The sequence below is a fragment of the Anser brachyrhynchus genome (assembly GCF_964034855.1).
Source record: "Anser brachyrhynchus genome assembly, chromosome: 6".
In the NCBI taxonomy this organism is placed as follows: domain Eukaryota; kingdom Metazoa; phylum Chordata; class Aves; order Anseriformes; family Anatidae; genus Anser; species Anser brachyrhynchus.
In genome coordinates, this window is record NC_137700.1 from 3,903,751 (window position 1) to 4,020,795 (window position 117,045).

Sequence of the window (117,045 nt, forward strand, 5' to 3'; positions counted from 1 at the left end):
CCGTTCTACTTTGTAAAGCTGCATGTTTTCCTCATGCAAAACAACAGGGGAATGGAAGCTAGAAAAGGAAATGCTGAATGTAAAACAAAACAAAACAAACCTCAGCCCTCCAGGACAAAAGCCGATAACTAAGTGCTTTCTAACATGCTGATTAGGTTTCAAGAGGATACCGCTTTAAATAAGTGTAATTGTCTGTCCATAGGCAGAAGCTGAATAATGGCAGGATGAATATCTATACTTAATTTTTTGTTACTGTCTTCCTGTAGCACACAGGGACTTGTTACATTTAGGGAAAATGCTAACCTAATGGAGGGTTTAAACCATAAGCTAGTTTGTTATACCAAAATGACTGAGAGAACAAAGCATAAAGTGTTTTCAGATTTCTAGTACACCTTGATTGCTATCCATTAAACTTAAGACAGGTTAAACAAAGCACAGGAAATAAGAGAACTCCTAGTCCCACAACTGGCAAATTGTGCGCACACTTTCCATTCCTGAGAAAATAATACACAAACCTGAAAAATGCATTTAACTGAGAAACGAAGACATCTTTGTCCTATTGGAAGACTAAGGTGACAGCTCTTGGGCTCAGTGATTTTCAGATAAGCTCCAGTCTTCAACTTGCAGACACCAGTGACAGCTCCTTTTTTCGCATTGAAAGGGAAAATGTTTCAACAACACATTGAAAACATACTTAAGGGACAAGAAACAAAATCAAGACTGCAGTGAGAAGGAAAACAGAAAAACAATACTGGGAAAAAAAAAAAAAAGAGAAAAGAGAAAAGACCTTGGTCTTTGTATCGACCAACGAGATAAGCCTTACACATTTTTAAGTTTATTTTTGACGATTGATTGATGCGTTACCAGATATTAAGTACTAATCAAGAGCAAATATTAACACTAGTAAGAATAAATCCGATCCACCAGCCCTCATTCAAAATACATCAATTTCTAATTTGGAGATAACGTCTCTCTGACAAGGAAGTAGAAAAGCTGTAAATACCGATATAGTTTCCTCTCCCGATGTTCCATATACATACCGACGCTGTTCCTACACCTACACTCTGAGCATAAATTTATGTTGACATGAGTATCGGGTGTTATTTCTCTCTCTGTTTGCCTTGAGAGACTCTCCTCCTGTCCACTGAAAAGTAAACTCAAGATTCCAGATCAGTTAAGACAGTTGCTAGCCCCCCATTCAGAGTTCTGCAGCAGCGCTGTTCAGATTTTTCAGCAGTCTCTTTACAAAATGACCACTTATAAGTGTACAAAAACACTTATCACCTAGCTTCTCAGTAGGTACACGTTTGGCCTCTCTTAAGCAGAGAGTCAATCACAGCTTAAGATTTTATACAAGATCCCATTTTCAAGTTTGGGGTTATTTCAGAAAATCTTTTTGCCTAGAAACAGTACTACTAGTAACACTTGAACTGGTTTGCCAGCACAACCTTTACCCTGTTAGAAATGATGCTGACTTCTACCTTCATGTAGCATACATAGTGTCCTGTGCGACAGTTGATTCCATGATGCACCAGCACCGCATATAAGGCGTAGAGGAGTGGTTCTCCACTTGATTGAGACATGTAGGCTCGGAGGTCCAAATACTCAGGATATTTTACCTCCTAGAGAAAGACCAAGAAGATAGAAAAATTACATCAGAGTACTTCGCGGACTAGCCAGAGAAAAACACTTCCAAAAAACAGAGACTGGAATTATATGAATATATCTCTTGATTCACTAAAAATAAGTCTTCCCATAAGCAACGTTTAATACTAGAAGTTGCAGACAACTGTTTTCTGATGAATTAGCCTTCTCAGAGGAAAGTATATGCTTCTTGTCAAGCAGGAACTTTACTGATATTAAGAGAAAAATGAAAAAAAGAGAAAATGAAAATAAAAGCAGACCATTTCTCTATATTCTTAAGGTATATTCTTAATATACCTTGTTGATCTTTCCACCTATGAAATCTGCAAATCTTTTCAGTGATATTGTGAGAACATTGGAAGAACGGTGTATGGTAAATCTCTTGGATGCAGGAACCATCTTTTTACACCTTAAAAACAAGCAGAGACAAGTGTTTGAAAGCATCTTCTTTTTCGCCCCCAAAACAAACTCCTTTTAATGTCTCACGCATGCTTATGCTATTTGAATGATATTTACTTGCATCATATGTTTGGTTTTTTCTTTTCATAAACCCATGCACTGCATGTCACGTTTGTTAAGACAGAGAAGAAGGTAAGTTTTACCAACAACTCAGAGCATAGCGGGAACAGGAATCTCTCACGAAAGCGTATTACCAGGGAGTTATAAAATATAAACAAAAAATAGTAAAAATGAGTTATATATAAGACTAATAACAGTTATCAGCAATGGAAAAAGTACTGTACATGTGCAAGGCCTTTCCTTTTAAACTCACAAAAAGACGGAAAATTCTGGCTTTAAGTGTGACTGAACCGATCACACCTCAAAGAGCACATTAAGGAAGGACCATGCAATTCAGATGTGAGGTGCTATTACAGTTCTTTCTCTTCCTCAGACATCACTTATGAGAATCCTGAATACGCTGCATGTTGCTTTCTAGGATCCGCAGGCCAAGACGAACCTGGGATTAAATTGCTTTAATAACCTATTGGACGCTCTTGATTCGACACCCTAATTTCCTTAGTATCCAACAACAAGAAGTGGATACTGCATTTTTCATTTAGAGGGGTCAGGCATGAATTCTACAGAACTGAGCCGGGCACTCTGTGCTTTTCTGAGGGGATGTTTGACTAACAGCTTGTTTTGCCAAACCATCTTATGCAAATGTTCAATTGTTTCTCACATACGTAGAAACATCTTACATATTGATCAGCACAGAGAGCGCCTGAACTCAACAGGCTTTCCCTGTGCACGGGTTAGGCTTAAGGGAGCTCATTTCGGACATTAGTCCACATCGACAGGTTTCACAGTTCAAGAGCTGTGCAAGACGCTGTTTAGTGAGCCAGCACAGGCTGCTAACATTCATTACCACAGAGCCAGCTCACATTCCCTGACACTCAATCTAACTTTGTTTCACAGTGAACGCTAGGACCTGTAGGAACCTGCTGCTGCCTTCCACTCCAAATCATTCTCCATAGCTCCTTGCTTCAGCTCACCACTACTAGAAAATGAAGCAACAACAACAACAACAATGCTGCGTCTCCTTATTTCTAAATGAAGTTAAAGGATAACTTACGCTCTAAGTCATGTAATATATAAAACTAATATCTAGTATTAAGACATAATTAGTAATAATCTTACTCGCTACATTTATAGCAATTCTCTCCATCCAGCTCTTCAGGTTTCACAAATAGTTCTAGAGCTCTGGTAACAGATGAAACCGCCTAGAGGAGCGAGAGAGAAGAGCGTAAAGTCACTGTAAATTCAAAATTCCAGAGACGCACTAGGAGTTTATAAGAGAACCTGACTAACACATACGTAAGCGATCTGCTATGAGCACTGTCAAGAAGGAGGCAGAAAGAGCATGCTCAGCGTTTACCTCACCTGGAAGTCATTCTACTTTGAAACAAATCATTTTCCAGTAACGCAGACAGCATCTATAGTGTGCTTTGTCATCAATACTGGCAACAAATCCAACAGTCTAACAATTAGACGTATATTGAGGTAGAACAACAAAGAAGTGTGACAGTATTATACTTTGTGCAGCAATAAAATTCTTTCCCCTTAAACCCAATGCAGACGTGGAGACTATTTACAGGGGTTCCACAGAAGGACAAAGTCCAATCCACTTTCTAACCACCACCAAGCTCTTATATTTTAACATTGTACGTGGTTTGGTTTTTTAAGTTAAACAAGTTTAATTTAGAAAGTTATACATGTACTTAAACATCATGAATTATATTTACAAAACCTCCTACCTTTACATCCAAAGTGATATCAAGAAATGCCTCATACGTATCCGAAACTGCTTTGCAATTCAAGCACTTCACTGGAAGCAAAATATAAATGCTTAACAACACGTGAAGGAGACTAACTGTCCACATTCAAGTTGTCGATAGATACTACTTCAGACAAACTACAGACTGCTTTACTACCGACAAAAGACACAGATCAGTTCTAAGGACAGGAATATTTTTAAAAGTACCTCTTGATCTTAGAAATCCTCCAAATATTTGATGAATGATGGTGGTAGCTTGAGAAGATCTGTCCAATCTGGAAATAAATTATAATCAGACCTCAGAAGATTTAAGGCACACAGTTAACTCTTCAAAGAGTTTTATGAAAACCAAGGATGACCTAGACTTTCAGTTTTGATAGTAAATAAAGGCCTAAAAGGTGCTAGAGAACGTATAAAAGTGAATTTGTTTATGCTTACTTGGTGCTTCCATTCAAGCACGCTTCCTGCATAGCATCAACAGTATAGCGCAAGAACTCGTGTGCGTCTTCTTGACTGCCAAAACGGAAATGTTGTCCTATTCCTAAATAAGAAGATGATAGTATTCACCTCATTTAAAAATGAAGTAATTCTCCTGTTTCTAAAATCTCTCTTCTTTACAGTGTTAAAACCATTTATACACATCAAATAATTATTTGAAGATTACAAGATGCTGAAAAAGAAACACATCTGAAGCCACTTACGACTGAGATTATTGATAACACGCGTAGGCTCGATGGCATCAACAGTGCAACGCAGGGCCTGGTTAATGTGAGTCTCCATCGTGCACATCATGCAAAAATCTTGTTCACGACCTGAAGAGTGAAAGAAGAAAGCATCCCAGTCTAGCGAAACAGACATAACTACAAACAAACATATAAGTAACATTTAAACTATAGATACAATATCCACTCTCCTTGTCCCAACAGTCTCCTAACATTTCATTTCACACAACTTTATAGAATAAAAATATCCATTAAGCCTGTATTCAAGTGCATTTTGTGATGAGAAATCTAAAAGACTACTGCAAAGTCACGTTTGTAAAGGCTGACAGTGTTAGTAATAGAAGAAGAAATAATACAATATTGTTTAGTATGTTACATTTGCGATGTACTGTTCCGAGGCTGCGCTTGGAAGATACAAAATATATGTGCACGGGTAACATGAGAATGCACCAATTCATGATGAGGAGTAAGGAGGATTAAAAGAATGCTCAATTTGCAAGACATCTAGATAACTGGGGCTTCTTGGACTCTGGGAACTGGGTCAAACCAACCTTGCGGTTTGGACTGAGACCAAGGGCTCAGAGAGCATGCGTGAAAAGGAAAGGTTAAAAAGTTCAACTCTGATGAAGACATCTTACTTCATCCCGACGACCACCCGGACGACCACCAGAGAGTGATACGCAAGCGCAGAAGGACTGATAAGATAATTAGCATACGAAGCGAGGCTAGGTGGAGCTAGGAAATGAATATGCATAGATGAGTTGTGAAACCTAATGCATATGTAGTATCTTGGGGATAAAAGAGAACTAAGAGAACAAATCAGACGAAGTTAGATTTGGGCAGGCATGCCCCTAACTTCCGGCGCCTAATAAAGCACCTTCATATAATCACTTTGTGGATTATGTGTTTTCATGAACGCTAACATTTTGGCGACCCAGATGGGACCTCGTGGGCACTGCTGAGGCGGCTCGCGAACTGATCACGCTCCAGCCGGCACCGAGGAGTTTCTCGGGGAGCCATCGGCCACGACCGACCCCCGCTGCTCACAACGTACCTCTGAAAGGGTAAGAAAAAGGTGCTTTCTGGTAATCGGTACCGATCTGGTCTGGGAGCCTGCCGGTCAGACGCGGCGAAAGCCACGCACGGTTGGGCTAGGGAATTCCCGTGGTAAGCCTAGGCGCCGTCCGTCAGACAGTCGCGAAAGCGCTGCAGGTTCGGCATCAGTGGTCTGGTTTTGCTGCAGGCTCAGCATCTGGTTCGGTTCGGTAAAAGCTATAGCTGATAATGGAAAAACTTAAAAGTATTCTGGGCGGTAATGCTTCGGTACCGCGATCCTCCCCTTTGGGCTGTTTACTAGCACACTGGAAGGAGGGGTGTTTCGGGCAGGAGTTACAAAAGGGTAAACTGGTTGATTACTGTAATGTTTGGTGGCCACAGTATGAACTAGAAGATCAAGAAAGTTGGCCAGAAAACGGAACCTTACAGTACAATACTATCTTACAATTAATGTTATTTTGTGAGCGAGAGTGCAAGGGGCCTCTCTGTGTGATTGCGTGATTGTGTTGTGAGTGAGACGCAGCATCGCTGCGAAGCGAGTGCGGAGTTCTGATCCGCGGTTCCGTATTCTCCGCGAGGGGAGCGGCCGGAGATGAACGAAGCGCATGACAGACCGAAAAGAAGTGCTGCTTTATCCAAATGTTGATTGGTGGTGCCCAATACACGGGCCCGGCGGTGCATCTTGCAATCCTGTTTCGTTCTTAAATGTTTTGAGTGTGACAAGGAGGAAGGTGGGAACATTATCTAAGTAACAGTTTAAAAGTTTCGGTATATTTGCGGTGGTGTTTGGTCGGTTTCCCAAGTATCGGGGGAGGGGGGCTGACTGATTATCAAAGCGGTAGAACGGAGAGCCACTTCTTTGGTGGTTCGGGCCTGAGCCCTGGGAATTCGGTAAACCCTTTTAAACCCCCGTCTTGATGGATACACAGGAGTGATTCCTTGTTTTGTGTAGGCTTACTAACAAAGTGCATGAGAAAAATTAGCATTCGGCTTGAAATTCGGCCTTGTTGAAATGTAAATTTTGTGGAAAAGGTGGTATTGTTTGTCTAGAAGACGGAAGGCTGAGTGCTTCAGGTGTTTTTCCGAAGTCCTGTGGATTTACGATTGGAACGGGGCTCATTAATAATCTGAAATAGTGAAGTTTGTATGTGGAGTTTAATTCCAGAGAATTGGGACATTTGAGAAGACTAGGAAAACATAGTAAAAACCTGCAATAAAAAGGTTTGCGTGGAAATTGAAACAAGGGACAGTAATTAATATAAATAAATAAAAGGGAATGGAAAATCAAGGAAATGGGTAATATCCAAAACAAAGACGTTTTAAAGAAAGCCTCCTTGGGTGTATATTGGCACATTGCAAGGATATTGTCGGAAGGGGGAGTGGGGGGGGGCGCGGAAAGCAAGAGGATTTCCACTAAGTATTGCAATCAATTGTGGCCACTGTATAAACTAAATGGCCACTTTATGGATCAATCGACTATAACAGTGTCTTGCAATTAATGTTGTTTTTGAGGAGAGAAGGAAAATAGGATGAAATGTTGTATACTGATATGTTGTTTCAGCATCTTGGAGGGAAAAGGTATGGAATTAAGTTGGTCCCTGACTGAGCCTTTGGTGTTGGCATTAGAAAAGTACAGGCTGGAGGAAGATAAAGGAAGTGTTAAAAGGGTTGTTGAAGGTGTTAAAGGCTGTGTGGCATGTAGTATTTAACAGAGCTGTTTGAAGTTGAATGAGCAGGGGAAGAGGATGTAGGAATGTTAATAGTTCCGCCTCAACCCGAGGCTGAGATCTCAAAATCGCGGTGTGAGCCCTCTGGGGCGGAGGGACCATGATGGGTCCGGGAGAGAGTTGTCATGGAAACAGAAAAGCTGCTAACTCTTAAAACAACCTGAGTTCCTGTGTGAGCTCAGATTGCCAATGGGACCGCTCAGGGAACTTTCAACCATTGCATTCCCCTGACCGACCCCTTCCCCCCCCCCCCCCCCCCGAGACCCTTACCACCCCGGAAATTATGTAAATACCAAAATCTGGTTAAATTGGGAATTGAGAATCTGTTCCAACAAGGTCCAAAAGAAAACCTATGGAATTTTTGAATTTTTGGACCAACTTTGAAATGCAATGGAAAAAAAAAAAAAAAAAAAGACAGAAAATTTGGACCTGGCTTCAGAAAACAAACAGAGTCAATTGGCTAGCCTCTTTCTAGGGCAATCGGCCCCTGATATCAGAAAGAATTTGTCTTAGGCTGCAGGATAAACTTACAACAGTCAGAAATGACGGGGACCTGGGGCATCTACCCTAGCAGGTCCACTAGTTGAAATAAAGCTAGGAAACGAAGAGAGAGGCTTGAATTTTTTGTTGTTGGTGGTTACAGGAGCTTCTTTCTCTGTGTTAATTAGTCTGTAAATGTAATAGGAGCAACATATTCAGTGTTAAATAGTTTAAAAGGACGACTGGGAACTAAGACAACTACAATAGTTGGAGCCACAGGGAAGGAGGAGGAACGGCCATTCTTACAACCCCTTGATTTGCGTTTTGGGGGTAAGGAACTAACCCATGAATTCTTGTATGTACCAGAATGCCCGATGCCACTCTTGGGACGGGATCTATTAGCTAAATTAGATGCAACAATAACCTTTGAGGATGGAGAATTAATAATGAAGGTACCTGAGTCCAAAGTAGGCCAAATCCTAATGATCAAAGATAAACCCTTTGTTAATATTCCAAGAGAAGTAGAAAATGCAGTTATACCAACAGTATGGGAAACAGATGTACCAAGGAAGTCGAAACTGGCACAACCGGTAAAGGTGGAATTAAAGGAAGGAGCCAAACCTGTTTGAATCAAACAATATCCACTTAAGATAGAAGCTAGGCAGGGGACAGTGAAAATTATTGACAAATTTCTCAAACATCAGATTCTGGAAGAATGTAAATCGGAATACAATACTCCAATTTTTCCAGTAAGGAAGCCGAATGGTGAGTATAGATTGGTACAAGATCTTAGAGCAACAAATGAAATAACAAAGGACATTCACCCGGTAGTGGCTAATCCTTACACATTGTTAACATCTGTGAGAGAGATATATAAATGGTTTACTGTGATAGATTTAAAGGATGCCTTCTTTTGCATACCTCTTGATAAAGATAGTAGAAAATTATTTGCCTTCAAATGGGAAAATATATTGAAGTTTTTGTACCACATACGGTAACAACTGTTTTAGAACAAAAGGGGGGCCACTGGCTATCACCCAGCCGAATGATGAAATATCAGGCAATACTAACTGAACAAGATGACGTAACCTTGAAAGCAACTAACCTGTTAAATTCAGCAGTATTTCTAGGAACTGTTCCAGAAGAAGGACTGTTGGAACACAATTGTGTGGAAATAATTGAACATACCCATGCCAGCTGCGAGGATTTGAAGGATGTACCCCTTGAAAGGTATGACTGGGAACTTTTTACTGATGGTAGTAGTTTTGTGGAGAATGGAACACGATATGCAGGGTATGCAGTAACAACCCTGAAGACAGTGATCGAAGCAAAACCTTTACCACCTGAAACATTAACACAGCGAGCAGAACTGATAGCCCTACCTCGAGCACTGGAACTGAGTGAAGGAAAGATGGTAAATATTTGGACAGATTCAAAGTATGCTTTTGGAGTAGTCCGTGTTCATGGAGCATTATGGAAAGAAAGAGGGCTGTTGTCCTCACAAGGAGCCAATATAAGATATCAAGAGGAGGTGTTAAATTTGATAAATGCGGTACAAAAACCAAAACAAGTGGCTATTATGCACTGTAAAGCTCATCAAGGAGGAACCTTGAAAATATCAGAAGGGAGTCGGCTGGCAGATCGAGCAGCTCGACAAATTGCTCGGGAGGTGTGGAATGTAATGGCTTTGGTACCACTCAAGGTAGGCCCCACTTGTCTTAATCTTCCCAAGGAACCAAGATATTCACCAGAGGATGAGAAATTAGCAAATCTCCTAAAGGCCCGAAAGAACTCTGATGGACGGTATGTAACCGCTACGGGCCAGGTAGTAATACCCCCCTTGGTGATGCGAGAAATACTTCAGACAAGACATAATGAGTGTCACTGGGGTGCAGAGGCAATGGTAACATTTTAAAACGTAGCATCATCTCTACACATATGTTAACAATGGCAAAATCAGTAATGTCAAAGTGTGAGATTTGTCTGAAAAATAATCCAGTAGCAAGAAAACATGCTGAAATGGGAAGAGTTAGAGTAGGAATAGAACCAGGAGATTACTGGCAAGTTGATTTTGTAGAGTTACCTAGGACTAGGGGATGTAGGTATTTGTTAGTAGGGGTTGACACCTTTTTCAGATGGCCAGAAGCCCTTCCCTGTCGCACCAATCAAGCTAAAGAGACAGTAAAATGGTTACTGCGGGAAATCATTCCGAGGTTTGGGGTACCATTAGGAATATCCTCGGATAGGGGGCCGCACTTTGTTTCATCTGTGGTTAAAGACGTAAGTCGGCTATTAGGAATTTCTTGGAATTTACATACTGCATGGAGACCCCAATCTAGTGGACAGGTAGAAAGGATGAACCAAACTCTAAAGGGACAGATCAGTAAAATCTGCCAGGAACCCAAAATACAATGGCCACAAGCTTTCCCTATAGCTTTACTGAGAATAAGGATAAAGCCAAGGAGTGGAATGTCAGTAAGCCCATATGAGATTACGTATGGAAAGCCTTATGAATCCCCAGAACCAAATCCTAATATGCATATAACAGGGAACCAGGATGTTTATAATTATGTATTGTCTCTTGGTAAAACTTTAGCTCAACTTCGAAGTGTTCTGGTGTGGAACCGACCGTTGGCACTGGAAAATCCTGTCCACGACATTCAGCCAGGTGACCAAGTGTACATTAAAAACTGGAATGAAGAACCCCTGAGAGAACAGTGGGCCGGACCTTATCAAGTATTATTGACTACTTTTACAGCTGTAAAGGTAGAAGGGGTGGATGCTTGGATTCATTATACTCGGGTGAAAAAGGTTCCCGAATTTTGGTCAGTGCGAGCAATCGGAGATATAAAACTACAGATGAAGCGCGTATAACCATACAATGTTGGGGTTCTTAACAACAGTAACGATAACAGTAATTGTTTTGTGTAAATACCTTGTAATTGGGTTCCTAGAAATACCAGAAAAATATAAGAAAGAGGAAATATTCAAAGGAGAAAATGTTACTTTGGAATGTGGAATGCACAACGATAAACCAATAACAATTAGCTCTCTACAGGTGGTCTGGGAAAAAATAAATGACTCCGGACAGAGCCAGGAAATATACGTAGACACAACCAGGGACAATACAGGATTGAAGGCTGGATGGGAGGGGAAGGCGTACGTAAGTATAACCATAGAATTGGGCCAACAACTGAGAGGAGCTACCACCTTAACCCTGTTTAGTGTTACTAAAGTCAACAAAGGAAATTGCCGGTGCGTGGTAACACATGAAAATAGCACAGATTACGGGATAAGAGAGATATTGGTATATCCGAAATTGGATAAAGGAATATTGGTAGCCCACTGAAAAGGATCTAGAAGAAAAAGAGAGGGCCAGGTACCATGGACACAAGTGGTACAGATCCCACACAGGCAACCATCAGAGAATTTACTGGTAGGATTGATTAAAGATTTTGCCATAATGAAAGGAACTGATAGAATTACTGCTTGTTTGCCCATTCCAAAAGCAACAGGGGACCCGCTTGAGTGGGGTATAATAACCTCCCCACTGCCCCAAGTAAAAGGAAATGGAACAATTCAATGTAAAGAAGTGAAAGTTTTAGAGAGGATAAATGTTACACAATACTATAGGAAACTGAGCCCCCCAACATCAAGGTCTGAATGTGAAAAGAAGAACTACCATTTCATAACAATAGGCAGATTTAAGAATGTGGGACAGTGTTATTACGATGAACTACGTGTAGTAGAAGGAGTTAGAGAAAAGATTGTTTGGGAATGTCAAGAGAAAAATAAGCCAAAAGGAATGAAAGGGTGGGATAGTGATTGGACAGTAAGTTTATTGCAGAAATTCCAGTATGGAGGGAATACATCATGGTGTATTAAATGGCAGGGGAAGCAGAATGGAACTGATCAGTTTTATACAGTAAGCCAGGTTGACAGTAGTGGTAGACAAGAGTCAACAAAGGTAGCTTGGTGGACTTGTGAGAAGAAATATACTTGCGACAGTAATAATGAAGATATCAAGCACTTACTTCCGGTATTGATAGCTCTTAGGGCAGGATGTGCTTGCCGAGGAATTAAGTACAATTCGGAAAGAAATAGCCAGGGTAGTCAAGTCGCAGTGGATTGTAGCTATAGTACCATAAAAAGTCCAGGACAATTTGTATGGGCAGCCAGTAATGGAACTTGGACTACACACCCGCCGATAGATGGGGAAGTAAAAGAAATAACTCTAGTACTCCCTCCCCACACTGCGTCCAATATGGAAAAAGTCTCCTTTTAAGGGAAAGTTGGAAACCCTACAAATTAGTAGGGCAAAAAGAAGTTTAGAAGAAGGGGCAGATGAAGATATATGGCATGAACCCTCGGATGGAGTAAAATTCAGTTGGGCGTTAGAATCTCTATTTGCACAGGTAGCTACTTATCGAAATAGGGAAATGATTTATAAACTTACAGGACAAGTGAGTAGGCACGAGAGCCACGAAAGAAGGCTTTAGAGACCTTAATATCCAACTACAATCTACAACTAAAATGGTGCTACAAAATCGATTGGCATTAGATACACTGTTATTAAAGGAACATGGAGTATGTGGATTTCTAAAAGATCATATTGATCATTGCTGCATCCACATTTCAAATGTGACTATTGATGTAGAACATGTCATAGAACAACTGGCTCGAGTGGAACAAGATGCAGAACAGGAAGAGAAAGATATGACAACAAGCTGGTTGGATAAAATTTTTAGTGGATGGAATATTAGTAATTGGGTTAAGTCCTTACTGGAGACAATAATTATATTGGTGATTGTAGGGGTACTAATTTGGTTAACATTTATAATGCTGAAAAGTCTGATTCTAAGGAAGACAACCTGGAACCGGACAGTGATGCAAACTATTGCTCAGCAAATGGAACCACATCCTCAATATCCTCCACCGGCATCTAACAACTTTGGATTTCAGAGAAAGAATCTGAGGAACCCAGGAGGTGAAATGGAATGAAAACCGAATAGACAAGATCAGTTTCAGATCAAGTGAACCCAACCAGAAGGGTGAACGTAACATAAAGCAGAAGTGGTGGACTTATGAAATGTTGTGACAATCCTAATCTTTGTAATTTCCTTGATTCTTAATGATGTAATTTTCCATGATTATATTATTGGTGAGCACTGACTGTAAAATATTTTAGTTAGTTAGTGAAAGCATTTGCCCTCCTCGAAAGGAGTGAAATGCTTTCAAAGGGGGGAAATGTTAGTAATAGAAGAAGAAATAATACAATATTGTTTAGTATGTTACATTTGCGATGTACTGTTCCGAGGCTGCGCTTGGAAGATACAAAATATATGTGCAAGGGTAACATGAGAATGCACCAATTCATGATGAGGAGTAAGGAGGATTAAAAGAATGCTCAATTTGCAAGACATCTAGATAACTGGGGCTTCTTGGACTCTGGGAACTGGGTCAAACCAACCTTGCGGTTTGGACTGAGACCAAGGGCTCAGAGAGCATGCGTGAAAAGGAAAGGTTAAAAAGTTCAACTCTGATGAAGACATCTTACTTCATCCCGACGATCACCCGGACGACCAGCAGAGAGTGATACGCAAGCGCAGAAGGACTGATAAGATAATTAGCATACGAAGCGAGGCTAGGTGGAGCTAGGAAATGAATATGCATAGATGAGTTGTGAAACCTAATGCATATGTAGTATCTTAGGAGATAAAAGAGAACTAAGAGAACAAATCAGACGAAGTTAGATTTGGGCAGGCATGCCCCTAACTTCCGGCGCCTAATAAAGCACCTTCATATAATCACTTTGTGGATTATGTGTTTTCATGAACGCTAACACAAGGATGTGGAGGTGCTATTTATTGTAGATCCTCTGAAAAATCTAAGCCTTTTGCCCAAAGAGATCTAAGTAAGTGTGCGCTTTATCCTGCCTCCGTTTTCTTCAAAACAAAAGTAGAAAGTGCAGTTCTTACTTGTTGCACTGATAGAGAACGGGACTACTGTGAATAAAGACTTCCAAAGCGATTCTCCTAAGGCAACTGAAGTGACTGACGTTACAGAAATTAATTTTGATATATTTACAGTCGACAGAGAAATATGGGGAGCATTTTGTAATGCACTGATTCATCCATATCTTTTCTGTTTTGCAAAGAAAAGTGTTTGATTGTTGCTATTCACAGGTTCCATTATTCACAGGTTTTTGAATGTTAAGATTGCTCAGGAAAAGATCTGATATTTGTAGGGGTACCGTCATTCCTAGTTATTTGTTTTTACATTGTCCTTGCATTTATTACCATATAATTTCAAGTCTAAGTTTGTGGTTGAAGTTATAATAAGGAAAAAAGCATATAATAAGGAAGAAATTAAAATGGTTGACTAAACTTTTTTTTCCCAAAACGTTGTGTTGACCAGCCAATTTGAAGATGGCGGTATTAAAGGTGTCTGCAATAAGTTTTTCTGTTTTGGATTGTAGCTAGTTCCTCTAGGTGCTCCCGCAGAATAGTATTTTTACTATGCCTATATATACTTTATATATTCACTATACCTATATATACTTAATACCTTTCTTAGAAACAAACAAACAAAATCTCTTTTTAAATATAACTTTCTTGCAGTTGTTAATGATGGAATTGCTCCGCCACAAAGGATTCTTTTTCCACCTGAGAAGATACGTATGGATTGGCAAGAAACACAAAGTGTTGGAGTTGGCCTGTACAATCTTGGCAACACGTGTTTTCTTAATGCTACTCTACAGTGTTTGACCTACACCCCCCCCACTTGCCAATTACATGCTTTCTCTTGAGCACAGCCAGGCATGTGAGTACTTTCTAACAGTATTTTAAATCTGTTGGATAGCTGTGAAGGTGAAAGAACAGCAGTGATTCTGTGAGACAAACTTACTTGCCTGATTTTACCTGTAGACGCTGGCTTTGAGCATTGTATTAGCAGTGGGCTCGGAATAGCATATGGAGTGCGTTTAATGCACCATGTGTTTTTTTTGTTTGTTTGTTTGTTTGTTTTTTTAAAAGGATCTTTTCTTGCTTCATGGGAATAATGAAGTGCATTGGACAGTAATGCATTTAATGAACATTTGGCATTTGGGCTATTTGGGCTTCCTGCTGCTAGAAAGGCAATAAAATTTAGGATGTCGGCATCATAGGTCTTTAGTCTGCACAGCCGAGGTTCCATAATGCACTACAATAAATGGTCTGTTCGTTGTTGAACCAATTAAAAAAAAAAAAAAAAAAAAAAACCTAGAAAGCAATATGAGCTGTTATGAACACGACTAGATTTTTTTGTGGGACTGTATTAAAATCTAGACTGATTTTGTCCTAAATAAAATGTTGTACTATAAAGTAAATGTTGTACTAAACCTGTATGCTTTTTAGGCTGGTATCTTTGTATCGATACCTAGAAATTTAACTGTTTTCTTCCTGTATATAGAAATCGTTTCAGTTGAGAATCCTGTTGAAAAAAGGAGGGCAGAAGTACTATTACATACATTACTGTAATTTTTCCTTTCTCCCAAAGGACTCGTAGCTCTGTATCATGAAGCTCACCTGACAGCACTGTGCTGAAAATAACCCACGTTCTCTTAATGCTGTATCATCAAGGTCAAATATTCTTTCCTCATACATTTTGCAACCTGTGGAGTTCACATTCCTGTCAGCCTTTACAAACGTGACTTTGCAGTAGTCTTTTAGATTTCTCATCACAAAATGCACTTGAATACAGGCTTAATGGATATTTTTATTCTATAAAGTTGTGTGAAATGAAATGTTAGGAGACTGTTGGGACAAGGAGAGTGGATATTGTATCTATAGTTTAAATGTTACTTATATGTTTGTTTGTAGTTATGTCTGTTTCGCTAGACTGGGATGCTTTCTTCTTTCACTCTTCAGGTCGTGAACAAGATTTTTGCATGATGTGCACGATGGAGACTCACATTAACCAGGCCCTGCGTTGCACTGTTGATGCCATCGAGCCTACGCGTGTTATCAATAATCTCAGTCGTAAGTGGCTTCAGATGTGTTTCTTTTTCAGCATCTTGTAATCTTCAAATAATTATTTGATGTGTATAAATGGTTTTAACACTGTAAAGAAGAGAGATTTTAGAAACAGGAGAATTACTTCATTTTTAAATGAGGTGAATACTATCATCTTCTTATTTAGGAATAGGACAACATTTCCGTTTTGGCAGTCAAGAAGACGCACACGAGTTCTTGCGCTATACTGTTGATGCTATGCAGGAAGCGTGCTTGAATGGAAGCACCAAGTAAGCATAAACAAATTCACTTTTATACGTTCTCTAGCACCTTTTAGGCCTTTATTTACTATCAAAACTGAAAGTCTAGGTCATCCTTGGTTTTCATAAAACTCTTTGAAGAGTTAACTGTGTGCCTTAAATCTTCTGAGGTCTGATTATAATTTATTTCCAGATTGGACAGATCTTCTCAAGCTACCACCATCATTCATCAAATATTTGGAGGATTTCTAAGATCAAGAGGTACTTTTAAAAATATTCCTGTCCTTAGAACTGATCTGTGTCTTTTGTCGGTAGTAAAGCAGTCTGTAGTTTGTCTGAAGTAGTATCTATCGACAACTTGAATGTGGACAGTTAGTCTCCTTCACGTGTTGTTAAGCATTTATATTTTGCTTCCAGTGAAGTGCTTGAATTGCAAAGCAGTTTCGGATACGTATGAGGCATTTCTTGATATCACTTTGGATGTAAAGGTAGGAGGTTTTGTAAATATAATTCATGATGTTTAAGTACATGTATAACTTTCTAAATTAAACTTGTTTAACTTAAAAAACCAAACCACGTACAATGTTAAAATATAAGAGCTTGGTGGTGGTTAGAAAGTGGATTGGACTTTGTCCTTCTGTGGAACCCCTGTAAATAGTCTCCACGTCTGCATTGGGTTTAAGGGGAAAGAATTTTATTGCTGCACAAAGTATAATACTGTCACACTTCTTTGTTGTTCTACCTCAATATACGTCTAATTGTTAGACTGTTGGATTTGTTGCCAGTATTGATGACAAAGCACACTATAGATGCTGTCTGCGTTACTGGAAAATGATTTGTTTCAAAGTAGAATGACTTCCAGGTGAGGTAAACGCTGAGCATGCTCTTTCTGCCTCCTTCTTGACAGTGCTCATAGTAGATCGCTTAAGTATGTATTAGTCAGGTTCTCTTATAAACTCCTAGTGCGTCTCTGGAATTTTGAATTTACAGTGACTTTACGCTCTTCTCTCTCGCTCCTCTAGGCGGTTTCATCTGTTACCAGAGCTCTAGAACTATTTGTGAAACCTGAAGAGCTGGATGGAGAGAATTGCTATAAATGTAGCGAGTAAGATCATTACTAATTATGTCTTAATACTAGATATTAGTTTTATATATTGCATGACTTAGAGCGTAAGTTATCCTTTAACTTCATTTAGAAATAAGGAGACGCAGCTTTGTTGTTGTTGTTGTTGTTGCTTCATTTCGTAGTAGTGGTGAGCTGAAGCAAGGAGCTGTGGAGAATGATTTGGAGTGGAAGGCAGCAGCAGGTTCCTGCAGGTCCCAGCGTTCACTGTGAAACAAAGTTAGATTGAGTGTCAGGGAATGTGAGCTGGCTCTGTGGTAATGAATGTTAGCAGCCTGTGCTGGCTCACTAAACAGCGTCTTGCACAGCTCTTGAACTGTGAAACCTGTCGATGTGGACTAATGTCTGAAATGAGCTCCCTTAAGCCTAACCCGTGCACAGGGAAAGCCTATTGAGTCCAGGCGCTCTCTGTGCTGATCAATATGTAAGATGTTTCTACGTATGTGAGAAACAATTGAACATTTGCATAAGATGGTTTGGCAAAACAAGCTGTTAGTCAAACATCCCCTCAGAAAAGCACAGAGTGCCCGGCTCAGTTCTGTAGGATTCATGCCTGACCCCTCTAAATGAAAAATGCAGTATCCACTTCTTGTTGTTGGATACTAAGGAAATTAGGGTGTCGAATCAAGAGCGTCCAATAGGTTATTAAAGCAATTTAATCCCAGGTTCGTCTTAGCCTGCGGATCCTAGAAAGCAACATGCAGCGTATTCAGGATTCTCATAAGTGATGTCTGAGGAAGAGAAAGAACTGTAATAGCACCTCACATCTGAATTGCATGGTCCTTCCTTAATGTGCTCTTTGAGGTGTGATCGGTTCAGTCACACTTAAAGCCAGAATTTTCCGTCTTTTTGTGAGCTTAAAAGGAAAGGCCTTGCACATGTACAGTACTTTTTCCATTGCTGATAACTGTTATTAGTCTTATATATAACTCATTTTTACTATTTTTTGTTTATATTTTATAACTCCCTGGTAATACGCTTTCGTGAGAGATCCTGTTCCTGCTGTGCTCTGAGTTGTTGGTAAAACTTACCTTCTTCTCTGTCTTAACAAACGTGACATGCAGTGCATGGGTTTATGAAAAGAAAAAACCAAACATATGATGCAAGTAAATATCATTCAAATAGCATAAGCATGCGTGAGACATTAAAAGGAGTTTGTTTTGGGGGCGAAAAAGAAGATGCTTTCAAACACTTGTCTCTGCTTGTTTTCAAGGTGTAAAAAGATGGTTCCTGCATCCAAGAGATTTACCATACACCGTTCTTCCAACGTTCTCACAATATCACTGAAAAGATTTGCAGATTTCACAGGTGGAAAGATCAACAAGGTATATTAAGAATATACCTTAAGAATATAGAGAAATGGTCTGCTTTTATTTTCATTTTCTCTTTTTTCCATTTTTCTCTTAATATCAGTAAAGTTCCTGCTTGACAAGAAGCATATACTTTCCTCTGAGAAGGCTAATTCATCAGAAAACAGTTGTCTGCAACTTCTAGTATTAAACGTTGCTTATGGGAAGACTTATTTTTAGTGAATCAAGAGATATATTCATATAATTCCAGTCTCTGTTTTTTGGAAGTGTTTTTCTCTGGCTAGTCCGCGAAGTACTCTGATGTAATTTTTCTATCTTCTTGGTCTTTCTCTAGGAGGTAAAATATCCTGAGTATTTGGACCTCCGAGCCTACATGTCTCAATCAAGTGGAGAACCACTCCTCTACGCCTTATATGCGGTGCTGGTGCATCATGGAATCAACTGTCGCACAGGACACTATGTATGCTACATGAAGGTAGAAGTCAGCATCATTTCTAACAGGGTAAAGGTTGTGCTGGCAAACCAGTTCAAGTGTTACTAGTAGTACTGTTTCTAGGCAAAAAGATTTTCTGAAATAACCCCAAACTTGAAAATGGGATCTTGTATAAAATCTTAAGCTGTGATTGACTCTCTGCTTAAGAGAGGCCAAACGTGTACCTACTGAGAAGCTAGGTGATAAGTGTTTTTGTACACTTATAAGTGGTCATTTTGTAAAGAGACTGCTGAAAAATCTGAACAGCGCTGCTGCAGAACTCTGAATGGGGGGCTAGCAACTGTCTTAACTGATCTGGAATCTTGAGTTTACTTTTCAGTGGACAGGAGGAGAGTCTCTCAAGGCAAACAGAGAGAGAAATAACACCCGATACTCATGTCAACATAAATTTATGCTCAGAGTGTAGGTGTAGGAACAGCGTCGGTATGTATATGGAACATCGGGAGAGGAAACTATATCGGTATTTACAGCTTTTCTACTTCCTTGTCAGAGAGACGTTATCTCCAAATTAGAAATTGATGTATTTTGAATGAGGGCTGGTGGATCGGATTTATTCTTACTAGTGTTAATATTTGCTCTTGATTAGTACTTAATATCTGGTAACGCATCAATCAATCGTCAAAAATAAACTTAAAAATGTGTAAGGCTTATCTCGTTGGTCGATACAAAGACCAAGGTCTTTTCTCTTTTCTCTTTTTTTTTTTTTCCCAGTATTGTTTTTCTGTTTTCCTTCTCACTGCAGTCTTGATTTTGTTTCTTGTCCCTTAAGTATGTTTTCAATGTGTTGTTGAAACATTTTCCCTTTCAATGCGAAAAAAGGAGCTGTCACTGGTGTCTGCAAGTTGAAGACTGGAGCTTATCTGAAAATCACTGAGCCCAAGAGCTGTCACCTTAGTCTTCCAATAGGACAAGGATGTCTTCGTTTCTCAGTTAAATGCATTTTTCAGGTTTGTGTATTATTTTCTCAGGAATGGAAAGTGTGCGCACAATTTGCCAGTTGTGGGACTAGGAGTTCTCTTATTTCCTGTGCTTTGTTTAACCTGTCTTAAGTTTAATGGATAGCAATCAAGGTGTACTAGAAATCTGAAAACACTTTATGCTTTGTTCTCTCAGTCATTTTGGTATAACAAACTAGCTTATGGTTTAAACCCTCCATTAGGTTAGCATTTTCCCTAAATGTAACAAGTCCCTGTGTGCTACAGGAAGACAGTAACAAAAAATTAAGTATAGATATTCATCCTGCCATTATTCAGCTTCTGCCTATGGACAGACAATTACACTTATTTAAAGCGGTATCATCTTGAAACCTAATCAGCATGTTAGAAAGCACTTAGTTATCGGCTTTTGTCCTGGAGGGCTGAGGTTTGTTTTGTTTTGTTTTACATTCAGCATTTCCTTTTCTAGCTTCCATTCCCCTGTTGTTTTGCATGAGGAAAACATGCAGCTTTACAAAGTAGAACGGAAAGAGATGCTTTTCAGTCTAACTTTTCAGTTTTTTGTAGGAGTTTTAAATGTGGTAGGTGCAAAACAGCATAAGTACTGCTGCCAAAGTTATATTCAAACAAGTATTTCGTGGAGAAGCAGAAGAAGCCTAGGGAGAAATAAATTTACAAACATGCTCTTCATGCTCTCCTTTCCCAAGATTTCTCTGAGATATATCCCATAGTCTTTGGGTTTTGAGGTATGTGGTTCCCAGGAGTGAAAAGGAGGGCCAAACAGCTCTCCTCTCGGATCTCAACATGCCAGGGCTTTAGTGTACTGCCACTTATGGCTCCGCTTTTCACCTGGAAAAAGCGACATCATGCTGTGAACTGAGGAGCCCTGCTGTTGTTCTACTTGTTGTTTTTTTTTTTCCCCTGCTCGTATAGGCTTAGAAATGTGCTGATGAAACAATAAAAAAGCCAGCTTGGTACATCTCCTTACAAAAAAATAAATACAAACTTGAGCTCCTGATCGGCTTCATGCTGAACTCTGTGCTGTTCTTGTCGTAATCTTGGTCTCTCAGTAGATAATATGGTTTAATTACGAATAGAATCATGTGATGAAGAAGATCTCACACTGCAACAAATTCAACATCTCAAATGAGATTTTACATTTTCCGTGATTTTCTTTCTGAGCAGAAGTGTGTAGTATCAAATATATATATATATATATCTGTGATGAAGCCACGGTCGCAGTTACTCAGATATCTTAATAAGCACTTGCAGGAAGATAAATTGCTGCATCTTTTAGCATTATTTAATTGTAGGGTTAGAGACATGTTGATTCAACAGAGCTGTAAAGTTTCTAAGAGGTCACTTTGAAAAATACCAGCTAAATTACTGGCAAGACTGCACCCGTTCTTAAAAACAAACAACCCCCCCAAATCATCTGTTTTCCTCTTACAGGTAACTGAAGTAATCCCCGAAGAAGACTGTTCACTATCCAAAGGCAAGTTTTATTTTTAAACATTTTCTACATTTTATACCTAGCCACAACTTAACAACCAGTTAACAGTCGGTGACAATCCTGTTCAGTGTTGAAAATGTCATTCTGGCATAGGAAACAAAGGACTTCATCTTCTTGCTTTACAGCTGAATGTCTTCTACATAGTGTTTGGAGAAGTGAAATCTTGCAAGAGGTTTTCAAAAATTCTGCCCGGTTTGGATGATGAAGTAAATTGCCATAGTCAGTAGATTCTGGCACTGACAAGTTCCTTCAAGCTAAAGAGGGAGTGCGATTGTTGCAAAGCATGTCTGTGTTTTGAGACAGGGACGACCACAAGTTTTAATCTTAAAATACGACATGGAGGGGAGGCTGGTTGTTCACACATTCTTGCAAACATTAATACAATCTGTCCCATTATCAAGAACAAAATCAGGGACTGAACGGAGGTCTTTCAAATACCAGTGTTGCAAAAATAGACTTTTTATGCTACTAATGTCAAAAGAATCCTGATTGTACTAAACTGTGTCTCTTCTAGCTGATAAATCAGGAATAGCACAGAAGAAAATGCGTCTGCTCTAATGCTCTTTGGGCTTCGGTGAATTCTCTGGCCAGCAGATGGCGAAATCGTTTTTTCTAAACCAGTCAAAAGTATAGGGAGAAAGTAAATGTCTTGCACACATTACACAAGTCCAGGGCATTGGGATCACTGGGCTACATGAGTGAAAGAGATGTACCCCAACAGTACCCCACTTAGATACACTGCTTGCAACATAAGCAGGATGGGAGGGCTGTGCAAAGCAATTTTGGTAAATTGAGGAATTCATGTATTTCATCAAGCCTAAAGATACTAATTAGTTTCATGTGGGGGAAGGTCAGTCTTTCAAAGAAAAGAAAAAACGTCTCTTAAGCAGGATTTTCTGAATGGTGGAATCTAATCTGAAAAAGGCCACTTCAGCAGGTTATTTTTTTATTTATTTATTTTTAACTGTACTGAACCTCTCAAGTAAGCTAGGAGCAGACTAGGAACAACTGAGGACTTGTTAGAGTGTGCCTTTTCACCTGGACTCATGTTACTTTGAATAAATTAACAAGGACAGCTAGTGATAATTTGTGATTTAAGGAAATTCCAGATACGTGAGAGAAAGAGCAGCATTAAAGCAGTTAAATTCCTGCTCTCTCTAATAAGTGCTCTCTCTAGCCAGTTTCTGAACGCTTCTGTTCTGTGGCTAGGATTTGGTCAGCTTGACCACAAGATCACTAGTAAAACAAGGATGCCGTCCAGTCAAACCTTCAAATGAATGCAACTTACCTCAGGTCTACCGTTTGCTATCAAAGCAGGTAGCTTTGTCCTAATATTCTGTACAGTTGACCAATTTTAGCATGGAACTGAAATGCAGTCAGTTTAATGGGAGGGCTTTGGAAGCTGCCTTCTCCAGTCAGTTCAGCCCTGTAGTCAGAGAGCAGATCAAGCCGTGTGCAGGCTTGTGACTTCTCTCTTTAGAAAGAAAACCACTGAGCCAGACAGTTCCATGTTGAGTATCACAACAGGGAATGACATTTCTTCCCTTTGTCTTTCAGATGCAGAGCTTACTGATGGAAGCCTTCAATACTCAGACTAAACCTACCATCAAAACCGACGACCTTTTTACCATCCAAACCAACCATTTTTCCATCAAACCCAACACCTTGGGTTTTGAAATGAAACTGGTAAGCCACAAGTCTTTATTGAATCTATTTTGCAGTGAAAGGGTTTTCTCTGTAACCTGATCATTTAAACTGTTGTGCTTAAAAGAAGGTCACTTGCAAGAGCGGTTATAATCCATGCTATAAAATCGAATCATCCTCTAGAAAGAAAAAAAAAGGAGCAATTATCTTGCATGTACTCTTGATAAAGGAGGAGCTACACAATGGTATATAGTTTCACACTTTATTTTTGAGAATGTCCAGGCTTAAGTAACAGCTCTTGATGATAAATGAAAAGATTAATACGCAGTGGATTTACACAGAACATTACGTTTTTAACAATGATCGATACAGAGTATTTGTCATGCAAATCACCTGTGTACACCAAGGAATACTTATTTCAATATATATCTGTACAGTATTTACATTTTATATTTAAACTCTAACTCGAAACATTTTCCAAGAAAATACAGAAATGAAACTGGTAAGCCACAAGTCTTAATCTGCAGCATTTGGTCTACAACAGACCTGGCTTTTCCAGCAAGCGTATCTACATAGATATGTAACAAATCTTAAAAATAGGCATTGTTTTTATATATGAAGCATTATAAATGCTGCTTGGTTTATAAAGCTTCGGTTTTGTACCCGTTTAAAACTGTTCAAAATGTCAAGTGATTTAGAGCTTACTTTGTCAGAATATTTTAAAATTTAAGTCAGTCCAGGGGAGTTTAACTATTATATACAGTTCTCTCCCTAGATTGCACTGGCAACGGGGCAGCAATTTAATGCTAGAAATAATATACTTCCTGCTACGATCTCCTCAGTTACATGTTACTCTAAATAATTATTTCTGCAGGGTATAAGAACTTCAAATACAGCAAACGAACTCTCAAGGCGTTTCCTTTGTGCTTACAGGTAGACACCGTCGCCTGGCTGGATAAACAGATTTTCTTGAAGGTGTTATTTCAGCATATAAGAATTGATTAAAAAAAAAAAAAAAAGGTGCTTCATGGCTTATTGGTTTTGTAATCTCACAGTTCTCCAGGAACACTTGATTTGCTGCATTTCACCATTACACTCGTCAGTAGCACTGATTCTGGTTTATCACTATTTGCATTACAAATCTCCTTGTCCAAAGCCTAAACTGATGTATGCACTGCTTGAAAACAAAACGTGGTTGCAGAGCAGAAGACTCAAGTCATTAGGTTAGCAGCTGCGTAACCATACTGCTTTCCAAGCATGAGATGTAGAGCTTATTGAGTTTCTATGAAGAGTTTAAATGGCTCCCATTAAGCAAAGATGTCCCCACACTGCTACTTCCTCTTAAGCAAGGATTCTACCTCCTTTGGCTGAGGCTTGCTCCCTTACTCACATTCGAACATTCATCCAAGTAGCCTGCAATTCCACATTCGTGGGGGAAAGTCTATAGAATAGAAAAGGTTCCTCCAGTCTCTTCCTCTCAGCCTTTTTTTGAAGCATGCAATAAAGCAAAACATTCACAGGCTGACCTTCCATGCAAAACAAGGCAACTTAGTAAGACAGGAACCGCAAAACTGATTGTTCTTTAAAGTTAAAATGAGATCTGAAATAGATCAAGTTAGCAAGTGGTGTTAAGTCTGTAAGTAAGTCTGTTTTTGCCAGTGCAGCACAGTTCCCTATCATGTAGCCAGAGCTGCTTCTGTAGCTCCAAGAAGCAAAACTGCTTTGACAAAATACTGTGTCATGAAAGCATTCGTTGGTGCAGTAGGCACAGCTCAGGTTCAACAAGTTTCTGAAAAAATGAGTACTAACAGAAGCAGCAGCGTCCAAAGAAACACTTTATGTCCCCACTGCAAAATGAGGGGCTTTACCTTGAGTGTTCTGCACACTGTCAATAGAAAAGCACTGTAACAGAATCTGCCACGGCAGTTTGTATGTTACTGAAAGACCATCAGAGTGGGACTGCAGAAAGATCTTTCAGAAGTTCCAAAAAAACATGTGGGGGTGGGAGTTTAGTTGTGTTAGATAACACAATCTTAGATAAAGATTTTGGTCTTAACGTAAAAGTAAGGGCGTCTACTGATTTCTTCAACTCCAACAACTGAAGCACAAGTCTGAAAAATCGCCTTTAAGAATGCAATGAAAATATTTAACTCTTCTGTATGTTCACAGTTTGTTGTCAAGCAAAGGAGTGAATGCTGATGCCTTAACTATCAAGAGCTGTAGCTTACAGAAGGACTACACCTTCCTGTTTTTTTCCCTTTAAAAACGGTAAATGCATGTGAAATTATTTGGGGATGTTTTCACATGCAAAGCCTAATGCAATGCGTGCAAGCCCTGTCATCTTCTTCCTTTAGTAGTGTCGCATTAAGGGGTGTAGCCGATTGACCGTTATGGGTCCGGTCGGCTTCAGGGTACTGAACTATCACGGCCACGGATCCACCAACAACGCAGCACGCCCTCGCTCTAGTCACGTTCAAGGAGAACTGTCACGGCCAGGAACAATGCAATTAAGTGCAGTTTATTACGGCAACAGATACACAGGTCCTTTGGATTGCCAGTGATAAATTCACTGTCTGCAAAAGCAAGCTAGCATGCATGAAATGCACAGGTACACGGCCTAGGTATTAAGACGTTAAAAAGCATAAAGACACTAGAGATTTCTAAGTTTCCGTGGAGACGCCTGGTATAACCAAGCGTTCAGATCTTACCTCGCAGCATCCCAGTGGGCGGGGGGGGGGAGGGTGAGAGGCTCAGCCTGTCGACTGATGTCAGAAGGTATCCTTCGTGACAGTATCTCCCCCAAGATTCCCTTTCTCTTAAGCCAATTTATATTATTTTCTATCTTTTAGGTGGAGCTTGAGTGACTCCAGTCACGCATATCTTGGTTGTGATTGGAACAGGTACAGCACGTTAGCCTGGAATGCCTTCCCTCCCAACCAAAGTAAACTGGAGCTGTAACTAACACAAGCAGAAACAAGGCTTCCACGTTTTCAGCTGAATAAAGTTCCAACAAAATCATCCTCTGGGATTTGAAGCTTACTTCAAATTACATGCCAACAGCTCTTTTCCCTGAAAGGTCTTGCCCAGTTCTTACGTCATAGTAAAGTGTATACCTATAAAATTTACAGTTAACGTCTTCTCTTAGTTTGTCCAATTTTTGCATTATCGCTCAGCTGTGTGCTCATTTATAAGCTGATGCATGTATACAAGCTGCTGCTCAAGTCCTACGTCTTGTTTGCAATTCTTCGTTTCCTTGTTGCCAGCATATTGTAAAGCGGATCCCTGCTGCTACTCGCTCTAGAAGAAAAGGAATCATCGGTTTGGTTACCAAATACCCGCTTCTGGAAACCAGAAGTGTTTTGGTCTCTCTTCCCTTCGAATGACTCCACACCTCTCATCAGATAATGGATTGCTGACCTAGAATCAGAGAACATCCCAAGGTGGAAAGGGCTCACAATAATGAGCGAGTCCAACTCCTGGCTCCACACAGGACCACCCCAAAAGCAGAGCCTATGTCTGAGAGCATTGTTCAAACACTTCTGGACCCCCGTCAGGCTCGGTGCCACGACCACTGCCCTGGGCAGCTGTCCCAGTGCCCGAGCGCCCTCTCAGGGCAGCACCTGAGGCGCACGGGGCTCGGCGGGGCGGCCCGGGAGGGGAGGAGGACGGCGGGGCGAAGCGGCCGCTCCCTCAGAGCCGTGTCCCCGCCGCCTCGCCCGCACGTCGGGGCTTTTTCGTGTCGGGGCTTTTTCGTGTCGCGCCCTCGGGCTCTCGCCGCGGGCGACATGCCGCTCCCCAGCGCGGACAGCTTGCGCGCGGGGCCTGCCCGCGGCGGCGGCGGGAGGGAAACCCCAACCGCAAAGCCCTCCCGGCAGGGAGAGCTCGGGGTGAGGGCCGGTCCGGCACCGACAGTAAAGACACGCCGGAGGAAACGCTCTGCTTTTAGCCGTGAGCACCGCGGCCAGGTTGAAAAGGCGTCACGCTGGAGCTCCGAGTTGGGCGGCGTTCCGAGGCCGTTGTGGCAGTTGTGGAGACGGCCTCGGCTGAGGTGGCGGCTGCTGTCGCTGCTGTCCCCTCTGTCCCCGCTGTTGCCGCTGTTCCCGGCGCCTGGAGACCCCCGGCAGCCCCCTGTGACAGGACCTGTGGCCCCGGGGAGCAGGACCTGTGGCCCCCTGTGCCCGCCGCCTCGTCGGCCATCCCGGCAGCAATCCTGCCAGCACAGAATAGCTCACCGGCTTTACGTGCGTTTCAGGGTAAAGTGACGATTAACTTCTATTTCCTGGCTTGGGTGCTGCTTTATTCTTTAACGGAGCTTCAGGTTTAAAGGTTAAACTCAGTTCTGTCAAGGTTAAACTCAGTTTCGTGAATGGCATCTTGGACAAAATCTTAAGCTGTGATTGACTCTCTGCTTAACAGAGGCCAAACGTGTACCTGAGAAGCAGGTCATAGGTGATAAGCCCTCACAAATTAACTTGCTATCACAAAGTGACGCCCAGAAAAAGTGTATTCAAAAGCTAGGCTCATTATAGAATCACAACCAAGCCATCATGACTGGTGCAGTAGACAGTGAGGTAGAGGGTGAGCCCTGGAAAGACAGAAGTAAAGTAGCAGCGAAATGCAGGTACCTTTGTGCACACGAAGCAGAAAAGCGCAGGCAGTAAAGTAATAGTGCTCCATTACTAGCGTGAGCAACAATTATATATAAATCGCAACCATTATCTATTAGATAATAGGTAATAATTAATAGATAATTGCAAAGCTCCAAAAATGCAATAAATAACTGATTCCCCTCAGAGAATGTCATTTGCATTTTTATATTAAAAAGACTCCAGAGTTGTAATGGATTAAAATCCTACGAAAGTGAAAGAAATGGCATCAGCCACTAGTTCTGCAGAAGCTAAAAGTAATACTGATAGAGTTTTGATGGAAATTTTTCCTTTGTGTGTTTAGTTTGGGGATTCCTTTTAAATCATTCATACCAGCAATTTAGTTCTTCAAGGCCGTTTCTTTGAGATTAAGTGACAGGACTTCTACTACTCTTTTCTTCTTGGAATGCTTCTTGGTATTCTTACGTCAGCCAGAACATTTGTCTCTGTCGCAGATGAGAACAATGACCATAGTTAACAAGCCCAAATCTTCAAAGTCTAAAAAGCCATCTTCAAGGCGGTCTGGCAAATCCAAGAAACCGAGTACTAAAAAACTGATGTCACGCACCGCAAACTGGGGCCGGATACCACCTGCAGAAGATTCAAGCCAAGTCTCTGTGGCCCAAGGATGTGGAGGTGCTATTTATTGTAGATCCTCTGAAAAATAAGTATAACCATAGAATTGGGCCAACAACTGAGAGGAGCTACCACCTTAACCCTGTTTAGTGTTACTAAAGTCAACAAAGGAAATTGCCGGTGCGTGGTAACACATGAAAATAGCACAGATTACGGGATAAGAGAGATATTGGTATATCCAAAATTGGATAAAGGAATATTGGTAGCCCACTGAAAAGGATCTAGAAGAAAAAGAGAGGGCCAGGTACCATGGACACAAGTGGTACAGATCCCACACAGGCAACCATCAGAGAATTTACTGGTAGGATTGATTAAAGATTTTGCCATAATGAAAGGAACTGATAGAATTACTGCTTGTTTGCCCATTCCAAAAGCAACAGGGGACCCGCTTGAGTGGGGTATAATAACCTCCCCACTGCCCCAAGTAAAAGGAAATGGAACAATTCAATGTAAAGAAGTGAAAGTTTTAGAGAGGATAAATGTTACACAATACTATAGGAAACTGAGCCCCCCAACATCAAGGTCTGAATGTGAAAAGAAGAACTACCATTTCATAACAATAGGCAGATTTAAGAATGTGGGACAGTGTTATTACGATGAACTACGTGTAGTAGAAGGAGTTAGAGAAAAGATTGTTTGGGAATGTCAAGAGAAAAATAAGCCAAAAGGAATGAAAGGGTGGGATAGTGATTGGACAGTAAGTTTATTGCAGAAATTCCAGTATGGAGGGAATACATCATGGTGTATTAAATGGCAGGGGAAGCAGAATGGAACTGATCAGTTTTATACAGTAAGCCAGGTTGACAGTAGTGGTAGACAAGAGTCAACAAAGGTAGCTTGGTGGACTTGTGAGAAGAAATATACTTGCGACAGTAATAATGAAGATATCAAGCACTTACTTCCGGTATTGATAGCTCTTAGGGCAGGATGTGCTTGCCGAGGAATTAAGTACAATTCGGAAAGAAATAGCCAGGGTAGTCAAGTCGCAGTGGATTGTAGCTATAGTACCATAAAAAGTCCAGGACAATTTGTATGGGCAGCCAGTAATGGAACTTGGACTACACACCCGCCGATAGATGGGGAAGTAAAAGAAATAACTCTAGTACTCCCTCCCCACACTGCGTCCAATATGGAAAAAGTCTCCTTTTAAGGGAAAGTTGGAAACCCTACAAATTAGTAGGGCAAAAAGAAGTTTAGAAGAAGGGGCAGATGAAGATATATGGCATGAACCCTCGGATGGAGTAAAATTCAGTTGGGCGTTAGAATCTCTATTTGCACAGGTAGCTACTTATCGAAATAGGGAAATGATTTATAAACTTACAGGACAAGTGAGTAGGCACGAGAGCCACGAAAGAAGGCTTTAGAGACCTTAATATCCAACTACAATCTACAACTAAAATGGTGCTACAAAATCGATTGGCATTAGATACACTGTTATTAAAGGAACATGGAGTATGTGGATTTCTAAAAGATCATATTGATCATTGCTGCATCCACATTTCAAATGTGACTATTGATGTAGAACATGTCATAGAACAACTGGCTCGAGTGGAACAAGATGCAGAACAGGAAGAGAAAGATATGACAACAAGCTGGTTGGATAAAATTTTTAGTGGATGGAATATTAGTAATTGGGTTAAGTCCTTACTGGAGACAATAATTATATTGGTGATTGTAGGGGTACTAATTTGGTTAACATTTATAATGCTGAAAAGTCTGATTCTAAGGAAGACAACCTGGAACCGGACAGTGATGCAAACTATTGCTCAGCAAATGGAACCACATCCTCAATATCCTCCACCGGCATCTAACAACTTTGGATTTCAGAGAAAGAATCTGAGGAACCCAGGAGGTGAAATGGAATGAAAACCGAATAGACAAGATCAGTTTCAGATCAAGTGAACCCAACCAGAAGGGTGAACGTAACATAAAGCAGAAGTGGTGGACTTATGAAATGTTGTGACAATCCTAATCTTTGTAATTTCCTTGATTCTTAATGATGTAATTTTCCATGATTATATTATTGGTGAGCACTGACTGTAAAATATTTTAGTTAGTTAGTGAAAGCATTTGCCCTCCTCGAAAGGAGTGAAATGCTTTCAAAGGGGGGAAATGTTAGTAATAGAAGAAGAAATAATACAATATTGTTTAGTATGTTACATTTGCGATGTACTGTTCCGAGGCTGCGCTTGGAAGATACAAAATATATGTGCAAGGGTAACATGAGAATGCACCAATTCATGATGAGGAGTAAGGAGGATTAAAAGAATGCTCAATTTGCAAGACATCTAGATAACTGGGGCTTCTTGGACTCTGGGAACTGGGTCAAACCAACCTTGCGGTTTGGACTGAGACCAAGGGCTCAGAGAGCATGCGTGAAAAGGAAAGGTTAAAAAGTTCAACTCTGATGAAGACATCTTACTTCATCCCGACGATCACCCGGACGACCAGCAGAGAGTGATACGCAAGCGCAGAAGGACTGATAAGATAATTAGCATACGAAGCGAGGCTAGGTGGAGCTAGGAAATGAATATGCATAGATGAGTTGTGAAACCTAATGCATATGTAGTATCTTAGGAGATAAAAGAGAACTAAGAGAACAAATCAGACGAAGTTAGATTTGGGCAGGCATGCCCCTAACTTCCGGCGCCTAATAAAGCACCTTCATATAATCACTTTGTGGATTATGTGTTTTCATGAACGCTAACACAAGGATGTGGAGGTGCTATTTATTGTAGATCCTCTGAAAAATCTAAGCCTTTTGCCCAAAGAGATCTAAGTAAGTGTGCGCTTTATCCTGCCTCCGTTTTCTTCAAAACAAAAGTAGAAAGTGCAGTTCTTACTTGTTGCACTGATAGAGAACGGGACTACTGTGAATAAAGACTTCCAAAGCGATTCTCCTAAGGCAACTGAAGTGACTGACGTTACAGAAATTAATTTTGATATATTTACAGTCGACAGAGAAATATGGGGAGCATTTTGTAATGCACTGATTCATCCATATCTTTTCTGTTTTGCAAAGAAAAGTGTTTGATTGTTGCTATTCACAGGTTCCATTATTCACAGGTTTTTGAATGTTAAGATTGCTCAGGAAAAGATCTGATATTTGTAGGGGTACCGTCATTCCTAGTTATTTGTTTTTACATTGTCCTTGCATTTATTACCATATAATTTCAAGTCTAAGTTTGTGGTTGAAGTTATAATAAGGAAAAAAGCATATAATAAGGAAGAAATTAAAATGGTTGACTAAACTTTTTTTTCCCAAAACGTTGTGTTGACCAGCCAATTTGAAGATGGCGGTATTAAAGGTGTCTGCAATAAGTTTTTCTGTTTTGGATTGTAGCTAGTTCCTCTAGGTGCTCCCGCAGAATAGTATTTTTACTATGCCTATATATACTTTATATATTCACTATACCTATATATACTTAATACCTTTCTTAGAAACAAACAAACAAAATCTCTTTTTAAATATAACTTTCTTGCAGTTGTTAATGATGGAATTGCTCCGCCACAAAGGATTCTTTTTCCACCTGAGAAGATACGTATGGATTGGCAAGAAACACAAAGTGTTGGAGTTGGCCTGTACAATCTTGGCAACACGTGTTTTCTTAATGCTACTCTACAGTGTTTGACCTACACCCCCCCCACTTGCCAATTACATGCTTTCTCTTGAGCACAGCCAGGCATGTGAGTACTTTCTAACAGTATTTTAAATCTGTTGGATAGCTGTGAAGGTGAAAGAACAGCAGTGATTCTGTGAGACAAACTTACTTGTCTGATTTTACCTGTAGACGCTGGCTTTGAGCATTGTATTAGCAGTGGGCTCGGAATAGCATATGGAGTGCGTTTAATGCACCATGTGTTTTTTTTGTTTGTTTGTTTGTTTGTTTTTTTAAAAGGATCTTTTCTTGCTTCATGGGAATAATGAAGTGCATTGGACAGTAATGCATTTAATGAACATTTGGCATTTGGGCTATTTGGGCTTCCTGCTGCTAGAAAGGCAATAAAATTTAGGATGTCGGCATCATAGGTCTTTAGTCTGCACAGCCGAGGTTCCATAATGCACTACAATAAATGGTCTGTTCGTTGTTGAACCAATTAAAAAAAAAAAAAAAAAAAAAAACCTAGAAAGCAATATGAGCTGTTATGAACACGACTAGATTTTTTTGTGGGACTGTATTAAAATCTAGACTGATTTTGTCCTAAATAAAATGTTGTACTATAAAGTAAATGTTGTACTAAACCTGTATGCTTTTTAGGCTGGTATCTTTGTATCGATACCTAGAAATTTAACTGTTTTCTTCCTGTATATAGAAATCGTTTCAGTTGAGAATCCTGTTGAAAAAAGGAGGGCAGAAGTACTATTACATACATTACTGTAATTTTTCCTTTCTCCCAAAGGACTCGTAGCTCTGTATCATGAAGCTCACCTGACAGCACTGTGCTGAAAATAACCCACGTTCTCTTAATGCTGTATCATCAAGGTCAAATATTCTTTCCTCATACATTTTGCAACCTGTGGAGTTCACATTCCTGTCAGCCTTTACAAACGTGACTTTGCAGTAGTCTTTTAGATTTCTCATCACAAAATGCACTTGAATACAGGCTTAATGGATATTTTTATTCTATAAAGTTGTGTGAAATGAAATGTTAGGAGACTGTTGGGACAAGGAGAGTGGATATTGTATCTATAGTTTAAATGTTACTTATATGTTTGTTTGTAGTTATGTCTGTTTCGCTAGACTGGGATGCTTTCTTCTTTCACTCTTCAGGTCGTGAACAAGATTTTTGCATGATGTGCACGATGGAGACTCACATTAACCAGGCCCTGCGTTGCACTGTTGATGCCATCGAGCCTACGCGTGTTATCAATAATCTCAGTCGTAAGTGGCTTCAGATGTGTTTCTTTTTCAGCATCTTGTAATCTTCAAATAATTATTTGATGTGTATAAATGGTTTTAACACTGTAAAGAAGAGAGATTTTAGAAACAGGAGAATTACTTCATTTTTAAATGAGGTGAATACTATCATCTTCTTATTTAGGAATAGGACAACATTTCCGTTTTGGCAGTCAAGAAGACGCACACGAGTTCTTGCGCTATACTGTTGATGCTATGCAGGAAGCGTGCTTGAATGGAAGCACCAAGTAAGCATAAACAAATTCACTTTTATACGTTCTCTAGCACCTTTTAGGCCTTTATTTACTATCAAAACTGAAAGTCTAGGTCATCCTTGGTTTTCATAAAACTCTTTGAAGAGTTAACTGTGTGCCTTAAATCTTCTGAGGTCTGATTATAATTTATTTCCAGATTGGACAGATCTTCTCAAGCTACCACCATCATTCATCAAATATTTGGAGGATTTCTAAGATCAAGAGGTACTTTTAAAAATATTCCTGTCCTTAGAACTGATCTGTGTCTTTTGTCGGTAGTAAAGCAGTCTGTAGTTTGTCTGAAGTAGTATCTATCGACAACTTGAATGTGGACAGTTAGTCTCCTTCACGTGTTGTTAAGCATTTATATTTTGCTTCCAGTGAAGTGCTTGAATTGCAAAGCAGTTTCGGATACGTATGAGGCATTTCTTGATATCACTTTGGATGTAAAGGTAGGAGGTTTTGTAAATATAATTCATGATGTTTAAGTACATGTATAACTTTCTAAATTAAACTTGTTTAACTTAAAAAACCAAACCACGTACAATGTTAAAATATAAGAGCTTGGTGGTGGTTAGAAAGTGGATTGGACTTTGTCCTTCTGTGGAACCCCTGTAAATAGTCTCCACGTCTGCATTGGGTTTAAGGGGAAAGAATTTTATTGCTGCACAAAGTATAATACTGTCACACTTCTTTGTTGTTCTACCTCAATATACGTCTAATTGTTAGACTGCTGGATTTGTTGCCAGTATTGATGACAAAGCACACTATAGATGCTGTCTGCGTTACTGGAAAATGATTTGTTTCAAAGTAGAATGACTTCCAGGTGAGGTAAACGCTGAGCATGCTCTTTCTGCCTCCTTCTTGACAGTGCTCATAGTAGATCGCTTAAGTATGTATTAGTCAGGTTCTCTTATAAACTCCTAGTGTGTCTCTGGAATTTTGAATTTACAGTGACTTTACGCTCTTCTTTCTCGCTCCTCTAGGCGGTTTCATCTGTTACCAGAGCTCTAGAACTATTTGTGAAACCTGAAGAGCTGGATGGAGAGAATTGCTATAAATGTAGCGAGTGAGATCATTACTAATTATGTCTTAATACTAGATATTAGTTTTATATATTGCATGACTTAGAGCGTAAGTTATCCTTTAACTTCATTTAGAAATAAGGAGACGCAGCTTTGTTGTTGTTGTTGTTGTTGCTTCATTTCGTAGTAGTGGTGAGCTGAAGCAAGGAGCTATGGAGAATGATTTGGAGTGGAAGGCAGCAGCAAGTTCCTACAGGTCCTAGCGTTCACTGTGAAACAAAGTTAGATTGAGTGTCAGGGAATGTGAGCTGGCTCTGTGGTAATGAATGTTAGCAGCCTGTGCTGGCTCTCTAAACAGCGTCTTGCACAGCTCTTGAACTGTGAAACCTGTCGATGTGGACTAATGTCCGAAATGAGCTCCCTTAAGCCTAACCCGTGCACAGGGAAAGCCTGTTGAGTTCAGGCGCTCTCTGTGCTGATCAATATGTAAGATGTTTCTACGTATGTGAGAAACAATTGAACATTTGCATAAGATGGTTTGGCAAAACAAGCTGTTAGTCAAACATCCCCTCAGAAAAGCACAGAGTGCCCGGCTCAGTTCTGTAGGATTCATGCCTGACCCCTCTAAATGAAAAATGCAGTATCCACTTCTTGTTGTTGGATACTAAGGAAATTAGGGTGTCGAATCAAGAGCGTCCAATAGGTTATTAAAGCAATTTAATCCCAGGTTCGTCTTGGCCTGCGGATCCTAGAAAGCAACATGCAGCGTATTCAGGATTCTCATAAGTGATGTCTGAGGAAGAGAAAGAACTGTAATAGCACCTCACATCTGAATTGCATGGTCCTTCCTTAATGTGCTCTTTGAGGTGTGATCGGTTCAGTCACACTTAAAGCCAGAATTTTCCGTCTTTTTGTGAGTTTAAAAGGAAAGGCCTTGCACATGTACAGTACTTTTTCCATTGCTGATGACTGTTATTAGTCTTATATATAACTCATTTTTAATATTTTTTGTTTATATTTTATAACTCCCTGGTAATACGCTTTCGTGAGAGATCCTGTTCCCGCTGTGCTCTGAGTTGTTGGTAAAACTTACCTTCTTCTCTGTATTAACAAACGTGACAAGCAGTGCATGGGTTTATGAAAAGAAAAAACCAAACATATGATGCAAGTAAATATCATTCAAATAGCATAAGCATGCGTGAGACATTAAAACGAGTTTGTTTTGGGGGCGAAAAAGAAGATGCTTTCAAACACTTGTCTCTGCTTGTTTTTAAGGTGTAAAAAGATGGTTCCTGCATCCAAGAGATTTACCATACACCGTTCTTCCAACGTTCTCACAATATCACTGAAAAGATTTGCAGATTTCACAGGTGGAAAGATCAACAAGGTATATTTCCCGCTGTAATGCAACTTTGTCATCATGTAATGGGACATCCCCCAAAGCTGAAAGTTGTTAATATTTTCAGACAATAATTGTAGACTAACGACTATGGCTTATTCTTTCTCTTAATATCAGTAAAGTTCCTGCTTGACAAGAAGCATATACTTTCCTCTGAGAAGGCTAATTCATCAGAAAACAGTTGTCTGCAACTTCTAGTATTAAACGTTGCTTATGGGAAGACTTATTTTTAGTGAATCAAGAGATATATTCATATAATTCCAGTCTCTGTTTTTTGGAAGTGTTTTTCTCTGGCTAGTCCGCGAAGTACTCTGATATAATTTTTCTATCTTCTTGGTCTCTCTTTAGGAAGTAAAATATCCTGAGTATTTGGACCTCCGAGCCTACATGTCTCAATCAAGTGGAGAACCACTCCTCTACGCCTTATATGCGGTGCTGGTGCATCATGGAATCAACTGTCGCACAGGACACTATGTATGCTACATGAAGGTAGAAGTCAGCATCATTTCTAACAGGGTAAAGGTTGTGCTGGCAAACCAGTTCAAGTGTTACTAGTAGTACTGTTTCTAGGGAAAAAGATTTCATTATATGTTTATTTGACACGTGTGTATTTTATTGCTATCTGTGATTTCATTTGGAAAACATGCAATTCATCTAAAGATATCGTTGTCTTTATTTGCAGGCTGGTAATGGACTTTGGTATCAGATGAATGATGCAAAAGTAGTCCGTACTGACATTAAAAGAGTTCTTGGTCAGCAAGCTTACTTACTTTTTTATATCAGGTAATAACAAGTATTCAAATGTGTTCAGAAGAGATTTACTCTCCTGTTATTGATACTTTTCTTTTTGCAAGTGTTTTTCTTTCTCTCCCAGGAAAAGATGATTATTTCTCTAATTCAGTTCTGTCTAACCTGAAATTCTCTGTCATTTATTATCTTTTGTTGCTTGGCCTTAAACTGCAGCACTTGTGTAAATTGCTGTATATGTGTTATCTGTAGCTGGCTAATTTAGAGAAGGAGAGAAATGAAGGCCATCTGTGGTGTAAGAATGAATTATTGCTCTGAAAGTGATAGTCATAGTAGGAAGACTGTTACCTACTTTTCAGTTTGTAGTCTTGGCTAAGTCTTCTGTAGAGAAGGCTTCCATATCGTATGAACTGTTCCTATAAAATTATAGGATGGGATTTAATCCAAGAGTAGGCCGAAAGAAAAACTAAACTGAGATCACTGCTCTTTTCTGAAGGCGCTATGATTTGACGCTCGGAGAACGTGCTTTTTACTTAGCAGCACCGTCTTATCCCTGTTCATTCCCCCCTGGTCAGCGGGGGGCTAACAGTAAGCAGGCTGGATTTCTGGGACCACGACTTCCTCCTCATATGATTAAGGTAATTTAGGGAAGCGGGAGGGCAGATAATGGCACCAAACGGACAGTGGGTTTGGGGTTTGGTGTGGGGTTTTTTGTTTGGTTTTTGGCATCTTTGTTTTGTTTTCCTTCCCACGCTGCAGCTGTCTTCACAGCCCTCATGCTACAGCCAGAGTCATTCAAACAGTGGTTACTGCTGAATTGCGCAGCCATGCGACTCCATTGTTTATACCTCCTAGACAGCTTTGTAAAGCACAGAGAGCTACGCTCTTTGACAATTTAAGTAGAGTGTACTAATCCTCGAATCATTTAAAAGAGGACTTGTTTTTCCTATCGACGTCACTTTAGCTAAGACAGGGAAACCAAATTGTCTTATTCCTGAGCACCAGAACAATTATTCCAGGCTTTTTGGGGTATGTTTAAAGGGGAAACTAAATATATTTGGGAATAGCTTTAGGCAATGTTAAGTTGTTTGGATGGTTTTCAAAAATGATGTTAATTTGATATCAATATGCAGTAAACCAAAAGCAGGAATTAAATACACTTATGGGACTTGCATTTATCTTTTAAGGGCAGTGTTTTTTGCTTTTTAGGTGTTAAGACCATTTGTAGAAATACTTAGTAGGAGAATGACATGTTTAAAAATGTTAAATGGAGTGTTTCCATTAACCCGTCTTGCAATTTCTTCTTTTTAAATACAGAATTCAAGTCGTTTAAATGGAAATGGATCCATAAAAGAGGATGCAAATACCACTGGTGTCACCCTAAAAAGGCCATCTTCAGCACCACCAATGGCCTGTGTTCAAGAACAGGCGATTACCAGGCCTTCAATTACTGATACGTCAAAAAACCAGAAGATCACCATCAGTATTCACAATAAATTGCCTGCTCGTCAGACTGTGTCACAGCCTGACTGTCTTAGCAGTGCTGTGGAGGATGAAGATCTCTACAAGGCTGTTCCTTCATCCACAATCACAAATTCGGTAAAGCAAATGAAGCAAATACAAATACAAAAAAAAAAAAAAAAGAGTTTCTGCTGAAATTTTTGTGGAGCCAAAGGTGAATGGAAATCCTAAACTCAGCTCTGATAACACAGTCCCTTACGGTGCAGAATCTTCAGGAAAATCTGAGGAGGAGTCAAAGGGCTTATTTAAAAGGAATTGCAATGCAATGTGGAATTTTGGTTGGAAAGGTAGTCCGTACATCGCAGAATTCCCATTCTTCCTGTCAGAATGCTGATGAAGGAAGATCCCAGCATGAGCTGCCAAACACTGATTCACTGAATGGTGCTATTAGTTTAGTTCATGAATCTAAAGAAAACGGACTGAAACTTGATGATTCCACTTGCCAAGTTGAACCTGTTAAACCTTGTGAGATGTTCTTTTCTAAAACAAACGGATTGCTTGAAACATAGTAGTTTGCTCCATCGAGAATTTCTCACCCACGATGTATTCGGGAGTGTTTATCATGTTCCTAATTCAGGCGAAATGCTGAGAAAACACAGCACAAATTTGATCGTAACCCTTTGTGATATTATGCCATTAGAATTTGCAGAGCTGAGCTGACATTAGAACTTGTCAGCTTAAGCTGAGCTGAGATAAAAATTCTTAAGTTTCATAAAGTAGATTTTGGGAGGTGAGTTGGCGTTATCTTTGAAGTGTAGATAATGCATACAACACAAAGCGATCTTGCTTAGCATTTAATGTAGAAATTCTGAGAAGACTAGTCCTCAGCACAAATGGTATTTTTTCTGTCTGCTGACTTGTGCGTTTTAGTTGCAGATGCCTGGAGCTATGCCTCCAGTCCCTCGAGAAGTCATCATGGAATCCCTCACGGCCAGCCAGCTGAACAGCTTGTCAGAGGAAAGAAGGTAAAATGAGCACAGTCTGATTAAGACAAGATTTTGTGGAAGTTCATTGCGGTTTTATCTGTCTACTAATACTATTTAATGGAAGGATTTAAATCAGTAGAATTCCGTACTGTATGGCCAGTGTTGCGAACAGAACTAATGATCGACACTGTGCATAGCACTCTGATGCAGGCTGGTGCCTCGCGGAGAACTTGTGTTTCTTCATAGAATGTTTTTCCGTTTTTCTCCATTATCTGGAGAAACATTGGCTGTTCCCCCGTCGCCCCCACCCCTTTTTTCTCAGAGCAGCAGGTGGAGGGAGACGGAAACGTGTTTTTATTTTGTGCAGTGTCCCGGGACCTCCGAAATCTACTGAGAATGATGAATACCTTGAACAGTACCAATGTGATGACCGTGGAGACAAGGAGAAACCAAGAAGATCAAAAGAACATGAACTGATTTCAGAAGAAAATGTTTTCTACATCAAAGAGTCTTCTGAGACTGGTGAGAAATTGCGGCAAACTTCCCCTCTAAAGTCTGACAGTGAATGTAGTTCTAAAAACCTTTCCTCCTTAGCTATTACAGATAGATGCCAAGATACAAAGGACGAGACTAAAAAATCTGACAAAGAGCGTTACCAGAGAAAGAGGGAACATTCTCCTACTGAAGAGAAGGAGAGTCAAAAAGATGGTCATTCCAGCAAGAGAAGGTGCTCTCGGAGTGTGGAAGTTGTTAAGCAAAAGCGTCACAAGCAGGAGTATTGGGAGGGAAGCAGGTACAGATCTTCCCATAGTGAAAGGAACAGCCCTGATAATGGCAGAAGACCAGTAAAATATTCAAAGTACAGATCTCGAAGCAGAGGAAGATCAGAACAAGATAGCGCTAGATATTACCATTCCAAAGGGGAAAGAAGTTGGAGCAGAGAAAGATACTATCAAGATGAACCACGGAAATGGGAAAAATGTAGCTATTACAAGGATTACTATTCACCTCATGCAGCAGGAGACAGTAGAGAGAGAAAGTTCTCTCACGGTGATAAAGACTTTGACAAATTGACTCAGACTTACTCCAGCAGGTCACATAAGCGTTATCATTACAAAAGCAGATGGCCTCACGGTTCCCTCTTGAGAGAGGAAGATGTACATCACTTTAGCACACCCAGAGCAGACTCACATCGTTGCTCAGTAGCTCAGCAACATTCTGGAAAACATTCGCGTGAGAGACATGCACTTCCACCTGTGTCAGCTCATTTGGAGAACTGTCGCCAGAAAAAGGCAAAAGAAGGAAACAGAAAAAGACAATATACTCGTGCAGAAGGTAGTGAAAGTGAAATAGAAAGGCAACGCAGAAAGGTAGAAAAGGAGGTTTTAGGTGGTGAAAACATGAAAAAATATAAGAAGTTCTAGAAGAAAAAGAAGTCTGAAGATAAACAGGGAGAGAAGGATTCCAAGTAAGCAGGGATTCCAGCCTAATCAGCATTTTTTTTCCTAATTCTTTTCTGGGTGCTTCTCATGTTTTGTTTTTTTTTTCATAGTTTCTGAGTTATTTAGATAGCATAATCTGGCTGGGGATCATGACTGGGGATCATTAGGTTGATCAGTGAAGACAGGAAAGGTATTGCTGAATTGTGTCAGAGCACTAGCTTTGGACCACGTAGTTCGAATCACATCTGCACACCATTCTGGATTAGGTTAAAATATTTTTTTTTTTTTACTTGCACATATTCCAGAGCTAACCATTGTTAATGATCTGTGTACCAACCAGGACCTATGGTCCTTCAATCTGAGGGCTTAAGTTTGCTGCATCTAAAGGAAGTTACATGTGCACAAAGTACCACAAAATAGCTGACATGCGGCAAATCATCGCCTGTGGTAAAATAAATAAAGTTTCCTGTATGCAACAAGTGCCACATCTTTTTTTCTCTTTTTAACTTGCATGTTTCTTTCAGACTTTATGATTTGTATTTCTCTGCGCTCCACTTTGACAATGCCAATCGCAAGCGTAACAAAAAGAAGAAAAAGGAGAAACATCAGGAAAGTGAAAGGCTTCTTGGAACACTTAGATCCTCGTTTCCAGAAGAAAACCCGGGAGAAGAAGGAAGAATCCCATCCTCCAGATGGCTCTTTATGAGAGCAATGCAGAAGTGAGGGCAGTAAACAACCTCACAAGGAAGGGAAGCCTTCCAGTGCAGGTGAAAGGAAGAAACATCGCATCCAGCGAGTATATTAAAGGTAAGCGGCTGCAGCATGTTTATGGGATTCCTTTTAGATTAATCTAGAGATTATCTAAAACAGTCTTTAAATGCTTGATGACTGAACAGTCTGCTGGATATTAAAATATGTTTTGAAAAATATGTTTCAAATGTTGTTTTTTCAGCTGTGTGGGGAGAACAAATACAGTGGCTATGAATATTTTGGCTATTATTCAGAACAGCATGTGGAGGGATATGTAAACTATGTAATATGTAAAAATATGTACTATGTAAAAATCCTGCTTTTTTTCTCCTTTTTGTTTTTTTTTTTGTCTTTTTCTTTTTTTCCCTGCTATTATAGGTTTAAGAATATAGAGGAATGCGCTGATGGAAGCCATGTAAAGAGTCTCCAAATTTGCATTGGGTTTAAGCGGAAAGAATTTTATGTCTGCACAAATTATGATACTGTCAAAACTTCTTTGTTGTTCTACCTCAATATACATCTAATTGTTAGACTGCTGGATTTGTTGCCAGTATTGATGACAAAGCACACTATAGATGCTGTCTGCGTTACTGGAAAATGATTTGTTTCAAAGTAAAATGACTTCCAGGTGAGGTAAACGCTGAGCATGCTCTTTCTGCCTCCTTCTTGACAGTGCTCATAGTAGATCGCTTAAGTATGTATTAGTCAGGTTCTCTTATAAACTCCTAGTGCGTCTCTGGAATTTTGAATTTACAGTGACTTTACGCTCTTCTCTCTCGCTCCTCTAGGCGGTTTCATCTGTTACCAGAGCTCTAGAACTATTTGTGAAACCTGAAGAGCTGGATGGAGAGAATTGCTACAAATGTAGCGAGTGAGATTATTAACTAATTATGTCTTAATGCTAGATATTAGTTTTATGTATTGCATGACTTAGAGCGTAAGTTATCCTTTAACTTCATTTAGAAATAAGGAGACGCAGCTTCGTTGTTGTTGTTGTTGCTTCATTTTGTTTAAACAACTGGTGCACGGAAATAATCCCAAACTTGAAAACGTTACATCTGTTTTGGAAATCTAAGAAGAGTGGCTATTAGCTGATATTGGACTTTTCTCGTAGCATTGTCTGCACCATGGCTTGTCAAGCTTCCTAGGCGTGACAAGCTGTTAGTCAAACATCCCCTCAGAAAAGCACAGAGTGCCCGGCTCAGTTCTGTAGAATTCATGCCTGACCCCTCTAAATGAAAAATGCAGTATCCACTTCTTGTTGTTGGATACTAAGGAAATTAGGGTGTCGAATCAAGAGCGTCCAATAGGTTATTAAAGCAATTTAATCCCAGGTTCGTCTTAGCCTGCGGATCCTAGAAAGCAACATGCAGCGTATTCAGGATTCTCATAAGTGATGTCTGAGGAAGAGAAAGAACTGTAATAGCACCTCACATCTGAATTGCATGGTCCTTCCTTAACGTGCTCTTTGAGGTGTGATCGGTTCAGTCACACTTAAAGCCAGAATTTTCCGTCTTTTTGTGAGCTTAAAAGGAAAGGCCTTGCACATGTACAGTACTTTTTCCATTGCTGATAACTGTTATTAGTCTTATATATAACTCATTTTTACTATTTTTTGTTTATATTTTATAACTCCCTGGTAATATGCTTTCGTGAGAGATTCCTGTTCCCGCTGTGCTCTGAGTTGTTGGTAAAACTTACCTTCTTCTCTGTATTAACAAACGTGACATGCAGTGCATGGGTTTATGAAAAGAAAAAACCAAACACATGATGCAAGTAAATATCATTCAAATAGCATAAGCATGCGTGAGACATTAAAAGGAGTTTGTTTTGGGGGCGAAAAAGAAGATGCTTTCAAACACTTGTCTCTGCTTGTTTTTAAGGTGTAAAAAGATGGTTCCTGCATCCAAGAGATTTACCATACACCGTTCTTCCAACGTTCTCACAATATCACTGAAAAGATTTGCAGATTTCACAGGTGGAAAGATCAACAAGGTATATTAAGAATATACCTTAAGAATATAGAGAAATGGTCTGCTTTTATTTTCATTTTCTCTTTTTTTCATTTTTCTCTTAATATCAGTAAAGTTCCTGCTTGACAAGAAGCATATACTTTGCTCTGAGAAGGCTAATTCATCAGGAAACAGTTGTCTGCAACTTCTAGTATTAAACATTGCTTATGGGAAGACTTATTTTTAGTGAATCAAGAAATATATTCATATAATTCCAGTCTCTGTTTTTTGGAAGTGTTTTTCTCTGGCTAGTCCGCGAAGTACTCTGATATAATTTTTCTATCTTCTTGGTCTCTCTTTAGGAGGTAAAATATCCTGAGTATTTGGACCTCCGAGCCTACATGTCTCAGTCAAGTGGAGAACCACTCCTCTACGCCTTATATGCGGTGCTGGTGCATCATGGAATCAACTGTCGCTCAGGACACTATGTATGCTACATGAAGGTAGAAGTCAACATCATTTCTAACAGGGTAAAAGGTTGTGCTGGCAAACCAGTTCAAGTGTTACTAGTAGTACTGTTTCTAGGCAAAAAGATTTTCTGAAATAACCCCAAACTTGAAAATGGGATCTTGTATAAAATCTTAAGCTGTGATTGACTCTCTGCTTAAGAGAGGCCAAACGTGTACCTACTGAGAAGCTAGGTGATAAGTGTTTTTGTACACTTATAAGTGGTCATTTTGTAAAGAGACTGCTGAAAAATCTGAACAGTGCTGCTGCAGAACTCTGAATGGGGGGCTAGCAACTGTCTTAACTGATCTGGAATCTTGAGTTTACTTTTCAGTGGACAGGAGGAGAGTCTCTCAAGGCAAACAGAGAGAGAAATAACACCCGATACTCATGTCAACATAAATTTATGCTCAGAGTGTAGGTGTAGGAACAGCGTCGGTATGTATATGGAACATCGGGAGAGGAAACTATATCGGTATTTACAGCTTTTCTACTTCCTTGTCAGAGAGACGTTGTCTCCAAATTAGAAATTGATGTATTTTGAATAAGGGCTGGTGGATCGGATTTATTCTTACTAGTGTTAATATTTGCTCTTGATTAGTACTTAATATCTGGTAACGCATCAATCAATCGTCAAAAATAAACTTAAAAATGTGTAAGGCTTATCTCGTTGGTCGATACAAAGACCAAGGTCTTTTCTCTTTTCTCTTTTTTTTTTTTTTTCCCAGTATTGTTTTTCTGTTTTCCTTCTCACTGCAGTCTTGATTTTGTTTCTTGTCCCTTAAGTATGTTTTCAATGTGTTGTTGAAACATTTTCCCTTTCAATGCAAAAAAAGGAGCTGTCACTGGTGTCTGCAAGTTGAAGACTGGAGCTTATCTGAAAATCACTGAGCCCAAGAGCTGTCACCTTAGTCTTCCAATAGGACAAGGATGTCTTCGTTTCTCAGTTAAATGCATTTTTCAGGTTTGTGTATTATTTTCTCAGGAATGGAAAGTGTGCGCACAATTTGCCAGTTGTGGGACTAGGAGTTCTCTTATTTCCTGTGCTTTGTTTAACCTGTCTTAAGTTTAATGGATAGCAATCAAGGTGTACTAGAAATCTGAAAACACTTTATGCTTTGTTCTCTCAGTCATTTTGGTATAACAAACTAGCTTATGGTTTAAACCCTCCATTAGGTTAGCATTTTCCCTAAACGTAACAAGTCCCTGTGTGCTACAGGAAGACAGTAACAAAAAATTAAGTATAGATATTCATCCTGCCATTATTCAGCTTCTGCCTATGGACAGACAATTACACTTATTTAAAGCGGTATCCTCTTGAAACCTAATCAGCATGTTAGAAAGCACTTAGTTATCGGCTTTTGTCCTGGAGGGCTGAGGTTTGTTTTGTTTTGTTTTACATTCAGCATTTCCTTTTCTAGCTTCCATTCCCCTGTTGTTTTGCATGAGGAAAACATGCAGCTTTACAAAGTAGAACGGAAAGAGATGCTTTTCAGTCTAACTTTTCAGTTTTTTGTAGGAGTTTTAAATGTGGTAGGTGCAAAACAGCATAAGTACTGCTGCCAAAGTTATATTCAAACAAGTATTTCTTGGAGAAGCAGAAGAAGCCCAGGGAGAAATAAATTTACAAACATGCTCTTCATGCTCTCCTTTCCCAAGATTTCTCTGAGATATATCCCATAGTCTGTGGGTTTTGAGGTATGTGGTTCCCAGGAGTGAAAAGGAGGGCCAAACAGCTCTCCTCTCGGATCTCCACGTGCCAGGGCTTTAGTGTACTGCCACTTATGGCTCCGCTTTTCACCTGGAAAAAGCGACCTCATGCTGTAAACTGAGGAGCCCTGCAATTGTTCTACTTGGGTTTTTTTTGTTTTTTTTTTTTTTTCCCCTGCTCGTATAGGCTTAGAAATGTGCTGATGAAACAATAAAAAAGCCAGCTTGGTACATCTCCTTACAAAAAAATAAGTACAAACTTGAGCTCCTGATCGGCTTCATGCTGAACTCTGTGCTGTTCTTGTCGTAATCTTGGTCTCTCAGTAGATAATATGGTTTAATTACGAATAGAATCATGTGATGAAGAAGATCTCACACTGCAACAAATTCAACATCTCAAATGAAATTTTACATTTTCCGTGATTTTCTTTCTGAGCAGAAGTGTGTAGTATTAAATATATATATATATATATATCTGTGATGAAGCCACGGTCGCAGTTACTCAGATATCTTAATAAGCACTTGCAGGAAGATAAATTGCTGCATCTTTTAGCATTATTTAATTGTAGGGTTAGAGACATGTTGATTCAACAGTGCTGTAAAGTTTCTAAGAGGTCACTTTGAAAAATACCAGCTAAATTACTGGCAAGACTGCACCCGTTCTTAAAAACAAACAACCCCCCCAAATCATCTGTTTTCCTCTTACAGGTAACTGAAGTAATCCCCGAAGAAGACAGTTCACTATCCAAAGGCAAGTTTTATTTTTAAACATTTTCTACATTTTATACCTAGCCACAACTTAACAACCAGTTAACGGTCGGTGACAATCCTGTTCAGTGTTGAAAATGTCATTCTGGCATAGGAAACAAAGGACTTCATCTTCTTGCTTTACAGCTGAATGTCTTCTACATAATGTTTGGAGAAGTGAAATCTTGCTAGAGGTTTTCAAAAATTCTGCCCGGTTTGGATGATGAAGTAAATTGCCATAGTCAGTAGATTCTGGCACTGACAAGTTCCTTCAAGCTAAAGAGGGAGTGCGATTGTTGCAAAGCATGACTGTGTTTTGAGACAGGGACGACCACAAGTTTTAATCTTAAAATACGACATGGAGGGGAGGCTGGTTGTTCACACATTCTTGCAAACATTAATACAATCTGTCCCATTATCAAGAACAAAATTAGGGACTGAACGGAGGTCTTTCAAATACCAGTGTTGCAAAAATAGACTTTTTATGCTACTAATGTCAAAAGAATCCTGATTGTACTAAACTGTGTCTCTTCTAGCTGATAAATCAGGAATAGCACAGAAGAAAATGCGTCTGCTCTAATGCTCTTTGGGCTTCGGTGAATTCTCTGGCCAGCAGATGGCGAACTCGCTTATTCTAAACCAGTCAAAAGTATAGGGAGAAAGTAAATGTCTTGCACACATTACACAAGTCCAGGGCATTGGGATCACTGGGCTACATGAGTGAAAGAGATGTACCCCAACAGTACCCCACTTAGATACGCTGCTTGCAACATAAGCAGGATGGGAGGGCTGTGCAAAGCAATTTTGGTAAATTGAGGAATTCATGTATTTCATCAAGCCTAAAGATACTAATTAGTTTCATGTGGGGGAAGGTCAGTCTTTCAAAGAAAAGAAAAAACATCTCTTAAGCAGGATTTTCTGAATGGTGGAATCTAATCTGAAAAAAGGCCACTTCAGCAGGTTATTTATTTATTTATTTATTTCTTACTGTATTGAACCTCTCAAGTAAGCTAGGAGCAGACTAGGAACAACTGAGGACTTGTTAGAGTGTGCCTTTTCACCTGGACTCATGTTACTTTGAATAAATTAACAAGGATAGCTAGTGATAATTTGTGATTTAAGGAAATTCCAGATACGTGAGAGAAAGAGCAGCGTTAAAGCAGTTAAATTCCTGCTCTCTCTAATAAGTGCTCTCTCTAGCCAGTTTCTGAACGCTTCTGTTCTGTGGCTAGGATTTGGTCAGCTTGACCACAAGATCACTAGTAAAACAAGGATGCCGTCCAGTCAAACCTTCAAATGAATGCAACTTACCTAAGGTCTACCGTTTGCTATCAAAACAGGTAGCTTTGTCCTAATATTCTGTACAGTTGACCAATTTTAGCATGGAACTGAAATGCAGTCAGTTTAATGGGAGGGCTTTGGAAGCTGCCTTCTCCAGTCAGTTCAGCCCTGTAGTCAGAGAGCAGATCAAGCTGTGTGCAGGCTTGTGACTTCTCTCTTTAGAAAGAAAACCACTGAGCCAGACAGTTCCATGTTGAGTATCACAACAGGGAATGACATTTCTTCCCTTTGTCTTTCAGATGCAGAGCTTACTGATGGAAGCCTTCAATACTCAGACTAAACCTACCATCAAAACGGACGACCTTTTTACCATCCAAACCAACCATTTTTCCATCAAACCCAACACCTTGGGTTTTGAAATGAAACTGGTAAGCCACAAGTCTTTATTGAATCTATTTTGCAGTGAAAGGGTTTTCTCTGTAACCTGATCATTTAAACTGTTGTGCTTAAAAGAAGGTCACTTGCAAGAGCGGTTATAATCCATGCTATAAAATTGAATCATCCTCTAGAAAGAAAAAAAAAAGGAGCAATTATCTTGCATGTACTCTTGATAAAGGAGGAGCTACACAATGGTATATAGTTTCACACTTTATTTTTGAGAATGTCCAGGCTTAAGTAACAGCTCTTGATGATAAATGAAAAGATTAATACGCAGTGGATTTACACAGAACATTGCGTTTTTAACAATGATCGATACAGAGTATTTGTCATGCAAATCACCTGTGTACACCAAGAAATACTTATTTCAATATATATCTGTACAGTATTTACATTTTATATTTAAACTCTAACTCGAAACATTTTCCAAGAAAATACAGAAATGGAACTGGTAAGCCACAAGTCTTAATCTGCAGCATTTGGTCTACAACAGACCTGGCTTTTCCAGCAAGCGTATCTACATAGATATGTAACAAATCTTAAAAATAGGCATTGTTTTTATATATGAAGCATTATAAATGCTGCTTGGTTTATAAAGCTTCGGTTTTGTACCCGTTTAAAACTGTTCAAAATGTCAAGTGATTTAGAGCTTACTTTGTCAGAATATTTTAAAATTTAAGTCAGTCCAGGGGAGTTTAACTATTATATACAGTTCTCTCCCTAGATTGCACTGGCAACGGGGCAGCAATTTAATGCTAGAAATAATATACTTCCTGCTACGATCTCCTCAGTTACATGTTACTCTAAATAATTATTTCTGCAGGGTATAAGAACTTCAAATACAGCAAACGAACTCTCAAGGCGTTTCCTTTGTGCTTACAGGTAGACACCGTCGCCTGGCTGGATAAACAGATTTTCTTGAAGGTGTTATTTCAGCATATAAGAATTGATTAAAAAAAAAAAAAAAAAAGGTGCTTCATGGCTTATTGGTTTTGTAATCTCACAGTTCTCCAGGAACACTTGATTTGCTGCATTTCACCATTACACTCGTCAGTAGCACTGATTCTGGTTTATCACTATTTGCATTACAAATCTCCTTGTCCAAAGCCTAAACTGATGTATGCACTGCTTGAAAACAAAACGTGGTTGCAGAGCAGAAGACTCAAGTCATTAGGTTAGCAGCTGCGTAACCATACTGCTTTCCAAACATAAGATGTAGAGCTTATTGAGTTTCAATGAAGAGTTTAAACGGCTCCCATTAAGCAAAGATGTCCCCACACTGCTACTTCCTCTTAAGCAAGGATTCTACCTCCTTTGGCTGAGGCTTGCTCCCTTACATTCGAACATTCATCCAAGTAGCCTGCAATTCCACATTCGTGGGGGAAAGTCTATAGAATAGAAAAGGTTCCTCCAGTCTCTTCCTCTCAGCCTTTTTTTGAAGCATGCAATAAAGCAAAACATTCACAGGCTGACCTTCCATGCAAAACAAGGCAACTTAGTAAGACAGGAACCGCAAAACTGATTGCTCTTTAAAGTTAAAATGAGATTTGAAATAGATCAAGTTAGCAAGTGGTGTTAAGTCTGTAAGTAAGTCTGTTTTTGCCAGTGCAGCACAGTTCCCTATCATGTAGCCAGAGCTGCTTCTGTAGCTCCAAGAAGCAAAACTGCTTTGACAAAATACTGTGTCATGAAAGCATTCGTTGGTGCGGTAGGCACAGCTCAGGTTCAACAACTGAAAGACCATCAGAGTGGGACTGCAGAAAGATCTTTCAGAAGTTCCAAAAAGACATGTGGGGGTGGGAGTTTAGTTGTGTTAGATAACACAATCTTAGATAAAGATTTTGGTCTTAACGTAAAAGTAAGGGCGTCTACCAATTTCTTCAACTCCAACAACTGAAGCACAAGTCTGAAAAATCGCCTTTAAGAATGCAATGAAAATATTTAACTCTTCTGTATGTTCATAGTTTGTTGTCAAGCAAAGGAATGAATGCTGATGCCTTAACTATCTAGGGCTGTAGCTTACAGAAAGACTACACCTTCCTGTTTTTTTCCCTTTAAAAACGTTAAATCCATGTGAAATTATTTGGGGATGTTTTCACATGCAAAGCCTAATGCAACTCGTGCCTAATGCAAGCCCTGTCATCTTCTTCCTTTAGTAGTGTCGCATTAAGGGGTGTAGCCGATTGACCGTTACGGGTCCGGTCGGCTTCAGGGTACTGAACTATCACGGCCACGGATCCAACAACGCAGCACGCCCTCGCTCTAGTCGCGTTCAAGGAGAACTGTCACGGCCAGGAACAATGCAATTAAGTGCAGTTTATTACGGCAACAGATACACAGGTCCTTTGGATTGCCAGTGATAAATTCACTGTCTGCAAAAGCAAGCTAGCATGCATGAAATGCACAGGTACACGGCCTAGGTATTAAGATGTTAAAAAGCATAAAGACGCTAGAGATTTCTAAGTTTCCGTGGAGACGCCTGGTATAACCAAGCGTTCAGATCTTACCTCGCAGCATCCCAGTGGGCGGGGGGGGGAGGGGTGAGAGGCTCAGCCTGTCGACTGATGTCAGAAGGTATCCTTCGTGACAGTATCTTCCCCAACATTCCCTTTCTCTTAAGCCAATTTATATTATTTTCTATCTTTTAGGTGGAGCTTGAGTGACTCCAGTCATGCGTATCTTGGTTGTGATTGGTAGAAATTACCTCGCTTGCGTTTAAAGGTACAGGCTCCGAGAAATTCAGAGGATGTGCTCAGTGAGGGGTGGTTGCCCCTTGGAGGCGGGTAGCTTTTGGGATGGAGGGGTGCTTATAATGCCTAGTCACTTAAGGCAATTACTCCACAAGGAGTAACTTTACTCCTTTAACTTAACTACTTGAACTACTTTAAGCTTTAACTACAGCATATCTAAAACATAAGGAGGATGTTACTATGTAAAAAGCAGATGAAACCAGTCCTTAACTCTTACTGCTTATTGTGCGTGAGCAGACTGGCATGAGTTTTAGCTATACTGGCAAATATCAAAGCACACCTGTGTAGTCCCAAAGCTGGGAGAAAAGCAAGGAAACCTTGAAGAAAATAGGGAGGCCTGTAGCTTGTGTAGTCTTTTAGCTGAGAAAATAAGGAAGGAGAGAGACAGGTAGCCTTGAGCTAGCAGAAGCAAGGAAGAGAAGGGATAAAAGGGAAAAAACAAGAAGGAGAAAACCAGCTCCAGACTGGCCTGTAGTAACCTTTTGCTCATTAAGGGTCATTAACACATTAGAAATCACACCTGTCAAAATGATAATCCTTGCTAATGTGGGATTCGGTGTGTGTCCCCCTCCTCCTGTACCCCCCCCCCCCCCCCCCCCCCGGTGTTCCTCTGTAATGCGCAAGCTCAGTAGAGAAAAGTTAGGTGAGCTGTAATAACCAATCAAAAGGAGCCAAAGAGAGAGTTTTCACAAGTTTCCTGTGTATGAATGACGGTGATTCGAGTCAGAGGTGTGCTTGCTTTGCGAAAGATAGCCAAGTACCTGACTCTGCAGAGTTCTGTAATTAATTATGTAATTAAAAGACCTTGGTGTGCATTCCGACTCTGGGTGCTTATTGGCGCGGTGCACTGGGCACGAACTCGCGGACAACATCTGTACTCAGTGTGATGCCTACAGACAATCCTTTACTGTTGGGACCTGCATATTTTTCTGTGCCTTCAACACAAACCCTTTGGTACAACTAGTTCCCTACGTAGCTGCCAGTTCACCACTCAGTTGCACTTCTGAAGAGGAAAAGCTATTTCCCTCTAACGTAGGAGCACATACTCTAAATGCAAGCTTCACTCAGCTGGTCATTTACTGCAGGACAAGATTTGAAAACTGTTGTGGAGATTCTGTTGGGTTTTCTGCTTACAGAAAAATTAAGTGCCAAATCGCCCTCTACTCCGCTTTGTAGTGCTGCATTTAATGGAGATTCAAAGAATTTCATTTGCTCCTCCGTTTATGGACAACGAGCTGAAGGAACAGGTACAGCACATTAGCCTGGAATGCCTTCCCTCCCAACCAAAGTAAACTGGAGCTGTAACTAACACAAGGAGAAACAAGGCTTCCACGTTTTCAGCTGAATAAAGTTCCAACAAAATCATCCTCTGGGATTTGAAGCTTACTTCAAATTACATGCCAACAGCTCTTTTCCCTGAAAGGTCTTGCCCAGTTCTTACGTCATAGTAAAGTGTATACCTATAAAATTTACAGTTAACGTCTTCTCTTAGTTTGTCCAATTTTTGCATTATCGCTCAGCTGTGTGCTCATTTATAAGCTGATGCATGTATACAAGCTGCTGCTCAAGTCCTACGTCTTGTTTGCAATTCTTCGTTTCCTTGTTGCCAGCATATTGTAAAGCGGATCCCTGCTGCTACTCGCTCTAGAAGAAAAGGAATCATCGGTTTGGTTACCAAATACCCGCTTCTGGAAACCAGAAGTGTTTTGGTCTCTCTTCCCTTCGAATGACTCCACACCTCTCATCAGATAATGGATTGCTGACCTAGAATCAGAGAACATCCCAAGGTGGAAAGGGCTCACAATAATGAGCGAGTCCAACTCCTGGCTCCACACAGGACCACCCCAAAAGCAGAGCCTATGTCTGAGAGCATTGTTCAAACACTTCTGGACCCCCGTCAGGCTCGGTGCCACGACCACTGCCCTGGGCAGCTGTCCCAGTGCCCGAGCGCCCTCTCAGGGCAGCACCTGAGGCGCACGGGGCTCGGCGGGGCGGCCCGGGAGGGGAGGAGGACGGCGGGGCGAAGCGGCCGCTCCCTCAGAGCCGTCTCCCCGCCGCCTCGCCCGCACGTCGGGGCTTTTTCGTGTCGGGGCTTTTTCGTGTCGCGCCCTCGGGCTCTCGCCGCGGGCGACATGCCGCTCCCCAGCGCGGACAGCTTGCGCGCGGGGCCTGCCCGCGGCGGCGGCGGGAGGGAAACCCCAACCGCAAAGCCCTCCCGGCAGGGAGAGCTCGGGGTGAGGGCCGGTCCGGCACCGACAGTAAAGACACGCCGGAGGAAACGCTCTGCTTTTAGCCGTGAGCACCGCGGCCAGGTTGAAAAGGCGTCACGCTGGAGCTCCGAGTTGGGCGGCGTTCCGAGGCCGTTGTGGCAGTTGTGGAGACGGCCTCGGCTGAGGTGGCGGCTGCTGTCGCTGCTGTCCCCTCTGTCCCCGCTGTTGCCGCTGTTCCCGGCGCCTGGAGACCCCCGGCAGCCCCCTGTGACAGGACCTGTGGCCCCGGGGAGCAGGACCTGTGGCCCCCTGTGCCCGCCGCCTCGTCGGCCATCCCGGCAGCAATCCTGCCAGCACAGAATAGCTCACCGGCTTTACGTGCGTTTCAGGGTAAAGTGACGATTAACTTCTATTTCCTGGCTTGGGTGCTGCTTTATTCTTTAACGGAGCTTCAGGTTTAAAGGTTAAACTCAGTTCTGTCAAGGTTAAACTCAGTTTCGTGAATGGCATCTTGGACAAAATCTTAAGCTGTGATTGACTCTCTGCTTAACAGAGGCCAAACGTGTACCTACTGAGAAGCAGGTCATAGGTGATAAGCCCTCACAAATTAACTTGCTATCACAAAGTGACGCCCAGAAAAAGTGTATTCAAAAGCTAGGCTCATTATAGAATCACAACCAAGCCATCATGACTGGTGCAGTAGACAGTGAGGTAGAGGGTGAGCCCTGGAAAGACAGAAGTAAAGTAGCAGCGAAATGCAGGTACCTTTGTGCACACGAAGCAGAAAAGCGCAGGCAGTAAAGTAATAGTGCTCCATTACTAGCGTGAGCAACAATTATATATAAATCGCAACCATTATCTATTAGATAATAGGTAATAATTAATAGATAATTGCAAAGCTCCAAAAATGCAATAAATAACTGATTCCCCTCAGAGAATGTCATTTGCATTTTTATATTAAAAAGACTCCAGAGTTGTAATGGATTAAAATCCTACGAAAGTGAAAGAAATGGCATCAGCCACTAGTTCTGCAGAAGCTAAAAGTAATACTGATAGAGTTTTGATGGAAATTTTTCCTTTGTGTGTTTAGTTTGGGGATTCCTTTTAAATCATTCATACCAGCAAGTTAGTTCTTCAAGGCCGTTTCTTTGAGATTAAGTGACAGGACTTCTACTACTCTTTTCTTCTTGGAATGCTTCTTGGTATTCTTACGTCAGCCAGAACATTTGTCTCTGTCGCAGATGAGAACAATGACCATAGTTAACAAGCCCAAATCTTCAAAGTCTAAAAAGCCATCTTCAAGGCGGTCTGGCAAATCCAAGAAACCGAGTACTAAAAAACTGATGTCACGCACCGCAAACTGGGGCCGGATACCACCTGCAGAAGATTCAAGCCAAGTCTCTGTGGCCCAAGGATGTGGAGGTGCTATTTATTGTAGATCCTCTGAAAAATCTAAGCCTTTTGCCCAAAGAGATCTAAGTAAGTGTGCGCTTTATCCTGCCTCCGTTTTCTTCAAAACAAAAGTAGAAAGTGGTAGTTCTTGCTTGTTGCACTGATAGAGAACAGGACTACTGTGAATAAAGACTTCCAAAGCGATTCTCCTAAGGCAACTGAAGTGACTGACGTTACAGAAATTAATTTTGATATATTTACAGTCGACAGAGAAATGTGGGGAGCATTTTGTAATGCACTGATTCATCCATATCTTTTCTGTTTTGCAAAGAAAAGTGTTTGATTGTTGCTATTCACAGGTTCCATTATTCACAGGTTTTTGAATGTTAAGATTGCTCAGGAAAAGATCTGATATTTGTAGGGGTACCGTCATTCCTAGTTATTTGTTTTTACATTGTCCTTGCATTTATTACCATATAATTTCAAGTCTAAGTTTGTGGTTGAAGTTATAATAAGGAAAAAAGCATATAATAAGGAAGAAATTAAAATGGTTGACTAAACTTTTTTTTCCCAAAACGTTGTGTTGACCAGCCAATTTGAAGATGGCGGTATTAAAGGTGTCTGCAATAAGTTTTTCTGTTTTGGATTGTAGCTAGTTCCTCTAGGTGCTCCCGCAGAATAGTATTTTTACTATGCCTATATATACTTTATATATTCACTATACCTATATATACTTAATACCTTTCTTAGAAACAAACAAACAAAATCTCTTTTTAAATATAACTTTCTTGCAGTTGTTAATGATGGAATTGCTCCGCCACAAAGGATTCTTTTTCCACCTGAGAAGATACGTATGGATTGGCAAGAAACACAAAGTGTTGGAGTTGGCCTGTACAATCTTGGCAACACGTGTTTTCTTAATGCTACTCTACAGTGTTTGACCTACACCCCCCCACTTGCCAATTACATGCTTTCTCTTGAGCACAGCCAGTCATGTGAGTACTTTCTAACAGTATTTTAAATCTGTTGGATAGCTGTGAAGGTGAAAGAACAGCAGTGATTCTGTGAGACAAACTTACTTGCCTGATTTTACCTGTAGACGCTGGCTTTGAGCATTGTATTAGCAGTGGGCTCGGAATAGCATATGGAGTGCGTTTAATGCACCATGTTTTTTTTTGTTTGTTTGTTTGTTTGTTTTTTTAAAAGGATCTTTTCTTGCTTCATGGGAATAATGAAGTGCATTGGACAGTAATGCATTTAATGAACATTTGGCATTTGGGCTATTTGGGCTTCCTGCTGCTAGAAAGGCAATAAAATTTAGGATGTTGGCATCATAGGTCTTTAGTCTGCACAGCCGAGGTTCCATAATGCACTACAATAAATGGTCTGTTCGTTGTTGAACCAATTAAAAAAAAAAAAAAACAAAAAAAACCTAGAAAGCAATATGAGCTGTTATGAACACGACTAGATTTTTTTGTGGGACTGTATTAAAATCTAGACTGATTTTGTCCTAAATAAAATGTTGTACTATAAAGTAAATGTTGTACTAAACCTGTATGCTTTTTAGGCTGGTATCTTTGTATCGATACCTAGAAATTTAACTGTTTTCTTCCTGTATATAGAAATCGTTTCAGTTGAGAATCCTGTTGAAAAAAGGAGGGCAGAAGTACTATTACATACATTACTGTAATTTTTCCTTTCTCCCAAAGGACTCGTAGCTCTGTATCATGAAGCTCACCTGACAGCACTGTGCTGAAAATAACCCACGTTCTCTTAATGCTGTATCATCAAGGTCAAATATTCTTTCCTCATACATTTTGCAACCTGTGGAGTTCACATTCCTGTCAGCCTTTACAAACGTGACTTTGCAGTAGTCTTTTAGATTTCTCATCACAAAATGCACTTGAATACAGGCTTAATGGATATTTTTATTCTATAAAGTTGTGTGAAATGAAATGTTAGGAGACTGTTGGGACAAGGAGAGTGGATATTGTATCTATAGTTTAAATGTTACTTATATGTTTGTTTGTAGTTATGTCTGTTTCGCTAGACTGGGATGCTTTCTTCTTTCACTCTTCAGGTCATGAACAAGATTTTTGCATGATGTGCACGATGGAGACTCACATTAACCAGGCCCTGCGTTGCACTGTTGATGCCATCGAGCCTACGCGTGTTATCAATAATCTCAGTCGTAAGTGGCTTCAGATGTGTTTCTTTTTCAGCATCTTGTAATCTTCAAATAATTATTTGATGTGTATAAATGGTTTTAACACTGTAAAGAAGAGAGATTTTAGAAACAGGAGAATTACTTCATTTTTAAATGAGGTGAATACTATCATCTTCTTATTTAGGAATAGGACAACATTTCCGTTTTGGCAGTCAAGAAGACGCACACGAGTTCTTGCGCTATACTGTTGATGCTATGCAGGAAGCGTGCTTGAATGGAAGCACCAAGTAAGCATAAACAAATTCACTTTTATACGTTCTCTAGCACCTTTTAGGCCTTTATTTACTATCAAAACTGAAAGTCTAGGTCATCCTTGGTTTTCATAAAACTCTTTGAAGAGTTAACTGTGTGCCTTAAATCTTCTGAGGTCTGATTATAATTTATTTCCAGATTGGACAGATCTTCTCAAGCTACCACCATCATTCATCAAATATTTGGAGGATTTCTAAGATCAAGAGGTACTTTTAAAAATATTCCTGTCCTTAGAACTGATCTGTGTCTTTTGTCGGTAGTAAAGCAGTCTGTAGTTTGTCTGAAGTAGTATCTATCGACAACTTGAATGTGGACAGTTAGTCTCCTTCACGTGTTGTTAAGCATTTATATTTTGCTTCCAGTGAAGTGCTTGAATTGCAAAGCAGTTTCGGATACGTATGAGGCATTTCTTGATATCACTTTGGATGTAAAGGTAGGAGGTTTTGTAAATATAATTCATGATGTTTAAGTACATGTATAACTTTCTAAATTAAACTTGTTTAACTTAAAAAACCAAACCACGTACAATGTTAAAATATAAGAGCTTGGTGGTGGTTAGAAAGTGGATTGGACTTTGTCCTTCTGTGGAACCCCTGTAAATAGTCTCCACGTCTGCATTAGGTTTAAGGTGAAAGAATTTTATTGCTGCGCAAAGTATAATACTGTCACACTTCTTTGTTGTTCTACCTCAATATACGTCTAATTGTTAGACTGTTGGATTTGTTGCCAGTATTGATGAGAAAGCACACTATAGATGCTGTCTGCGTTACTGGAAAATGATTTGTTTCAAAGTAGAATGACTTCCAGGTGAGGTAAACGCTGAGCATGCTCTTTCTGCCTCCTTCTTGACAGTGCTCATAGTAGATCGCTTAAGTATGTGTTAGTCAGGTTCTCTTATAAACTCCTAGTGCGTCTCTGGAATTTTGAATTTACAGTGACTTTACGCTCTTCTCTCTCGCTCCTCTAGGCGGTTTCATCTGTTACCAGAGCTCTAGAACTATTTGTGAAACCTGAAGAGCTGGATGGAGAGAATTGCTATAAATGTAGCGAGTAAGATTATTACTAATTATGTCTTAATACTAGATATTAGTTTTATATATTACATGACTTAGAGCGTAAGTTATCCTTTAACTTCATTTAGAAATAAGGAGACGCAGCATTGTTGTTGTTGTTGTTGCTTCATTTTCTAGTAGTGGTGAGCTGAAGCAAGGAGCTATGGAGAATGATTTGGAGTGGAAGGCAGCAGCAGGTTCCTACAGGTCCTAGCGTTCACTGTGAAACAAAGTTAGATTGAGTGTCAGGGCATGTGAGCTGGCTCTGTGGTAATGAATGTTAGCAGCCTGTGCTGGCTCACTAAACAGCGTCTTGCACAGCTCTTGAACTGTGAAACCTGTCGATGTGGACTAATGTCCGAAATGAGCTCCCTTAAGCCTAACCCGTGCACAGGGAAAGCCTGTTGAGTTCAGGCGCTCTCTGTGCTGATCAATATGTAAGATGTTTCTACGTATGTGAGAAACAATTGAACATTTGCATAAGATGGTTTGGCAAAACAAGCTGTTAGTCAAACATCCCCTCAGAAAAGCACAGAGTGCCCGGCTCAGTTCTGTAGAATTCATGCCTGACCCCTCTAAATGAAAAATGCAGTATCCACTTCTTGTTGTTGGATACTAAGGAAATTAGGGTGTCGAATCAAGAGCGTCCAATAGGTTATTAAAGCAATTTAATCCCAGGTTCGTCTTGGCCTGCGGATCCTAGAAAGCAACATGCAGCGTATTCAGGATTCTCATAACTGATGTCTGAGGAAGAGAAAGAACTGTAATAGCACCTCACATCTGAATTGCATGGTCCTTCCTTAATGTGCTCTTTGAGGTGTGATCGGTTCAGTCACACTTAAAGCCAGAATTTTCCGTCTTTTTGTGAGCTTAAAAGGAAAGGCCTTGCACATGTACAGTACTTTTTCCATTGCTGATAACTGTTATTAGTCTTATATATAACTCATTTTTACTATTTTTTGTTTATATTTTATAACTCCCTGGTAATACGCTTTTGTGAGAGATTCCTGTTCCCGCTATGCTCTGAGTTGTTGGTAAAACTTACCTTCTTCTCTGTATTAACAAACGTGACATGCAGTGCATGGGTTTATGAAAAGAAAAAACCAAACATATGATGCAAGTAAATATCATTCAAATAGCATAAGCATGCATGAGACATTAAAACGAGTTTGTTTTGGGGGCAAAAAAGATGATGCTTTCAAACACTTGTCTCTGCTTGTTTTTAAGGTGTAAAAAGATGGTTCCTGCATCCAAGAGATTTACCATACACCGTTCTTCCAACGTTCTCACAATATCACTGAAAAGATTTGCAGATTTCACAGGTGGAAAGATCAACAAGGTATATTTCCCGCTGTAATGCAACTTTGTCATCATGTAATGGGACATCCCCCAAAGCTGAAAGTTGTTAATATTTTCAGACAATAATTGTAGACTAACGACTATGGCTTATTCTTTCTCTTAATATCAGTAAAGTTCCTGCTTGACAAGAAGCATATACTTTCCTCTGAGAAGGCTAATTCATCAGAAAACAGTTGTCTGCAACTTCTAGTATTAAACGTTGCTTATGGGAAGACTTATTTTTAGTGAATCAAGAGATATATTCATATAATTCCAGTCTCTGTTTTTTGGAAGTGTTTTTCTCTGGCTAGTCCGCGAAGTACTCTGATATAATTTTTCTATCTTCTTGGTCTCTCTTTAGGAAGTAAAATATCCTGAGTATTTGGACCTCCGAGCCTACATGTCTCAATCAAGTGGAGAACCACTCCTCTATGCCTTATATGCGGTGCTGGTGCATCATGGTATCAACTGTCGCTCAGGACACTATGTATGCTACATAAAGGTAGAAGTCAACATCATTTCTAACAGGGTAAAGGTTGTGCTGGCAAACCAGTTCAAGTGTTACTAGTAGTACTGTTTCTAGGGAAAAAGATTTCATTATATGTTTATTTGACACGTGTGTATTTTATTGCTATCTGTGATTTCATTTGGAAAACATGCAATTCATCTAAAGATATCGTTGTCTTTATTTGCAGGCTGGTAATGGACTTTGGTATCAGATGAATGATGCAAAAGTAGTCCGTACTGACATTAAAAGAGTTCTTGGTCAGCAAGCTTACTTACTTTTTTATATCAGGTAATAACAAGTATTCAAATGTGTTCAGAAGAGATTTACTCTCCTGTTATTGATACTTTTCTTTTTGCAAGTGTTTTTCTTTCTCTCCCAGGAAAAGATGATTATTTCTCTAATTCAGTTCTGTCTAACCTGAAATTCTCTGTCATTTATTATCTTTTGTTGCTTGGCCTTAAACTGCAGCACTTGTGTAAATTGCTGTATATGTGTTATCTGTAGCTGGCTAATTTAGAGAAGGAGAGAAATGAAGGCCATCTGTGGTGTAAGAATGAATTATTGCTCTGAAAGTGATAGTCATAGTAGGAAGACTGTTACCTACTTTTCAGTTTGTAGTCTTGGCTAAGTCTTCTGTAGAGAAGGCTTCCATATCGTATGAACTGTTCCTATAAAATTATAGGATGGGATTTAATCCAAGAGTAGGCCGAAAGAAAAACTAAACTGAGATCACTGCTCTTTTCTGAAGGCGCTATGATTTGACGCTCGGAGAACGTGCTTTTTACTTAGCAGCACCGTCTTATCCCTGTTCATTCCCCCCTGGTCAGCGGGGGGCTAACAGTAAGCAGGCTGGATTTCTGGGACCACGACTTCCTCCTCATATGATTAAGGTAATTTAGGGAAGCGGGAGGGCAGATAATGGCACCAAACGGACAGTGGGTTTGGGGTTTGGTGTGGGGTTTTTTGTTTGGTTTTTGGCATCTTTGTTTTGTTTTCCTTCCCACGCTGCAGCTGTCTTCACAGCCCTCATGCTACAGCCAGAGTCATTCAAACAGTGGTTACTGCTGAATTGCGCAGCCATGCGACTCCATTGTTTATACCTCCTAGACAGCTTTGTAAAGCACAGAGAGCTACGCTCTTTGACAATTTAAGTAGAGTGTACTAATCCTCGAATCATTTAAAAGAGGACTTGTTTTTCCTATCGACGTCACTTTAGCTAAGACAGGGAAACCAAATTGTCTTATTCCTGAGCACCAGAACAATTATTCCAGGCTTTTTGGGGTATGTTTAAAGGGGAAACTAAATATATTTGGGAATAGCTTTAGGCAATGTTAAGTTGTTTGGATGGTTTTCAAAAATGATGTTAATTTGATATCAATATGCAGTAAACCAAAAGCAGGAATTAAATACACTTATGGGACTTGCATTTATCTTTTAAGGGCAGTGTTTTTTGCTTTTTAGGTGTTAAGACCATTTGTAGAAATACTTAGTAGGAGAATGACATGTTTAAAAATGTTAAATGGAGTGTTTCCATTAACCCGTCTTGCAATTTCTTCTTTTTAAATACAGAATTCAAGTCGTTTAAATGGAAATGGATCCATAAAAGAGGATGCAAATACCACTGGTGTCACCCTAAAAAGGCCATCTTCAGCACCACCAATGGCCTGTGTTCAAGAACAGGCGATTACCAGGCCTTCAATTACTGATACGTCAAAAAACCAGAAGATCACCATCAGTATTCACAATAAATTGCCTGCTCGTCAGACTGTGTCACAGCCTGACTGTCTTAGCAGTGCTGTGGAGGATGAAGATCTCTACAAGGCTGTTCCTTCATCCACAATCACAAATTCGGTAAAGCAAATGAAGCAAATACAAATACAAAAAAAAAAAAAAAAAGAGTTTCTGCTGAAATTTTTGTGGAGCCAAAGGTGAATGGAAATCCTAAACTCAGCTCTGATAACACAGTCCCTTACGGTGCAGAATCTTCAGGAAAATCTGAGGAGGAGTCAAAGGGCTTATTTAAAAGGAATTGCAATGCAATGTGGAATTTTGGTTGGAAAGGTAGTCCGTACATCGCAGAATTCCCATTCTTCCTGTCAGAATGCTGATGAAGGAAGATCCCAGCATGAGCTGCCAAACACTGATTCACTGAATGGTGCTATTAGTTTAGTTCATGAATCTAAAGAAAACGGACTGAAACTTAATGATTCCACTTGCCAAGTTGAACCTGTTAAACCTTGTCAGATGTTCTTTTCTAAAACAAACGGATTGCTTGAAACATAGTAGTTTGCTCCATCGAGAATTTCTCACCCACGATGTATTCGGGAGTGTTTATCATGTTCCTAATTCAGGCGAAATGCTGAGAAAACACAGCACAAATTTGATCGTAACCCTTTGTGATATTATGCCATTAGAATTTGCAGAGCTGAGCTGACATTAGAACTTGTCAGCTTAAGCTGAGCTGAGATAAAAATTCTTAAGTTTCATAAAGTAGATTTTGGGAGGTGAGTTGGCGTTATCTTTGAAGTGTAGATAATGCATACAACACAAAGCGATCTTGCTTAGCATTTAATGTAGAAATTCTGAGAAGACTAGTCCTCAGCACAAATGGTATTTTTTCTGTCTGCTGACTTGTGCGTTTTAGTTGCAGATGCCTGGAGCTATGCCTCCAGTCCCTCGAGAAGTCATCATGGAATCCCTCACGGCCAGCCAGCTGAACAGCTTGTCAGAGGAAAGAAGGTAAAATGAGCACAGTCTGATTAAGACAAGATTTTATGGAAGTTCATTGCGGTTTTATCTGTCTACTAATACTATTTAATGGAAGGATTTAAATCAGTAGAATTCCGTACTGTATGGCCAGTGTTGCGAACAGAACTAATGATCGACACTGTGCATAGCACTCTGATGCAGGCTGGTGCCTCGCGGAGAACTTGTGTTTCTTCATAGAATGTTTTTCCATTTTTCTCCATTATCTGGAGAAACATTGGCTGTTCCCCCGTCGCCCCCACCCCTTTTTTCTCAGAGCAGCAGGTGGAGGGAGACGGAAACGTGTTTTTATTTTGTGCAGTGTCCCGGGACCTCCGAAATCTACTGAGAATGATGAATACCTTGAACAGTACCAATGTGATGACCGTGGAGACAAGGAGAAACCAAGAAGATCAAAAGAACATGAACTGATTTCAGAAGAAAATGTTTTCTACATCAAAGAGTCTTCTGAGACTGGTGAGAAATTGCGGCAAACTTCCCCTCTAAAGTCTGACAGTGAATGTAGTTCTAAAAACCTTTCCTCCTTAGCTGTTACAGATAGATGCCAAGATACAAAGGACGAGACTAAAAAATCTGACAAAGAGCGTTACCAGAGAAAGAGGGAACATTCTCCTACTGAAGAGAAGGAGAGTCAAAAAGATGGTCATTCCAGCAAGAGAAGGTGCTCTCGGAGTGTGGAAGTTGTTAAGCAAAAGCGTCACAAGCAGGAGTATTGGGAGGGAAGCAGGTACAGATCTTCCCATAGTGAAAGGAACAGCCCTGATAATGGCAGAAGACCAGTAAAATATTCAAAGTACAGATCTCGAAGCAGAGGAAGATCAGAACAAGATAGCGCTAGATATTACCATTCCAAAGGGGAAAGAAGTTGGAGCAGAGAAAGATACTATCAAGATGAACCACGGAAATGGGAAAAATGTAGCTATTACAAGGATTACTATTCACCTCATGCAGCAGGAGACAGTAGAGAGAGAAAGTTCTCTCACGGTGATAAAGACTTTGACAAATTGACTCAGACTTACTCCAGCAGGTCACATAAGCGTTATCATTACAAAAGCAGATGGCCTCACGGTTCCCTCTTGAGAGAGGAAGATGTACATCACTTTAGCACACCCAGAGCAGACTCACATCGTTGCTCAGTAGCTCAGCAACATTCTGGAAAACATTCGCGTGAGAGACATGCACTTCCACCTGTGTCAGCTCATTTGGAGAACTGTCGCCAGAAAAAGGCAAAAGAAGGAAACAGAAAAAGACAATATACTCGTGCAGAAGGTAGTGAAAGTGAAATAGAAAGGCAACGCAGAAAGGTAGAAAAGGAGGTTTTAGGTGGTGAAAACATGAAAAAATATAAGAAGTTCTAGAAGAAAAAGAAGTCTGAAGATAAACAGGGAGAGAAGGATTCCAAGTAAGCAGGGATTCCAGCCTAATCAGCATTTTTTTTCCTAATTCTTTTCTGGGTGCTTCTCATGTTTTGTTTTTTTTTTCATAGTTTCTGAGTTATTTAGATAGCATAATCTGGCTGGGGATCATGACTGGGGATCATTAGGTTGATCAGTGAAGACAGGAAAGGTATTGCTGAATTGTGTCAGAGCACTAGCTTTGGACCACGTAGTTCGAATCACATCTGCACACCATTCTGGATTAGGTTAAAATATTTTTTTTTTTTTACTTGCACATATTCCAGAGCTAACCATTGTTAATGATCTGTGTACCAACCAGGACCTATGGTCCTTCAATCTGAGGGCTTAAGTTTGCTGCATCTAAAGGAAGTTACATGTGCACAAAGTACCACAAAATAGCTGACATGCGGCAAATCATCGCCTGTGGTAAAATAAATAAAGTTTCCTGTATGCAACAAGTGCCACATCTTTTTTTCTCTTTTTAACTTGCATGTTTCTTTCAGACTTTATGATTTGTATTTCTCTGCGCTCCACTTTGACAATGCCAATCGCAAGCGTAACAAAAAGAAGAAAAAGGAGAAACATCAGGAAAGTGAAAGGCTTCTTGGAACACTTAGATCCTCGTTTCCAGAGGAAAACCCGGGAGAAGAAGGAAGAATCCCATCCTCCAGATGGCTCTTTATGAGAGCAATGCAGAAGTGAGGGCAGTAAACAACCTCACAAGGAAGGGAAGCCTTCCAGTGCAGGTGAAAGGAAGAAACATCGCATCCAGCGAGTATATTAAAGGTAAGCGGCTGCAGCATGTTTATGGGATTCCTTTTAGATTAATCTAGAGATTATCTAAAACAGTCTTTAAATGCTTGATGACTGAACAGTCTGCTGGATATTAAAATATGTTTTGAAAAATATGTTTCAAATGTTGTTTTTTCAGCTGTGTGGGGAGAACAAATACAGTGGCTATGAATATTTTGGCTATTATTCAGAACAGCATGTGGAGGGATATGTAAACTATGTAATATGTAAAAATATGTACTATGTAAAAATCCTGCTTTTTTTCTCCTTTTTGTTTTTTTTTTTTTGTCTTTTTCTTTTTTTCCCTGCTATTATAGGTTTAAGAATATAGAGGAATGCGCTGATGGAAGCCATGTAAAGAGTCTCCAAATTTGCATTGGGTTTAAGCGGAAAGAATTTTATGTCTGCACAAATTATGATACTGTCAAAACTTCTTTGTTGTTCTACCTCAATATACATCTAATTGTTAGACTGCTGGATTTGTTGCCAGTATTGATGACAAAGCACACTATAGATGCTGTCTGCGTTACTGGAAAATGATTTGTTTCAAAGTAAAATGACTTCCAGGTGAGGTAAACGCTGAGCATGCTCTTTCTGCCTCCTTCTTGACAGTGCTCATAGTAGATCGCTTAAGTATGTATTAGTCAGGTTCTCTTATAAACTCCTAGTGCGTCTCTGGAATTTTGAATTTACAGTGACTTTACGCTCTTCTCTCTCGCTCCTCTAGGCGGTTTCATCTGTTACCAGAGCTCTAGAACTATTTGTGAAACCTGAAGAGCTGGATGGAGAGAATTGCTACAAATGTAGCGAGTGAGATTATTAACTAATTATGTCTTAATGCTAGATATTAGTTTTATGTATTGCATGACTTAGAGCGTAAGTTATCTTTTAACTTCATTTAGAAATAAGGAGACGCAGCTTCGTTGTTGTTGTTGTTGCTTCATTTTGTTTAAACAACTGGTGCACGGAAATAATCCCAAACTTGAAAACGTTACATCTGTTTTGGAAATCTAAGAAGAGTGGCTATTAGCTGATATTGGACTTTTCTCGTAGCATTGTCTGCACCATGGCTTGTCAAGCTTCCTAGGCGTGTAGCTGCATGCTGAAATATTCATATTGGCAGAAGTGAAAAGACATGCCCAGTAAGTAGTGGTGAGCTGAAGCAAGGAGCTGTGGAGAATGATTTGGAGTGGAAGGCAGCAGCAGGTTGCTGCAGGTCCTAGCGTTCACTGTGAAACAAAGTTAGATTGAGTGTCAGGGAATGTGAGCTGGCTCTGTGGTAATGAATGTTAGCAGCCTGTGCTGGCTCACTAAACAGCGTCTTGCACAGCTCTTGAACTGTGAAACCTGTCGATGTGGACTAATGTCCGAAATGAGCTCCCTTAAGCCTAACCCGTGCACAGGGAAAGCCTGTTGAGTCCAGGCGCTCTCTGTGCTGATCAATATGTAAGATGTTTCTACGTATGTGAGAAACAATTGAACATTTGCATAAGATGGTTTGGCAAAACAAGCTGTTAGTCAAACATCCCCTCAGAAAAGCACAGAGTGCCCGGCTCAGTTCTGTAGGATTCATGCCTGACCCCTCTAAATGAAAAATGCAGTATCCACTTCTTGTTGTTGGATACTAAGGAAATTAAGGTGTCGAATCAAGAGCGTCCAATAGGTTATTAAAGCAATTTAATCCCAGGTTCGTCTTAGCCTGCGGATCCTAGAAAGCAACATGCAGCGTATTCAGGATTCTCATAAGTGATGTCTGAGGAAGAGAAAGAACTGTAATAGCACCTCACATCTGAATTGCATGGTCCTTCCTTAACGTGCTCTTTGAGGTGTGATCGGTTCAGTCACACTTAAAGCCAGAATTTTCTGTCTTTTTGTGAGCTTAAAAGGAAAGGCCTTGCACATGTACGGTACTTTTTCCATTGCTGATAACTGTTATTAGTCTTATATATAACTCATTTTTACTATTTTTTGTTTATATTTTATAACTCCCTGGTAATATGCTTTCGTGAGAGATTCCTGTTCCCGCTGTGCTCTGAGTTGTTGGTAAAACTTACCTTCTTCTCTGTATTAACAAACGTGACATGCAGTGCATGGGTTTATGAAAAGAAAAAACCAAACACATGATGCAAGTAAATATCATTCAAATAGCATAAGCATGCGTGAGACATTAAAAGGAGTTTGTTTTGGGGGCGAAAAAGAAGATGCTTTCAAACACTTGTCTCTGCTTGTTTTTAAGGTGTAAAAAGATGGTTCCTGCATCCAAGAGATTTACCATACACCGTTCTTCCAACGTTCTCACAATATCACTGAAAAGATTTGCAGATTTCACAGGTGGAAAGATCAACAAGGTATATTAAGAATATACCTTAAGAATATAGAGAAATGGTCTGCTTTTATTTTCATTTTCTCTTTTTTTCATTTTTCTCTTAATATCAGTAAAGTTCCTGCTTGACAAGAAGCATATACTTTCCTCTGAGAAGGCTAATTCATCAGGAAACAGTTGTCTGCAACTTCTAGTATTAAACATTGCTTATGGGAAGACTTATTTTTAGTGAATCAAGAAATATATTCATATAATTCCAGTCTCTGTTTTTTGGAAGTGTTTTTCTCTGGCTAGTCCGCGAAGTACTCTGATATAATTTTTCTATCTTCTTGGTCTCTCTTTAGGAGGTAAAATATCCTGAGTATTTGGACCTCCGAGCCTACATGTCTCAGTCAAGTGGAGAACCACTCCTCTACGCCTTATATGCGGTGCTGGTGCATCATGGAATCAACTGTCGCACAGGACACTATGTATGCTACATGAAGGTAGAAGTCAACATCATTTCTAACAGGGTAAAAGGTTGTGCTGGCAAACCAGTTCAAGTGTTACTAGTAGTACTGTTTCTAGGCAAAAAGATTTTCTGAAATAACCCCAAACTTGAAAATGGGATCTTGTATAAAATCTTAAGCTGTGATTGACTCTCTGCTTAAGAGAGGCCAAACGTGTACCTACTGAGAAGCTAGGTGATAAGTGTTTTTGTACACTTATAAGTGGTCATTTTGTAAAGAGACTGCTGAAAAATCTGAACAGTGCTGCTGCAGAACTCTGAATGGGGGGCTAGCAACTGTCTTAACTGATCTGGAATCTTGAGTTTACTTTTCAGTGGACAGGAGGAGAGTCTCTCAAGGCAAACAGAGAGAGAAATAACACCCGATACTCATGTCAACATAAATTTATGCTCAGAGTGTAGGTGTAGGAACAGCGTCGGTATGTATATGGAACATCGGGAGAGGAAACTATATCGGTATTTACAGCTTTTCTACTTCCTTGTCAGAGAGACGTTGTCTCCAAATTAGAAATTGATGTATTTTGAATAAGGGCTGGTGGATCGGATTTATTCTTACTAGTGTTAATATTTGCTCTTGATTAGTACTTAATATCTGGTAACGCATCAATCAATCGTCAAAAATAAACTTAAAAATGTGTAAGGCTTATCTCGTTGGTCGATACAAAGACCAAGGTCTTTTCTCTTTTCTCTTTTTTTTTTTTTTCCCAGTATTGTTTTTCTGTTTTCCTTCTCACTGCAGTCTTGATTTTGTTTCTTGTCCCTTAAGTATGTTTTCAATGTGTTGTTGAAACATTTTCCCTTTCAATGCAAAAAAAGGAGCTGTCACTGGTGTCTGCAAGTTGAAGACTGGAGCTTATCTGAAAATCACTGAGCCCAAGAGCTGTCACCTTAGTCTTCCAATAGGACAAGGATGTCTTCGTTTTCTCAGTTAAATGCATTTTTCAGGTTTGTGTATTATTTTCTCAGGAATGGAAAGTGTGCGCACAATTTGCCAGTTGTGGGACTAGGAGTTCTCTTATTTCCTGTGCTTTGTTTAACCTGTCTTAAGTTTAATGGATAGCAATCAAGGTGTACTAGAAATCTGAAAACACTTTATGCTTTGTTCTCTCAGTCATTTTGGTATAACAAACTAGCTTATGGTTTAAACCCTCCATTAGGTTAGCATTTTCCCTAAACGTAACAAGTCCCTGTGTGCTACAGGAAGACAGTAACAAAAAATTAAGTATAGATATTCATCCTGCCATTATTCAGCTTCTGCCTATGGACAGACAATTACACTTATTTAAAGCGGTATCCTCTTGAAACCTAATCAGCATGTTAGAAAGCACTTAGTTATCGGCTTTTGTCCTGGAGGGCTGAGGTTTGTTTTGTTTTGTTTTACATTCAGCATTTCCTTTTCTAGCTTCCATTCCCCTGTTGTTTTGCATGAGGAAAACATGCAGCTTTACAAAGTAGAACGGAAAGAGATGCTTTTCAGTCTAACTTTTCAGTTTTTTGTAGGAGTTTTAAATGTGGTAGGTGCAAAACAGCATAAGTACTGCTGCCAAAGTTATATTCAAACAAGTATTTCTTGGAGAAGCAGAAGAAGCCCAGGGAGAAATAAATTTACAAACATGCTCTTCATGCTCTCCTTTCCCAAGATTTCTCTGAGATATATCCCATAGTCTGTGGGTTTTGAGGTATGTGGTTCCCAGGAGTGAAAAGGAGGGCCAAACAGCTCTCCTCTCGGATCTCCACGTGCCAGGGCTTTAGTGTACTGCCACTTATGGCTCCGCTTTTCACCTGGAAAAAGCGACCTCATGCTGTAAACTGAGGAGCCCTGCAATTGTTCTACTTGGGTTTTTTTTGTTTTTTTTTTTTTTCCCCTGCTCGTATAGGCTTAGAAATGTGCTGATGAAACAATAAAAAAGCCAGCTTGGTACATCTCCTTACAAAAAAATAAGTACAAACTTGAGCTCCTGATCGGCTTCATGCTGAACTCTGTGCTGTTCTTGTCGTAATCTTGGTCTCTCAGTAGATAATATGGTTTAATTACGAATAGAATCATGTGATGAAGAAGATCTCACACTGCAACAAATTCAGCATCTCAAATGAAATTTTACATTTTCCGTGATTTTCTTTCTGAGCAGAAGTGTGTAGTATTAAATATATATATATATATATCTGTGATGAAGCCACGGTCGCAGTTACTCAGATATCTTAATAAGCACTTGCAGGAAGATAAATTGCTGCATCTTTTAGCATTATTTAATTGTAGGGTTAGAGACATGTTGATTCAACAGTGCTGTAAAGTTTCTAAGAGGTCACTTTGAAAAATACCAGCTAAATTACTGGCAAGACTGCACCCGTTCTTAAAAACAAACAACCCCCCCAAATCATCTGTTTTCCTCTTACAGGTAACTGAAGTAATCCCCGAAGAAGACAGTTCACTATCCAAAGGCAAGTTTTATTTTTAAACATTTTCTACATTTTATACCTAGCCACAACTTAACAACCAGTTAACGGTCGGTGACAATCCTGTTCAGTGTTGAAAATGTCATTCTGGCATAGGAAACAAAGGACTTCATCTTCTTGCTTTACAGCTGAATGTCTTCTACATAATGTTTGGAGAAGTGAAATCTTGCTAGAGGTTTTCAAAAATTCTGCCCCGGTTTGGATGATGAAGTAAATTGCCATAGTCAGTAGATTCTGGCACTGACAAGTTCCTTCAAGCTAAAGAGGGAGTGCGATTGTTGCAAAGCATGACTGTGTTTTGAGACAGGGACGACCACAAGTTTTAATCTTAAAATACGACATGGAGGGGAGGCTGGTTGTTCACACATTCTTGCAAACATTAATACAATCTGTCCCATTATCAAGAACAAAATTAGGGACTGAACGGAGGTCTTTCAAATACCAGTGTTGCAAAAATAGACTTTTTATGCTACTAATGTCAAAAGAATCCTGATTGTACTAAACTGTGTCTCTTCTAGCTGATAAATCAGGAATAGCACAGAAGAAAATGCGTCTGCTCTAATGCTCTTTGGGCTTCGGTGAATTCTCTGGCCAGCAGATGGCGAACTCGCTTATTCTAAACCAGTCAAAAGTATAGGGAGAAAGTAAATGTCTTGCACACATTACACAAGTCCAGGGCATTGGGATCACTGGGCTACATGAGTGAAAGAGATGTACCCCAACAGTACCCCACTTAGATACGCTGCTTGCAACATAAGCAGGATGGGAGGGCTGTGCAAAGCAATTTTGGTAAATTGAGGAATTCATGTATTTCATCAAGCCTAAAGATACTAATTAGTTTCATGTGGGGGAAGGTCAGTCTTTCAAAGAAAAGAAAAAACATCTCTTAAGCAGGATTTTCTGAATGGTGGAATCTAATCTGAAAAAAGGCCACTTCAGCAGGTTATTTATTTATTTATTTATTTCTTACTGTATTGAACCTCTCAAGTAAGCTAGGAGCAGACTAGGAACAACTGAGGACTTGTTAGAGTGTGCCTTTTCACCTGGACTCATGTTACTTTGAATAAATTAACAAGGATAGCTAGTGATAATTTGTGATTTAAGGAAATTCCAGATACGTGAGAGAAAGAGCAGCGTTAAAGCAGTTAAATTCCTGCTCTCTCTAATAAGTGCTCTCTCTAGCCAGTTTCTGAACGCTTCTGTTCTGTGGCTAGGATTTGGTCAGCTTGACCACAAGATCACTAGTAAAACAAGGATGCCGTCCAGTCAAACCTTCAAATGAATGCAACTTACCTAAGGTCTACCGTTTGCTATCAAAACAGGTAGCTTTGTCCTAATATTCTGTACAGTTGACCAATTTTAGCATGGAACTGAAATGCAGTCAGTTTAATGGGAGGGCTTTGGAAGCTGCCTTCTCCAGTCAGTTCAGCCCTGTAGTCAGAGAGCAGATCAAGCTGTGTGCAGGCTTGTGACTTCTCTCTTTAGAAAGAAAACCACTGAGCCAGACAGTTCCATGTTGAGTATCACAACAGGGAATGACATTTCTTCCCTTTGTCTTTCAGATGCAGAGCTTACTGATGGAAGCCTTCAATACTCAGACTAAACCTACCATCAAAACGGACGACCTTTTTACCATCCAAACCAACCATTTTTCCATCAAACCCAACACCTTGGGTTTTGAAATGAAACTGGTAAGCCACAAGTCTTTATTGAATCTATTTTGCAGTGAAAGGGTTTTCTCTGTAACCTGATCATTTAAACTGTTGTGCTTAAAAGAAGGTCACTTGCAAGAGCGGTTATAATCCATGCTATAAAATTGAATCATCCTCTAGAAAGAAAAAAAAAAGGAGCAATTATCTTGCATGTACTCTTGATAAAGGAGGAGCTACACAATGGTATATAGTTTCACACTTTATTTTTGAGAATGTCCAGGCTTAAGTAACAGCTCTTGATGATAAATGAAAAGATTAATACGCAGTGGATTTACACAGAACATTGCGTTTTTAACAATGATCGATACAGAGTATTTGTCATGCAAATCACCTGTGTACACCAAGAAATACTTATTTCAATATATATCTGTACAGTATTTACATTTTATATTTAAACTCTAACTCGAAACATTTTCCAAGAAAATACAGAAATGGAACTGGTAAGCCACAAGTCTTAATCTGCAGCATTTGGTCTACAACAGACCTGGCTTTTCCAGCAAGCGTATCTACATAGATATGTAACAAATCTTAAAAATAGGCATTGTTTTTATATATGAAGCATTATAAATGCTGCTTGGTTTATAAAGCTTCGGTTTTGTACCCGTTTAAAACTGTTCAAAATGTCAAGTGATTTAGAGCTTACTTTGTCAGAATATTTTAAAATTTAAGTCAGTCCAGGGGAGTTTAACTATTATATACAGTTCTCTCCCTAGATTGCACTGGCAACGGGGCAGCAATTTAATGCTAGAAATAATATACTTCCTGCTACGATCTCCTCAGTTACATGTTACTCTAAATAATTATTTCTGCAGGGTATAAGAACTTCAAATACAGCAAACGAACTCTCAAGGCGTTTCCTTTGTGCTTACAGGTAGACACCGTCGCCTGGCTGGATAAACAGATTTTCTTGAAGGTGTTATTTCAGCATATAAGAATTGATTAAAAAAAAAAAAAAAAAGGTGCTTCATGGCTTATTGGTTTTGTAATCTCACAGTTCTCCAGGAACACTTGATTTGCTGCATTTCACCATTACACTCGTCAGTAGCACTGATTCTGGTTTATCACTATTTGCATTACAAATCTCCTTGTCCAAAGCCTAAACTGATGTATGCACTGCTTGAAAACAAAACGTGGTTGCAGAGCAGAAGACTCAAGTCATTAGGTTAGCAGCTGCGTAACCATACTGCTTTCCAAACATAAGATGTAGAGCTTATTGAGTTTCTATGAAGAGTTTAAACGGCTCCCATTAAGCAAAGATGTCCCCACACTGCTACTTCCTCTTAAGCAAGGATTCTACCTCCTTTGGCTGAGGCTTGCTCCCTTACATTCGAACATTCATCCAAGTAGCCTGCAATTCCACATTCGTGGGGGAAAGTCTATAGAATAGAAAAGGTTCCTCCAGTCTCTTCCTCTCAGCCTTTTTTTGAAGCATGCAATAAAGCAAAACATTCACAGGCTGACCTTCCATGCAAAACAAGGCAACTTAGTAAGACAGGAACCGCAAAACTGATTGCTCTTTAAAGTTAAAATGAGATTTGAAATAGATCAAGTTAGCAAGTGGTGTTAAGTCTGTAAGTAAGTCTGTTTTTGCCAGTGCAGCACAGTTCCCTATCATGTAGCCAGAGCTGCTTCTGTAGCTCCAAGAAGCAAAACTGCTTTGACAAAATACTGTGTCATGAAAGCATTCGTTGGTGCGGTAGGCACAGCTCAGGTTCAACAACTGAAAGACCATCAGAGTGGGACTGCAGAAAGATCTTTCAGAAGTTCCAAAAAGACATGTGGGGGTGGGAGTTTAGTTGTGTTAGATAACACAATCTTAGATAAAGATTTTGGTCTTAACGTAAAAGTAAGGGCGTCTACCAATTTCTTCAACTCCAACAACTGAAGCACAAGTCTGAAAAATCGCCTTTAAGAATGCAATGAAAATATTTAACTCTTCTGTATGTTCATAGTTTGTTGTCAAGCAAAGGAATGAATGCTGATGCCTTAACTATCTAGGGCTGTAGCTTACAGAAAGACTACACCTTCCTGTTTTTTTCCCTTTAAAAACGTTAAATCCATGTGAAATTATTTGGGGATGTTTTCACATGCAAAGCCTAATGCAACTCGTGCCTAATGCAAGCCCTGTCATCTTCTTCCTTTAGTAGTGTCGCATTAAGGGGTGTAGCCGATTGACCGTTACGGGTCCGGTCGGCTTCAGGGTACTGAACTATCACGGCCACGGATCCACCAACAACGCAGCACGCCCTCGCTCTAGTCGCGTTCAAGGAGAACTGTCACGGCCAGGAACAATGCAATTAAGTGCAGTTTATTACGGCAACAGATACACAGGTCCTTTGGATTGCCAGTGATAAATTCACTGTCTGCAAAAGCAAGCTAGCATGCATGAAATGCACAGGTACACGGCCTAGGTATTAAGATGTTAAAAAGCATAAAGACGCTAGAGATTTCTAAGTTTCCGTGGAGACGCCTGGTATAACCAAGCGTTCAGATCTTACCTCGCAGCATCCCAGTGGGCGGGGGGGGGGGAGGGGTGAGAGGCTCAGCCTGTCGACTGATGTCAGAAGGTATCCTTCGTGACAGTATCTTCCCCAACATTCCCTTTCTCTTAAGCCAATTTATATTATTTTCTATCTTTTAGGTGGAGCTTGAGTGACTCCAGTCATGCGTATCTTGGTTGTGATTGGTAGAAATTACCTCGCTTGCGTTTAAAGGTACAGGCTCCGAGAAATTCAGAGGATGTGCTCAGTGAGGGGTGGTTGCCCCTTGGAGGCGGGTAGCTTTTGGGATGGAGGGGTGCTTATAATGCCTAGTCACTTAAGGCAATTACTCCACAAGGAGTAACTTTACTCCTTTAACTTAACTACTTGAACTACTTTAAGCTTTAACTACAGCATATCTAAAACATAAGGAGGATGTTACTATGTAAAAAGCAGATGAAACCAGTCCTTAACTCTTACTGATATTGTGCGTGAGCAGACTGGCATGAGTTTTAGCTATACTGGCAAATATCAAAGCACACCTGTGTAGTCCCAAAGCTGGGAGAAAAGCAAGGAAACCTTGAAGAAAATAGGGAGGCCTGTAGCTTGTGTAGTCTTTTAGCTGAGAAAATAAGGAAGGAGAGAGACAGGTAGCCTTGAGCTAGCAGAAGCAAGGAAGAGAAGGGATAAAAGGGAAAAAACAAGAAGGAGAAAACCAGCTCCAGACTGGCCTGTAGTAACCTTTTGCTCATTAAGGGTCATTAACACATTAGAAATCACACCTGTCAAAATGATAATCCTTGCTAATGTGGGATTCGGTGTGTGTCCCCCTTCTCCTGTACCCCCCCCCCCCCCCCCCCCCCCCCCGGTGTTCCTCTGTAATGCGCAAGCTCAGTAGAGAAAAGTTAGGTGAGCTGTAATAACCAATCAAAAGGAGCCAAAGAGAGAGTTTTCACAAGTTTCCTGTGTATGAATGACGGTGATTCGAGTCAGAGGTGTGCTTGCTTTGCGAAAGATAGCCAAGTACCTGACTCTGCAGAGTTCTGTAATTAATTATGTAATTAAAAGACCTTGGTGTGCATTCCGACTCTGGGTGCTTATTGGCGCGGTGCACTGGGCACGAACTCGCGGACAACATCTGTACTCAGTGTGATGCCTACAGACAATCCTTTACTGTTGGGACCTGCATATTTTTCTGTGCCTTCAACACAAACCCTTTGGTACAACTAGTTCCCTACGTAGCTGCCAGTTCACCACTCAGTTGCACTTCTGAAGAGGAAAAGCTATTTCCCTCTAACGTAGGAGCACATACTCTAAATGCAAGCTTCACTCAGCTGGTCATTTACTGCAGGACAAGATTTGAAAACTGTTGTGGAGATTCTGTTGGGTTTTCTGCTTACAGAAAAATTAAGTGCCAAATCGCCCTCTACTCCGCTTTGTAGTGCTGCATTTAATGGAGATTCAAAGAATTTCATTTGCTCCTCCGTTTATGGACAACGAGCTGAAGGAACAGGTACAGCACATTAGCCTGGAATGCCTTCCCTCCCAACCAAAGTAAACTGGAGCTGTAACTAACACAAGCAGAAACAAGGCTTCCACGTTTTCAGCTGAATAAAGTTCCAACAAAATCATCCTCTGGGATTTGAAGCTTACTTCAAATTACATGCCAACAGCTCTTTTCCCTGAAAGGTCTTGCCCAGTTCTTACGTCATAGTAAAGTGTATACCTATAAAATTTACAGTTAACGTCTTCACTTAGTTTGTCCAATTTTTGCATTATCGCTCAGCTGTGTGCTCATTCATAAGCTGATGCATGTATACAAGCTGCTGCTCAAGTCCTACGTCTTGTTTGCAATTCTTCGTTTCCTTGTTGCCAGCATATTGTAAAGCGGATCCCTGCTGCTACTCGCTCTAGAAGAAAAGGAATCATCGGTTTGGTTACCAAATACCCGCTTCTGGAAACCAGAAGTGTTTTGGTCTCTCTTCCCTTCGAATGACTCCACACCTCTCATCAGATAATGGATTGCTGACCTAGAATCAGAGAACATCCCAAGGTGGAAAGGGCTCACAATAATGAGCGAGTCCAACTCCTGGCTCCACACAGGACCACCCCAAAAGCAGAGCCTATGTCTGAGAGCATTGTTCAAACACTTCTGGACCCCCGTCAGGCTCGGAGCCACGACCACTGCCCTGGGCAGCTGTCCCAGTGCCCGAGCGCCCTCTCAGGGCAGCACCTGAGGCGCACGGGGCTCGGCGGGGCGGCCCGGGAGGGGAGGAGGACGGCGGGGCGAAGCGGCCGCTCCCTCAGAGCCGTCTCCCCGCCGCCTCGCCCGCACGTCGGGGCTTTTTCGTGTCGGGGCTTTTTCGTGTCGCGCCCTCGGGCTCTCGCCGCGGGCGACATGCCGCTCCCCAGCGCGGACAGCTTGCGCGCGGGGCCTGCCCGCGGCGGCGGCGGGAGGGAAACCCCAACCGCAAAGCCCTCCCGGCAGGGAGAGCTCGGGGTGAGGGCCGGTCCGGCACCGACAGTAAAGACACGCCGGAGGAAACGCTCTGCTTTTAGCCGTGAGCACCGCGGCCAGGTTGAAAAGGCGTCACGCTGGAGCTCCGAGTTGGGCGGCGTTCCGAGGCCGTTGTGGCAGTTGTGGAGACGGCCTCGGCTGAGGTGGCGGCTGCTGTCGCTGCTGTCCCCTCTGTCCCCGCTGTTGCCGCTGTTCCCGGCGCCTGGAGACCCCCGGCAGCCCCCTGTGACAGGACCTGTGGCCCCGGGGAGCAGGTCCTGTGGCCCCCTGTGCCCGCCGCCTCGTCGGCCATCCCGGCAGCAATCCTGCCAGCACAGAATAGCTCACCGGCTTTACGTGCGTTTCAGGGTAAAGTGACGATTAACTTCTATTTCCTGGCTTGGGTGCTGCTTTATTCTTTAACGGAGCTTCAGGTTTAAAGGTTAAACTCAGTTCTGTCAAGGTTAAACTCAGTTTCGTGAATGGCATCTTGGACAAAATCTTAAGCTGTGATTGACTCTCTGCTTAACAGAGGCCAAACGTGTACCTACTGAGAAGCAGGTCATAGGTGATAAGCCCTCACAAATTAACTTGCTATCACAAAGTGACGCCCAGAAAAAGTGTATTCAAAAGCTAGGCTCATTATAGAATCACAACCAAGCCATCATGACTGGTGCAGTAGACAGTGAGGTAGAGGGTGAGCCCTGGAAAGACAGAAGTAAAGTAGCAGCGAAATGCAGGTACCTTTGTGCACACGAAGCAGAAAAGCGCAGGCAGTAAAGTAATAGTGCTCCATTACTAGCGTGAGCAACAATTATATATAAATCGCAACCATTATCTATTAGATAATAGGTAATAATTAATAGATAATTGCAAAGCTCCAAAAATGCAATAAATAACTGATTCCCCTCAGAGAATGTCATTTGCATTTTTATATTAAAAAGACTCCAGAGTTGTAATGGATTAAAATCCTACGAAAGTGAAAGAAATGGCATCAGCCACTAGTTCTGCAGAAGCTAAAAGTAATACTGATAGAGTTTTGATGGAAATTTTTCCTTTGTGTGTTTAGTTTGGGGATTCCTTTTAAATCATTCATACCAGCAAGTTAGTTCTTCAAGGCCGTTTCTTTGAGATTAAGTGACAGGACTTCTACTACTCTTTTCTTCTTGGAATGCTTCTTGGTATTCTTACGTCAGCCAGAACATTTGTCTCTGTCGCAGATGAGAACAATGACCATAGTTAACAAGCCCAAATCTTCAAAGTCTAAAAAGCCATCTTCAAGGCGGTCTGGCAAATCCAAGAAACCGAGTACTAAAAAACTGATGTCACGCACCGCAAACTGGGGCCGGATACCACCTGCAGAAGATTCAAGCCAAGTCTCTGTGGCCCAAGGATGTGGAGGTGCTATTTATTGTAGATCCTCTGAAAAATCTAAGCCTTTTGCCCAAAGAGATCTAAGTAAGTGTGCGCTTTATCCTGCCTCCGTTTTCTTCAAAACAAAAGTAGAAAGTGGTAGTTCTTGCTTGTTGCACTGATAGAGAACAGGACTACTGTGAATAAAGACTTCCAAAGCGATTCTCCTAAGGCAACTGAAGTGACTGACGTTACAGAAATTAATTTTGATATATTTACAGTCGACAGAGAAATGTGGGGAGCATTTTGTAATGCACTGATTCATCCATATCTTTTCTGTTTTGCAAAGAAAAGTGTTTGATTGTTGCTATTCACAGGTTCCATTATTCACAGGTTTTTGAATGTTAAGATTGCTCAGGAAAAGATCTGATATTTGTAGGGGTACCGTCATTCCTAGTTATTTGTTTTTACATTGTCCTTGCATTTATTACCATATAATTTCAAGTCTAAGTTTGTGGTTGAAGTTATAATAAGGAAAAAAGCATATAATAAGGAAGAAATTAAAATGGTTGACTAAACTTTTTTTTCCCAAAACGTTGTGTTGACCAGCCAATTTGAATATGGCGGTATTAAAGGTGTCTGCAATAAGTTTTTCTGTTTTGGATTGTAGCTAGTTCCTCTAGGTGCTCCCGCAGAATAGTATTTTTACTATGCCTATATATACTTTATATATTCACTATACCTATATATACTTAATACCTTTCTTAGAAACAAACAAACAAAATCTCTTTTTAAATATAACTTTCTTGCAGTTGTTAATGATGGAATTGCTCCGCCACAAAGGATTCTTTTTCCACCTGAGAAGATACGTATGGATTGGCAAGAAACACAAAGTGTTGGAGTTGGCCTGTACAATCTTGGCAACACGTGTTTTCTTAATGCTACTCTACAGTGTTTGACCTACACCCCCCCACTTGCCAATTACATGCTTTCTCTTGAGCACAGCCAGTCATGTGAGTACTTTCTAACAGTATTTTAAATCTGTTGGATAGCTGTGAAGGTGAAAGAACAGCAGTGATTCTGTGAGACAAACTTACTTGCCTGATTTTACCTGTAGACGCTGGCTTTGAGCATTGTATTAGCAGTGGGCTCGGAATAGCATATGGAGTGCGTTTAATGCACCATGTGTTTTTTTTGTTTGTTTGTTTGTTTGTTTTTTTAAAAGGATCTTTTCTTGCTTCATGGGAATAATGAAGTGCATTGGACAGTAATGCATTTAATGAACATTTGGCATTTGGGCTATTTGGGCTTCCTGCTGCTAGAAAGGCAATAAAATTTAGGATGTTGGCATCATAGGTCTTTAGTCTGCACAGCCGAGGTTCCATAATGCACTACAATAAATGGTCTGTTCGTTGTTGAACCAATTAAAAAAAAAAAAAAAAAAAAAAAAAAACCTAGAAAGCAATATGAGCTGTTATGAACACGACTAGATTTTTTTGTGGGACTGTATTAAAATCTAGACTGATTTTGTCCTAAATAAAATGTTGTACTATAAAGTAAATGTTGTACTAAACCTGTATGCTTTTTAGGCTGGTATCTTTGTATCGATACCTAGAAATTTAACTGTTTTCTTCCTGTATATAGAAATCGTTTCAGTTGAGAATCCTGTTGAAAAAAGGAGGGCAGAAGTACTATTACATACATTACTGTAATTTTTCCTTTCTCCCAAAGGACTCGTAGCTCTGTATCATGAAGCTCACCTGACAGCACTGTGCTGAAAATAACCCACGTTCTCTTAATGCTGTATCATCAAGGTCAAATATTCTTTCCTCATACATTTTGCAACCTGTGGAGTTCACATTCCTGTCAGCCTTTACAAACGTGACTTTGCAGTAGTCTTTTAGATTTCTCATCACAAAATGCACTTGAATACAGGCTTAATGGATATTTTTATTCTATAAAGTTGTGTGAAATGAAATGTTAGGAGACTGTTGGGACAAGGAGAGTGGATATTGTATCTATAGTTTAAATGTTACTTATATGTTTGTTTGTAGTTATGTCTGTTTCGCTAGACTGGGATGCTTTCTTCTTTCACTCTTCAGGTCGTGAACAAGATTTTTGCATGATGTGCACGATGGAGACTCACATTAACCAGGCCCTGCGTTGCACTGTTGATGCCATCGAGCCTACGCATGTTATCAATAATCTCAGTCGTAAGTGGCTTCAGATGTGTTTCTTTTTCAGCATCTTGTAATCTTCAAATAATTATTTGATGTGTATAAATGGTTTAACACTGTAAAGAAGAGAGATTTTAGAAACAGGAGAATTACTTCATTTTTAAATGAGGTGAATACTATCATCTTCTTATTTAGGAATAGGACAACATTTCCGTTTTGGCAGTCAAGAAGACGCACACGAGTTCTTGCGCTATACTGTTGATGCTATGCAGGAAGCGTGCTTGAATGGAAGCACCAAGTAAGCATAAACAAATTCACTTTTATACGTTCTCTAGCACCTTTTAGGCCTTTATTTACTATCAAAACTGAAAGTCTAGGTCATCCTTGGTTTTCATAAAACTCTTTGAAGAGTTAACTGTGTGCCTTAAATCTTCTGAGGTCTGATTATAATTTATTTCCAGATTGGACAGATCTTCTCAAGCTACCACCATCATTCATCAAATATTTGGAGGATTTCTAAGATCAAGAGGTACTTTTAAAAATATTCCTGTCCTTAGAACTGATCTGTGTCTTTTGTCGGTAGTAAAGCAGTCTGTAGTTTGTCTGAAGTAGTATCTATCGACAACTTGAATGTGGACAGTTAGTCTCCTTCACGTGTTGTTAAGCATTTATATTTTGCTTCCAGTGAAGTGCTTGAATTGCAAAGCAGTTTCGGATACGTATGAGGCATTTCTTGATATCACTTTGGATGTAAAGGTAGGAGGTTTTGTAAATATAATTCATGATGTTTAAGTACATGTATAACTTTCTAAATTAAACTTGTTTAACTTAAAAAACCAAACCACGTACAATGTTAAAATATAAGAGCTTGGTGGTGGTTAGAAAGTGGATTGGACTTTGTCCTTCTGTGGAACCCCTGTAAATAGTCTCCACGTCTGCATTGGGTTTAAGGGGAAAGAATTTTATTGCTGCGCAAAGTATAATACTGTCACACTTCTTTGTTGTTCTACCTCAATATACGTCTAATTGTTAGACTGTTGGATTTGTTGCCAGTATTGATGACAAAGCACACTATAGATGCTGTCTGCGTTACTGGAAAATGATTTGTTTCAAAGTAGAATGACTTCCAGGTGAGGTAAACGCTGAGCATGCTCTTTCTGCCTCCTTCTTGACAGTGCTCATAGTAGATCGCTTAAGTATGTGTTAGTCAGGTTCTCTTATAAACTCCTAGTGCGTCTCTGGAATTTTGAATTTACAGTGACTTTACGCTCTTCTCTCTCGCTCCTCTAGGCGGTTTCATCTGTTACCAGAGCTCTAGAACTATTTGTGAAACCTGAAGAGCTGGATGGAGAGAATTGCTATAAATGTAGCGAGTAAGATTATTACTAATTATGTCTTAATACTAGATATTAGTTTTATATATTACATGACTTAGAGCGTAAGTTATCCTTTAACTTCATTTAGAAATAAGGAGACGCAGCATTGTTGTTGTTGTTGTTGCTTCATTTTCTAGTACTGGTGAGCTGAAGCAAGGAGCTATGGAGAATGATTTGGAGTGGAAGGCAGCAGCAGGTTCCTACAGGTCCTAGCGTTCACTGTGAAACAAAGTTAGATTGAGTGTCAGGGAATGTGAGCTGGCTCTGTGGTAATGAATGTTAGCAGCCTGTGCTGGCTCACTAAACAGCGTCTTGCACAGCTCTTGAACTGTGAAACCTGTCGATGTGGACTAATGTCCGAAATGAGCTCCCTTAAGCCTAACCCGTGCACAGGGAAAGCCTGTTGAGTTCAGGCGCTCTCTGTGCTGATCAATATGTAAGATGTTTCTACGTATGTGAGAAACAATTGAACATTTGCATAAGATGGTTTGGCAAAACAAGCTGTTAGTCAAACATCCCCTCAGAAAAGCACAGAGTGCCCGGCTCAGTTCTGTAGAATTCATGCCTGACCCCTCTAAATGAAAAATGCAGTATCCACTTCTTGTTGTTGGATACTAAGGAAATTAGGGTGTCGAATCAAGAGCGTCCAATAGGTTATTAAAGCAATTTAATCCCAGGTTCGTCTTGGCCTGCGGATCCTAGAAAGCAACATGCAGCGTATTCAGGATTCTCATAAGTGATGTCTGAGGAAGAGAAAGAACTGTAATAGCACCTCACATCTGAATTGCATGGTCCTTCCTTAATGTGCTCTTTGAGGTGTGATCGGTTCAGTCACACTTAAAGCCAGAATTTTCCGTCTTTTTGTGAGCTTAAAAGGAAAGGCCTTGCACATGTACAGTACTTTTTCCATTGCTGATAACTGTTATTAGTCTTATATATAACTCATTTTTACTATTTTTTGTTTATATTTTATAACTCCCTGGTAATACGCTTTCGTGAGAGATTCCTGTTCCCGCTATGCTCTGAGTTGTTGGTAAAACTTACCTTCTTCTCTGTATTAACAAACGTGACATGCAGTGCATGGGTTTATGAAAAGAAAAAACCAAACATATGATGCAAGTAAATATCATTCAAATAGCATAAGCATGCATGAGACATTAAAACGAGTTTGTTTTGGGGGCAAAAAAGATGATGCTTTCAAACACTTGTCTCTGCTTGTTTTTAAGGTGTAAAAAGATGGTTCCTGCATCCAAGAGATTTACCATACACCGTTCTTCCAACGTTCTCACAATATCACTGAAAAGATTTGCAGATTTCACAGGTGGAAAGATCAACAAGGTATATTTCCCGCTGTAATGCAACTTTGTCATCATGTAATGGGACATCCCCCAAAGCTGAAAGTTGTTAATATTTTCAGACAATAATTGTAGACTAACGACTACGGCTTATTCTTTCTCTTAATATCAGTAAAGTTCCTGCTTGACAAGAAGCATATACTTTCCTCTGAGAAGGCTAATTCATCAGAAAACAGTTGTCTGCAACTTCTAGTATTAAACGTTGCTTATGGGAAGACTTATTTTTAGTGAATCAAGAGATATATTCATATAATTCCAGTCTCTGTTTTTTGGAAGTGTTTTTCTCTGGCTAGTCCGCGAAGTACTCTGATATAATTTTTCTATCTTCTTGGTCTCTCTTTAGGAAGTAAAATATCCTGAGTATTTGGACCTCCGAGCCTACATGTCTCAATCAAGTGGAGAACCACTCCTCTATGCCTTATATGCGGTGCTGGTGCATCATGGTATCAACTGTCGCTCAGGACACTATGTATGCTACATAAAGGTAGAAGTCAACATCATTTCTAACAGGGTAAAGGTTGTGCTGGCAAACCAGTTCAAGTGTTACTAGTAGTACTGTTTCTAGGGAAAAAGATTTCATTATATGTTTATTTGACACGTGTGTATTTTATTGCTATCTGTGATTTCATTTGGAAAACATGCAATTCATCTAAAGATATCGTTGTCTTTATTTGCAGGCTGGTAATGGACTTTGGTATCAGATGAATGATGCAAAAGTAGTCCGTACTGACATTAAAAGAGTTCTTGGTCAGCAAGCTTACTTACTTTTTTATATCAGGTAATAACAAGTATTCAAATGTGTTCAGAAGAGATTTACTCTCCTGTTATTGATACTTTTCTTTTTGCAAGTGTTTTTCTTTCTCTCCCAGGAAAAGATGATTATTTCTCTAATTCAGTTCTGTCTAACCTGAAATTCTCTGTCATTTATTATCTTTTGTTGCTTGGCCTTAAACTGCAGCACTTGTGTAAATTGCTGTATATGTGTTATCTGTAGCTGGCTAATTTAGAGAAGGAGAGAAATGAAGGCCATCTGTGGTGTAAGAATGAATTATTGCTCTGAAAGTGATAGTCATAGTAGGAAGACTGTTACCTACTTTTCAGTTTGTAGTCTTGGCTAAGTCTTCTGTAGAGAAGGCTTCCATATCGTATGAACTGTTCCTATAAAATTATAGGATGGGATTTAATCCAAGAGTAGGCCGAAAGAAAAACTAAACTGAGATCACTGCTCTTTTCTGAAGGCGCTATGATTTGACGCTCGGAGAACGTGCTTTTTACTTAGCAGCACCGTCTTATCCCTGTTCATTCCCCCCTGGTCAGCGGGGGGCTAACAGTAAGCAGGCTGGATTTCTGGGACCACGACTTCCTCCTCATATGATTAAGGTAATTTAGGGAAGCGGGAGGGCAGATAATGGCACCAAACGGACAGTGGGTTTGGGGTTTGGTGTGGGGTTTTTTGTTTGGTTTTTGGCATCTTTGTTTTGTTTTCCTTCCCACGCTGCAGCTGTCTTCACAGCCCTCATGCTACAGCCAGAGTCATTCAAACAGTGGTTACTGCTGAATTGCGCAGCCATGCGACTCCATTGTTTATACCTCCTAGACAGCTTTGTAAAGCACAGAGAGCTACGCTCTTTGACAATTTAAGTAGAGTGTACTAATCCTCGAATCATTTAAAAGAGGACTTGTTTTTCCTATCGACGTCACTTTAGCTAAGACAGGGAAACCAAATTGTCTTATTCCTGAGCACCAGAACAATTATTCCAGGCTTTTTGGGGTATGTTTAAAGGGGAAACTAAATATATTTGGGAATAGCTTTAGGCAATGTTAAGTTGTTTGGATGGTTTTCAAAAATGATGTTAATTTGATATCAATATGCAGTAAACCAAAAGCAGGAATTAAATACACTTATGGGACTTGCATTTATCTTTTAAGGGCAGTGTTTTTTGCTTTTTAGGTGTTAAGACCATTTGTAGAAATACTTAGTAGGAGAATGACATGTTTAAAAATGTTAAATGGAGTGTTTCCATTAACCCGTCTTGCAATTTCTTCTTTTTAAATACAGAATTCAAGTCGTTTAAATGGAAATGGATCCATAAAAGAGGATGCAAATACCACTGGTGTCACCCTAAAAAGGCCATCTTCAGCACCACCAATGGCCTGTGTTCAAGAACAGGCGATTACCAGGCCTTCAATTACTGATACGTCAAAAAACCAGAAGATCACCATCAGTATTCACAATAAATTGCCTGCTCGTCAGACTGTGTCACAGCCTGACTGTCTTAGCAGTGCTGTGGAGGATGAAGATCTCTACAAGGCTGTTCCTTCATCCACAATCACAAATTCGGTAAAGCAAATGAAGCAAATACAAATACAAAAAAAAAAAAAAAAGAGTTTCTGCTGAAATTTTTGTGGAGCCAAAGGTGAATGGAAATCCTAAACTCAGCTCTGATAACACAGTCCCTTACGGTGCAGAATCTTCAGGAAAATCTGAGGAGGAGTCAAAGGGCTTATTTAAAAGGAATTGCAATGCAATGTGGAATTTTGGTTGGAAAGGTAGTCCGTACATCGCAGAATTCCCATTCTTCCTGTCAGAATGCTGATGAAGGAAGATCCCAGCATGAGCTGCCAAACACTGATTCACTGAATGGTGCTATTAGTTTAGTTCATGAATCTAAAGAAAACGGACTGAAACTTGATGATTCCACTTGCCAAGTTGAACCTGTTAAACCTTGTGAGATGTTCTTTTCTAAAACAAACGGATTGCTTGAAACATAGTAGTTTGCTCCATCGAGAATTTCTCACCCACGATGTATTCGGGAGTGTTTATCATGTTCCTAATTCAGGCGAAATGCTGAGAAAACACAGCACAAATTTGATCGTAACCCTTTGTGATATTATGCCATTAGAATTTGCAGAGCTGAGCTGACATTAGAACTTGTCAGCTTAAGCTGAGCTGAGATAAAAATTCTTAAGTTTCATAAAGTAGATTTTGGGAGGTGAGTTGGCGTTATCTTTGAAGTGTAGATAATGCATACAACACAAAGCGATCTTGCTTAGCATTTAATGTAGAAATTCTGAGAAGACTAGTCCTCAGCACAAATGGTATTTTTTCTGTCTGCTGACTTGTGCGTTTTAGTTGCAGATGCCTGGAGCTATGCCTCCAGTCCCTCGAGAAGTCATCATGGAATCCCTCACGGCCAGCCAGCTGAACAGCTTGTCAGAGGAAAGAAGGTAAAATGAGCACAGTCTGATTAAGACAAGATTTTATGGAAGTTCATTGCGGTTTTATCTGTCTACTAATACTATTTAATGGAAGGATTTAAATCAGTAGAATTCCGTACTGTATGGCCAGTGTTGCGAACAGAACTAATGATCGACACTGTGCATAGCACTCTGATGCAGGCTGGTGCCTCGCGGAGAACTTGTGTTTCTTCATAGAATGTTTTTCCATTTTTCTCCATTATCTGGAGAAACATTGGCTGTTCCCCCGTCGCCCCCACCCCTTTTTTCTCAGAGCAGCAGGTGGAGGGAGACGGAAACGTGTTTTTATTTTGTGCAGTGTCCCGGGACCTCCGAAATCTACTGAGAATGATGAATACCTTGAACAGTACCAATGTGATGACCGTGGAGACAAGGAGAAACCAAGAAGATCAAAAGAACATGAACTGATTTCAGAAGAAAATGTTTTCTACATCAAAGAGTCTTCTGAGACTGGTGAGAAATTGCGGCAAACTTCCCCTCTAAAGTCTGACAGTGAATGTAGTTCTAAAAACCTTTCCTCCTTAGCTGTTACAGATAGATGCCAAGATACAAAGGACGAGACTAAAAAATCTGACAAAGAGCGTTACCAGAGAAAGAGGGAACATTCTCCTACTGAAGAGAAGGAGAGTCAAAAAGATGGTCATTCCAGCAAGAGAAGGTGCTCTCGGAGTGTGGAAGTTGTTAAGCAAAAGCGTCACAAGCAGGAGTATTGGGAGGGAAGCAGGTACAGATCTTCCCATAGTGAAAGGAACAGCCCTGATAATGGCAGAAGACCAGTAAAATATTCAAAGTACAGATCTCGAAGCAGAGGAAGATCAGAACAAGATAGCGCTAGATATTACCATTCCAAAGGGGAAAGAAGTTGGAGCAGAGAAAGATACTATCAAGATGAACCACGGAAATGGGAAAAATGTAGCTATTACAAGGATTACTATTCACCTCATGCAGCAGGAGACAGTAGAGAGAGAAAGTTCTCTCACGGTGATAAAGACTTTGACAAATTGACTCAGACTTACTCCAGCAGGTCACATAAGCGTTATCATTACAAAAGCAGATGGCCTCACGGTTCCCTCTTGAGAGAGGAAGATGTACATCACTTTAGCACACCCAGAGCAGACTCACATCGTTGCTCAGTAGCTCAGCAACATTCTGGAAAACATTCGCGTGAGAGACATGCACTTCCACCTGTGTCAGCTCATTTGGAGAACTGTCGCCAGAAAAAGGCAAAAGAAGGAAACAGAAAAAGACAATATACTCGTGCAGAAGGTAGTGAAAGTGAAATAGAAAGGCAACGCAGAAAGGTAGAAAAGGAGGTTTTAGGTGGTGAAAACATGAAAAAATATAAGAAGTTCTAGAAGAAAAAGAAGTCTGAAGATAAACAGGGAGAGAAGGATTCCAAGTAAGCAGGGATTCCAGCCTAATCAGCATTTTTTTTCCTAATTCTTTTCTGGGTGCTTCTCATGTTTTGTTTTTTTTTTCATAGTTTCTGAGTTATTTAGATAGCATAATCTGGCTGGGGATCATGACTGGGGATCATTAGGTTGATCAGTGAAGACAGGAAAGGTATTGCTGAATTGTGTCAGAGCACTAGCTTTGGACCACGTAGTTCGAATCACATCTGCACACCATTCTGGATTAGGTTAAAATATTTTTTTTTTTTTACTTGCACATATTCCAGAGCTAACCATTGTTAATGATCTGTGTACCAACCAGGACCTATGGTCCTTCAATCTGAGGGCTTAAGTTTGCTGCATCTAAAGGAAGTTACATGTGCACAAAGTACCACAAAATAGCTGACATGCGGCAAATCATCGCCTGTGGTAAAATAAATAAAGTTTCCTGTATGCAACAAGTGCCACATCTTTTTTTCTCTTTTTAACTTGCATGTTTCTTTCAGACTTTATGATTTGTATTTCTCTGCGCTCCACTTTGACAATGCCAATCGCAAGCGTAACAAAAAGAAGAAAAAGGAGAAACATCAGGAAAGTGAAAGGCTTCTTGGAACACTTAGATCCTCGTTTCCAGAGGAAAACCCGGGAGAAGAAGGAAGAATCCCATCCTCCAGATGGCTCTTTATGAGAGCAATGCAGAAGTGAGGGCAGTAAACAACCTCACAAGGAAGGGAAGCCTTCCAGTGCAGGTGAAAGGAAGAAACATCGCATCCAGCGAGTATATTAAAGGTAAGCGGCTGCAGCATGTTTATGGGATTCCTTTTAGATTAATCTAGAGATTATCTAAAACAGTCTTTAAATGCTTGATGACTGAACAGTCTGCTGGATATTAAAATATGTTTTGAAAAATATGTTTCAAATGTTGTTTTTTCAGCTGTGTGGGGAGAACAAATACAGTGGCTATGAATATTTTGGCTATTATTCAGAACAGCATGTGGAGGGATATGTAAACTATGTAATATGTAAAAATATGTACTATGTAAAAATCCTGCTTTTTTTCTCCTTTTTGTTTTTTTTTTTTGTCTTTTTCTTTTTTTCCCTGCTATTATAGGTTTAAGAATATAGAGGAATGCGCTGATGGAAGCCATGTAAAGAGTCTCCAAATTTGCATTGGGTTTAAGCGGAAAGAATTTTATGTCTGCACAAATTATGATACTGTCAAAACTTCTTTGTTGTTCTACCTCAATATACATCTAATTGTTAGACTGCTGGATTTGTTGCCAGTATTGATGACAAAGCACACTATAGATGCTGTCTGCGTTACTGGAAAATGATTTGTTTCAAAGTAAAATGACTTCCAGGTGAGGTAAACGCTGAGCATGCTCTTTCTGCCTCCTTCTTGACAGTGCTCATAGTAGATCGCTTAAGTATGTATTAGTCAGGTTCTCTTATAAACTCCTAGTGCGTCTCTGGAATTTTGAATTTACAGTGACTTTACGCTCTTCTCTCTCGCTCCTCTAGGCGGTTTCATCTGTTACCAGAGCTCTAGAACTATTTGTGAAACCTGAAGAGCTGGATGGAGAGAATTGCTACAAATGTAGCGAGTGAGATTATTAACTAATTATGTCTTAATGCTAGATATTAGTTTTATGTATTGCATGACTTAGAGCGTAAGTTATCTTTTAACTTCATTTAGAAATAAGGAGACGCAGCTTCGTTGTTGTTGTTGTTGCTTCATTTTGTTTAAACAACTGGTGCACGGAAATAATCCCAAACTTGAAAACGTTACATCTGTTTTGGAAATCTAAGAAGAGTGGCTATTAGCTGATATTGGACTTTTCTCGTAGCATTGTCTGCACCATGGCTTGTCAAGCTTCCTAGGCGTGTAGCTGCATGCTGAAATATTCATATTGGCAGAAGTGAAAAGACATGCCCAGTAAGTAGTGGTGAGCTGAAGCAAGGAGCTGTGGAGAATGATTTGGAGTGGAAGGCAGCAGCAGGTTGCTGCAGGTCCTAGCGTTCACTGTGAAACAAAGTTAGATTGAGTGTCAGGGAATGTGAGCTGGCTCTGTGGTAATGAATGTTAGCAGCCTGTGCTGGCTCACTAAACAGCGTCTTGCACAGCTCTTGAACTGTGAAACCTGTCGATGTGGACTAATGTCCGAAATGAGCTCCCTTAAGCCTAACCCGTGCACAGGGAAAGCCTGTTGAGTCCAGGCGCTCTCTGTGCTGATCAATATGTAAGATGTTTCTACGTATGTGAGAAACAATTGAACATTTGCATAAGATGGTTTGGCAAAACAAGCTGTTAGTCAAACATCCCCTCAGAAAAGCACAGAGTGCCCGGCTCAGTTCTGTAGGATTCATGCCTGACCCCTCTAAATGAAAAATGCAGTATCCACTTCTTGTTGTTGGATACTAAGGAAATTAAGGTGTCGAATCAAGAGCGTCCAATAGGTTATTAAAGCAATTTAATCCCAGGTTCGTCTTAGCCTGCGGATCCTAGAAAGCAACATGCAGCGTATTCAGGATTCTCATAAGTGATGTCTGAGGAAGAGAAAGAACTGTAATAGCACCTCACATCTGAATTGCATGGTCCTTCCTTAACGTGCTCTTTGAGGTGTGATCGGTTCAGTCACACTTAAAGCCAGAATTTTCTGTCTTTTTGTGAGCTTAAAAGGAAAGGCCTTGCACATGTACGGTACTTTTTCCATTGCTGATAACTGTTATTAGTCTTATATATAACTCATTTTTACTATTTTTTGTTTATATTTTATAACTCCCTGGTAATATGCTTTCGTGAGAGATTCCTGTTCCCGCTGTGCTCTGAGTTGTTGGTAAAACTTACCTTCTTCTCTGTATTAACAAACGTGACATGCAGTGCATGGGTTTATGAAAAGAAAAAACCAAACACATGATGCAAGTAAATATCATTCAAATAGCATAAGCATGCGTGAGACATTAAAAGGAGTTTGTTTTGGGGGCGAAAAAGAAGATGCTTTCAAACACTTGTCTCTGCTTGTTTTTAAGGTGTAAAAAGATGGTTCCTGCATCCAAGAGATTTACCATACACCGTTCTTCCAACGTTCTCACAATATCACTGAAAAGATTTGCAGATTTCACAGGTGGAAAGATCAACAAGGTATATTAAGAATATACCTTAAGAATATAGAGAAATGGTCTGCTTTTATTTTCATTTTCTCTTTTTTTCATTTTTCTCTTAATATCAGTAAAGTTCCTGCTTGACAAGAAGCATATACTTTCCTCTGAGAAGGCTAATTCATCAGGAAACAGTTGTCTGCAACTTCTAGTATTAAACATTGCTTATGGGAAGACTTATTTTTAGTGAATCAAGAAATATATTCATATAATTCCAGTCTCTGTTTTTTGGAAGTGTTTTTCTCTGGCTAGTCCGCGAAGTACTCTGATATAATTTTTCTATCTTCTTGGTCTCTCTTTAGGAGGTAAAATATCCTGAGTATTTGGACCTCCGAGCCTACATGTCTCAGTCAAGTGGAGAACCACTCCTCTACGCCTTATATGCGGTGCTGGTGCATCATGGAATCAACTGTCGCACAGGACACTATGTATGCTACATGAAGGTAGAAGTCAACATCATTTCTAACAGGGTAAAAGGTTGTGCTGGCAAACCAGTTCAAGTGTTACTAGTAGTACTGTTTCTAGGCAAAAAGATTTTCTGAAATAACCCCAAACTTGAAAATGGGATCTTGTATAAAATCTTAAGCTGTGATTGACTCTCTGCTTAAGAGAGGCCAAACGTGTACCTACTGAGAAGCTAGGTGATAAGTGTTTTTGTACACTTATAAGTGGTCATTTTGTAAAGAGACTGCTGAAAAATCTGAACAGTGCTGCTGCAGAACTCTGAATGGGGGGCTAGCAACTGTCTTAACTGATCTGGAATCTTGAGTTTACTTTTCAGTGGACAGGAGGAGAGTCTCTCAAGGCAAACAGAGAGAGAAATAACACCCGATACTCATGTCAACATAAATTTATGCTCAGAGTGTAGGTGTAGGAACAGCGTCGGTATGTATATGGAACATCGGGAGAGGAAACTATATCGGTATTTACAGCTTTTCTACTTCCTTGTCAGAGAGACGTTGTCTCCAAATTAGAAATTGATGTATTTTGAATAAGGGCTGGTGGATCGGATTTATTCTTACTAGTGTTAATATTTGCTCTTGATTAGTACTTAATATCTGGTAACGCATCAATCAATCGTCAAAAATAAACTTAAAAATGTGTAAGGCTTATCTCGTTGGTCGATACAAAGACCAAGGTCTTTTCTCTTTTCTCTTTTTTTTTTTTTTCCCAGTATTGTTTTTCTGTTTTCCTTCTCACTGCAGTCTTGATTTTGTTTCTTGTCCCTTAAGTATGTTTTCAATGTGTTGTTGAAACATTTTCCCTTTCAATGCAAAAAAAGGAGCTGTCACTGGTGTCTGCAAGTTGAAGACTGGAGCTTATCTGAAAATCACTGAGCCCAAGAGCTGTCACCTTAGTCTTCCAATAGGACAAGGATGTCTTCGTTTTCTCAGTTAAATGCATTTTTCAGGTTTGTGTATTATTTTCTCAGGAATGGAAAGTGTGCGCACAATTTGCCAGTTGTGGGACTAGGAGTTCTCTTATTTCCTGTGCTTTGTTTAACCTGTCTTAAGTTTAATGGATAGCAATCAAGGTGTACTAGAAATCTGAAAACACTTTATGCTTTGTTCTCTCAGTCATTTTGGTATAACAAACTAGCTTATGGTTTAAACCCTCCATTAGGTTAGCATTTTCCCTAAACGTAACAAGTCCCTGTGTGCTACAGGAAGACAGTAACAAAAAATTAAGTATAGATATTCATCCTGCCATTATTCAGCTTCTGCCTATGGACAGACAATTACACTTATTTAAAGCGGTATCCTCTTGAAACCTAATCAGCATGTTAGAAAGCACTTAGTTATCGGCTTTTGTCCTGGAGGGCTGAGGTTTGTTTTGTTTTGTTTTACATTCAGCATTTCCTTTTCTAGCTTCCATTCCCCTGTTGTTTTGCATGAGGAAAACATGCAGCTTTACAAAGTAGAACGGAAAGAGATGCTTTTCAGTCTAACTTTTCAGTTTTTTGTAGGAGTTTTAAATGTGGTAGGTGCAAAACAGCATAAGTACTGCTGCCAAAGTTATATTCAAACAAGTATTTCTTGGAGAAGCAGAAGAAGCCCAGGGAGAAATAAATTTACAAACATGCTCTTCATGCTCTCCTTTCCCAAGATTTCTCTGAGATATATCCCATAGTCTGTGGGTTTTGAGGTATGTGGTTCCCAGGAGTGAAAAGGAGGGCCAAACAGCTCTCCTCTCGGATCTCCACGTGCCAGGGCTTTAGTGTACTGCCACTTATGGCTCCGCTTTTCACCTGGAAAAAGCGACCTCATGCTGTAAACTGAGGAGCCCTGCAATTGTTCTACTTGGGTTTTTTTTGTTTTTTTTTTTTTTCCCCTGCTCGTATAGGCTTAGAAATGTGCTGATGAAACAATAAAAAAGCCAGCTTGGTACATCTCCTTACAAAAAAATAAGTACAAACTTGAGCTCCTGATCGGCTTCATGCTGAACTCTGTGCTGTTCTTGTCGTAATCTTGGTCTCTCAGTAGATAATATGGTTTAATTACGAATAGAATCATGTGATGAAGAAGATCTCACACTGCAACAAATTCAGCATCTCAAATGAAATTTTACATTTTCCGTGATTTTCTTTCTGAGCAGAAGTGTGTAGTATTAAATATATATATATATATATCTGTGATGAAGCCACGGTCGCAGTTACTCAGATATCTTAATAAGCACTTGCAGGAAGATAAATTGCTGCATCTTTTAGCATTATTTAATTGTAGGGTTAGAGACATGTTGATTCAACAGTGCTGTAAAGTTTCTAAGAGGTCACTTTGAAAAATACCAGCTAAATTACTGGCAAGACTGCACCCGTTCTTAAAAACAAACAACCCCCCCAAATCATCTGTTTTCCTCTTACAGGTAACTGAAGTAATCCCCGAAGAAGACAGTTCACTATCCAAAGGCAAGTTTTATTTTTAAACATTTTCTACATTTTATACCTAGCCACAACTTAACAACCAGTTAACGGTCGGTGACAATCCTGTTCAGTGTTGAAAATGTCATTCTGGCATAGGAAACAAAGGACTTCATCTTCTTGCTTTACAGCTGAATGTCTTCTACATAATGTTTGGAGAAGTGAAATCTTGCTAGAGGTTTTCAAAAATTCTGCCCCGGTTTGGATGATGAAGTAAATTGCCATAGTCAGTAGATTCTGGCACTGACAAGTTCCTTCAAGCTAAAGAGGGAGTGCGATTGTTGCAAAGCATGACTGTGTTTTGAGACAGGGACGACCACAAGTTTTAATCTTAAAATACGACATGGAGGGGAGGCTGGTTGTTCACACATTCTTGCAAACATTAATACAATCTGTCCCATTATCAAGAACAAAATTAGGGACTGAACGGAGGTCTTTCAAATACCAGTGTTGCAAAAATAGACTTTTTATGCTACTAATGTCAAAAGAATCCTGATTGTACTAAACTGTGTCTCTTCTAGCTGATAAATCAGGAATAGCACAGAAGAAAATGCGTCTGCTCTAATGCTCTTTGGGCTTCGGTGAATTCTCTGGCCAGCAGATGGCGAACTCGCTTATTCTAAACCAGTCAAAAGTATAGGGAGAAAGTAAATGTCTTGCACACATTACACAAGTCCAGGGCATTGGGATCACTGGGCTACATGAGTGAAAGAGATGTACCCCAACAGTACCCCACTTAGATACGCTGCTTGCAACATAAGCAGGATGGGAGGGCTGTGCAAAGCAATTTTGGTAAATTGAGGAATTCATGTATTTCATCAAGCCTAAAGATACTAATTAGTTTCATGTGGGGGAAGGTCAGTCTTTCAAAGAAAAGAAAAAACATCTCTTAAGCAGGATTTTCTGAATGGTGGAATCTAATCTGAAAAAAGGCCACTTCAGCAGGTTATTTATTTATTTATTTATTTCTTACTGTATTGAACCTCTCAAGTAAGCTAGGAGCAGACTAGGAACAACTGAGGACTTGTTAGAGTGTGCCTTTTCACCTGGACTCATGTTACTTTGAATAAATTAACAAGGATAGCTAGTGATAATTTGTGATTTAAGGAAATTCCAGATACGTGAGAGAAAGAGCAGCGTTAAAGCAGTTAAATTCCTGCTCTCTCTAATAAGTGCTCTCTCTAGCCAGTTTCTGAACGCTTCTGTTCTGTGGCTAGGATTTGGTCAGCTTGACCACAAGATCACTAGTAAAACAAGGATGCCGTCCAGTCAAACCTTCAAATGAATGCAACTTACCTAAGGTCTACCGTTTGCTATCAAAACAGGTAGCTTTGTCCTAATATTCTGTACAGTTGACCAATTTTAGCATGGAACTGAAATGCAGTCAGTTTAATGGGAGGGCTTTGGAAGCTGCCTTCTCCAGTCAGTTCAGCCCTGTAGTCAGAGAGCAGATCAAGCTGTGTGCAGGCTTGTGACTTCTCTCTTTAGAAAGAAAACCACTGAGCCAGACAGTTCCATGTTGAGTATCACAACAGGGAATGACATTTCTTCCCTTTGTCTTTCAGATGCAGAGCTTACTGATGGAAGCCTTCAATACTCAGACTAAACCTACCATCAAAACGGACGACCTTTTTACCATCCAAACCAACCATTTTTCCATCAAACCCAACACCTTGGGTTTTGAAATGAAACTGGTAAGCCACAAGTCTTTATTGAATCTATTTTGCAGTGAAAGGGTTTTCTCTGTAACCTGATCATTTAAACTGTTGTGCTTAAAAGAAGGTCACTTGCAAGAGCGGTTATAATCCATGCTATAAAATTGAATCATCCTCTAGAAAGAAAAAAAAAAGGAGCAATTATCTTGCATGTACTCTTGATAAAGGAGGAGCTACACAATGGTATATAGTTTCACACTTTATTTTTGAGAATGTCCAGGCTTAAGTAACAGCTCTTGATGATAAATGAAAAGATTAATACGCAGTGGATTTACACAGAACATTGCGTTTTTAACAATGATCGATACAGAGTATTTGTCATGCAAATCACCTGTGTACACCAAGAAATACTTATTTCAATATATATCTGTACAGTATTTACATTTTATATTTAAACTCTAACTCGAAACATTTTCCAAGAAAATACAGAAATGGAACTGGTAAGCCACAAGTCTTAATCTGCAGCATTTGGTCTACAACAGACCTGGCTTTTCCAGCAAGCGTATCTACATAGATATGTAACAAATCTTAAAAATAGGCATTGTTTTTATATATGAAGCATTATAAATGCTGCTTGGTTTATAAAGCTTCGGTTTTGTACCCGTTTAAAACTGTTCAAAATGTCAAGTGATTTAGAGCTTACTTTGTCAGAATATTTTAAAATTTAAGTCAGTCCAGGGGAGTTTAACTATTATATACAGTTCTCTCCCTAGATTGCACTGGCAACGGGGCAGCAATTTAATGCTAGAAATAATATACTTCCTGCTACGATCTCCTCAGTTACATGTTACTCTAAATAATTATTTCTGCAGGGTATAAGAACTTCAAATACAGCAAACGAACTCTCAAGGCGTTTCCTTTGTGCTTACAGGTAGACACCGTCGCCTGGCTGGATAAACAGATTTTCTTGAAGGTGTTATTTCAGCATATAAGAATTGATTAAAAAAAAAAAAAAAAAGGTGCTTCATGGCTTATTGGTTTTGTAATCTCACAGTTCTCCAGGAACACTTGATTTGCTGCATTTCACCATTACACTCGTCAGTAGCACTGATTCTGGTTTATCACTATTTGCATTACAAATCTCCTTGTCCAAAGCCTAAACTGATGTATGCACTGCTTGAAAACAAAACGTGGTTGCAGAGCAGAAGACTCAAGTCATTAGGTTAGCAGCTGCGTAACCATACTGCTTTCCAAACATAAGATGTAGAGCTTATTGAGTTTCTATGAAGAGTTTAAACGGCTCCCATTAAGCAAAGATGTCCCCACACTGCTACTTCCTCTTAAGCAAGGATTCTACCTCCTTTGGCTGAGGCTTGCTCCCTTACATTCGAACATTCATCCAAGTAGCCTGCAATTCCACATTCGTGGGGGAAAGTCTATAGAATAGAAAAGGTTCCTCCAGTCTCTTCCTCTCAGCCTTTTTTTGAAGCATGCAATAAAGCAAAACATTCACAGGCTGACCTTCCATGCAAAACAAGGCAACTTAGTAAGACAGGAACCGCAAAACTGATTGCTCTTTAAAGTTAAAATGAGATTTGAAATAGATCAAGTTAGCAAGTGGTGTTAAGTCTGTAAGTAAGTCTGTTTTTGCCAGTGCAGCACAGTTCCCTATCATGTAGCCAGAGCTGCTTCTGTAGCTCCAAGAAGCAAAACTGCTTTGACAAAATACTGTGTCATGAAAGCATTCGTTGGTGCGGTAGGCACAGCTCAGGTTCAACAACTGAAAGACCATCAGAGTGGGACTGCAGAAAGATCTTTCAGAAGTTCCAAAAAGACATGTGGGGGTGGGAGTTTAGTTGTGTTAGATAACACAATCTTAGATAAAGATTTTGGTCTTAACGTAAAAGTAAGGGCGTCTACCAATTTCTTCAACTCCAACAACTGAAGCACAAGTCTGAAAAATCGCCTTTAAGAATGCAATGAAAATATTTAACTCTTCTGTATGTTCATAGTTTGTTGTCAAGCAAAGGAATGAATGCTGATGCCTTAACTATCTAGGGCTGTAGCTTACAGAAAGACTACACCTTCCTGTTTTTTTCCCTTTAAAAACGTTAAATCCATGTGAAATTATTTGGGGATGTTTTCACATGCAAAGCCTAATGCAACTCGTGCCTAATGCAAGCCCTGTCATCTTCTTCCTTTAGTAGTGTCGCATTAAGGGGTGTAGCCGATTGACCGTTACGGGTCCGGTCGGCTTCAGGGTACTGAACTATCACGGCCACGGATCCACCAACAACGCAGCACGCCCTCGCTCTAGTCGCGTTCAAGGAGAACTGTCACGGCCAGGAACAATGCAATTAAGTGCAGTTTATTACGGCAACAGATACACAGGTCCTTTGGATTGCCAGTGATAAATTCACTGTCTGCAAAAGCAAGCTAGCATGCATGAAATGCACAGGTACACGGCCTAGGTATTAAGATGTTAAAAAGCATAAAGACGCTAGAGATTTCTAAGTTTCCGTGGAGACGCCTGGTATAACCAAGCGTTCAGATCTTACCTCGCAGCATCCCAGTGGGCGGGGGGGGGGGAGGGGTGAGAGGCTCAGCCTGTCGACTGATGTCAGAAGGTATCCTTCGTGACAGTATCTTCCCCAACATTCCCTTTCTCTTAAGCCAATTTATATTATTTTCTATCTTTTAGGTGGAGCTTGAGTGACTCCAGTCATGCGTATCTTGGTTGTGATTGGTAGAAATTACCTCGCTTGCGTTTAAAGGTACAGGCTCCGAGAAATTCAGAGGATGTGCTCAGTGAGGGGTGGTTGCCCCTTGGAGGCGGGTAGCTTTTGGGATGGAGGGGTGCTTATAATGCCTAGTCACTTAAGGCAATTACTCCACAAGGAGTAACTTTACTCCTTTAACTTAACTACTTGAACTACTTTAAGCTTTAACTACAGCATATCTAAAACATAAGGAGGATGTTACTATGTAAAAAGCAGATGAAACCAGTCCTTAACTCTTACTGATATTGTGCGTGAGCAGACTGGCATGAGTTTTAGCTATACTGGCAAATATCAAAGCACACCTGTGTAGTCCCAAAGCTGGGAGAAAAGCAAGGAAACCTTGAAGAAAATAGGGAGGCCTGTAGCTTGTGTAGTCTTTTAGCTGAGAAAATAAGGAAGGAGAGAGACAGGTAGCCTTGAGCTAGCAGAAGCAAGGAAGAGAAGGGATAAAAGGGAAAAAACAAGAAGGAGAAAACCAGCTCCAGACTGGCCTGTAGTAACCTTTTGCTCATTAAGGGTCATTAACACATTAGAAATCACACCTGTCAAAATGATAATCCTTGCTAATGTGGGATTCGGTGTGTGTCCCCCTCCTCCTGTACCCCCCCCCCCCCCCCCCCCCCCCCCGGTGTTCCTCTGTAATGCGCAAGCTCAGTAGAGAAAAGTTAGGTGAGCTGTAATAACCAATCAAAAGGAGCCAAAGAGAGAGTTTTCACAAGTTTCCTGTGTATGAATGACGGTGATTCGAGTCAGAGGTGTGCTTGCTTTGCGAAAGATAGCCAAGTACCTGACTCTGCAGAGTTCTGTAATTAATTATGTAATTAAAAGACCTTGGTGTGCATTCCGACTCTGGGTGCTTATTGGCGCGGTGCACTGGGCACGAACTCGCGGACAACATCTGTACTCAGTGTGATGCCTACAGACAATCCTTTACTGTTGGGACCTGCATATTTTTCTGTGCCTTCAACACAAACCCTTTGGTACAACTAGTTCCCTACGTAGCTGCCAGTTCACCACTCAGTTGCACTTCTGAAGAGGAAAAGCTATTTCCCTCTAACGTAGGAGCACATACTCTAAATGCAAGCTTCACTCAGCTGGTCATTTACTGCAGGACAAGATTTGAAAACTGTTGTGGAGATTCTGTTGGGTTTTCTGCTTACAGAAAAATTAAGTGCCAAATCGCCCTCTACTCCGCTTTGTAGTGCTGCATTTAATGGAGATTCAAAGAATTTCATTTGCTCCTCCGTTTATGGACAACGAGCTGAAGGAACAGGTACAGCACATTAGCCTGGAATGCCTTCCCTCCCAACCAAAGTAAACTGGAGCTGTAACTAACACAAGCAGAAACAAGGCTTCCACGTTTTCAGCTGAATAAAGTTCCAACAAAATCATCCTCTGGGATTTGAAGCTTACTTCAAATTACATGCCAACAGCTCTTTTCCCTGAAAGGTCTTGCCCAGTTCTTACGTCATAGTAAAGTGTATACCTATAAAATTTACAGTTAACGTCTTCACTTAGTTTGTCCAATTTTTGCATTATCGCTCAGCTGTGTGCTCATTCATAAGCTGATGCATGTATACAAGCTGCTGCTCAAGTCCTACGTCTTGTTTGCAATTCTTCGTTTCCTTGTTGCCAGCATATTGTAAAGCGGATCCCTGCTGCTACTCGCTCTAGAAGAAAAGGAATCATCGGTTTGGTTACCAAATACCCGCTTCTGGAAACCAGAAGTGTTTTGGTCTCTCTTCCCTTCGAATGACTCCACACCTCTCATCAGATAATGGATTGCTGACCTAGAATCAGAGAACATCCCAAGGTGGAAAGGGCTCACAATAATGAGCGAGTCCAACTCCTGGCTCCACACAGGACCACCCCAAAAGCAGAGCCTATGTCTGAGAGCATTGTTCAAACACTTCTGGACCCCCGTCAGGCTCGGAGCCACGACCACTGCCCTGGGCAGCTGTCCCAGTGCCCGAGCGCCCTCTCAGGGCAGCACCTGAGGCGCACGGGGCTCGGCGGGGCGGCCCGGGAGGGGAGGAGGACGGCGGGGCGAAGCGGCCGCTCCCTCAGAGCCGTGTCCCCGCCGCCTCGCCCGCACGTCGGGGCTTTTTCGTGTCGGGGCTTTTTCGTGTCGCGCCCTCGGGCTCTCGCCGCGGGCGACATGCCGCTCCCCAGCGCGGACAGCTTGCGCGCGGGGCCTGCCCGCGGCGGCGGCGGGAGGGAAACCCCAACCGCAAAGCCCTCCCGGCAGGGAGAGCTCGGGGTGAGGGCCGGTCCGGCACCGACAGTAAAGACACGCCGGAGGAAACGCTCTGCTTTTAGCCGTGAGCACCGCGGCCAGGTTGAAAAGGCGTCACGCTGGAGCTCCGAGTTGGGCGGCGTTCCGAGGCCGTTGTGGCAGTTGTGGAGACGGCCTCGGCTGAGGTGGCGGCTGCTGTCGCTGCTGTCCCCTCTGTCCCCGCTGTTGCCGCTGTTCCCGGCGCCTGGAGACCCCCGGCAGCCCCCTGTGACAGGACCTGTGGCCCCGGGGAGCAGGTCCTGTGGCCCCCTGTGCCCGCCGCCTCGTCGGCCATCCCGGCAGCAATCCTGCCAGCACAGAATAGCTCACCGGCTTTACGTGCGTTTCAGGGTAAAGTGACGATTAACTTCTATTTCCTGGCTTGGGTGCTGCTTTATTCTTTAACGGAGCTTCAGGTTTAAAGGTTAAACTCAGTTCTGTCAAGGTTAAACTCAGTTTCGTGAATGGCATCTTGGACAAAATCTTAAGCTGTGATTGACTCTCTGCTTAACAGAGGCCAAACGTGTACCTACTGAGAAGCAGGTCATAGGTGATAAGCCCTCACAAATTAACTTGCTATCACAAAGTGACGCCCAGAAAAAGTGTATTCAAAAGCTAGGCTCATTATAGAATCACAACCAAGCCATCATGACTGGTGCAGTAGACAGTGAGGTAGAGGGTGAGCCCTGGAAAGACAGAAGTAAAGTAGCAGCGAAATGCAGGTACCTTTGTGCACACGAAGCAGAAAAGCGCAGGCAGTAAAGTAATAGTGCTCCATTACTAGCGTGAGCAACAATTATATATAAATCGCAACCATTATCTATTAGATAATAGGTAATAATTAATAGATAATTGCAAAGCTCCAAAAATGCAATAAATAACTGATTCCCCTCAGAGAATGTCATTTGCATTTTTATATTAAAAAGACTCCAGAGTTGTAATGGATTAAAATCCTACGAAAGTGAAAGAAATGGCATCAGCCACTAGTTCTGCAGAAGCTAAAAGTAATACTGATAGAGTTTTGATGGAAATTTTTCCTTTGTGTGTTTAGTTTGGGGATTCCTTTTAAATCATTCATACCAGCAAGTTAGTTCTTCAAGGCCGTTTCTTTGAGATTAAGTGACAGGACTTCTACTACTCTTTTCTTCTTGGAATGCTTCTTGGTATTCTTACGTCAGCCAGAACATTTGTCTCTGTCGCAGATGAGAACAATGACCATAGTTAACAAGCCCAAATCTTCAAAGTCTAAAAAGCCATCTTCAAGGCGGTCTGGCAAATCCAAGAAACCGAGTACTAAAAAACTGATGTCACGCACCGCAAACTGGGGCCGGATACCACCTGCAGAAGATTCAAGCCAAGTCTCTGTGGCCCAAGGATGTGGAGGTGCTATTTATTGTAGATCCTCTGAAAAATCTAAGCCTTTTGCCCAAAGAGATCTAAGTAAGTGTGCGCTTTATCCTGCCTCCGTTTTCTTCAAAACAAAAGTAGAAAGTGGTAGTTCTTGCTTGTTGCACTGATAGAGAACAGGACTACTGTGAATAAAGACTTCCAAAGCGATTCTCCTAAGGCAACTGAAGTGACTGACGTTACAGAAATTAATTTTGATATATTTACAGTCGACAGAGAAATGTGGGGAGCATTTTGTAATGCACTGATTCATCCATATCTTTTCTGTTTTGCAAAGAAAAGTGTTTGATTGTTGCTATTCACAGGTTCCATTATTCACAGGTTTTTGAATGTTAAGATTGCTCAGGAAAAGATCTGATATTTGTAGGGGTACCGTCATTCCTAGTTATTTGTTTTTACATTGTCCTTGCATTTATTACCATATAATTTCAAGTCTAAGTTTGTGGTTGAAGTTATAATAAGGAAAAAAGCATATAATAAGGAAGAAATTAAAATGGTTGACTAAACTTTTTTTTCCCAAAACGTTGTGTTGACCAGCCAATTTGAAGATGGCGGTATTAAAGGTGTCTGCAATAAGTTTTTCTGTTTTGGATTGTAGCTAGTTCCTCTAGGTGCTCCCGCAGAATAGTATTTTTACTATGCCTATATATACTTTATATATTCACTATACCTATATATACTTAATACCTTTCTTAGAAACAAACAAACAAAATCTCTTTTTAAATATAACTTTCTTGCAGTTGTTAATGATGGAATTGCTCCGCCACAAAGGATTCTTTTTCCACCTGAGAAGATACGTATGGATTGGCAAGAAACACAAAGTGTTGGAGTTGGCCTGTACAATCTTGGCAACACGTGTTTTCTTAATGCTACTCTACAGTGTTTGACCTACACCCCCCCACTTGCCAATTACATGCTTTCTCTTGAGCACAGCCAGTCATGTGAGTACTTTCTAACAGTATTTTAAATCTGTTGGATAGCTGTGAAGGTGAAAGAACAGCAGTGATTCTGTGAGACAAACTTACTTGCCTGATTTTACCTGTAGACGCTGGCTTTGAGCATTGTATTAGCAGTGGGCTCGGAATAGCATATGGAGTGCGTTTAATGCACCATGTGTTTTTTTTGTTTGTTTGTTTGTTTGTTTTTTTAAAAGGATCTTTTCTTGCTTCATGGGAATAATGAAGTGCATTGGACAGTAATGCATTTAATGAACATTTGGCATTTGGGCTATTTGGGCTTCCTGCTGCTAGAAAGGCAATAAAATTTAGGATGTTGGCATCATAGGTCTTTAGTCTGCACAGCCGAGGTTCCATAATGCACTACAATAAATGGTCTGTTCGTTGTTGAACCAATTAAAAAAAAAAAAAAAAAAAAAAAAAAACCTAGAAAGCAATATGAGCTGTTATGAACACGACTAGATTTTTTTGTGGGACTGTATTAAAATCTAGACTGATTTTGTCCTAAATAAAATGTTGTACTATAAAGTAAATGTTGTACTAAACCTGTATGCTTTTTAGGCTGGTATCTTTGTATCGATACCTAGAAATTTAACTGTTTTCTTCCTGTATATAGAAATCGTTTCAGTTGAGAATCCTGTTGAAAAAAGGAGGGCAGAAGTACTATTACATACATTACTGTAATTTTTCCTTTCTCCCAAAGGACTCGTAGCTCTGTATCATGAAGCTCACCTGACAGCACTGTGCTGAAAATAACCCACGTTCTCTTAATGCTGTATCATCAAGGTCAAATATTCTTTCCTCATACATTTTGCAACCTGTGGAGTTCACATTCCTGTCAGCCTTTACAAACGTGACTTTGCAGTAGTCTTTTAGATTTCTCATCACAAAATGCACTTGAATACAGGCTTAATGGATATTTTTATTCTATAAAGTTGTGTGAAATGAAATGTTAGGAGACTGTTGGGACAAGGAGAGTGGATATTGTATCTATAGTTTAAATGTTACTTATATGTTTGTTTGTAGTTATGTCTGTTTCGCTAGACTGGGATGCTTTCTTCTTTCACTCTTCAGGTCGTGAACAAGATTTTTGCATGATGTGCACGATGGAGACTCACATTAACCAGGCCCTGCGTTGCACTGTTGATGCCATCGAGCCTACGCATGTTATCAATAATCTCAGTCGTAAGTGGCTTCAGATGTGTTTCTTTTTCAGCATCTTGTAATCTTCAAATAATTATTTGATGTGTATAAATGGTTTAACACTGTAAAGAAGAGAGATTTTAGAAACAGGAGAATTACTTCATTTTTAAATGAGGTGAATACTATCATCTTCTTATTTAGGAATAGGACAACATTTCCGTTTTGGCAGTCAAGAAGACGCACACGAGTTCTTGCGCTATACTGTTGATGCTATGCAGGAAGCGTGCTTGAATGGAAGCACCAAGTAAGCATAAACAAATTCACTTTTATACGTTCTCTAGCACCTTTTAGGCCTTTATTTACTATCAAAACTGAAAGTCTAGGTCATCCTTGGTTTTCATAAAACTCTTTGAAGAGTTAACTGTGTGCCTTAAATCTTCTGAGGTCTGATTATAATTTATTTCCAGATTGGACAGATCTTCTCAAGCTACCACCATCATTCATCAAATATTTGGAGGATTTCTAAGATCAAGAGGTACTTTTAAAAATATTCCTGTCCTTAGAACTGATCTGTGTCTTTTGTCGGTAGTAAAGCAGTCTGTAGTTTGTCTGAAGTAGTATCTATCGACAACTTGAATGTGGACAGTTAGTCTCCTTCACGTGTTGTTAAGCATTTATATTTTGCTTCCAGTGAAGTGCTTGAATTGCAAAGCAGTTTCGGATACGTATGAGGCATTTCTTGATATCACTTTGGATGTAAAGGTAGGAGGTTTTGTAAATATAATTCATGATGTTTAAGTACATGTATAACTTTCTAAATTAAACTTGTTTAACTTAAAAAACCAAACCACGTACAATGTTAAAATATAAGAGCTTGGTGGTGGTTAGAAAGTGGATTGGACTTTGTCCTTCTGTGGAACCCCTGTAAATAGTCTCCACGTCTGCATTGGGTTTAAGGGGAAAGAATTTTATTGCTGCGCAAAGTATAATACTGTCACACTTCTTTGTTGTTCTACCTCAATATACGTCTAATTGTTAGACTGTTGGATTTGTTGCCAGTATTGATGACAAAGCACACTATAGATGCTGTCTGCGTTACTGGAAAATGATTTGTTTCAAAGTAGAATGACTTCCAGGTGAGGTAAACGCTGAGCATGCTCTTTCTGCCTCCTTCTTGACAGTGCTCATAGTAGATCGCTTAAGTATGTGTTAGTCAGGTTCTCTTATAAACTCCTAGTGCGTCTCTGGAATTTTGAATTTACAGTGACTTTACGCTCTTCTCTCTCGCTCCTCTAGGCGGTTTCATCTGTTACCAGAGCTCTAGAACTATTTGTGAAACCTGAAGAGCTGGATGGAGAGAATTGCTATAAATGTAGCGAGTAAGATTATTACTAATTATGTCTTAATACTAGATATTAGTTTTATATATTACATGACTTAGAGCGTAAGTTATCCTTTAACTTCATTTAGAAATAAGGAGACGCAGCATTGTTGTTGTTGTTGTTGCTTCATTTTCTAGTAGTGGTGAGCTGAAGCAAGGAGCTATGGAGAATGATTTGGAGTGGAAGGCAGCAGCAGGTTCCTACAGGTCCTAGCGTTCACTGTGAAACAAAGTTAGATTGAGTGTCAGGGAATGTGAGCTGGCTCTGTGGTAATGAATGTTAGCAGCCTGTGCTGGCTCACTAAACAGCGTCTTGCACAGCTCTTGAACTGTGAAACCTGTCGATGTGGACTAATGTCCGAAATGAGCTCCCTTAAGCCTAACCCGTGCACAGGGAAAGCCTGTTGAGTTCAGGCGCTCTCTGTGCTGATCAATATGTAAGATGTTTCTACGTATGTGAGAAACAATTGAACATTTGCATAAGATGGTTTGGCAAAACAAGCTGTTAGTCAAACATCCCCTCAGAAAAGCACAGAGTGCCCGGCTCAGTTCTGTAGAATTCATGCCTGACCCCTCTAAATGAAAAATGCAGTATCCACTTCTTGTTGTTGGATACTAAGGAAATTAGGGTGTCGAATCAAGAGCGTCCAATAGGTTATTAAAGCAATTTAATCCCAGGTTCGTCTTGGCCTGCGGATCCTAGAAAGCAACATGCAGCGTATTCAGGATTCTCATAAGTGATGTCTGAGGAAGAGAAAGAACTGTAATAGCACCTCACATCTGAATTGCATGGTCCTTCCTTAATGTGCTCTTTGAGGTGTGATCGGTTCAGTCACACTTAAAGCCAGAATTTTCCGTCTTTTTGTGAGCTTAAAAGGAAAGGCCTTGCACATGTACAGTACTTTTTCCATTGCTGATAACTGTTATTAGTCTTATATATAACTCATTTTTACTATTTTTTGTTTATATTTTATAACTCCCTGGTAATACGCTTTCGTGAGAGATTCCTGTTCCCGCTATGCTCTGAGTTGTTGGTAAAACTTACCTTCTTCTCTGTATTAACAAACGTGACATGCAGTGCATGGGTTTATGAAAAGAAAAAACCAAACATATGATGCAAGTAAATATCATTCAAATAGCATAAGCATGCATGAGACATTAAAACGAGTTTGTTTTGGGGGCAAAAAAGATGATGCTTTCAAACACTTGTCTCTGCTTGTTTTTAAGGTGTAAAAAGATGGTTCCTGCATCCAAGAGATTTACCATACACCGTTCTTCCAACGTTCTCACAATATCACTGAAAAGATTTGCAGATTTCACAGGTGGAAAGATCAACAAGGTATATTTCCCGCTGTAATGCAACTTTGTCATCATGTAATGGGACATCCCCCAAAGCTGAAAGTTGTTAATATTTTCAGACAATAATTGTAGACTAACGACTATGGCTTATTCTTTCTCTTAATATCAGTAAAGTTCCTGCTTGACAAGAAGCATATACTTTCCTCTGAGAAGGCTAATTCATCAGAAAACAGTTGTCTGCAACTTCTAGTATTAAACGTTGCTTATGGGAAGACTTATTTTTAGTGAATCAAGAGATATATTCATATAATTCCAGTCTCTGTTTTTTGGAAGTGTTTTTCTCTGGCTAGTCCGCGAAGTACTCTGATATAATTTTTCTATCTTCTTGGTCTCTCTTTAGGAAGTAAAATATCCTGAGTATTTGGACCTCCGAGCCTACATGTCTCAATCAAGTGGAGAACCACTCCTCTATGCCTTATATGCGGTGCTGGTGCATCATGGTATCAACTGTCGCTCAGGACACTATGTATGCTACATAAAGGTAGAAGTCAACATCATTTCTAACAGGGTAAAGGTTGTGCTGGCAAACCAGTTCAAGTGTTACTAGTAGTACTGTTTCTAGGGAAAAAGATTTCATTATATGTTTATTTGACACGTGTGTATTTTATTGCTATCTGTGATTTCATTTGGAAAACATGCAATTCATCTAAAGATATCGTTGTCTTTATTTGCAGGCTGGTAATGGACTTTGGTATCAGATGAATGATGCAAAAGTAGTCCGTACTGACATTAAAAGAGTTCTTGGTCAGCAAGCTTACTTACTTTTTTATATCAGGTAATAACAAGTATTCAAATGTGTTCAGAAGAGATTTACTCTCCTGTTATTGATACTTTTCTTTTTGCAAGTGTTTTTCTTTCTCTCCCAGGAAAAGATGATTATTTCTCTAATTCAGTTCTGTCTAACCTGAAATTCTCTGTCATTTATTATCTTTTGTTGCTTGGCCTTAAACTGCAGCACTTGTGTAAATTGCTGTATATGTGTTATCTGTAGCTGGCTAATTTAGAGAAGGAGAGAAATGAAGGCCATCTGTGGTGTAAGAATGAATTATTGCTCTGAAAGTGATAGTCATAGTAGGAAGACTGTTACCTACTTTTCAGTTTGTAGTCTTGGCTAAGTCTTCTGTAGAGAAGGCTTCCATATCGTATGAACTGTTCCTATAAAATTATAGGATGGGATTTAATCCAAGAGTAGGCCGAAAGAAAAACTAAACTGAGATCACTGCTCTTTTCTGAAGGCGCTATGATTTGACGCTCGGAGAACGTGCTTTTTACTTAGCAGCACCGTCTTATCCCTGTTCATTCCCCCCTGGTCAGCGGGGGGCTAACAGTAAGCAGGCTGGATTTCTGGGACCACGACTTCCTCCTCATATGATTAAGGTAATTTAGGGAAGCGGGAGGGCAGATAATGGCACCAAACGGACAGTGGGTTTGGGGTTTGGTGTGGGGTTTTTTGTTTGGTTTTTGGCATCTTTGTTTTGTTTTCCTTCCCACGCTGCAGCTGTCTTCACAGCCCTCATGCTACAGCCAGAGTCATTCAAACAGTGGTTACTGCTGAATTGCGCAGCCATGCGACTCCATTGTTTATACCTCCTAGACAGCTTTGTAAAGCACAGAGAGCTACGCTCTTTGACAATTTAAGTAGAGTGTACTAATCCTCGAATCATTTAAAAGAGGACTTGTTTTTCCTATCGACGTCACTTTAGCTAAGACAGGGAAACCAAATTGTCTTATTCCTGAGCACCAGAACAATTATTCCAGGCTTTTTGGGGTATGTTTAAAGGGGAAACTAAATATATTTGGGAATAGCTTTAGGCAATGTTAAGTTGTTTGGATGGTTTTCAAAAATGATGTTAATTTGATATCAATATGCAGTAAACCAAAAGCAGGAATTAAATACACTTATGGGACTTGCATTTATCTTTTAAGGGCAGTGTTTTTTGCTTTTTAGGTGTTAAGACCATTTGTAGAAATACTTAGTAGGAGAATGACATGTTTAAAAATGTTAAATGGAGTGTTTCCATTAACCCGTCTTGCAATTTCTTCTTTTTAAATACAGAATTCAAGTCGTTTAAATGGAAATGGATCCATAAAAGAGGATGCAAATACCACTGGTGTCACCCTAAAAAGGCCATCTTCAGCACCACCAATGGCCTGTGTTCAAGAACAGGCGATTACCAGGCCTTCAATTACTGATACGTCAAAAAACCAGAAGATCACCATCAGTATTCACAATAAATTGCCTGCTCGTCAGACTGTGTCACAGCCTGACTGTCTTAGCAGTGCTGTGGAGGATGAAGATCTCTACAAGGCTGTTCCTTCATCCACAATCACAAATTCGGTAAAGCAAATGAAGCAAATACAAATACAAAAAAAAAAAAAAAAGAGTTTCTGCTGAAATTTTTGTGGAGCCAAAGGTGAATGGAAATCCTAAACTCAGCTCTGATAACACAGTCCCTTACGGTGCAGAATCTTCAGGAAAATCTGAGGAGGAGTCAAAGGGCTTATTTAAAAGGAATTGCAATGCAATGTGGAATTTTGGTTGGAAAGGTAGTCCGTACATCGCAGAATTCCCATTCTTCCTGTCAGAATGCTGATGAAGGAAGATCCCAGCATGAGCTGCCAAACACTGATTCACTGAATGGTGCTATTAGTTTAGTTCATGAATCTAAAGAAAACGGACTGAAACTTGATGATTCCACTTGCCAAGTTGAACCTGTTAAACCTTGTGAGATGTTCTTTTCTAAAACAAACGGATTGCTTGAAACATAGTAGTTTGCTCCATCGAGAATTTCTCACCCACGATGTATTCGGGAGTGTTTATCATGTTCCTAATTCAGGCGAAATGCTGAGAAAACACAGCACAAATTTGATCGTAACCCTTTGTGATATTATGCCATTAGAATTTGCAGAGCTGAGCTGACATTAGAACTTGTCAGCTTAAGCTGAGCTGAGATAAAAATTCTTAAGTTTCATAAAGTAGATTTTGGGAGGTGAGTTGGCGTTATCTTTGAAGTGTAGATAATGCATACAACACAAAGCGATCTTGCTTAGCATTTAATGTAGAAATTCTGAGAAGACTAGTCCTCAGCACAAATGGTATTTTTTCTGTCTGCTGACTTGTGCGTTTTAGTTGCAGATGCCTGGAGCTATGCCTCCAGTCCCTCGAGAAGTCATCATGGAATCCCTCACGGCCAGCCAGCTGAACAGCTTGTCAGAGGAAAGAAGGTAAAATGAGCACAGTCTGATTAAGACAAGATTTTATGGAAGTTCATTGCGGTTTTATCTGTCTACTAATACTATTTAATGGAAGGATTTAAATCAGTAGAATTCCGTACTGTATGGCCAGTGTTGCGAACAGAACTAATGATCGACACTGTGCATAGCACTCTGATGCAGGCTGGTGCCTCGCGGAGAACTTGTGTTTCTTCATAGAATGTTTTTCCATTTTTCTCCATTATCTGGAGAAACATTGGCTGTTCCCCCGTCGCCCCCACCCCTTTTTTCTCAGAGCAGCAGGTGGAGGGAGACGGAAACGTGTTTTTATTTTGTGCAGTGTCCCGGGACCTCCGAAATCTACTGAGAATGATGAATACCTTGAACAGTACCAATGTGATGACCGTGGAGACAAGGAGAAACCAAGAAGATCAAAAGAACATGAACTGATTTCAGAAGAAAATGTTTTCTACATCAAAGAGTCTTCTGAGACTGGTGAGAAATTGCGGCAAACTTCCCCTCTAAAGTCTGACAGTGAATGTAGTTCTAAAAACCTTTCCTCCTTAGCTGTTACAGATAGATGCCAAGATACAAAGGACGAGACTAAAAAATCTGACAAAGAGCGTTACCAGAGAAAGAGGGAACATTCTCCTACTGAAGAGAAGGAGAGTCAAAAAGATGGTCATTCCAGCAAGAGAAGGTGCTCTCGGAGTGTGGAAGTTGTTAAGCAAAAGCGTCACAAGCAGGAGTATTGGGAGGGAAGCAGGTACAGATCTTCCCATAGTGAAAGGAACAGCCCTGATAATGGCAGAAGACCAGTAAAATATTCAAAGTACAGATCTCGAAGCAGAGGAAGATCAGAACAAGATAGCGCTAGATATTACCATTCCAAAGGGGAAAGAAGTTGGAGCAGAGAAAGATACTATCAAGATGAACCACGGAAATGGGAAAAATGTAGCTATTACAAGGATTACTATTCACCTCATGCAGCAGGAGACAGTAGAGAGAGAAAGTTCTCTCACGGTGATAAAGACTTTGACAAATTGACTCAGACTTACTCCAGCAGGTCACATAAGCGTTATCATTACAAAAGCAGATGGCCTCACGGTTCCCTCTTGAGAGAGGAAGATGTACATCACTTTAGCACACCCAGAGCAGACTCACATCGTTGCTCAGTAGCTCAGCAACATTCTGGAAAACATTCGCGTGAGAGACATGCACTTCCGCCTGTGTCAGCTCATTTGGAGAACTGTCGCCAGAAAAAGGCAAAAGAAGGAAACAGAAAAAGACAATATACTCGTGCAGAAGGTAGTGAAAGTGAAATAGAAAGGCAACGCAGAAAGGTAGAAAAGGAGGTTTTAGGTGGTGAAAACATGAAAAAATATAAGAAGTTCTAGAAGAAAAAGAAGTCTGAAGATAAACAGGGAGAGAAGGATTCCAAGTAAGCAGGGATTCCAGCCTAATCAGCATTTTTTTTCCTAATTCTTTTCTGGGTGCTTCTCATGTTTTGTTTTTTTTTTCATAGTTTCTGAGTTATTTAGATAGCATAATCTGGCTGGGGATCATGACTGGGGATCATTAGGTTGATCAGTGAAGACAGGAAAGGTATTGCTGAATTGTGTCAGAGCACTAGCTTTGGACCACGTAGTTCGAATCACATCTGCACACCATTCTGGATTAGGTTAAAATATTTTTTTTTTTTTACTTGCACATATTCCAGAGCTAACCATTGTTAATGATCTGTGTACCAACCAGGACCTATGGTCCTTCAATCTGAGGGCTTAAGTTTGCTGCATCTAAAGGAAGTTACATGTGCACAAAGTACCACAAAATAGCTGACATGCGGCAAATCATCGCCTGTGGTAAAATAAATAAAGTTTCCTGTATGCAACAAGTGCCACATCTTTTTTTCTCTTTTTAACTTGCATGTTTCTTTCAGACTTTATGATTTGTATTTCTCTGCGCTCCACTTTGACAATGCCAATCGCAAGCGTAACAAAAAGAAGAAAAAGGAGAAACATCAGGAAAGTGAAAGGCTTCTTGGAACACTTAGATCCTCGTTTCCAGAGGAAAACCCGGGAGAAGAAGGAAGAATCCCATCCTCCAGATGGCTCTTTATGAGAGCAATGCAGAAGTGAGGGCAGTAAACAACCTCACAAGGAAGGGAAGCCTTCCAGTGCAGGTGAAAGGAAGAAACATCGCATCCAGCGAGTATATTAAAGGTAAGCGGCTGCAGCATGTTTATGGGATTCCTTTTAGATTAATCTAGAGATTATCTAAAACAGTCTTTAAATGCTTGATGACTGAACAGTCTGCTGGATATTAAAATATGTTTTGAAAAATATGTTTCAAATGTTTTTTCAGCTGTGTGGGGAGAACAAATACAGTGGCTATGAATATTTTGGCTATTATTCAGAACAGCATGTGGAGGGATATGTAAACTATGTAATATGTAAAAATATGTACTATGTAAAAATCCTGCTTTTTTTCTCCTTTTTGTTTTTTTTTTTTGTCTTTTTCTTTTTTTCCCTGCTATTATAGGTTTAAGAATATAGAGGAATGCGCTGATGGAAGCCATGTAAAGAGTCTCCAAATTTGCATTGGGTTTAAGCGGAAAGAATTTTATGTCTGCACAAATTATGATACTGTCAAAACTTCTTTGTTGTTCTACCTCAATATACATCTAATTGTTAGACTGCTGGATTTGTTGCCAGTATTGATGACAAAGCACACTATAGATGCTGTCTGCGTTACTGGAAAATGATTTGTTTCAAAGTAAAATGACTTCCAGGTGAGGTAAACGCTGAGCATGCTCTTTCTGCCTCCTTCTTGACAGTGCTCATAGTAGATCGCTTAAGTATGTATTAGTCAGGTTCTCTTATAAACTCCTAGTGCGTCTCTGGAATTTTGAATTTACAGTGACTTTACGCTCTTCTCTCTCGCTCCTCTAGGCGGTTTCATCTGTTACCAGAGCTCTAGAACTATTTGTGAAACCTGAAGAGCTGGATGGAGAGAATTGCTACAAATGTAGCGAGTGAGATTATTAACTAATTATGTCTTAATGCTAGATATTAGTTTTATGTATTGCATGACTTAGAGCATAAGTTATCCTTTAACTTCATTTAGAAATAAGGAGACGCAGCTTCGTTGTTGTTGTTGTTGCTTCATTTTGTTTAAACAACTGGTGCACGGAAATAATCCCAAACTTGAAAACGTTACATCTGTTTTGGAAATCTAAGAAGAGTGGCTATTAGCTGATATTGGACTTTTCTCGTAGCATTGTCTGCACCATGGCTTGTCAAGCTTCCTAGGCGTGTAGCTGCATGCTGAAATATTCATATTGGCAGAAGTGAAAAGACATGCCCAGTAAGTAGTGGTGAGCTGAAGCAAGGAGCTGTGGAGAATGATTTGGAGTGGAAGGCAGCAGCAGGTTGCTGCAGGTCCTAGCGTTCACTGTGAAACAAAGTTAGATTGAGTGTCAGGGAATGTGAGCTGGCTCTGTGGTAATGAATGTTAGCAGCCTGTGCTGGCTCACTAAACAGCGTCTTGCACAGCTCTTGAACTGTGAAACCTGTCGATGTGGACTAATGTCCGAAATGAGCTCCCTTAAGCCTAACCCGTGCACAGGGAAAGCCTGTTGAGTCCAGGCGCTCTCTGTGCTGATCAATATGTAAGATGTTTCTACGTATGTGAGAAACAATTGAACATTTGCATAAGATGGTTTGGCAAAACAAGCTGTTAGTCAAACATCCCCTCAGAAAAGCACAGAGTGCCCGGCTCAGTTCTGTAGGATTCATGCCTGACCCCTCTAAATGAAAAATGCAGTATCCACTTCTTGTTGTTGGATACTAAGGAAATTAAGGTGTCGAATCAAGAGCGTCCAATAGGTTATTAAAGCAATTTAATCCCAGGTTCGTCTTAGCCTGCGGATCCTAGAAAGCAACATGCAGCGTATTCAGGATTCTCATAAGTGATGTCTGAGGAAGAGAAAGAACTGTAATAGCACCTCACATCTGAATTGCATGGTCCTTCCTTAACGTGCTCTTTGAGGTGTGATCGGTTCAGTCACACTTAAAGCCAGAATTTTCTGTCTTTTTGTGAGCTTAAAAGGAAAGGCCTTGCACATGTACAGTACTTTTTCCATTGCTGATAACTGTTATTAGTCTTATATATAACTCATTTTTACTATTTTTTGTTTATATTTTATAACTCCCTGGTAATATGCTTTCGTGAGAGATTCCTGTTCCCGCTGTGCTCTGAGTTGTTGGTAAAACTTACCTTCTTCTCTGTATTAACAAACGTGACATGCAGTGCATGGGTTTATGAAAAGAAAAAACCAAACACATGATGCAAGTAAATATCATTCAAATAGCATAAGCATGCGTGAGACATTAAAAGGAGTTTGTTTTGGGGGCGAAAAAGAAGATGCTTTCAAACACTTGTCTCTGCTTGTTTTTAAGGTGTAAAAAGATGGTTCCTGCATCCAAGAGATTTACCATACACCATTCTTCCAACGTTCTCACAATATCACTGAAAAGATTTGCAGATTTCACAGGTGGAAAGATCAACAAGGTATATTAAGAATATACCTTAAGAATATAGAGAAATGGTCTGCTTTTATTTTCATTTTCTCTTTTTTTCATTTTTCTCTTAATATCAGTAAAGTTCCTGCTTGTCAAGAAGCATATACTTTCCTCTGAGAAGGCTAATTCATCAGGAAACAGTTGTCTGCAACTTCTAGTATTAAACATTGCTTATGGGAAGACTTATTTTTAGTGAATCAAGAAATATATAATTCCAGTCTCTGTTTTTTGGAAGTGTTTTTCTCTGGCTAGTCCGCGAAGTACTCTGATATAATTTTTCTATCTTCTTGGTCTCTCTTTAGGAGGTAAAATATCCTGAGTATTTGGACCTCCGAGCCTACATGTCTCAGTCAAGTGGAGAACCACTCCTCTACGCCTTATATGCGGTGCTGGTGCATCATGGAATCAACTGTCGCACAGGACACTATGTATGCTACATGAAGGTAGAAGTCAACATCATTTCTAACAGGGTAAAAGGTTGTGCTGGCAAACCAGTTCAAGTGTTACTAGTAGTACTGTTTCTAGGCAAAAAGATTTTCTGAAATAACCCCAAACTTGAAAATGGGATCTTGTATAAAATCTTAAGCTGTGATTGACTCTCTGCTTAAGAGAGGCCAAACGTGTACCTACTGAGAAGCTAGGTGATAAGTGTTTTTGTACACTTATAAGTGGTCATTTTGTAAAGAGACTGCTGAAAAATCTGAACAGTGCTGCTGCAGAACTCTGAATGGGGGGCTAGCAACTGTCTTAACTGATCTGGAATCTTGAGTTTACTTTTCAGTGGACAGGAGGAGAGTCTCTCAAGGCAAACAGAGAGAGAAATAACACCCGATACTCATGTCAACATAAATTTATGCTCAGAGTGTAGGTGTAGGAACAGCGTCGGTATGTATATGGAACATCGGGAGAGGAAACTATATCGGTATTTACAGCTTTTCTACTTCCTTGTCAGAGAGACGTTGTCTCCAAATTAGAAATTGATGTATTTTGAATAAGGGCTGGTGGATCGGATTTATTCTTACTAGTGTTAATATTTGCTCTTGATTAGTACTTAATATCTGGTAACGCATCAATCAATCGTCAAAAATAAACTTAAAAATGTGTAAGGCTTATCTCGTTGGTCGATACAAAGACCAAGGTCTTTTCTCTTTTCTCTTTTTTTTTTTTTCCCAGTATTGTTTTTCTGTTTTCCTTCTCACTGCAGTCTTGATTTTGTTTCTTGTCCCTTAAGTATGTTTTCAATGTGTTGTTGAAACATTTTCCCTTTCAATGCAAAAAAAGGAGCTGTCACTGGTGTCTGCAAGTTGAAGACTGGAGCTTATCTGAAAATCACTGAGCCCAAGAGCTGTCACCTTAGTCTTCCAATAGGACAAGGATGTCTTCGTTTTCTCAGTTAAATGCATTTTTCAGGTTTGTGTATTATTTTCTCAGGAATGGAAAGTGTGCGCACAATTTGCCAGTTGTGGGACTAGGAGTTCTCTTATTTCCTGTGCTTTGTTTAACCTGTCTTAAGTTTAATGGATAGCAATCAAGGTGTACTAGAAATCTGAAAACACTTTATGCTTTGTTCTCTCAGTCATTTTGGTATAACAAACTAGCTTATGGTTTAAACCCTCCATTAGGTTAGCATTTTCCCTAAACGTAACAAGTCCCTGTGTGCTACAGGAAGACAGTAACAAAAAATTAAGTATAGATATTCATCCTGCCATTATTCAGCTTCTGCCTATGGACAGACAATTACACTTATTTAAAGCGGTATCCTCTTGAAACCTAATCAGCATGTTAGAAAGCACTTAGTTATCGGCTTTTGTCCTGGAGGGCTGAGGTTTGTTTTGTTTTGTTTTACATTCAGCATTTCCTTTTCTAGCTTCCATTCCCCTGTTGTTTTGCATGAGGAAAACATGCAGCTTTACAAAGTAGAACGGAAAGAGATGCTTTTCAGTCTAACTTTTCAGTTTTTTGTAGGAGTTTTAAATGTGGTAGGTGCAAAACAGCATAAGTACTGCTGCCAAAGTTATATTCAAACAAGTATTTCTTGGAGAAGCAGAAGAAGCCCAGGGAGAAATAAATTTACAAACATGCTCTTCATGCTCTCCTTTCCCAAGATTTCTCTGAGATATATCCCATAGTCTGTGGGTTTTGAGGTATGTGGTTCCCAGGAGTGAAAAGGAGGGCCAAACAGCTCTCCTCTCGGATCTCCACGTGCCAGGGCTTTAGTGTACTGCCACTTATGGCTCCGCTTTTCACCTGGAAAAAGCGACCTCATGCTGTAAACTGAGGAGCCCTGCAATTGTTCTACTTGGGTTTTTTTTGTTTTTTTTTTTTTTTCCCCTGCTCGTATAGGCTTAGAAATGTGCTGATGAAACAATAAAAAAGCCAGCTTGGTACATCTCCTTACAAAAAAATAAGTACAAACTTGAGCTCCTGATCGGCTTCATGCTGAACTCTGTGCTGTTCTTGTCGTAATCTTGGTCTCTCAGTAGATAATATGGTTTAATTACGAATAGAATCATGTGATGAAGAAGATCTCACACTGCAACAAATTCAGCATCTCAAATGAAATTTTACATTTTCCGTGATTTTCTTTCTGAGCAGAA

General features: G+C 40.1%; 1 long non-coding RNA gene and 4 pseudogenes across 5 annotated transcripts; all 5 read left to right on the plus strand.

Annotated features, from left to right (window-relative positions):
* The first annotated feature begins 4,964 nt into the window (after positions 1 to 4,964).
* On the plus strand, positions 4,965 to 13,714 carry LOC308197210. Its single transcript, XR_013952685.1, has 2 exons — positions 4,965 to 9,134; positions 10,501 to 13,714. It is a non-coding gene; the product is annotated as an uncharacterized lncRNA (long non-coding RNA).
* Positions 13,715 to 28,275: 14,561 nt separating this feature from the next.
* Positions 28,276 to 41,943, plus strand: LOC308196958 (ubiquitin carboxyl-terminal hydrolase 42-like; annotated as a pseudogene). The gene is made up of 16 exons: positions 28,276 to 28,455; positions 31,178 to 31,234; positions 31,941 to 32,142; positions 33,228 to 33,338; positions 33,499 to 33,601; positions 33,765 to 33,832; positions 33,989 to 34,059; positions 34,594 to 34,676; positions 35,908 to 36,019; positions 36,380 to 36,520; positions 36,714 to 36,814; positions 37,275 to 37,416; positions 38,096 to 38,805; positions 39,176 to 39,264; positions 39,593 to 40,693; positions 41,192 to 41,943. The product of its transcript is annotated as a ubiquitin carboxyl-terminal hydrolase 42-like (transcript).
* Positions 41,944 to 54,262: 12,319 nt separating this feature from the next.
* On the plus strand, positions 54,263 to 63,953 carry LOC308196959 (ubiquitin carboxyl-terminal hydrolase 42-like; annotated as a pseudogene). Its single transcript has 14 exons — positions 54,263 to 54,491; positions 55,199 to 55,399; positions 56,485 to 56,595; positions 56,756 to 56,858; positions 57,022 to 57,089; positions 57,246 to 57,316; positions 57,851 to 57,933; positions 59,163 to 59,274; positions 59,635 to 59,775; positions 59,969 to 60,069; positions 60,530 to 60,671; positions 61,351 to 62,061; positions 62,432 to 62,520; positions 62,849 to 63,953. The product of its transcript is annotated as a ubiquitin carboxyl-terminal hydrolase 42-like (transcript).
* Positions 63,954 to 77,939: 13,986 nt separating this feature from the next.
* LOC308196960 (ubiquitin carboxyl-terminal hydrolase 42-like) lies at positions 77,940 to 87,632 on the plus strand (annotated as a pseudogene). Its single transcript has 14 exons — positions 77,940 to 78,168; positions 78,876 to 79,076; positions 80,166 to 80,276; positions 80,436 to 80,538; positions 80,702 to 80,769; positions 80,926 to 80,996; positions 81,531 to 81,613; positions 82,843 to 82,954; positions 83,315 to 83,455; positions 83,649 to 83,749; positions 84,210 to 84,351; positions 85,031 to 85,740; positions 86,111 to 86,199; positions 86,528 to 87,632. The product of its transcript is annotated as a ubiquitin carboxyl-terminal hydrolase 42-like (transcript).
* A 13,985-nt stretch (positions 87,633 to 101,617) lies between these two features.
* Positions 101,618 to 111,310, plus strand: LOC308196961 (ubiquitin carboxyl-terminal hydrolase 42-like; annotated as a pseudogene). The gene is made up of 14 exons: positions 101,618 to 101,846; positions 102,554 to 102,754; positions 103,844 to 103,954; positions 104,114 to 104,216; positions 104,380 to 104,447; positions 104,604 to 104,674; positions 105,209 to 105,291; positions 106,521 to 106,632; positions 106,993 to 107,133; positions 107,327 to 107,427; positions 107,888 to 108,029; positions 108,709 to 109,418; positions 109,789 to 109,877; positions 110,206 to 111,310. The product of its transcript is annotated as a ubiquitin carboxyl-terminal hydrolase 42-like (transcript).
* The last annotated feature ends 5,735 nt before the right edge of the window (positions 111,311 to 117,045 follow it).